Source organism: Silurus meridionalis, chromosome 9, assembly GCF_014805685.1.
Source record: "Silurus meridionalis isolate SWU-2019-XX chromosome 9, ASM1480568v1, whole genome shotgun sequence".
In the NCBI taxonomy this organism is placed as follows: Eukaryota; Metazoa; Chordata; class Actinopteri; order Siluriformes; family Siluridae; genus Silurus; species Silurus meridionalis.
In genome coordinates this window covers 10,640,814-10,747,219 of record NC_060892.1, presented here as the reverse complement: position 1 = coordinate 10,747,219, position 106,406 = coordinate 10,640,814, and the positions used below count along the sequence as shown (strand labels likewise).

Here is a 106,406-nt window from a genome sequence, read left to right as displayed (position 1 = left end):
TTTCATACAACAATAAGGACACATAATAATCCATATCCTTCTCTTCCTGTCACTCCTCTTCTCTCTCTCTCTCTCTCTCTCTCTCTCTCTCTCTCTCTCTCTCTCTCTCTCTCTCTCTCTCGGGTCGAGTTAAACATGCCCCTGAGGTTCCAGTGACCACAGTCGCAACCAGCTTGCTCACCAGGGACAAACTTACACTTACAAAACATCATATTAATTTTTATTACCATTATCTGTTATCATTATCTGTGTACAGCTGCTTTGAGTTTCATTGTTAAAAGCACTATACAAATAAAAATGAATTGATTTGAATTGAATATCAATAAGCAGTGGCGGGCCGTGCATTTGGTACCTGGGCCTTCAGTGGGGACTTACCCGACTCAATCCACCTTTTAATACCACCACTATCACGTCACAATTATAGAAACCATCAATACTACACAAAAGTGCAATATAACAATGCATGGCATTACAGAGAAAGAGAGGCATTGCGCATATGGAGGGTGAATACCATTTTACTGAGGCAAGCTCTAAACCTCTACACTACAACCCCAACTGTGCACCTACATCATCTGGAGCATAATTTGCACCGCTCCTTAGAGGCTGTAATCCAGTGGCGCACAAAACCTTTCCCGGGCTGAGACAAGCTAGCTAGTGTCGGGGTGGCCGACTTTTTCTCACATTGTCTAGCTTTTCTTGAAAATGTAGTTTTTAAGTATGTCCGCGACCAAATCAATTTATTTTCCTCCGTAGGCATAATAGAGCCTAACTCAGATGTATTTATGTGTACAGAGCGCTACAGACATGTTTTGCCAGTTGAACTGTATTAGTTTCATTCTGACCAACCATTCAGAAGACGGAAAAATGCTGACGCTATTCTGGGCCTGTGAGGCGAATTTGAAATCTGATTGGTTGAATAAACAGATTTATTTCTAAAAGAGACTTGGGTAAAAATGCCAGTACTACAGACTTTGCAGGCCCTGGGCAGATTAGATTAACATGGCAGCACATAGAGGCTAAATCTGATTGGACAAAAAAACTAACATCCACATACACATACTGGAAGCAGTGCGGCCAAGAAAAACGCTACGAAATAAAGAGAATAAACGGGAATAAATTAATACAATTTCATGGAACAATCAGAATTTAGGTTGTAAATGTAGGTCAGTGCTTCTTATAGTGTTTAGGCCAGCAGAGAAGGCTTTGCTGTCTCTGACGGCCTACCATTGTCAATAAGGCTTCTCAGTGGGTTAACATTAAGGGCACCTCAAGATAGGGGATCTATCGATCTATCGATCTATCGATCTATCGATCGATCTATCTATCTATCTATCTATCTATCTATCTATCTATCTATCTATCTATCTATCTATCTATCTATCTATCTATCTATCTATCTATCTATCTGTGTGGCTGTCTGGCTGTCTGGCGGTCTGTCCTTTAGGTTCTTTTTTCCCCTTATCTCCCAAAAACAGGCTTTTAGGTGGATTCTGATTAAAAACATCCTGTTAATAAATCTAATTTAGGCTGCCAGTTTGGCATCTGAAAAACACTGAGCTGTTAATTTTAGACAGAATGCTTGTATGGTTTCTGACACTATAACACATCTCTGGAATTGAATAAGTCAATGACCCTGTACATTTTTATTTCAATTAAAGATTTACATTATAAATACAATTATTTTAGTAATTAATTTAAACTGTAACATTTTTTCTGTAAATTTTGTTTCTTTTTTCGCTTTGCTTGTAAAGATTAAGTGATAAACATAGAGAGAGAGAGAGAGAGAGAGAGACAGAGAGAGAGAGATTTGTTTTTCCTAAACTCTGTATAGATACAAACACACCACACACACACACACACACACACACACACACACACACACACACACACACACAATAGTACACTTAGATGTATATACATTATTTTATTACATATTAAATTGTTTTCTTTTTATTACAACTACTTATTAATTTTCATTATTTTAGCTTTTCAAAATTATAAATTGTTCTTATTTTATGTTTATGTATACTTTATGTTTGTTGTTATTTGTTTGCTAATTTTATAATTCTGTGGCCATGCTTTGGCAATATAAATGTTTATATTTGTCATGAAAATAAAGCATCCTTTGAATCTTTTTGACTTTTAAATGTCATTATTTCAGTTATAGCAGAAGAGAACTTTTTTTTTTTTTTTTTTTACTACATAACTTAAGTTTAAATCACATGTTCACATAGGAGATTGTCAACACACCATACATGATTAAAAAAAATTCACATTGTTTATAAGATTGTAGAAGACATATTCTACAGTCTTTTCTTTTTTCCTCCTAGTGACCCATATTGCTAACTCTGCAATGTCGTATAGAAAGTAAAAGAACTTTTCCTTTGTTCTTTACAGAGTATTTTTTGATTGAAGCTGCCAGTGAAGTGTAGACCCCAAGCTTCCACTAGGTTTAAAACCACACACAAGCGCGGACATTCAATATTACAGTTTTTCTCAGTTACTTTGGAGCATTTCTCAGATCAGAAATGGAATTCTCAAAACTACTTGTTCAACCTCCACGTCATTTAGTCATTTGTGGTCATCATAAGAACATTTCTTGTTGCTTTGTTCAAATTGCGACTGTACATTAATTTGATTCAATTGTGGACAATTGTCTGCAGATTACTACATTATCAGTTGTTTATGTCATGTTGATCAAAATATATTATACTAGTTTCACCTAAATAGTCTTAACCCCCAAAACATCTCAACATCAGTTCACTGCATACGTTATTGAATGCAAAATGGTTAAACCATTTGTCATCATCTGTCATCTAAAATTTCCATTGACCTTTTTTTTGTAAATGTGTTGATGAATTGTGCAGATGAATCTTAAATAGCACTAATGAAGGAGAGTGTATGGCATCAGATCAAAAAATAATCAACGAGTTCTCTAAAACAGGTCAAATATGAATCTTGTGAACCTTCAATTGAAGAGTGTATACAGACAGAGCAAAACAATTTATGAAAATGTTCAATATAAATTAAATATGCAATCCAATAAATTAATTTGTGCTACTAAAATTTCTAGATGCATTACAGAAGGGAGTCAAATTTTGTGCATTTTCAGTCACTTTAATCTAAACCGAAGTTTATATCAAGAAATACTGTGCGATAACATAATGACAACATGACTTAACATTTTAATGATTTTCTTTGTAAACAATGTCAAAGGGACTTTTCATTCTGATGGGAATGACATGTTCATTGACACAAATATTTACTTTTTATAGATGAACTAATGATTTTGAGAAACGTACAGGCTTTTAAAAGGAATCTAATGTATTGTGCTGTTTGTACAAATTGTTTTGAGAATGCACTTATTGGTCTGCAAATATTAAGGATGATTCAAGAAATGCTCCAAAGCAACTAAGAAAAACTGTAATCAGCCACTGGTCAGGTCTCTCTCATTCCTTTAAGGAGGTAAGGGTCTGCTATACTTACAGAACATTTTGGTAAAAGCTTGAGATTCCTTCCAAATCCACGTCTTCGTAACAAAGGGTGAACAGTTGTTTATCCCGGTTCATTTTACCGGCCTTCTGCTAAAGGGCGCATGTGACCTCCATCCACTGGTGAGGTTGACAGTATAGGACACGCTGTGCTGCTTGAAGAAGAAAGGCTGATAACTTGGAATGTACATGGATCAGTCCTTGTCCTCCTTCTTCAATTGGGAGGTGGAAAGCTTCAGCTCTTAGCCAGTGCTTTCAAACCCCAAAAAAATTCAACCAGAATCTTTTGGATGCTGTCAATGAGGTTTCTGGGTGGGTCTAAAACCACAAGTTTGTGCCATAGAGTGGAGGCGATGAGGTTGTTAGCTATCAGGACTCTTCTTCTGTATGATAGATGGGGTAACAGACATTACCATCTGTCTTAACTTGGCTTGGACATTATCTTTTATGCCTTTCCAGTTTTTTTTAACATTATTTTCATTTTTACAGAGGTATACTTCCAGGCATTTCATTCCTATCCTTGACCATCTAATATTTTCTGCCAGTTCAGGTTGGTTGCCTTTTTAGGACCAAACCACAGTGATTCTGTTTTCTTCCAGTTCAGTTTGGCAGATGAGGAGCTCTCATACACTTTTATAGCACTCTGTACAGCTTGGATGTCTTCCTTCTTCTTGGCCATAACTGTGATATCATCTGCATATGCTGAGAGTTTGATGTTTTCAGGGTTGGTGCTCCCACTAATCACCAGTCCACTTACATTTTTCCTTAAATAACACAGCAAAGGCTCGATAGCCTGGCTGTATAATTGCCCAGACATTGCACAACTTTGTCTGATTCCCCTTCTCATTTGTATTGAAATGGAGTGGAGTGGAGAGAGAGAGAGAGAGAGAGAGAGAGAGAGAGCGAATTAAAGAGACAGAGAGAGAGAGAGAGAGAGAGAGAGAGAGATAAAGAGAATGAGAGACACAGAGACAGAGAGACAGAGGGAACTTTAAAGTTTGCTTGTTGCTGAATCACTACTTTAAAAGGTCGCGCGCCTCCTCCTCCTCCTCGTGATGTTGCTAATAGATACGCGTGCGCGCGCTGTGTGTCGCTGCAGAGCTCCGCGTTATTTTCCACATGAACTCCTTCCCATGAGTTTGGATTATAAACTTTCTCAGTGAAACTGGGCGATGTGATGTGAAAAGTTTCCTTGAGCCATGTTTAAAGACCGCCTGTAGTGTATGAAAAGAGGGAGAAAGTTCTGGTCGAGGTTTCCGAGGCTCAGGTAAGTGAAGCGGTGTAGTTTGTGTGAGAAATAGTTCACGTGTGAAGGACAGAAGAGACAATGAGCGGATTAAAATGTTTCCTTTTTAATACTGAACTCACATCACTGACAACATTACCGTGGGCTTTCCCTCACAGAAAAGTTTTTATATCTCAGAGTATACAGAGCAGAAAATCTCTCAGCCTACTTACACAATTACACAGCATTTATTACAGTAATATAGTTTCTGTGTAATACAGCAGTGAACCTGACAGATTCATAATGTTCAACCTATAACCAACTCATTGCATCAAATGGAGCTTTTCCAACTGATCTGATGAATTATTTTACATTTTGAACAGGCCCTGGTCTCATATATTATCCTAAAAAGAAATATATAAATATATAAATATATAAATATATATATATATATATATATATATATATATATATATATATATATATATATATATATATATATATATTATCATACTTGAAACGTAATAACTTATAATTTAAGGAATTGTTATAATAATAATAATAATAGTAATAATAATAATAATAATAATAATAATTATTATTATTATTATTATGATAATAATAATAATGGCCACAGCCTTGCACTTTACACCAGTGTATTTCAGTTTCATGTTTATGTAAGGATATCAAGATGTTGTTGTCTAGATTAAAACAACAGCACATAACAGATAGTTGAGAGAGAGAGAGAGAGAGACAGACAGAATGATAGACATACAGCGTGAGAGAGAGATACAGAGAGATAGATAGACTGACATCCACCGAGCGATACAGACAGATAGATAGACATACAGAGAGCGAGAATTCAATTCTCAGGACACATAAGGTGCTTTCATTTCCACTTTTTCAGTTCCTGGGTCGATCCTGAGATCCGTTAGGTTCCAGTCTGTATTCAGTTTCATATGTTCCTCTCTGGTTTCCTCTTACTCAGTAGGTGACTGTAAATGGTACACTATGTGTGTCACACTCCTATGTGAGTTAAATGTGTATCTGGTGCCTTGTGATCCCATCCAGACGCTTATTCTCGGATCCCAAACAGCGAACTGGGATATGCTGCAGATCCACCATCACCCTGACCAAGCAGCAATGAGAGAAACATCTGGAGTAATTTCTTCCAGTTTGCAGAGAGGGTATCTGTATCATGTGTCAGGTGTTACATATCAGTGTCTTATTGAAGATATTGGTTTGGTTCGTAATACACATATAAATAGAGGGGAACTATTTTCATCCCCTACACACAGGGGCTTTTGAGATGTCTTTATGACGCTGATGAACACTCCAGCCTACAGCAGACATTCTTAACTACCCACACTTCTAGGAAGAGCTGTGATGGCTTTTTCTGTTTTGTTTTGTTGCTTTTTCTCTAAGGCGGGCCGCCATGTTTGTTTTGGGCCTTTGTGAGGAAGCCAGCTCATGTGATTGCATGTTGTTACACCTTGCACAGCGAAATGTCTGGTGTAAAATTAATACTTCTAGCACACATTTGTAAACAGTGTCATGCTCTATGACCTGTTTATCTTAGGGGTCTATCTTATATTAGCAATTTGGCTCCGTGCTTATAGGAAAACAATCAGCAACAAGGTGGTGTGATGCAGTTGTTTTATTTTCTTATGATATCATGTCCTGATTAGGACTACCTTTTAAATGACACATCATTCTTTTATCCGTTTATTGCTTCATTTGCTCAAGATCATCCCTGCTATCAATTTTACTTCAGCCCCTAAACAATCTTCTTTCTAAGACAAAAACAAAAATAATAGCCGAGCTGAGAAACCGGAAAATTTCTCTAGTGGTAAAAAACCCTACAGCTTTCTTTTTATACAAAGCACTGGAGACTCCTTCCACTCTTTCCTTAAAAGTCTCCTTCGTGACTCTGATTACAAATAACACCGTTTATGTGGAACGTGTGCTGTACACATCTCTACCTTTTACTATGGAAACAATATGAAGACCAATTCTTAATCACAGCCAATCACAATCGAGAATTCACTCACACTGTGGTATAATGGCGAACAGGTAGCCTTAATTAAAAGTACAAAATGTATCCATACTGTTCGAGCTTGAACAAATAGCACTAAATAGCACAGAGAAGCCTCACCTCACCGGCACGACTGTTTTATTTATTGTGTTTACAAAGACAAGGCGATTTTATTGTCTGGTTTAGTAGTTGCTAAACTGGTATTTATGAACAACACTATTTAATGACACCTGCCTTTATTTGAAGTTTGGGTGTGAGATGAAAACATAACAGCATTCTACAAGAGCTGTAAACCATTAAACTGTAAAAAAAAAACATAAAAGATCAATGCTGAGTGGCTTTCGCAAGAATACAAGTGGAGGGTGAACCTGATAGCAGAACATTAACCTGGGAGGCCTCAGAGAGCAATGAGTAGCTTCCAGGGATACAACACACACACACACTGGGACACAACACACACCTGAAGAGAATGCTGCTCCTCCCCCCTATGCAAACGTCACCTCCCTTATCTCCTGCCTCGAGCACAAAGCCGCATTTAGCTTCCAGTAATAACAGAGCGGGTGACATAACGTGCCATGCACTGGAAAGACACAAAGACACTCTTTAAGTCGGACTTTCGCGATCAAATGCTGAGGTGTTGGATCCAACCCAGGTTCTACACGAGAGTTACGGTAGGAGTTCTTTAAAGCTAGAAAATGAAACCTGTCTAACAGCAAGAGAGACAAAGGAAAAAGTGCATCCTGTATGAGCTGATATAAAACAAACTACTTGTGTAGCACTAAACCCTAAGTGTTTTGACGATGGTTGGAAAACAAAACTCGAATGATTCGAAATTCTGCCTTAAATTTAGTAAGGACGTGTTAAGTGTGACAGTCTAGTTCCAAGTTTCAAGCTGTAGTGTTGATTTGATCGTAAATCGGACAAAGCAATAGAGTTTTATTTTTTTTGGCAAATTCTTTATTATTCTACCCAAAGCTTCGCTTATAGACTTCACCAAAGGCCAGAGATTTGCTCTTTACTAGAGGCAAAAAAAATCTACTTGAACAGTCCCATGTATGCTCCAAAAGGCAGATCTGTAAGAGTGAAATCTGTACGGAGTCTTGCGAGCTCTGCTCAACTGATTCAAAATCAGAAGTCTCTCATCAAGAGGAAAAGAGAAGTTTAAAGAAGCTCGAAGCTTACAGATCAGCCACGTCTGTCCCTCAAGCACTCAGCCTCCTTTACCATCTGATCCCCAACACCTATTGGGTTACACTGCAGCTGAATTTCCACTACCAGGCACGATGGTAGCATTTAATTCAGCAACTGCATTTTTTTTTTTTTTTATCAATAAATATTCAGTTCCTTCCTGTTTTTGTTTCTTACTGCTCCAGATAGAGGAGCACATGATCATGACATGGCCTTTAAGCCTTGAACGGCTGATTGTGATATCAGATTGACACACACTTTTTGTTTGTTAAAGCCAGACAGGCAGCTGAATTAATGATTACTTTTTAATGTTCTTTTGTGTTTAGGGATTTTAAACAGAGTAAAAAGCACATTGTGTTGCACATTCATTCCAACCAGATCTACTTTTAGCCATTTTACGTAATTGGCCCTCTGATTAGACAGCGTGTGCTTAGTTTAGCTGCTTTTAGTTTCTCCTCCTAAGGCAGTTTGGACAAAGGGGATAAAAGTGTACAATTATATATCTTGTTTGCGTTCATTACACCCATAACCGGATCGCACATTCGGGGCCAATGCTGATGACATGTTTCAGATGGATTTCGGCGAGGCCCAAATGGAGATTAAATACAGATCCTGGTCGTGTCTGCATTAGTGATGGGTCATTCATGAACAATTCATTCATTTTGAACGAGTCTTTAACGTGACTCAGGTCTCAAAGATACCCAAAATACCGAAAGGTTATGTACAGGAAACAGAGTCGAGTAGTTCATTCTTTTGCCATGTGACTTCCATGTTGGGGGATCTGCTTTGATTGAAAATGTGACATTTTATTTGATTTATGATCAAAGGAATGAAATAAAACAAACTACTCAAAAAAAAAAGATTTGTTCATTTCAATGAACAAGACTCAAGAGCAGATCGGATCATGTGCATTCCCATCACTCATCTGCATTCACAATCACTTGTTCATGCTATTCTGTGTAATTTGGTGGTGCTGCTGCTTTTTGCGTAATCAGTAAATAATCTGCCATGTTATCAAAAAAATGAAGTCGTCAACTTGCGGTTAGTTCTGGATAACCAGCTCTAGTACATAAAAACACATTGTATAGGTGAACCTGAAATTTGATGATGTACTAAAAACAAAATGTAAATGTAAAAGCTTTGTTTTATCAGTACAGGTGATGGTGCAGAGGTACAGTATTGCAATTTAAATATCCTGCTCAAAACCGCTTAAACTAGGTAATATTTTTATGATTAAAAGTTATATACAGTATACACAACCCCAAGCTCTGTTTTGAATTATAAACAACCCCAAGCTCTGTTTCTCTGTAAAACCTGTATTCATGAGACAAGAAAGCTTTTCAAACTCAAACACTGACTGCAATAGGAAAACCGGTTAGCGTTAGTACCAGCAATAACTGTCTTAAGCGGTACCTAAACATGCGATCTGGGACACACCTCTAGTTTGTTTATTGAGATGTGGACACAGTTTCACAACAGGTGACATAAGGCTATACTGACAGCACTGTTTATATTGGTACTGCAGCATGCGGACACGTAGCATTCGGTTCTGAAAACATGCGCATGTGACTTTTCAGAAGACCGCAAAATACACACGGCAGCCATGTTGCATGCTGAAAAGAAAGTATAGTTCATCTTTAAGTAATGGACGTAATAAGAGGTGGTATCAAAATGTTTTGAGATTAGCTCTGTTTACAAGAAAATATTTTTATGTATCTATGTTTACACACTATCACCTTCAAAATAGTTCCCTTGTACAGCAATGCAGCGCTCCCAGCGTTCCTGCCACTTCTGAAATGTGTCCTGGAAGCCTCCTTTTTGAAGCGTTTCAAACACCTCCTGCGTTTCGCAGTCAAAATGACCTCTGAGCTACATCTTCGGGAAGAGAACGATGTCCACTGGAGCCAAATCTGTGAGTAGGGTGGTGCGGAAGTGAGATCACGTCGCTTCCGCCGAGAAGCTCACGTGTGAGGAGAGTTCGGTGACAGGGTGTGCACATGATCAGAATAGCACTAGTTGCACAGCTCCCAATGTACACAGGACAATGTCCTTTGGCACACCGACTTATAAAGGACGGTGCTCCCTGTGACTGTGCGCAGCCGGGTGCTGAAATCTGGTGCGTTACAAAACGAGTCTTGAATCTTTTTGATACCACCTCGTATTTCCTGTTAGTGGAACTCTTATGGAATTGAAAGCATTATGGCTGTAGTGCTAAAACATGGGGATAGTGGTAGGCATTCGATTTTGGATCTGAAGGTCGTGAGTTCAAATCCCAGCCATACCAAGCTGCTGGGCCCCTGAGCAAGGCTCTTGAGCGCAAAGGTTGCTCAGTGCATTAATATATTATTTGCGCTGGATAAGGGCGTCTGCTAAATGCCGCAAATGTTAATGTAAAAAAGCATCTTGGTTGTACACATGTAACTAATGGTCATGAAATATATATGTTCTGAGGGCCGTATGAAATTATTTTACAGTTAAAGGGGACCTGGTGTATAAAACTCTTCAGAAGCCTTGGTTTATAGAATGTACATGGAAAACTACTGGATAAATAACTGAAGTCTAAAAGCAGTTGTATTCAAATTGAAGTCCAATGAAATGACGTGAGCAAGTTCCCTGACCAAATAACTGAAACACATGCGCTGTTGATGGAAGTAAGGGCTAGAAGGTGTACTGAAAACGGTTATTCCTCCATCTCAGAGCAGTACTTTGTTTCTGGCTTGACTTAGTAGATGGGGTTGTCCTTTGTGTGAACTGTCTGTGTGAGGGGGCACTCACACCTCGGCCATGGAGGAACAGTTAAACAAACTCTGTGGTTAAACATTAAACCCCCTCTTCTTTTCTGTGTTCCAGCCATTCTCTACACAAACACACACACACATGCACACACACCTTCTATATTTTTCTCTCTGTCTTTCTCTCTCTCTCACACACACATTATACAAAGATTCCGTCAACCGTGACTAATGTAGCTTGAGAGTCAACCCAAGAGCCAAGAGATCTCTGGGACTGAAATAGATCAGACGCAGTAGGAGGTACAGTAAATAAAGTTGGTGATCTATATTATACAATCCAGCGCTTCTACATAATTGAGTGTCCTATAGTAAGCAGATACACATAAATTGCTCTTTCTCGGGGTTTTCTATTTTTTTTTATTTTTAAAATGATACATTGCTTCTGGACCTGGATCTTCTCATGTGTTCTTTATTGTGCTTTAAAAAATGTATTACGCTTCAACTCAGGAATTTAAAGGCAGCTTCGGGCCACATCTTTGTTTTTGGTGTCAATAAGGAAAAAAATAAAACAAGTGTAGGGTGGAGCACGGGACCAAGAGTTGGATTAAAATTAGCTGGGGTGCAACCAGAAGAGATATGATACTGTGCAGAACAATGCCATGGTCTTGAGCGCAGTGTGGTGTCTGCTTACAACTTCACATTTTTAACCCCCTGTGCAGAAATTCAAGGATTAAATAATTTATAAAGTGACCTGCTCAACTATTTGAAATAGACTAGAATAGAAATTTTTTAACTTTGCTGGTATTAAAAGAGAGAGAGAAAGAGAGAGAGAGAGAGAGAGAGAGAGAGAGAGCGATATAGAAGGTAAAGGAAGATCCAGGATTATATCTCATAAGGATGCACTTCTAAGCAGTTAAAGCGGAAATGTACAGCGGTGAAGAATATGCACTGAAGGACATTTGACACACACCGAGGTCGTTTCATCTCGATCAGAGACACAGGTGTTATCATGAGTGGATCAGATGGTTTTGAGCATTAATGTTAAACCTGGTTGTGGTCTTGTCATAACTTAACTAATCTCCTCGTTTGAATGAATTGACAATAATTAACTGAAGAGCATCATTTCAAGCAAAGAAACAGTGTAGATTAAATGTAAGCATGGCATCCTGATTGGGGGAAAACACATGCATGACATGGCAACCATAAAAATATACAGTGCATACAATTACTTTATGTAGTGCACTTGCCGGTTATATGAGCCTCTCACAAGGCAGCAGCGCAAAGCATGGAATGATGCAGATACCACTCAAGAGCTTCATTTAATCTTCTCATCAAACAAAAGAATGGATGTGATTTGAGTGACTTTTTTTCCACTGGTTGTTGATGCCAGGTGGTCTCGTATCAGAAACCTGCTTTTTACATGCACCAGGAGGCTTTTTCCCCCCAGTATTGATCCTGTGCCCACTGTAGATTCTGAATCTTATTTTTATTTTCACTTGCAGAAGTGGAGCTCATTGTGGTCTTCTGCTGCTGTAGGTTTGGCGTGTTGTGCATTCTGACAGGCTTTGCTGCTCATCCCCCTTGTATAGACTGATTATTTGCGTTCCTGTGGTCTCCCTGCCAGCTTGAGCCATACACCTCTGACCTCGCTTCAACAATTTAATTAACAAGATGCTTTCACCCACAGAACTGGTGCTCACTGGATGGTTTTTGTTTTACCATACCATTTTCTAGACAAGATTGTGCATGACATTTTTTTTCTGCATTATTTTCTGCATTGCTACAAAAGATCATTAGTGCATGTGTCTCATATACCAGCATACCTTCGAAAGAAGTACCAGTTGCAAGATATTAATCTTCCGAACATAACCGTTAGTCCCGCTTCCCACTTGTATTGAAATCGGCTCATGTGCATGGATAAGTTTCTGTCTCACTTTAAATTCAAAGATGAATGCATGTGATCGGTCGATATTGTTTTATCTGTATGAAGAAGACATGTTTCAGGAAAAACGATTATGATAGCAGTATTATTATTTTGAGTGACTTTTAAATTAAAGATTAGGTCTAGATATTTACTGTTCAGTACAGGTCGAATGATTAATCCGTTTTACAGATTAAGCGAGACTGATAGTTGGTTGCCGGAACTATCAGGTTTTGGCAAAAATCCATACCGATAGTTTTTCCGGATTCTGCTTAATCGCCATTAGAACAGCGGCCTCTAGAGGCAAAACAGTGACGCCATGTGCGTGTTTTGACACGTGAGATGGCGCGTTGCACAGGGAGAGCATGGGAGAGTGCTATATTATATTTATTAATTAATTATATAATTATATTTATTCATTTATATATTTATATATATATATATATGTCATTAGGCACATTTTCATGATTCAGTATTGTTTTTTATTTTTGCAATAAAGTTCAGTACTGTTTTACATGGATTTTTATTATGTTACGTTATGTTTTTTAATCCAGTATCCATTTTAAAAACGATCCGTTTATTAATCAGCTATCGGAAAGTAGGATCCAGCTTTTCTTTAATAGTCGACCTCTACTATTTAGCACTGAAGTGATCAAGGAAACATCAACACCGTTACACCAGCAATCAATTTTTTTGCTGTTGAATACCAGCATTAATTTCATACCTGGAAGTAAAAAAAGGTTTTCAGACTGATGCCTTTTTTTGTCTTTATTGTATATTTCCTTGTGAAACTTTAGGAAAAGTGAAGCTGCTGATCCAGAAACACCTGCATGGAAAGAGTGATAAGTGCACTAGGAGTGTAATGCTGTACCTCCAACCTTTCTTTAACATTGTTTTACTTTCTTCGCAGTGTCCAGTGTCATGAAACTTAATCCACGCCAGGCTCCATTATATGTAAGTATAGCCTCCAAGTTTCAGCTCCAAGTACATGCTGCTTTAGATTTTTTTTTTCTATTTCCACCCTAAAGATGATCAGCCATGTAGGTCAAAGACCAATTAAATCTCACATCTATGAAAAAGTTTAGTGACCCTGGATTTCTAAACCTGTAACAGATCCGACTGCATGTATTTCTATAAAGACAGCTCATTTGACCAGAGATTAGTTACAGGGCTGGAGGAATTACGTAAGAAGGGGAACGTTTCCACAGATTGTGAATTTGAAGTGGACATTTTAACGTGCCACTATAGCATCCTCTTTATTGCTTAATCCAGATCTTCATTAAGCAAGGAATGCTATGTAAATGAACCATTGCAGATTTGAATTATTTTTATACTTTTTTGTAGCTCCAGGGGTGTTGGGTTTTGCATGTTTCTGAATCAGTTTAAAGTCTAATAAAAATCACGAGGACTTAACCACTATTGTGATGATATTGCAAGTCATAAAAGCTTCTAAAAGCAATTCTGGTTATATGGTACATTAACATGTGTAGTAGGTACAAACTGCAGTAAGCAACACTGCAATGAGTTACATTATGAAGGATAAGTAGCAGTGTGTTGAGACGTCGTCGTCCTGAGTATCATCTAACACTGTTCATCAACAAAGACACGGGGTTTCCTGGCTTCTCTAAAACCGGATCAAGTTTCAAAGACACTTCACATAAGGTGAAATTAAGCAGGTTATAATGACTCGTTATGTATTGTTCTTTGAAGAAAGATCACCTCTTCTCATCCCCCGCCCCCCCGGCTTTATTCAAAAACGGAGCGATATTTAGTTTCTTGCGACAGAAAATGTTGATTCGTAGTTGTATTCACACACATTTATTACAATGTATATCAAAGTCGAGATGTTCTAATGTAATGAATGCCTTCCTAGTGGTGAATTAATACATCAATTAGGAATCATTTACATTGACTGGCAATTGATTCGAGCAAGTATTCATTACTGATGCTCAGAATAAATACACTACAAGGACAAAAGTATTGGGACACCTGATTCTTTTCAGACATACTCCGTTCGATCGCCAAATTGTTACCACAAAGTTGGAGACAAACATTTGTATAGGACGCGGTAGAATTACATTTTCCTTTCACTTGAATTAGGAGACCCAAGCCTGTTTCAGCCAGACAAGGCCCCCTGGGCACAAAACCAGTTCTTTGAAGTTATGCCTTACCTGAGTTGGATTGAAAGAGCTTGAGTGGCCATGATACAGAGCTCTCAACTCAACCCTATTGCCAGTGGTGGACGAAGGACACAAACCATGTACTTAGAGTAGAGATACACTAGGTAAAATATTACTTCAGGAAAAGTAAAAGTGCTCCCTTTCACTTGAAAACTAAAAATTACAAAAGTATTTGCCTTTAAATGTACTTAAGTATCCAAATTACTATGATTTATTATGACTATAATGTCCTTTTGTTTGTCACAAGACTCACTTAATCAACTTAGTTTATGTGAAAACTCTCAAAATGTTCAGCTTGTTGTTGAACTGATGCTGAACTGGATGTTGGTGATAAGTAGATTCCACGAAGCGGCAATCCAAACAGCAGAGCGCACGCTCGAACCTGATTGGTGGCTTGCTGCGTTGCGTGTTCGATCAGTTAAGTTTTTATCCACTCATAAATAAAAAGGAACGACTGATTTCGCAAAAAGTAGTTAAGTAAAAAGTGAGATATGTAAAGTACAGATACGTGAAAAAGCTACTTATGTACAGTAACGAATTACATTTAATTGCACCCCAGGTCACCTCACCCTACATCATGAACGTCAACTACATATAAGTAATCAACAAAATCATTTCTATGGCATCTATTCTTTACCGAGATGCTTTAAATTGTCCCGAAGGCTTTGCCACAGTGCTGCAAATGACTGAGGATTGCAAATACTGATCGCAGTGTATTTAAAAAAAAAGGTGTCATGCCATGTCTAATTACACATGTATCCAGTTATGACCTTTTCACTTATCATCACCTTAAAAACTATTTGTGTGTGTCTTTATATTATTCACCTTCACATCTTTATATCATCCCCTTGTCCAGACTGTGGACAGAATCAGTTTGAAAATCACTTGTATGTTTTTATCAGAGCTGTTTGCTTGATATCGGTGGTAAAAGGTGAAAGGTGGATCCACCCTCGTAAAGTTCAGAGCATGTATTAATGTTGTGCATGAGGTTTTGTGCAACGTCTCTCTGTGGTAATCTCTGTGTGCCAACAGGAACCCGGTTTCCTGTTAAAGAACGGCTTCAGTTAACTCTCATCTTTCTGCCGAATTATAGCTCGGATATTAAAAGGCTGTTATGTTCGGATCAATCGTTTGCGATTTTTGGTACAATTGTTGATTTCTTTTGTAGTTAAATACCTAATCGGAATATATAAAGCAATTGCTGCTCAGTGTTTAGCCTTGAGTCAAGTTCTCATTTTTTTCTAACTGTTTACACAACACTGAGTCATATTGCAATCTAGACCACAGTGGTGCTGAAATTCTCTTATCTGATTACTTTGGTGGAAACTGCTAATTAAACATTCATAGAATTGAATTATTATTATTATTATTATTATTATTATTATTATTATTATTATTATTATTATTATTATTATTAATATTATTAATGCTGGAAGATGTGAAAATTGCACATTTCTTGATTTAAGACGAATCTTGGTCATTCTTACCCACAATACACTGCATGATCTACTGGTAATATTTTACTGCAAAGCAATGCACTGCACCAGTTTCCACCATGTTTAGAGTATAATCCTGTATCATAACAAAACTGTATTGCTTTCTACAGTTATTGTATATCATGCTAATTCTAAAACGATTTAATGAATAATTCTGGAATTAGCTACAGAGGATTGAGATGGGTTGCATAAGAAATTGTTTCTACACAAGCCTGTATTAAGGATTAAAAACCTAATAAATGTCATAAAAAAAAACATCTCAGGTATTTTTTGAGGTGTGGTAACTGTAGTATAGGCAGAATAATTGTCCCTAGTCCGTCATTAACATCCGAAGTGTGCATTTAATTAGCCTGGATTCAATGATTTTCTTTATTTTTCTTACAAACCAAAATTCTTCATTTTTCTTTTTTTAAATGACTTCCAATTGTATTCATGTGCAGTTTATGAATAATTTATTATAGTTACTGAACAAATCAAGGCTTGAAAGGGTTAAACGAACAGCATTCCTGACCTTACAGCACAAATAATCTAATTATCTAATTAAGTTAATGTTGTCTTGTCAGGTTTTTTGGACACAACACACTTTTGGAGAAGTGATCATTTAGCTGTTTAATACCGAAACTCCGTTCCTCTCTGAGGAATTTGTATTTGTGCATTCGGCTAATTCTGTCCTAATGGTGTATAAACGTCTGGATGGTTCTGTGCCTCAAAACCGAGATGCCAAATTACTGCCGTTATTATTATATTGTAAAGCGATGCTGATTGAGTTTTATAAATAAAATGCTACTCAATATTAATAATATTAATAATAATAATAATAATAATAATAATAATAATAATAATAATAATAATGCATTGCTAACCTGTGGCTTTGTACATTAGGGCAGTTGTGTGCTCACCATTCAGCTGAGCGATGATGAGCTTTGGGAAAGAGAGGACGCAGAGTTTTTCCTGCTCGTCACCGGATCTACTCGAAGGCACGTGAGCAGCACTTTGAGGATCAGCCATGACACCTTACAGCTGGTGTGTCCAGGTATGTGCTGTACCTTTTTTCATTTATGTCACACAAGCAGTTATTATAAGAGCTACATTCAGAATCCAGATCTTGAGTTGCAGTACCAGGAGGTCGATCTTTAGGCATTCAAAGACACAATCACACGTGCAAATACAAATGGACAAAACTAGGAAATAAGAGAAACAGTAGAAAACCAGAGGAAATGAATTAGGAACATTAAGAATTTAGAATATGATGCCAAGAAGCACATACCTTAATAATTAGGCATCATTTGACTATTTACAATGACAGTGTGACTTATCAAATAAGAAATTAATCTTAACAGTGAACAAAGGTCATAGCAGAGCATGATTATCATTTAAATCATTTACAGCGAGATCAACCCTCGAACAATCTTATCAAAATCATTCCAGGTTCCACTGAAAATCATTCCAATAATTGGCTAGTAACTGGAAATGATCTACTCTTCTTTATTTCCTCTTGCAAAAAAAACTTCTAAACCTTAATTAGCTAATAAATCAAAATCTCTTCGAGTGTAGCTAACTGGCTTTTAGCTTAATGCATGAGCTCGCTCGGTTAATCATGTTTTTTCACCAAAGCATCCGGTGGCCAATTAAATGCGATTCAGCAAACAATGGGACGTGTTCATTTGACATGCGGTTGGTTAAATATGGACGATGACTTCCTTGGCCTTTTGTGAACACCATTATAGTGCAATTACTGCACAAAACAAGACATGCATGTGATCAGTTGCCCTGTACGTGTTTGTGTGTGTGTGTGTGTGTGTGCATTATTATAACCAGTTACATGTTCGCTTTGTCTTAAAATAATACTGTGGGATTTACTACACTTTATAAAAATGTTATGAAATGAAATGAAACGTGTTTCTTGTCGGAATCACAGATCGTGGAGACACGCCTCTGTTTTGGCAGCACAGCACATGCACAAGTGTACAGCAGAGTGCACATTACATTACATTACATTACATGACTTTCAATGTCAGAGAACCGCTGACCCTTTCACACTACACTACTTATATTACACGGGAGCAGTTGATTGGTGATTGTTTGCAGAAAAGTTTGAATGATATCTTACTGCAGTGGAAAAAATCAAAATAAGAAAAAAACACATTTGAGGCAGAGTATTGGAGGTATTTAAAAGCTTTAACACCAGGCTTATAGGTTTCTCCACTCTCACACAAAAGTATTGGGACACCTGACCGGTCGTATGTGGTTCTACTCCAAAATGTTAGCACAAAACTGGAAGCACACAATTGTATAGGATGTCTTGGGATGCGGTATAATAAAACTTTGCGTTCACTTCAACCTGGAGACCCAAACCTGTTCTAGCATAACATTGCCCCTGTGCACAAAGTGAGCTCCATGAAGATATGCTTTACATGGTTAGGAGTAGAAGATCTTGAGTGGCCTGCTATAGAGCTCAACCCTACTGAACACCTTTGTAATGAATTGGAACGCTGACTGCACCCCAGGCCTCCTCACCTGACCTACATCAGTACCTGACTTTACTAACACCCTTGTGTCTGATCGACACAAATGTCCACAAGTACACTCCAAAATCTAGTGGAAATTCTTTCCAGAAGAGTGGAGGGAATTATAAGCGCAAATTGGGACTCAATGTGGAATGCAATGCTCAGGAAGCACATACCATACCAGGGATGACCAGGTGTCCGCAAACATTTGGCAATATAGTGTAGATGGATGATAGTAGTTTCCGAGTCTCACTGGCTGTTTCTTATTGCTGTACTTACAACTAGTTCTAGAAGCTTTAACAATATGCCAAGGAAATCAAAATCATCCCACTTGGCAGTTATTTGCAAAATGATTTGGTGACAAAGAAATTTAGGCTAAAAAGCCTAGTGTGGTGTGTGCATTAGGCTTAAGTTAGGGTCTAAGTCGAGGTTTAAAGTTGGGGTATAAACGTCTCATTTACAAATGAACCCCTTACTGCACATTATCTAAGTTGTGTATACAGGTTGATGGTTTCAGGCTATAAGTACACCATGTACTTCAGTTGATTTTTGTAGGGTAGGGACAATATTCTTGGTGCCAAACAGAATGAACAGTTCACACTGTGCTACGTCACGACACTGAACCACACCAGAACCACAGGAATGACCCAAATATTTGTGCTTAAACTGTTGGCCTTAATTTGTGCCAAGTATAAAAACACACACATACCCACCCATAGTAGACTAAGATAATATATTTGTAAAAAGCAACTGCATTTTTTCCTTTAAGCAGGACATTAATAACCATTTTTATTTTACTGTAAGCCATTTTCTTGGGAAGGTGTACGTAGGTGCTGGCTGTAAGAGTGCATAGTGAATGTTTAACAGACGAACGAGTGACATACATGCGTTCGTGTGTCCAGAGGTTGTACAGTGCCGAAACCCTAGTTTCGTGTACAGCGAGCATTCGTCCGAACTCTATGTTTGTGATGTTGCGTCACACCACAGACCATTTCATTTGATTGTCAGCAATGCGGCTCGGCCGTCCTGCTCATATGTCTGCCTTGTCACACCAGCAGAGACGCAGCAGCACTCAGGATGTCAACATAACATGCTCAGTGATCTGATTAAGGGCTCAGGTGGATTGGAGCAGGCAGAATAGGGCATAGGGGGCTTTAAATCCCGCTGAGAATGCACTCATGTTATCTACATGATCTGGCTGGGTACATTCGAGTGTTGCACAGAAACAGGAAGACACACTGGACTACCATTAATTAGTGTGAGCTAGAAATACACTTGCTATTTGTAAAAAGTCACAATTATCAAGCTGTCCTTATCATTGCTAGCATTTTTAAGATACAAAAGTATCTCTCATTTGTATTTTTTTTGACCACATCTAAAAGAAGGCATCATGTTGTCTTTTTTCAAAAAGGGGAGGGGCTTGCATATCCGCAGAGAATCGTCATTTATAGGTTGATAATGAGTGCTTGGGAATTCGCTATTCATGTCAATCCAGATCCGAAACTATAACACATCAGTTTAATCTTCAGATAAACCTTTAAAGGTTGTAAAGTCGTTCAATCCGAGTGGTTCGGTTTCAGTGTTGTATGTACTGGCAGCTCATTGGTGACACATTTAACTTCTGACCAGAGGGTTGTAAAATCCAATCCCAGCATCTTCAGGCTGTCACAGCTGAGCCCCTGAGCAAGGTCTTTGATCTTTACCTGCTCAGTTGTATAAAATGAGAGAACTTAAAGTCATTCTTGGTTAGGGTGTATAAATGTAGATGTAAGCAGCTCTTCAGCAGGTTCAACATGGTTCAAAAGACAACAAAGAGAATACAGTCTTGTGTACAGAACCTTCATTTTGTTGTTGTTCATAGAAGGAGTCTCCAGTTTAAATGCTTTGTAAAGAGCAGTATGTTTTCTCCCTTGTGAAAACTAGTGTTGGAAAGGCAAATTTCTGGTAAATTTTCTGAAAACATTTACATGGAAATTTCATTGGGGGAATTTTGGAAATAGTCCAAGCTGCAAACCACCAGAATTGTATGGGAATTTACAGGAATTTATGGAAATGTATTCAAAATTTAGGTATATGTTAGAATATATTAGAAATATAAACATTGTGTTTGGTCATACATGCAAACTAATACAGAGAAAAAAAAAAGAAAAAAAATTATATATATATATATATATATATATATATATATATATATATATATATATATATATATATATATATATTTCAAAATATTACTATTTTGTTCTGTATTTTGTTCAAATAAATGCAGGCTGCAGAAGGTAAAAGAAAGAGCACCACAGATTAAACTAGCTTGTCTCATAAGTTGTCAATAAAATAGAGCTAGCATACATTTAACATCTGATTGCCTGGCTAGCTACTGTAGCTACTGTACCATTTTGTTACCTTGTTACCATAGATAAAAAATATTTTCTCAATTAATATCAAAACTTACTTGAATGGAGGTAATCTTGAAACTGCAGAACTGTGGCTTCAATATTTGAGTGGTAGGAAACTTGCGTCATATTTATGCAATTTTTTGTGAAAACTTGCCAAGATGGACATTTTTGACACAATTTTGTGTGCAGGATACAAGAAATGATCTGTGTTATGTTATGGAGGAATGCACAGTGCATGTAGGATGTATGGCCTCAACAGCCCTGAGAATGAGAAATTGCATCGAATCTCGAAAAAAATGTTTTCACCTACATTTAAGTTCCCTGTTATAGCCTAACCTTCAATTTTATAAATTTCACTCATTCATTCCTGTTCATTCCCACATTTTCCCATTAATTCCCATATTATTTTGTTTCTCGATACCTGGAATTTTGCAACCCTATTAAAAACAAAAGATTTATGGCAAGCTATGATTTTATTTTTTGCTTATTAAGTGATTACAGTTAACTCATAGGTTAATTGTTTCTTTATCTCATGCACTGCTGCGGTATAAGAGGAAGATACATTTCACCGCACTTTTCTTTTTTGTTAATGGAATGATATTAGCAAGTTTGTATTATGTAAAAACAAACTACTGCACATGGATAGTATCATAAACTGCCCAGCCACCCAGTTACCGGTTTCTGCATATAGAAAGTCTGCCAGTGAGTATGTTTTGACTCTGTGGTCAGCTTGACTGCTCTTTATGGTGCGTGACAGTGATTTAGCACTAACTCTAGCCAAGAACCAACACAACTGGGTGTGGTACAACCAGCTGATGGGCATGGAGAGGAATTTCCTGGGTGGACTTTAGTTTTTCTGTCTGTATGTGTTTGCTGATGTAATATTTTGTCAGTGAGTAATGAGACGTGTGTTAATTATTAAACATGTAATGCATGTTCTCATTTCCGGAGTTTTACTACATAATAACAAATGAGCTTTTCATGTTAAACAACAGCATGCCACACCAGTTCCTTTTTCTTTTCGGGGAACATGTCGAGAAAACAGCCATCTCACACTGTGTATAACCGCAGACTTTTCTTGGTTGACGCTTGGCTGAGGTAACCTTGGACTCCAACAGCCTTGTGTTTGCTGCTGTGAAGGGTGAGACTTGGCTGTCACATTTACAGAAACCACAGGCTCCTGCTGTAGTGGTTATGGGCTGGGTGTGGGTTGCCATACAGATAATGAGTCCACTTTTACTGCTGTGAGGAAACAGATACTTTAACACTGTGAGGTTTATAGGAAAGTGGGGAAAGGGGAAAAAACTATTTCCCTATATAACATTCTTCTTCCGAAAGTGTTTGCGATTTGGCATATGGCATATAAATTTCAAAGGTCTTTTGCAGTAGGTGATTCATTTTTTTTTTCATTTAATATAGTTATTATAGCACAGTTACAGGTTAGTTATTTAAATTATAGTCACTTATGTGAGTCACATTTAATTGCATACCAGAAGTCATTGCTGCTTTAATAGGTCTTTAATGTTAATCCGTACCTATTGTATTTTATATAATGCATATTATGCCAGGGCGATATTGTGATAGGCTGCGGCACAGTACCCCTCATTCATGAAATAGTGCAGATTTAAGCAAATAGAGTGCAAAACGATGTAGGGGGAATCTGAATCATGTATAAAATAACAAAGTAGTGAGATATTTATAGTCAGCGTTGCATTTCGGACCAATTCTGATAGCTTTAGTTAGTTTTAGTTATGTTTATTAATATTTATCAGGCAATAAACTAATTGGATTTGAGCTTGAAGAAAACACTATGATTCGGAACTCAGCTTTCTTCCTTTGTTTTCTCCTTCTCCAGCCCATGACCGCTGCGAGTCGGTGGTGGTCACTCTGTGTTCTCTGGATCCAGATGGCCTCGTTCGTAACCTGTCATCCGAACAGATGTGTTTTGTCCAGGATTTGGCCTTGGACATGGCCCAGTTCCTGGTGGGTGCAGTGGGCCAGGCAGAAGGAACGGAGGGCGCACTGCTGCTGAACGAGTGTCACATCCCGCTGCAGGAGTGCGAGAAGATGGACCAGAGCCTGGCGCTCGCATTCAAACACCTCACACTGCCTCCTGACTGGAGCCTTTTAGGGGACAATAACGGTGAGAGCCACTGCTGGGACAATGTGATGATCCAGTACATGCAATCATAATTGTTTGGCAACCACTTGCAAATCCCTCGTTTTGTAAATGCTTTTCCACATACTTTAAGCAGAAGTGCTGCACCTGAAAGTGAAAAAGAGATTAGTGAAAATAGATTTTTTTAAATTTCCAATAAATCTTTTTAAGCATAATAGATATAATGCACAATCCTTTTTACAAAATAGTGAAGATATTAATTATAGTGAATGCTGTTACATTGAAGTTAAAATCCCGGTGCTTTACTGCAGTTCAACTAACTATCAGTTATTTTAAAAACCTGAAGAGGGCGTCTGAGAACCAGAATTAGAGCTATTTTCTGGACACTCTGGACAATTTATCTGTGTTTTGAATATCTAGATAATGATTCTATATATTTACAAATCGATATGTTTTGTGAATGGTTTAAGTAGCTGCCAGTGTACAGGATCCGTAACGTTTCTGAAGTAGCAGCAGAAACACTGCTGTTACTCTTATCCTCTCTTATCAATGTTGTTTTCTCCCATTTTGCATATCAATATTGGTTACCACAGTTACCATTAATATAACGCATGCCATTCTAGGTCAAACATTCTAGGTGGATTATAATAACAATCCTGCATGTTAGGGCCTAGTCTTTGTACATGGAATTTAAGCTGTGAGGCCAAAACTTTCTTTAGACCCCATTAGTCTAATTCAACAGGAGGTTAAGTCTTTTGAACTGTCCATTTGCTACATTCAGTACATCTGAGATTGTTTAGACTATTTGAAAGGCTTAACTTGAGTTTGTAATGCCTATGATGTTTCTATGAGCTATAAAGACAGAAGTGTGGCAAACTTTCAGTTATCACATAACTGTGAAAAGATCTAGGTCAGACAAGCAGCTCGAAACTATTGAGAGGACTTGACTCTGTAATGTAAAAAACATCGGCAGAGGCTTAGCAACAAGAGTATAAACTGTCCCACTGACTAACAGGCTAAACACAGAACAGGTGAACACATTCGGTTAACAACTCAGTGGCATGACATGTTAGGAGACAGGACCAAATTCGTTACAAAAATAAAGTAACCAAAATCAAATAACAGTTAAACTAAGGGTCAAAGGGTTGATCAGTAACACCCCGGCTTACGGACTTCTAATCATGTAGCTCGAAGTTGGTTTGCAAGGATAAAAAACCCCAAGCGGCACATTGGTTAATAAAATAGTTTCAATGTCAATTTGAAATGTGTGTGGAGTCTATAAAAGAGGAGAAAGCAGCGCATTGACGTGACCGATGTGTTTTCAAAGCTACTTAAAGAATAGACGAAGTAGACTTCCACCTGCTTCAATCCTGTAGGACCATCACTTGTGTATAAACATGTGTATTAGACGCCATTGAACTTGAAAAAGAAAAAGTGCTTGTATAAGATGGAGAACAGATGACAGAAAGAGAAAACATCTTTTATGTAGCTTTGCAAGAAACCTGTAGTGACCTTAGCTTGGTGCATGTCAGGGCAGAACTGCAATTACTTTTGTGTAGTCTCTTTTAATTGAAAATGTGCACGTGATTGTGGCATCCATTCATCATTGCACTTACATGCCCGGTGCTTTGTTGAGTCGTGGCTGAACCTGCGTCCTGCTTTTTGTGCTGACACAATGGTTACAAATCTCCCAATCACACATGTTGACACACTTCACCATTCAAGAGACGGTTTGATTTTAAAGTGTAAACAAAGATACTTTGACCTGCTGTAAGAACATTGAGGCCGTTTCGGACTTGCTGAGCATGCCAATGTTTGTGTTGTAGAGCCGACACCTCGGGAGACTCTTCTGCACTTTGCCGCTCGCCGTGGGCTCCAGCGAGTGGCATCCTTCCTCCTGCAGCAGTCTGGAGCAAGACGCGTGCTGGAGCTTCCTAACAGAGATGGCATGACCCCCGCTACCCTGGCACAGAGCTGTGGACACAATGCACTGCTGGAGCTACTTACACTGTGAGTGCATCATTACATCAGAGAGCTACTACACTTATGCAAATATAGATCTGGGATTTATGATCAAACTAAACTTTCACATAATTATGCAATTACAGAGTACAGGAAATACAATATGTACCAATTAGCAGGACTCAGTTAGCTTAAGGACTTACTAGCGGGGTTTCATCATTTGCTTCATAAAGTTCTATTGAACGTTGCCGAAATGAACGCATGGAAGACCTAATTTAAATAAAAAGTCTAATTTGGACCCTTCTGGCATAGATTAATACTTATCAACATACACATTTTGAATTTTATTTTATTTACCATAGCCCAAAGCTCAGCTTAATTGGCTTATTTAAAAGATAATTAAAATTTGCATCAACCGGCCAAGCCATGCCTGCTTATACATTCATTTCCTCAAAAGCAGAATATAACGGACTAATAAGAAAATTCTAGAGTACATTGTTTTCTATGAATATATTTAAACCAGAAGTGCTGTTGAATTCTTAGTTATAATTGGTCAGAAGGTGTTGATAATAAATAGGATGATACAAGACTGAAGCATTTTCACAAAATACAGTAGATTAGGAACACCTTTGCACCTGCTCATTACGGCAAATGATCTAATCAGCCAATCATGTGGCAGCAGTACAAATCATAAAATCATGCAGCTAGAGGCCATGAGCTTTAGATTAATTGACAGATTAAGAAAAAAAAGACTGGTGAATTATACCAGTCTGGCCATTCTCCTCTAATCTCTAAAATTAACAGGGCATTTCAGTCTGCAGAACTGTTGCTCGCTGGATGATTTTTGCACCATTCGATGCAACATTTTTAATGAATTAATGTTGGCTGTTTTTGAGGATTTTAATGTGAGGATATTCATGAACACAGCAGGATTCCCCTTTGGCTAAAGTCTATCTCAGGGGATAAACTAGGACAAGCGTGGGTTGCATCCTGCTATATTATGTCCTCGTTCCTCCTCCACATATGAAGGGAGGCTTCAGAGATTATTTTTTGCAACCAAGCATGGGAATATCCCACGCGATATAGGAAAACGTCTATTTTTGAATTAGATTTTGCATGTGCTGAGTTATTGTGTTTGCCTAGTTTGTGAAAATGCCCACCTGCTGTTGAGTTAAATGCATGACTACAGGCCTGCAGATTCTATCACTGATTCCTTTATTAACAGATAATTGGATGATTTTAAACACACACACACACACACACACACACACACACACACACACACACACACACACACCAACTCTCTGCTCTGGTGACATCAGTTTGATTGCGAGCCATACCACTTGCTCTCATTTGGGCCTCACTAAGAAAGTCCACTCCACCCAGGATTGCGCAATCTCTGAAGTCAGACGGAAAGAGTTTCACCCACTACACCTCATATTAGAACAAACTGACTCCAAGGGAGGTTGTTAGACTTCTAGATTTAGGGAAATCTATCTTCAGTGTAACTGATGTTATGCTTATAGAGGAATTCGTTTTTTGAGTGTGTAAAGTCGAGTGATATGTTTGGAAGTGTTTTATAATCAGGCGTTACGTTTCGAGCAGGGAGGAGACGGGTACTCAGGATAGCATCGATACACACAGACGAGACTGCTATGGTGCCTATGTGGTGCAGCACCACCCGGATCTGAACACCTACACACTGTCAGCGGTCACTGAGCCTGGCACAGCGCCACACTGCAGGCTGCAGGCGGACGTGCAAGACTTGCGGCGTGCGATTCTAGAAAACACAAATCGGGTCAAGGTGGGTCATGCTTTATACATTTTTAAATAAACAGTGGGTTTGAGAAAATTGAGAAACCTTTCTAGTTACACATCTGCACTATTTCTAGACTTTATATTTGCCATACTGACCATGTTAACTTGTTCCTAGAAAGGCCCAATATGGTGCCCACTATCATTAAAACAAAAAAGGAGTGCTTTTTACTCAAGTTACTGTCAATAATATAGTTTGTAATAAAAATAAAAACAAATGCAAAGTCATTATAAAAGCATTATAAATACACCAACCAGGTGTAACATTATGAGGTGAAGTAAATCACACTGATTATCTCTGGCACCTGTTAGTGGGGGTGGTGGGGGGCGGGGAATTAATAGGCAGTCTTCAAAGTTGATGTGTTAGAAGCAGGAAAAATGGGTAAGCGTGAGGATTTGAGCGAGATTAACAAGAGCCAAATTGTGATGTCTAGACGACTGGGTTAGAGCATCTCCAAAACTGCAGCTCTTGTGGGATGTAGTGTAGTGGTCAGTATCTATCAAAAGTGCTGAAAGGAAGGAACCTGAACCGCCGACAGGGTCATGGGATGTGTGGTCCGATCCAACAGATGAGCTCATGAAGCTTAAAGAACTTAATGATGTTAATGCTTGACTGGTCAGAACTGTTTTGGCATCAAAATGTGGACCAACACAATATTAGGGAGGTGGTCATAATGTTACGCCTGATCGGTGTATATTCTAATTGTGCCAGATTTTTTTAGATCTCACCGTAGCAGTAAGGCTTTGGCGTTTTTGCTTTAATTTTCTTTTCTTTTAATTTAAAATTTCTTTTTTTTCTTATGCAAATAAATGCCCATAAATAATTATTATATACCTCGAGCAGCAATGCGTCTCTTAAACGTGCTTTTCTGCTTTTTTTATTATATGTAATTTTATTATGTATAATCTGTGAGAACGTGAGATACCGAGTTTACATAACTTTACGGAGTGCTGCCGATAAGATATAAACGATGTCACATAATTAAAGTTCCATTCCTGAAAAAGCTGTTCCTTGTGCTGTTACTGTTATTCAGCTGCCACACATCTCCCAGGAACGTGCAGACGTTCCGGAGGCCTGTTTCGAGCACCCACAGGACGACTCTGTCAGCACAGCAGAGGAAGAGTCTGCGTCTGCGTGTGAGAAAAGAAAAAATGAAAGCGGGCATCCAGGTCCAGTCCCGTGCACCGAAGTTAACAGAGGTCTTTGCTTAAGTGCCAAAATTTCCGCACCTCTGTCAGACAATGGCGACAATGACGAGGAACGGGCGCGTTCCTGTGAAAACATCGACCAAGATTATGGAGCGCAAGCACAGAGCATAGCTCCTGGCATACTAGGAGATAGCAGTGACAGCTTACAGGCAAGCTCCGAGGGAGAAAGTGCAGCCCCATCCTGTGGAAAGGAGCAAGAGGAAACTGATATAGCTCAGGAGCTGATCTGCGAGGCACAACCAAGTGCCGAGGGGGCCGAAAGGGTGGTCCAGGAAGAGGGGTTCAGCTTGGCGAGAGCAGATGAAAACCAGTGTTTGGAGCTATCGGAGTCACCAGCAGGAGATATGGGAATCACTCAATCTGCAGACACACCTGAAAGTTCTGAGATGGAATCATGTTCCCAGGGAGAAGTACAAATCTGTGATGAGAGCGAGGAAGGGAATGGGAACAGCAGTGCTTTGGAGCAGGAGAAGATGGAGAGAATAAATGAGGACTCAGCAAAAGATCAGTCAGGGAATGGCAAGCAAGAATCTGCAAGTCCGTTTATTTCAGAAGATGCGATATATTCAGTGGAGGACGAGCTTGAAATAAATGGCAGTCAGACAAGTGATGTCTATGAACTAGGATCCAAGGAACAAGAAAAACCTGCAGAAGACAGTACTGATGCACACGACGAAGATTCCCATTATATTTCCCGTCACAGTGGTGAAACAGAGAGTAGTCACAAACTCACATTCGATACAGTGTGCCATCAGAGAGAGCAATCTGACAGTGCTCCAGAGGAAACGTGTCAAAAGAACAATATGGTTGGAGAACCTCAGTCGCTTTTAGATGCAGAGACTTATTCACACAGTTCAGGTTTTGAGCTCGATGAAACATCTTCTGTGACACTTCGTGATACTGTTTCCCAGAACAGCGCTCACATACCTGAACCAGAACCAGAGGCAGCCACCAGGGAACCAGACTCAACAGTCATAAGCGAAACAACAGCAGGAAATAAGTGCGAAGGACAAACTTTGGAATGCAGCACTGATGTCTCCCTGGCTGCACTTGGCTCCGAGCCTGAAACCTCTACGCCATCCAGCAAGGACGCTTTAGAACTTAAGGAAACTGAGTGGGTTTCCGCTAACATGGCACAGAGAGTTTCTGCCAGTGACCCGCAGGAAGTCTCACAGCAGACTTGCCTCGAACATGAACACGAGCACACTCAGGAGGACAGAGAGAACAGGATTTATTTAGAGAACAACGACCGGACAGAAGAAATCTCATTAAAAAATGGAGATGGACTACCAGAAACGAGTGACGTTCTTCCTCCTAAACAAGGAGACAGAGCTGCTTTTTCAAACCCTCTCATTTCAGAAGAAGCTGTGGAATTGAGAACTACAGAAAACAGACTCAGTGCTGTCGAGGAAGAAGTCCAGCCTCGTTTAGACCACAGTGAGCCAGTGCTTTTTGATTTCGCTACCACAAGCTTAGCTGATATTGTAGCCACGTCATTCTCACTTGATGAGCAGTCTAAACTTAGAAGTCAGGATATCACTGAGCCTGAAGTAGTGGACACGGATTCTGCGCGTTCAGAGTTGACTGATGTAGAAGACAGGCAGCGCTTTGGACCCGAAGAGGACGTGGTTGGACACATCAAAACTCACGGTGAAGGTGAGATGGAGTTTTCCATTTATAATTCAAAGATCAAATTAATGATATGGAATAGAGTTTTATTTTCGGAATATTTTGTAAAAAGCCTGTTGATAAAATGAAAGATAATTAATCAGAAATCAGGGTGTGATTTGATTTGTGAAACAATCGCAGACAAAGCAGTTATCACTCCCTTTTACCAATTAAAGTTCATGTGTTAATTTATAGTGTCTGAAAATACATCTATGAGAGTTTATATAAATAATAAACAAGTTATATAACTATTATCAGATAAGCTCTGATAGGACACGTTTTGACAAATCATATATTATAACATATATAGTCTTTAGTCCAAATAAAATGGCACATTAACTAAGAAAATGTTAAATATAGAGAGTTTAAACTGTTTGTTTAAGGAACATTAGTTGGAATGTTGCTGAGAGGTACAGCGATTGGTCAGTCACTTAAAATAATTCTTCCAATGTTAGTAAGGCATCATGCTTTTGATTGAACAAATAGATCACTGTTCAGACTACGCAACGTTCCGTAGCCCCTCTTTGTTCGACTGCTTGTCTCTTAAAAAAAAACACAAACTACAGCTTTTTATTCCCTGCATAAGGCAGCAATTTATGAACTGCGTCAACACTGAGATCATAAAAACAAAAACATCCTCCTCCTGGCTAGATGCTGATGGAGAGAATGTAGTGAAGCCACGATTAGATCATCTCTGACTCGGCAATGGCAGGAAGAGTCCGAAAAGGCTTTCTATGATTAACGAAAGCACGGCAATTATTTCTCTCCAAACCCAATGGAATCATTAAAAGTAGCCCATGTAACTCCATCCTGCCCAAGCCAGGAGGAAATGGGGCGTGCTCCCGTATCCCAGGATATATTTACAAGAGTGTAACTTAGCAACGGGGTGATGTCAGCGCGATAACCAGGAAAAGCAAAGACGACATCGCTGTCTTCCATTCAGCCCTTTTTCCTGACTAATTGTTTTTGTTCTTCACGCACGTTCACGCTCATAAGGTTTATTGTTACCTCTGAGGAATTGCATAACAGTAACTGACATAGCTGGACCAGTTATTTTCAGAAACATCTCTGTTTTGTTGTTCGAGCGGCACAGCTGGGAACGCTTTTAAATTCATTAATCACGCCCGAAAGAAAAATGACCAGTATTTTCCATGCTTAACCCGGAATCTAAAAATGGATCTTAGACCAGATTGCTACCAATTTGTTTAGTTAAACTTTGTACGTCTCCTTCAAAGCTGTCTGATCGATTGCTTGTGTCTAAATATGTCTTTACAGAGCTACGTGTCTCCCCGGACCCGCATCTAGAGACGTGTCTCGGAGGTGTTGACGTATCTATGGTAAGTACCAGGTTCCCTCCTAGCAGGAAGTCTCCTCTTTAATCCAGGATGTGTTAGTCACAAAGGATTTGGGTGTGTGTGTGTGGATTACACATGGATTATCCACCCCCCCCCACCCCAGTTCCCTCCTCTTAAAAATTGATCAAAACGAATGCTTAGACTCAATGTGAAAATTCTGGCAAAGCATTTCATCAAAGTATGCATTTATGGGAAGAGTTTGTGAAGCCGCGCACTGAAATATTTTCCCACAGAAATGCTTTCCTTCTGCTTTGAGTCGAGTTTCAGCGAGAATTCTTTTCACTAAAGGGAATGAGTGCATACAGAAGGTACAACAGGTGGTCACAGATACAGCAGATATGCTGTAATTGCACGTCCAATTGGTGGCAGTGTTTGCCCTTGTAAAAAGCCACTGACACCGAGCTGCCTCCATTATCCCACCGATGCAGCATTTTGCTTTGCTCTTTCCAGCGCCACTCTTTTCTATAACCGACATCAGAGGTGTTTTCTGCACTTCCAATGTTGTCTACAAGCTTGATAAAGATAACATGCTTAAACTATATTCTAAACAAACATTCAAACAAACAAACAAACAAACAAACAAACAAGCCCAATAAACCAGTTCCCAGCCATGCGGCCAATTTGTGTACAATGAGGCATGTTTTTTGATCACACATTAGCAGATGTATACACAATGCAATCTGGCCACTGCACTCCCAGCCAGGACACTTAATGAAATTTACTTTGCTCGCAGCTCCTCTCCATGGTGACATTTCCGACAGTTCTGCTTTTGTTTACTTAATGCACTCCTGAGGGCTTCGCAAGTGTGCTCGAGAGTGGGCCGGAGTTACCAAGCAATGCAGCTTCCATTGTGTTCGCCTAGTCAAAGCAAAGCTAGCTGACTTTGAGCTAGCATGTGAAGTTAAGGAGCAATGTGGAAGTGTTTACTTTTGGAGAGGTCAAACCGGTAGGGGTGGGTGAGAAGACAGATAACAGAAAGCCATGTGGCTGTGTGTGTGTGTGTGTGTGTATGTGTGTGTGTGTGTGTGTGTGTGTGTGTGTGTGTGTGAGAGAGAGAGAGAGAGAGAGAGAGAAATAGAGAGATAGAGAGAGGGAGGGCGTGCGTGCGTGCGTGCGTGCGCGCGCGTGTGTGTTGCTTTTGTTCTCCATGTGCATGTCGCATGAACGTAAGTGAAGTTTTAATAGGAGAACATTGAAGCAGTGTAGTCCAACAGCGTCTGTCAGAATGCCATCGCTCATAACAGTTTTTTTTTTAGGTTTTTATTATGTGGAAAGAAGCAGTAAAGTGGCAATAAAGCTAAAAGAGAAAAAGGTTAATTAGCTTTGCTATTAAAGTGCGGACCAAACCGCTAACCTTCCGATTCTGACTCCCTTCATTTAGTCTACATTTGAATCTTGTATTGTTACCTTTGGCAGGAAAACCGGCAAACAGTCCTAATATCAAAACACTACAGACTTCTTGCAAACAGGAATAAGTTACATTATTGTTGATTTGTCAGATCTCAGCTAAAACTACAAAATATTTAGAATTTGTGAGATGCACAGGGTGGATTTGACTGAAAATAGAGTCGTCTCTCATATATGAAATCTAACATTGAAAAATCGATCAATCCTGTGGACACGTTACAATTTCGACAATTTCGGACTTTGATTTTGTGACTTTTGCACTGTGTGGTTAACTATCCATGCATAATATTAAAATATGTGATGCAAAATAACTGTGCTGTGATGCATCAAGTACTATTTTGTAAGCTGCTGAATACTGATTGAAGATTAGCCTATACCAAGGAACTTTAATGTAGTTGAGAAATTATTGAAGGATAATCTCGGTGAAAACAACCAGATTTAATCCAATTGCTGCCCATTCATCAGTCACATGCACTGTGCATTCCTCCATAACAGAGTCCTCCATAAAATGCTTATATTTATATTATGTTTAAATATTTGAATATGATGCCATAATTAATTACCATAAATTCCTATATAGATTCCATATAAATATATATAATATATATATATATATATATATATATATATATATATATATATATATATATATATATATATATATATTTATGCCTTATTATATATTATTTGTCATTTGCTTTTCTTTATGTTACATTTGACAATAAAAAGTAATTGTCTTGATCAGCCCTTATTTTCTATCTCAATTTTTTTTATATACTTAAAGTAAGTGCTTTGGATGTTATTGAAAAACGGAGGGAGGCAATCTGAGGCAACATTGTAGACATGAGCTACACACTTGAGATTTGCATAATCTGAATAAGACAGAGAATCATCTCAAGCACATGCGTAAACTGACTCCGAATTCCCACAACTTTCTCGATTTAAACACTGTTGCAACTTCTGACACTGAATATGCATAGTCATAAACAATCCCTTTTAACCGTGGGTAAAACATAAACATGGAGCTTTTCTGCCTGAACAAGAACACAGCCTTTAATTTGATCCCCCTCCTTAGGGAGGACTCAGTGCTTTCTTGCATGGAATTGTCAGTTTAATGTATTGACCTCGGGGCCAGCTGTCTTTTCACGCTTTTCCAAGTTTGTGCTGAAGTTTGTATTAAATTGTGTGCACATGCATCCTGCCAGGCTGAAGCTGGGATTCCTGCTTATCTCATCTGCAGGGATAATAAACAGATGGGGGAAATCAGTATAAAGTGTTGCCTTGTATTTAAGCAACCTTCTGGGCATCTTTATCTACTCAGCTACTCATGGCGTTTCTTTTTTTTTTTTTTTTGCGTGTGTATGTATCACCGAAGACATGAGGCACGCCAATTGAAATCGTGAGGTCATGCAGACCTGTTATCAATCAGCAACACTGCACAGACTTCCCTGTAACTCAGGAACTGAGCTCATAGGTGTGATTCAAAGGGAGGGAGTGGGAGGGGGCAGTGAATATGGGTGAAAAAGGGTGTGTATGGGTGGATATGTACAGAAGGAAAGGACATGCAGCTGTATGTGTGTGTGTGTTTGAGAAAGAGAGAGTGAGAGAGAGAGAGAGAGAGAAAGAGAGGGGGAGCAGAGACAGGGGCTGAACGAAGTTGAGCGAGTGAAAGGGGCGGGCTCTTCACACAGATGTGAAAGATTAGGAGTCTCTCGTTTTTCCAAAAGCTCCAGCAGCAGAGACGTTTGCTCGTAAGGGCCTCATGTTGGAAATAAGCCCCATTTTGTGGACCAAATTTTCCTTACTCTTTTGGGGAAAATGTACGAGAGACACAAGCGGAGGTACAGTCTGTGTGCTAAAAGAGGACGAGCTGTGGATGTGGTTTTAATAAAGGTAAGAGGGTCTGTTTTGTTTTGGTGTTTTTTGTGTTCATTTGGTCAGTTGACAACTTTTGGAAGTTGACCACAAAAAGCTTTCCTTGTCAATCCAGCATTTGCATCAGATCGAAGGGAAGTTGGATCATACGTTCGATTTCTTCATTAAGGACATTTTTATAAGCGATGACTATCCAGGGGGAATCATATGTCATACTGTCTGATGTAGTGTGTGTGGGTGGGTGGGTGCACAGTTTGTGTCATGGGGATGAATCAAGCCTGGGAACCCACTACTCTCCATGAGAAGGCCGTGCTAAAGACATGATTTGACTCATTAGTGTTTTTCTTTTTTTTAATTCCAAATAATCAGTCAGATCAGTCTGACCCCCAGTCAGAGTCCATGTGCTATAGACCTTGTAAAGGAAAATTACAGGTGTTGTGTATGCGCTGTTTTTCTTATGCACATTAGCTGATAATGTGAAGAACTCTTTTTTTTAAATCTCAACATAAAATTACAGGCTTTTCTTACAGTCAGTTGGTTAGATCATTATGCTTTCCTGCACAGATGCCTGTGATTGAGCAGAGAAGGCTGTAATGAACCGGTCAGTCAGCAGACATTCCTCAGTTTGGTTTTGAAAACCCGCACCACTTAATGACTCCTTAAGGCAAGATATATTTTTTCACTTTGGCTGTGCTGAAGCCTTTCTGATGGCTTGAGCACAGTACTGTGGCAGTAATCTGTGTGTGTGTGTGTGTGTGTGTGTGTGTGTGTGTGTGTGTGTGTGTGTGTGAGAGAGAAGACTGTACAGGCAAAAGGGGTGAGGGGGGGAATTTGGTGGCAGTCTGGAAGCCAGCGTCTCGATCCTAACGGTTTCCTTTGGCCCAAGGCCTGGAGAGACTGATGGAAACAGGGAACTCAGCCAAGTGACTTCATACCACTGTACTTAAGCTGAAATCTCAATGCTGTTGATGCTGCTGCAGATTTAAGACCCGGCTAGGGAACACTGTGAGAATGCTCCTCTTAAGAACGTAGCAACAGTGTGGATACTGGAAGCGTTACTAGAAACAAATTTGACACTCTTGTTTTTTTTTTTTTTTGTTTGTTTTTTCTCCCCGCACAGAAAGTTTTGTTTTTGTTTTCCAGCCTTCTCAATCAGTCATGCATCCAGAGCTAGTCCTAGGACCGTTTATTTTTATACCATGTGTGTTTATGTTGGGTGCATTTTGGAGCGATGGGCTTTTGACCAGGCGTGCTAATGCGCCCCTGCACACTCCTTTCTCTGGTGCTACAGAGCTGTAATGAGAAAAGAGGTAGTGCCAGATTCTAGTGAGAGACCTAAGGCCATATCTGGGAACATGCTGGGCAGCAGGAGCATGCACTGTGTGTTTGGTTTAGGGGTCTGTAACTGAACAAACTGCAGAACTGAAAGAGAGTAAGAGTGAAATAACAGACCAAGCACCAGCTTCTGTCTATAATGTCTATAACTAGCACATCACTGTGAAGATATTTAGATTTAGATCTTAAATTCTGTGAAGATGCTTTAAGACAATGTCCATTGTGAAAAGCGCTATATAGAAATAAACTTGACTTGACTTGACTATTGAGCTAGTTTTAAAACATTCAGAAGGATGAATTATTTATAGTGATATAGTTATATGCACTACACATGGATTATATATATATATATATAGTGACAAAATGGTGTGGTGTCCCAGTGCAAAAAACCCAGTGATACTTTTACAGCACATCCCAAAGTGTTTACTTTTCCTCGTTCTGGTGTTTTAACAGTTAAGGCTCTTACTGATCAAAAGGTCTGGGGTTTATGCTCCAGCACCACCAAGCTGCCACTGGGGCCCTTAACCATGGATCTTAACATGATCTACCCCAGGAAAAGAATTTCATTATAATGGATATGTGACTAATACAGGCTTTGAGGCTTTGTTTACTTGTTTTCAACCATTTATAGTTACCTTTCATTTTATGGAAAAATCGCCTATCACTTACACTGTATAAATTATACAGTGTACAGTGTATAAACTATTATCATTTTGTGTGCCTTTTCTTTTTTTTTTCTTTCTCTATTAAAGTTAATAAGACTAAAAATGCAGCTTGCCAATACAGAGAGCTCTTCTGTCCCGAAGGCTTTTTCCTAGCGGAAAACATACTGTTTCAAAGTGCTGACACCAGAGACTCCTTATGTGCAGTAAACATCTTGTATACCATTATTTCATCATATAAATGATCATGAACACATTTTAAGAAAAAGTACAATTAAATTACATGGATTATTTGCAATATAAGTCCCTGTTGGAGTTACTACTAAAGATTATATTAACTTTAAACTAAATCAGAGCAGGAACAACAGTCCGATCTTTCGACCAATCAGATTGAAGAATTCAACAGTACAGTGGCAGAAATCTACTGTATATACTGTCATAAACAATATACAATATATACTGTACTGTAATAGAAAATCATTGGTGACAGTAAGGAAGTAATAGTAATTTGTATATACAAAAAGTATTTGCATTTGGGGAGACTTTTACTTTAACTTCACTACATTTCAAAGTGAAATATCTCACTACATTTTGCTAAATCAGTCGTTCCTTTTTAATTATGAGTGAATAAAAACTTAACTGGTCAAACACGCAGCAAGCCACCAATCAGGGCAGAGCACATGCTCTGTTTAGAACTTGTTCTGATTGGCTCGTGGCCATATTTGCGTGATTGTTTTTTAAGTAGTTGAAAAGAAGGTTTTGGGCCCATGATAAGTTTAATAGATATCAATCAGTGTTTAACTCATTAATATTATTCTGTTAATAGAGTGATGTGCTAAAAGTAATAGTAGTCTTTCACATACACTGAGTTGATTAAGTGAGAGTCTTGTGACAACAATGAGATTAGGATCATTATAGCCATGATAAATTATGATACTGTTGTACTTTTACTCAAGTGAAAGTTAAAAGGGAGCACTATTATTTTTATTGGAGTAATATATTACAGAGTGCATCTCTACTTTACATCGTCCACCCCTGTGGAAAATGTACTGTAATATAAATTTACAAAAGTAATAATCATTTGACCATGAAGTATTCTGAGATTTAGGATATTGTGATATTGTTTTATATACATAATATTTTATAATAATAATAATAATTCTATAATAATTTTTTGTCAATTTCCAATTGGGATGAATTAAGTATCTATCTATCTATCTATCTATCTATCTATCTATCTATCTATCTATCTATCTGTCTGTCTGTCTGTCTGTCTGTCTGTCTGTCTGTCTGTCTGTCTGTCTGTCTGTCTAAAAAATCATTGAAATAAACATGATCACAGTAAGTTTTCACTACTTTGTTGCTCACTGTTTCTGAGTAAACCTGTATATTGAGATGCATGATATGGCGAGAATAATGAGATGATGGTTTTTGACTTATAAGCACTACACCTGTATTTCATTCAGAAGTAACATTAGTACTCCTGAGATAAACTCTGCCCCATTGAGAAGCGAACACCGGTTCTTAAAGTCGGTTCCATGGACAGCCGGGAGTTCATGAAGCTATAAATCTGTGCTGCGTTTCTTAATCACTTGAAAGAGATCCCTGACTATAAACCTTTTCTTGGTTTATTTCGAGTGAATTGTAAAAGAAAGACATTGCAGATTCAATAATGTATTGCTGTGATGCTTCTGAGTTTCATTTATGGCTAATAAGAGCAGATAAAGGAAAACATGACTATACTGTAATAAATAAGCGCATGTATTTACTGTACATACCAAAACTCGTTCAGGAAATTTAGCTTATATATTATTTAGCTCTGTAAAAAATTTTTTATGTATTTATGTTCGGAGTGTGTTTATTAAATCTGCAACACCTTTATATGGATTAAACATAGTTAAGCAACTCACTTATGTTTACGTTTTTCCAGATCAATTATGTTTACGTTTTTTAATACTTTATTATATTTTATGTTTATGCGCCATAAAGACTGACAGTTAATTTCATTGTACCTGTGCAACGACAATAGGTAATATTATCTATGCACTGTCAGTTTTACTGTCAGTATTACCGGTCAGTTGATTTTAAATGTGGTGCAGTAGCTACACTGTATGGTCAGAGGTTTGTGAACACCTGCCCATATGATTCACATGTTCTTTTAGAACATCTTATTTTACATGTAATCCCCATATTCTGTTAGAATAACCTCCACTCTTCTGGAAAGATGTTGCACCAGATTTTGAAGTATGCTTGTGTTATTGTTCATTCAGCCACCAGAGGTGTTAGTAAAGTCAGGTACTGGTGTAGGTAAAGTGAGGAACCCTGGCTATCAGGGTTCCATTTGATCCCAAAGGTTTTCAGTAGGGTTGAGGTCAGAGCTCTTTAGCAGGTCACTTTGGGTTGGATTTTCAACTCCATCCCATGTAAACCATATCTTCATGGATCTGTGCTTTGTGCACAGGGCATTGTAATGCTGGAGCAGGTTCAAGATTTGTAGTTCAAGTGCAGAGAAAATGTAACGCATCCGAAGACATTTTATACAATAGTGTGCCTCAACTTCTTGGCTTAGAGAAGAACCGCAGAATCAGGTGTCCCAGTGCTTTTGTCAATATAGTGATGCAACATTAGGCACCATGGCTCGTGGACAGCAATGGGTAAAATACAGAATTTTTAGTCATCGCTGACCGATAGCGAGTAATCATTAAGAACAACACACTGGGGAAGTGTTGTTATTTTTACTCACCTAGTATTAAGTCTGGCTAGTGTTTGCTGCAGTAGTTTAGTGCTACTAGCAAGGAACTTGTGCTTACAAACCTATATTGAATACAGATACTGTAGTTCCTTCTCTTGATATTTTCAGCAAGCACAGTTTACTTTGCTTTGATGTTGATCATAATCATAGTATAATATTCAATAGTCATTTATTCTTAGCTTTCAGCACCTGCAAAATGTCTATATCGTGTGGTACTTCTAGCATGCCACCACCTTCAGCTTTATTTTTAGTTCAACTTGCGTGCACTATTAAGTGTAATCATTTTATCACTTTAGTGTCTGTATTCGGGGTTTTCCCCTGTGTTCACTGTGGGATATTAGTAGTACATGCTGGTGGGAACTGCTGAGAGCAGGACCTCTGTGTGTGTGTGTGTGTGTGTGTGTGTGTGTGTGTGTGTGTGTGTGTGTGTGTGTGTGTTCCAGGCGTATCTGCCCTCTCCGGAGGCACTTCCCGAGGCTTGTGCGTAGGACAACAGAGGGCTGTGTTCTCTCTCTCGCCTGCCGTCTCAAAAGACACACACACATACACACACACACACACACACACACACACGCACACACTGTGGCTACTCAGTAGCACAGTGGGGAAGGTCTCATCAATAGAGCGTTGTGTATTGTAAATAGCTTAATAAACTGTGCAGGGATGCTGTGCGTTTTTTGTTTTGTTTCAAACTCTAGTGCTGTAAACCAATTAGCCTTCAACCAAAAAGGGGAAATTGTACCCATGCTCAACCCTCACCCACAACCCTCACCCACCTCAGTAAACATCAGAAGATATGTAATCATGGCCAAGCTCGCTTTGATTCCTTTATTTCGATCTCACTCTTTCTCCTACCACCCCCTCATATACAAACACACGGTCTCTCTCTCCCTCTTTCTCTCTCTCTCTCCCATTTTTCCCTGGTGGCTGCACTTTGTTGTTCCCGTCCCAACCCATCCTTGCTCTTGAAAAACCTGTTATCAGCTCTTTAACAAAAACGCCGTTTGCTTCTAACAAAGCAGCAGAGCTGTGACGGTCTGTTCCTCGACCAGGTGAACATGCACTTTGCCTTTTATTCTCACATCTCTGTTTTGGGAAGCTTTGTTCCCGATGCTATTAGTATCGTGTGTAACATGAGAGCTTAGTAAACATTGCTAATGGAGTACACGTATTCACCTTTCTCACATTATAGGGATCAAAAGCTGACATTATTCGTGCTATTAAACTGGTTTATTATGACTGATTCACTGGGTTGCTGGTCAGCATGTGAGCTGATGTTCCAGGTGTTCTCCGAATGTATCAGTTAAAAACAACACTGATTCACTGTTCAGTTGGCATCCTTTTTACTAGTAGTGGTTTATATTGGGATCCAAAATTTTAGAATCTGGTCAGAATTAGTCAATATTGGAGTTTCCGCACTATTTTCAGTTTACTATGTGATCATAAATGTTTGGAATGAGATTATTGAATTATTCGAATGATCGAATCGAATTCTTTCCATTGACAGCATTAGTTCAAGAGGAAATACTAAGAAATTCTGAAATTATATTTCATGGATTCCATTTTTCCAATTATTATGGATTGTAGTATTTGTTAAGGTGTTCTCATCTGTAGGCTGGGATTTTGGACGTCGCTGTATTTACGGGTAAAAATGAGATAGTGGAACTAAACATGGACCTACTGGAAACAGATCTAGTGGCAGCAGGTGGTGGCTACAGAAAGATTGCTATGAGAGGTGGTATCAAAAACGTTTCATTTTGTAACACGCCAACAGATGGCAGCACACGGCTACACGCACAATCACAGGGAGCGCCGAACTTTATAAGCCAGTCTCCCAAAAGACATCATCCTGTGTGCATCGGGAGCTGTGCAACCGGTGCTAATGTGACTGAGCTCTTTTCACACACGTGTTTCTTGCCGGAAACGACATTTCCTCACCACCCCACTCGCCAGATTTGGTGCTCAGAAGGTGCTTGACACGCTTCAAAAAGAAGACTTTAAGGACACATTCGAGAAGTGGCAGGAACGCTGGGAGCGCTGTATTGCTGTGCGAGGGGACTATGAAGGTGATAGTCTGTAAAAGTAGATAAATGAAGTACCTTCTTGTAAACAGAGTTAGTTGTGAAACTTTTTCATACCACCTTGTACATACAGTATATCCATAGTGCTTGAGAGCATGGGTTTTATTATTGCTACTATTCTTTATTTGTGCTGGTTGGGTTTTTCTCCTATTTCCCACCAATTTAGTCATTTGCCAATTCCCACCCACCAGCCAACTCCTTCCTGTTAACTGGGGATGTGGCCCCGTACAAGGTTCTCTTACTTAAGTAAAAGTAACATTACAGATTTAAAAAAACTACTTTAAAAAGTGGAAGTACACAAAAAAAACGACTCAGTTACAATAACATGAGTAAGTGTAATTCTTTACTTTCCACCTCTGATCATTTCAAACTCAGAAGGTAGTGTTAACAGTGCACAAGGACAGAGCTGTCTGCCTTCTTCCACATACAAGAGCTTACATATGCTCAAGGTTGGCTGGTGCTGTTGTGACTGGCAGAAAACAGAGCACAGGTTGATTGTGGCATCTGCAGGATTTAAACCCACAGTCTCCTGACGAAAGGGTGGCTGATTATTGTTGCACTACTAAAAAGCTTACACTGTGATTGTGATTATCATAACAGCAAACCTGTGATTTAATGTAGCTACAAAATGTGCAAAACTTTGCTTAAACTGATTTTCCCACTTGAACCACACACAATGTGCATACAACATAACCAAACAACATTCATGCACCACTTGCTTGCCTCAATCCAAGTGATAAACAAAATGACAGATGGATAGCAAATGAATTTGGAGTCATTTACACAAGGCTTCAAATAGGAGATTAGGATTCGCAAGCTGTTAGTAAGTTAATAATATATATTTTTTTCAAATCATGAAGGCGTCATTTTTTTTTTATTAGAAAAAATTGCTTAATTTAAATAAATGTCAGTTAAAATACTTTCCATTGATATTTTTTGGCAGCAATCTGATCGGATTGTCCACATTCACACATAAGCACTTCTACATACCTGCATTCAGGAAACCAATTTTAAACACAATGGCACAATGAGATTTTCTCAGCAACGATATGGTCGACAGATTGGACAAGGTTGCCAGAAGCACATCTTTGAAAGTAACTGTTTGAAACACAGTGTTTGTAATGAAACTCTTACTATGGAAGTTGGCCATACCAAACTGTTGGTAGATATTCTGATTTTGTTTTTTGGAACCCCATAATGTTTGAAGCTATGAGTCACTTCTCATTGAAATCAAGGCATCCACTCAGAATGCGATAGCTTTTAGTGATTGCTGGGGTTTTTTTTTTTTTTCAATTCAGTCTCGTGCGAAGTGCTGTGTGTGGTCTGTGAGCTAAACAGGCCTGCATTGTAGGCCTTGGCATATAGTTTGACCAAACCATTTACTAAATTTAACCCTATGCTCTCAGCAGCCATGTGTGAGTCAGTGATTGTTAAATGACACACTTCTGTAATTCGATAAAATGGAACCATGTCCATAATAACCATTTTTACTTAATTAATATGACTAATCTTCCACTCTGTTCAATTTCTACAATCCGATCTTGCAAGAATGCTATCAGGTATTAGAGATGCATATACACAGATCAGGCGTAACTTTATGACCACCTGCCTAATATTGTGTTGGTCCCTCTTTTGCATCCAAAACAGTTCCGACCCTCCGAGCATTAACAGCAAATTACCTTCTTTAGCTATTTGAGCTACAGAAACTCGTCTTTTCCGCCCACGACCCTGTCGCCGGTTCACCACTGTTCCTTCTTTGAAGCACTTTTGATAGATACTGACCACTGCAGACCAGAACATCCCACAAGAGCTGCAGATTTGGAGATGCTCTGACCCAGTCGTCCAGCCAGCACAACTCACTCAAATCCTTACGCTTGCCCATTTTTCCTGCTTCTAACACGTCAACTTTGAGGACAAAATATTCACTTGCTGCCTATAATATCCTCCCCCCACTAACAGGTGCCATGATGAACAGATAATCAGTGTTATTCACGTCACCAATCACCAGGGATGGACAGTATTTATGATACATATATTTCAAATACATATTTCTAATAATAAATAAGATTTTGTAATTTGTATTTGATGGGGATTTAAAATACAGTAAACTACTTTGTAAGACATCTACATGATGACATCATAAAAATGCGACCTCTGATTAGCACCTAATCAGTAGTTCGCCCAGATCAGAACAGAAAATGCTTTCTAATAGGTGTCCAATGAATGATGAATAAATATTTGATTGCGGAATATTGTACCCTTATTGAAGTAGCTGTTTAGCAGGAACATGATTTTGCACACCATTACAGGAATGACTGCCTGACACATAACATATTATTAGATTTATGATTATACTCAAATGCAGGTGCCATCAGTCGTCTTCTTATGAATGATTTGTTTGTCATTGAGTCCGTGTTGCTGATGCAAAGTAGCCCTTCGGTACCAAACACCAAGTAACTAAATTAGGATACAATTATGATGTATTCGTAAACTATTAAACATTAAACTCTTCGTTATTTAAAACTAACTTTCATCTGGCAGATCACAGGGATATCGGATGTGAATATTTGATCTGTTAACTGGTTGCATATGTCAGATTTATTGCACGACTCGACTGAGAGAAAAGCTGTTGCTATCAAACATTGTTTACTTAATCAACCGAGTCAGGAACAGATCAAATAGACCAATTGATGGGTTTTTAAATCATGGTCCCTTGTAAAAGTCTTTTTAAAATACAAAAAAAATTACAGAGGTTTATTTTGATACATGGCATGACTGCTGTATTTTGTAGTTTATTTGGATAAACTTAAAGATAATGTATTTGGTATTTTATTTTAAAATACATTTTGATGTATGTTTGCAAAACCCTGTCGGTCACAATGCTTTAATGTCATAATGTTATGCCTGGTCCGTGTATGTATCGGAAGTTCTCTATTCAGAGTCGACATGTTGCAGTATGAGGTGTGTGTGTGTATAAGTGTGTGACAGCCCACTTTTTCCAGTTAGACACAGTCACATGATTAATATTTCTTCCTGTTTCTACTTCCAGATTCACAGAGAGGGGCATTCGCTTTGTCTCGAAAACCCCCCACACAGTAGACCTCTAGAGAAGAGACACAGCTCTGCATCCACAGGTAAGGCGAATGTTTTTCTTCGTTTTTTTCTTATAAACTGTTAGTTGTTTAGCTCTCTGGTAGTGTGTACAGTATACTATGTACACACAGTGAATCACATTATTTTATTATCAGTTGAAGTTGTACAAGGATTTGTAAATGCTATTTTTGTGTATGCTGCTGCACTTACCCCGAAAATTCAACCAATGACAGTAAATTAACACATCAGCCACCCGGTCATCATGCTATTTAAGGAAATGGAACGCACACGAAAGATTTGGAAGTCAAGTCTCATGTGTGGTTTGTATTTCTCGAAAACTCACACACACACACACACACACCATTTGAGTTTGTCAGTTGCTAGTAATCAAAATAAAAAAACATTTATTTTAGACAAACACACCTTTATAGCAAATATACCAGTGTACAGAATGACATCACTGAAATGTCATGGCTATGGCAGAATCCATAGGGTCTCCTGCGGTTGCTAAGTAGCCAGCAGTGAGTCAGCTGTGAAGTGTGTGAATGGGCCTGCTTGAGGTGGGGGTCTGACACAAGGCACAATGCGTTCATTGTTCGTGACAGCTCTTCTTGCGTACCAGCTGTGTGTAGGTCTTGTTCCTTGCTTTGATGTTTGATTGTGATATGACAGGATGCGTGGCAGGATGTGCTATAGATAACTTGTGTTTCTGATAAAGGTAAAGGTTCCAGTAGTCATGTGCCTTGTTAAAGGCCCTAAACCACTGATTCAGGACAATGTCGGCTATTTAGTGTTTCTCATGCGAGCATACCGAGCTTGAAAGTAGGTCTTGCTTTACTGCATGACAGATTCAAACACAAAATGGAAACTTTTTTCTTTTTTTTTATGCTTTCAAGTAGAAATGTTTATACCCATACAGGATGTTTGTATATTATGCTCTCTGAACATGAGATTAGCTTCGGGTGACTAAAGTTAAACCTGTTCCTAAACGTGAACAGTGTTCCTCATTAGCGGGACGTGTGGACAAAGTGGGCCCAGCTATAGGCCCCTCCTATTTTTCACATGCATCTGTGGTGTGTGTGTGTGTGACAGCTAATGAATCTCTGACAGATATGCAGTGATGGGAGATTCGTCTGCTGTCACAAACACCAGACAGATAGGCAGATAACAAATACTTCGTTACCGTATTTAAGTAGGTTTCTCTGGTATCAGTACTTTACGTCACTGTTTATTTTTTGTACGACTTTTTACTTTCACTCATTACATTTTGTACACAACGGTCTGTACTATCTATTTCATTTTCAAAAGGTAATCAATATTTATTCTTCACACTAGGCACCGTTTTCAGCCCATCAACCTATTTCTTGTCATTGCGCGTCTTTTCAATCTACCACTGGTGTATAGTTTCCCACAGACGTAGGCTAGTTTACAAAGCTAACAATGAGCGTGGCAGAAGGAAACAAGAATTTTAGCTGAAGTGGATGAGACAGAGGGAGTCAGTGATGTAAACATGACTGAGAACAGAGACATTCCTGATCACCTGATCATCATCATCATCTTTTCTCTGCTTGTGTTCTATATGGTGGATGTTCAGCCTGCATACATTCATTAGGTAACAACATTTGAAATTCTTTTATATTGATATAATAATATGATGTGAGGTCCAGTTACCAGCGTGACACTAAAACAGGTAGTAGTAATGGCCACTTTTTGCTTAAGTACGTCAGAGCCGAAACTTCTTTACTTTAACTTGAGTGAAAAAAAAGTGCAGTCAGTACTTTATCTTTTACTAAAATCTCTTAAAACATAAATATCTGTACTTCTACTTGAGTGAAGGATGTGTGTACATTTGCCACCTGTGCATATGTGGCTATGCTGACACTTAGCCAAGGGCTAGCTTTGCTAGTAAAACATTTGCATGTCTTTTGGTTTATCAATGCGTTTCAGACTATCGGTTGTACAAGCGAATGGAAAGACTGTAGTGGTGATTTAGATGAGACGTTTCAGTGGAAGAAAGTTTGATGAAGTTTTGTTAAATCCTCTGCGAATGTCGAAAACTAGTATAAGTCTCAGTGTTTCTCATTGCGGTAAATATATCCAACTACGAGTGATTATGAGAATTGAGAAGTGAAAGTAGTATATAAATACACATGTGTTTGTGTGTGTGTGTGTGTGTGTGTGTGTGTGTGTGTGTGTGTGTGTGTGTGTGTGTGTGCATGTGCCTGTTGCAGAGAGTCCTCTGTCTCCAGCTCGGCACAGCACAGGCAGCACAACCCTCAGAGAAACAGGCAGCGACACGGATGGCTTGAGCAGCACTGACACGGGAGAAGACAGCGTCTTCAAAAAGGTGAGGAAGTCTCCACATTGAGCCCATTCAACATGAACTACATCCAGAGCTAGTCTGGAGATTGTACACTGCTGACTGGATGGATGTTTTTCATGATTGGGTTTCTGAGGGAACAATGGACACACACCTTTTGCCACACTATCATCTTTGAAATCAGGTGATTAAAGGCAATTCTGTCAAAGATGCATAAGATATAGAGACAATATAAAAGATTAGAGGGCAAAGCAAAGCTCGCTACGTTGGGAAGACTTCCAGGATACATTCTCATAATTAGCGCTGGATTGCTGAGCAAGGGGACTATTTTGTAGTTGATAGTGTGTAAACATAGATAAAGTCAAGTGCATCCGAAAAGTATTCACAGCGCTTTACTTTTTCCACATTTTATATTACATATTAAAATTCATTATTTTCCTTACATTTCTACAAACAATACCCCATAATGACAACATGAAAGATGTTTGTTTGAAATCTTAGCAAATTTATTAAAAATAAAACATTTACATAAAGTATTCACAGCCTTTGCCATGACACTCGAAATTGAGCTCAGGTGCATCCTGTTTCCTCTGATGACCCTTGAGATGTTTCTACAACTTGATGGGAGTCCACCTCTGCAGCACTTCACAATCAGGCCTGTATGGTTGAGTGGCCAGATGGAAGTTACTCATCGATAAAAGGCACATGACTGCTCACCTGGAGTTTGTCAAAGGCATCTGAAGGACTCTCAGACCATGAGAAACAAAGATTGGACTCTTTGGCCTGAATGACAAGCGTCATGTCTGGAGGAAACCAGGCACCCCTCATCGCCTGGCCAATACCATCCCTACAGTGAAGCATGGTGCCCACCTGATGGCGCTTGAGAGGTTCTGCAAAGAAGAATGGGAGAAACTACCCAAAAATAGGTGTGCCAATCTCGTAGCATTATTCTCAAAAAGACTTGATTCTGTAATTGGTGCCAAAGATGCTTCAACAAAGTATTGAGCGAAGGCTGTGAATACTTATGTACGTGTGTTTTGCTTTTTATTTTCAATAGATTTAAACACACTTCTTCTCTTCACTTGGTGATTATAGGGAATTGTTTGTAGAAGTAAAGCGCTGTGAATACTTTCCGGATGCACTGTACTTTCTTGTAAACAGAGCTAGTCTCAAAACCTTTGGATACCACCTCGTATGCATAAATTGATCAATTCCATTTAAATGGCACAGGATTTTATAGTATTGGTATCACCAGAATTAGTCTAGATTAAGCAATGTAATAAAAATTAACTTCTTAATGGTATCAGTGCAAATCCTGCAAGCTAGACAACTTCAATTCGCTGGAGTCTGGCCGACTTTTTTACACACTGCCGTGACAGATTGTGGACAGACAGGGACTGTGGAGAGCCAAGTGGATTTGAAATTCTGAAGCTTTTGGCCAGAAAATCGCACAAAACATATATCACACACTCGCCAGGCTCTTTGTATAGTTACTTGTTTTAAATTTATCACATTCATATTTTCCTTTAGCATTGCATGTATTGCTAAAAGGGTCATGTGACCAAAGAGGTTTCTAGGTTTCCGTTTGCTCTGTAAAAGCTCGCCCACACGCATGCCCTCATATTCCTCGTCTTCGTCACACACATGCGTTGGAAGTCATTTCTGGGACACGTGAATAGAATCCTTTCATCCAAGGAGTCCCAACAAAAACCCCAGTGTGTGCGTGTGTGTTTGTGTGTGTGTGTGCTTGCACGCTTGTGCGTGTGTGTAATGTAGGCACAGAGCCTGCCTCCACTCTCTCTCACGCTACTTCTGCACAGCACAAGGGACTGGCCAAAGCCTCACACCCAGCACCATGGGATCAGTTCAGGTTTAAAGGTCTTTGTAAAGTTTGGAGTGTGGTTTCTGTTCTACTGGGCTTTTTTTTTGTGTGTGTGAGATTGGTGACTGTGCACTGCAGGTCACTAGTGACCTTCGGAAACTTTTCCCCCATAGCCTCATTTCACAGGCTGAGTCACTGTTTCAGTTGGTTCCTGTTCTTCCCTTCATACTGCAATCCAAATAGAGTAAAAGCAGGGTTTGTTAAAGGAAAACCCTAACCCTACACCAATCAGGCATAACAAGTATATACAGCCTGTACTTGGACACTAAAAAAAAAAAATACAAAAAAAAACAAACAAACAAAAACCTATGTGTATATATATACAGTGGAACCTCGGGTTACGAGTTTAATTGGTTCCATCACTTTACTCTTAACCTGAAAAGCTCGTTTCCCGATACAAATTTTCCCATAAGAATGAATAGAAACTTGTAATTCGTTCTGGACACCCAAAAGTGTTTCTTAAAAAAATAACGCCAATATTCACTAATATTATTTACTTTTAACATGTTATATTGAAATCGTATCATATAAAAACATATAAACATATAAAAAATAAATCTTTAAATGGTACCTTACTTTTAAGAAGTCTCGCTACGTGCATGATGGAGACGACGTCCGTAGAAGCGGGAGGAGGAGAGTTATTGTTTGAAGGAGAATTTCCATCAGGCTACTTTGTTGGCGGCATGGTGATAGGAATACGTACAGTATTTAAAGTTCAGTAATTCCACACTGTTAGAGCGACGAGCGGATGTGTATGTGCTGCACGAGAGCGCAGCGAGAGCACGTGGCGATACGTAAAAAAACTAACCTGCCTGCGATTTTTCCGTGCGCAACGCTCGTATCCTAAAAAATTTCTCGTAACTAGAGGCAACATTGTTTATGAACTGCGATTCGTAACCTGAATTATACGTATGCCGGGGCGTTCGTAACCCGAGGTTCCACTGTATATATATATATACATACACACACACAGACACACACACACACACACACACACACACACACTTTTGCTGTGATTTGTTGCTAGCAGGATAGCCTATAAAATTTCTTTTTACACGAATTCTCTTCTGAATGTTCCATCAAGACAAATATGGCTATATCGCCTATATGATGTCATATCTTGATGTTCTCACTTCCTGCCTGTGTGTCTTCTTCTGAAGACGAATTAATGTTCATTTGGAAAATGTTTACATTTACAACTTGAAACCGAAATCGAAAGAATAACATTGCTACCCATTAGTCACTTTCAGTCTGTCTCATTCATTGTGTGATTTCAGGCCCAGGAGGTTCTGGGTGGGAGCGACAGTGCAAGTGAGGTGTCCATCTCCTGCTCGTCCACAGACGACACGACCAGCCTGTGCCAGCCGAGTTCCTCTGCCGAGAGCTCTGAGGAAGTGAGGCGCCGAGGGGCAGGCGCCGGAGAAGGAGACGCTGAGGAGGAGGCCAAAGATCGCGTGACCGAGGTCCCTCTACGCTCTGCCCTGCTCCGGTCCTCTGTCCGCTCACAGTCTCCATTTCGGCGTCACAGCTGGGGACCAGGCAAAAACCTGGCTGGGGAGGGAGACATGAATCAGCGCAGGTATGTTAATGGAAGACAACATTGTAAACAGCTGTACAGGGTGTATTATTAAAAACATACAGTCTTATTTATTTATTCACCCTTTCATCCTCTATATATACATACTCTACATATACACCACATTGACAAAAGTTTGTGGACACCTGATCATAAGTATGGTATGTGCAGTTTGAGCATTACATTAGACATTTAGTTTCAGTTTGCTCTTATAATAACCTCCACTCTTCTGGGAAGATGTTTCATTAGATTTTGGTGTGTGTGTGTGTGTGTGTAGATTTGTGGTCATTCAGACACAAAGTCAGGTACTGATGTAGGTGAGGTGGGGAGGCCTGGGGTGCAGTTAGTGTTCCAATTCACCCTAAAGGTGTTTAAAACGGTTGAGGTCAGAGCTCTACAGCAAGAGGTCCACATATGGTTGGGAAAGTCAGGTGTCCCAGTACTTTTGGTTATATAGTGTATGTTGGTAAAAATGATGAATTCAATGGTTTTAGAAGGGAATTAGAAGGGGAAGAAAATCTTTGCATGTGATCAGTGTTTATTTCTAAGCACTATTTCCCAACCCAGTGAGCAGTTTAAAAATCCCAGTAACACTATTACCACTGCTTCCGTCACGTCAATGTTACTGTTCTGCTGAGAACGGTTCACAAAAGATGGACAGAGGGCTGCTGGCGAAGCACAAGAGTTATTAATTACAGCCTGTAATTGTACATCACCAAAATGCTCCTAGAGCCTTTTTTCCACTACACGGCTGAATGGTTCCTTCTGCATCATGGGATCGCAGTGCTTTTTTTTTTTTTTTTTTTTTGCAATGCTCAAAAGTATCTCCAATATAATAAAATAAATAAAATAACAAATAATAGAGTGCAGAATTATGCAGAAAATATGGAAGAGAATGACACTGCCAGAACCGGAAGCATACTATTTATTCAACCATGCTACAGTATTATTAAAAGCAATATCGTATAATGAAGGAAACTATATTGAAGCCATTTATCAATTGTTATTTTCATAAATGATCTCCATGATATTGAGATTTTTTTTTTAAATGATAATATATACATATATATAGTTTGACTCATTTACATAGATCATGAGTATATACAGTATGCATACAGTATCCTTTTATTTAGAGGAACATCCAGTCAAAAATTATGAGTTCTCTGAAGACACTCTTTCACCATCCCATCTATTTTTTCACATCTTTTCACTTTTCCTTACTACATCAATGTTCCCCTTAAAAACTGCATGCCCAGTAATTATTATGGATTGGTTTTCTGTCACCTGCACAGACTTACGATCTAACTCACTAGTTCTACATTCTTTTCTCATCTTTTTTCTTCTCCATCTGTCCATTTCCAGTAGATTAAGAAGTCCCGGGGACCAAAAGCCCATCTTTCATAGAAGAAGGTATCATCTCTAACAAATGCTTTTTCCTCCTATTTTTTTTTACTACTTCTGTAACTCATATTCAATTTTCTGTGAGGGTCTGAAGATAATCTCCTCAGGCCTTGGCAATCCTCCCTGTCATTTCAAAGACTTAATTCCATTAGTTCATTTTCATTCAGCATGTCTCAGATCATAAGCATCGAGAGCAAATTCATTTTTCTTTTCCCTGCTTTCACAAAACCTCGGTGTCTTTGGTTTTGGTTCATCCTCATCCCTTTCTCAGTCTTAGCTGGTGTCCCACTGAGATCCCCTTCAGTTCTGACCTGGAGGAGATTAGCCAGCTTCTCAGGTACAGCGTGTGTTATTTTGTGTCTGCGTGTGCGTGTGTGTGTGTGTCTGCAAGCATTTGCTCAGGAACCCAGCCAGCCCCTTTGACTTGCGCATTCAGCTTTTGCATCAAGATCTGCATCACCTTTTTTTTTTTGGTGTGAGAAGCGTGAGCGTCTGTGTCGCTTTCGTTCGCTGCGATTTAACTCATTGCAGAGTAAGCTTCAGAGAAGGACATGCTCCTGGAAATAAGCTGTGCAGGCTATTTAACAGGATGACTAATATACTCATTGTTGTAACTTTTGCAGAAGACAAGTAAGTACAGCTATTTTGCAAAACTGCATGTAAAGAACATTGGCTGAGCTGATGTTGCCTAATAAGTGTTCCAACTTTACACTAACCCTTTCATGCACAGCGTCCATTCTTACTGTATGTATATTCAGTTTAAGGGTGTTTTGCTTTAATTCTACACAGATCCTTTTGTTCAAACTTTTTTCCAACTGCAAACTTTGTCCAATTTGAGTGTAAATGAATTTTTAAAAAGAAAAAAAATAGTCTATCATTACGCAAGATACAAGGAGATAAGAAACTGCCGAATTGTACAAACTGTATAAAAGTTTATAACTAGAACAAAAATATTTTGTTTAGCATTGTTCAGTATAGACAAATATACAGTAAACCTTTATACTTGTGATATATTTCTGAACACCAAACACAAAACCATCAAATGATTTTGGAAAAAAATTCTAAAAGATTTGATGTAAGAAAAGGGTGTATTTACATTTTGTTGGATCAGCTACTGTTTTGGATGTAGTAGTAGTAGTAGTGGGTGTAGTAGTGTGGCTGTTATGCAAATCAGCCTTTCTGTTGTAAAAGTCTTTCAGTGTTTCAAACCGTACACAGGCACATTACAGATGCCTGGCCAGGCTGAAATAACTACACGAATGCGCTGTACATAGAGAAAAGAAAACTCATTTGGATAAAATCCTCTGGTGTAATGTCTGTTTTGCAACATTGTTCTGTCATCTTGCACTTCCTCTTCAAGTCTAAATACTAAGCTGCTCTGTGTGCATGCCAGCACTGTGTTCAGGAAGTGGGACTATCGGATCTAAAAGCTTCCCTTGTGTGCCAACAGTTACAGCCTAGAGGGTCTGGCAGGAGAAAGGGATGATGGGAAACGATGGCAGGAACAGGGAGCACGCTCCTCTCAGGACCAGCAGAGCGAAGACACAGGCTCCCAGGTGTCTCTCACTGAGGAAGGACAGGACTCAGACTTGGGAGACAGCAGCAGTCTGGACAGTCAGGTAGGTGATATTTAATGGTCTGTTGGCCACCAGGGATGAAATTTCCCATTCAGCAGCAGTTTGTTTTTTTCTGCTCTAAAAAACATGCTTTAACTTAATAAGGCCTGGATAATGAGACAGGTGTGCTAGTGCAAAAAACATGCCCTGTGTGTGTGTGTGTGTGTGTATGTGCGTATCCCTCTGCAATCACCAACACCTCCCTCTGCAATAAAAAATGAAGAGAGGGAACAAGAGGACAAGATTAGGGTCCAGAAAAAACTTTTTAATATATTGAAATTGTAAGTGTAAGCAAACAGGAGGCAGGCATGGGACAACTCAGAGGGGCAGCAGTTTTTTTTTATTTTAATTTTTCAGCACTTTTTGAATCAAGGCTCAAATCAAGGCTCTCTGCAGCTCAGCTTTCTTGAAGATTGATCCTATCCAGACAGTATTCTTCTTGTATTTAGTATCAAATCTCTGAAAAGCTCATTAGGAAAATTTACTAGCAGATGTGGCCTCATCCCTGCCACACGTTGCCTTGACTCCACCCTTCATTCGCAAACCAGCCCTTGACCACGCCCCCTCCTTCACAATCAATAATCAAAGAATTTCTTCAACAACATTTAACCATTTTTACCCTCTCCTAAATAAACAGTGTGCAGCGCTTCCTAATTCCGGTCTTGGATGAACGTGTTTTTATATGGGTTTATTATTATTTATTTTTTATTTTTTTGCTCTAATATATAAGAGGCCATGCATTATATCTTTTTTTCTTGTGTTCCTATTATCACAACTTAAATTTCTCTTAACCTTGACTTAGCAAACATCGTTTCCTCGTGATCAGTGCATAATTTTTCTGTGTATTCGACATAAAAGCATGTCCTAGAGGCAGCGTCGTCACAGCATCATGGACAATAACCATAATTGTTTTGGCAGCGGGCACGTGGACGAGCACCGGAGCGGCAAGATGTCAAGATCACAAGAAATTTAAGTCGTGATCATGAGAAAACAAGGAAGATAAAAATATTATCATGCATGGCCTATTAGGACTTCAGTATCGAATTCACCTATTTCTACAAATCAGCTATTCATTAACATGTTAAAGAATGAATAGAACATGCCAGAGTGTGCTGATAAATGGTGAATAATGGGTTTGTCAGTGTGGCCTGATACAAAATAAAGTTACTGTTATCACCCTGATTATTTTCCAATTAAACATGTGCACAAGTGTATCCCTTTATACTTCAGGAATTTGCTAGCAATTACATTTTTATTCAGCTAGACACTGGATAAGACACTGAGACTTTTTTTTGTTTATATACACATACATACATACATATAATGTGATGGAACATAGGTCAAGCAAGTCAGCTCCTGTTCCACTCTTATGTTATAAGAGTAACAAATCATTTTTTTTGATAATAAGACAAAAGACAAAAAAAGGCAGGGTTTTAAAACAGGGTTACAATAACAAAAGGAAAATCTGGAAAACTTTGATTTGCTCTACTCATGTTAGAAAGAGGGTATTATTCTAGATTAATCCTGTGGCCAGCATTAATATCAAAGGTTACATTTACATTTATGGCATTTAGCAGACTCCATTATCCAGAGCGACTTATAAAAGTGCACATTAACACTGGTTCACTAAGTTGCAGATTTAGGATACCATCAGCATAAAACTTGGTTAGGAAGAATTAAAGCACTTTTTGTTTAAAGCACATACATGAAACAGGGAAAATAAGCTCTAGTTCAGGTGTTTCAGAAAGAGGCAGATCGAAGGTGCTGTGAAAGAAAATGAATCAACACATTCTGAGCAGAATCAGAATTAGGGGCTATTCATTATAAGGCAACAGCTAACAATCAGCATTAGATTTGTACGTTCTGAAGCAGTCAGTAAAGCACACATTTCTTTTTTAGACATCGAGACGGTATCGGCCATTCCGACGCAGCCGCCAGTCTATGACTCTTCCGCTCCGAGAGAGTGTCTCCATGCTGTCCATCAGTCAGAGGGACGTTGACGGTGAGTCATTTGTGTGAGTCTGTGTATCTGTTAGAATATAAAAGGCAAAAAGATTGTAGAGCAGTGCGGTTATTTTGAGACATTCGATAAAAAGGTCAGCAGTGCTCATCATGCACGGTAGAGGCTAGCACTACCAACAATTCTAAGAAGCACCATATTTCCATCTTCAAAGAAATAGCTGTTGTTAAACTGCTGTTATGGCTTCTTCTCTGTCCTCGATTGCCATCAGCAAAAGCAAGGGTTCGACATAAGAGACGGATTTCTTTTACCTTGAACATCGCTCCACTTCTCCAAAAATCGAAACGTGATTTTTCAGTCAGCTCTTCATCCAGTGATGAGGAAGACTCTATGAGTAAGTTATAGGTATAGGGTATCAGCAGTAGCGAAAGCCTTATGATCCCTAAATAGAAACTAGTAAAACCTTGTAGAACTGTAGAATTAGGTGTAAGAATGTATTTGTGAATTGTTTGCCAGAGCAGACAAAAGAAACATGGTCTTCAGGTAAATCCAGTGTGTATGTCTCGTGCACTTTAGTCGATCAGCTTCATATTGGATAATTAATCCAATTAAGGAACCCAGTAAGGTCTTCTCAATCACGAGATCAGCAAGTCAATGTCAAAACAACACGGCTTCCCGCACTGTCAACAGTAAACCATACGCTATCAGGAGTTTACCGTAGTAAACCGCACTTCCGTGGTCATTTCCACTTGCACAGAGGTAAAAAATGCATTGCTTCCTGCATTACTTTAAGATGTAGTGTGGATTTAGTGAAGACCATGTTTAGGAGGTGATTTCTTTTTATTCGGTTGTGATTTTTAATTTTCAGTCAGATGATCGTTGCCTCTTGTTGAATTATGTAAACGTCAATAAACGCAAATTGTGATTTTTTTTTGGTAATTTACAATTACAATTACAATTTGCAATAATTGCCATTTATCAACAGATACGCACGTGCACTGGGGAAATCGGCAGTACCAAAACTTCAATCTGGCAGGAATTTTTTACTTCGCTTAGCCTACGAAAACATTTACACACCACTTTACTAAAGTATTGATAAATGAAACGCTCTGTTTGCTAGCACCAATCCAAAACAAGTCAGAGTGGTCAGACAAAACACCCTAAAATCTGAGCACAGCTGCGAAATGACTGTTTTTGAACCCAGCAGTTATTTTTGCCCTCTTGAATCCCGAAGCTTTTACTGTGGGTTAAAGATTAGCACGTACTGCAATGTTTACAATATTTTTCCATCTCCATGGCTGAGTTGCTAACAACACAACCTTGCCAACTTTCTCCACTTTGTCTTGTTTTGGACACGTTTCTTTCACAGCCCCTGAATTACTGTCTTTCAGCATGACTATAAAACTGAGACGCTTTCTTCGAGGTTTTCATATTTGCGATAGACATGTCCCTGCTTTCCCATGAGTCTTTTCCATGTTCTATTTTTTCGCAGTGTAGTAAAATAAACCTTTAATATGCTGACTAAAATCAAATGTCAGAGTATGAAGATATAGTTAACATAGTACGCAAATGTAATATATTTGGTTATTTGAGTGTAAGTGAAAATCATTATTTGGTGTTGATTTCATTTGTTTCATGTCTTTCCAGCCATGAGAGCTTTTGGTAGTAATTCAAATTCTCTGGCCTACAGGTGAGACCTGAAAAATGTACACATTCATATATCTTAAATGTCCAATTGTTATTACACTACCTACTCTTTTTTATATGTTTCTATTGTGCCTTTGTATTTGTTTAGTATCACAGAGGAGGAGCCTGGCCCTTTAAGAGGGTATTTCGAGGGAAAAAGTGAGAACAAAGTGAGCCGTACGTTTAGTTACCTGAAGAGCAAAATGTATAAGAAGTCTAGGGTAAGTTATCACCCTTGTGTCTATTCACTCAATTTAAATTCAGAGTAAAGATGGGTTTACACTTGCACAATGTTTTTTTCATTCGCAGATAAAAGTCAGTTTTTGGAGAAAATTTGTTAGTCATGAGTCGAGACGCTGGCCACTGGTGATACCAGTTATTTATCTCTTGTACAGTGGGTTGCACAGCAACCACACATGCTAATGGACAAAAACAAATCCTTATTACCTCAGGAACATTTTGATATGTGGTCTTTGTCCTTATTTACACAGTCTCAAATGGCTCCAAACTCCAAACTACTGATGGCTTGCTTTTGTTGTGCAATCTCATAGTATGTACTTCACCATGTCATCTGACATAGAGAGTGCATTTTATCACAAGGCCTGTTATAAAATTCGCCCGCAAATTTGTTACATACAGCGTGACAAGTAATAAAATTAAAACGGTGCTGTATTCGCAATGTAAACAACGTAAAGGACTTATGTCAGTGAACAAGGAAATTGCTTTAATGGCTTTACCAAGTAGCCACAAGAAAAAAAAAATAAACACTACAGTACATTGCCGGAAAATGCAAACTTAGAATTCAGACAGGGGATGCACGCGTTGAACAACTCCGGCGTTTTCTGAATCAACACGCTTTAATTTAGGGCTGAATTCTCAACGAAAGTGTGTGATTGGCTATACAGTAATGGACATAATGGGGATTATACACTATATGGCCAAAAGCTGGCTATTACAGCTGCATATGTTTTTTTCCCAAACTCTCACAAAAAATATGGAAGCACAAAAATGCCTGGAAAGGCTTTGTAATCTTTTTTTTTTTTTTTGCTTTGTAAGCAAGGCTTAACTATCAGTGATGATATTCTACAAAAAGGTAAAATAGTGATGATTAAAAATGTTAGCTGTAAAATTCAACATTTCACAAATTCACAAAACGACTCATCAGCTGACATTATAAGCATTTAATGGAATATTGATTCAATTTTTTGTCAAATTTTGTCCACAAGTTTACCCACAAGGCTTAACCATGTAAAGAAATCAAAGGGAAATTTTATCCCATATTAAGTTACTTTGATCATTTACTTACCGATGGTTTGTTGTTAAGCCCAGTAAAAGCTTTCAGTGTAGGCACGTCTATGCTGTGCAATCTAGTGCTTAGTTGCGAACACAACAAACGCAACCCTGTGTTCTGCAGTAAACCATATTACGGTACGTTGCAGTTCTAAATAATTTCAGTGTGAATCAGCTGGCTTGACGTCAGAAAGGCGAAGCTCTGGTTAAACACTTGTGAAGGCTTGAAAGGTGTTAAGTATGTTACACCGTCTGTTCTGCAGAGGAAGTCAGACAGGAAGGAGAGAGTGAGCACGGTGTGATCCGTGTTCTTTTCACCCTGCCTAGTGAAGCCCTGTCGTTGAGCACTTCCTTGTAGAACGTTATCAGAAATATCAGAGAAATGCTGGACTTCTTTCGAAACTTTACCAGCTTTAAACCTGAACCCCGAGGATGTCCTGGTCGCAGCCATTTTGGTTGCCTGAGCAGTTTCATTTTGACCATAAAGAGCACTGTGTTTTGATTCTGAGCTCATTCGCCTGACTCTAAATCAGATCTGAAAGAAAAGGAAGAGCACCTCCTATGTTGAGCTCATCACTTCCTCTCTGCTGCATGTGTGTTGCTGATGTGTCTCAGTGTGAGCGAGCCTCTGGAGGCTCTAGTCCTCAGATCATTATGCTTAGTTACAGAAAACTTTTCGAACATGGCCGCTGCAGTAAGATTTCTGGCTTTAAGGAAAATAAGGTATGTCCTTCTTGCCTTCTGTTAGGTCATTAGAATAATAAGTTTGTTGTCATTGCAGTTGTAGGTTTTGTTGTTGGTTTTGTAGGTCTCTGTGGTGCGCTGGTGTTTTGAAGTGAAAGGGATTTTCCCTTGAAATGGTGCTGTTTGCATTTAACACGTTGATCTTTCCAGAAAAACATTTAGATATACTGTAGCTGTATACAGTGCAGTGGCCTTGCATTTGCTCTTTTGTCCACTTTGCTGCAAACAGGAAGTAGGCAATAGGGGAACTTAACTAAGGCAACAATGTTCAGTTCTTCATGTGTAACAATGCAGAGTCAATTGTTTTAAATGCATTTTAATGTTTTTTTTTTATTTATTTATTTATTTATTTATTTTTTTTTTTTTAAAAACACCCAAGTGCTACAAAATGACCAGTGTTCGGATTGTCTGCGATAAACATCTGTAAAAACTCACTGCTTTTCTTTCTGTCAACATAATTTGTCCTGGATACAGGAAAAAGACAAAGAGAAGACCCGGGATAAAGACAGAGAGGCCAAAGAAAAGGAAAAGAAGGCTGTGAACGGGCATTTGTTCAGCTCTGTGAGCTTAGGCCATGCTGCTTCTTGCCAGCATTGTAACAAAACTCTCAATGTTAAAGACGCCGTCAGTTGTGCGGGTAAGAGAAATTTCGCTGAAGATTTCTTTCCCCTTCGTACCCTGTGCTTTCAGTTCCAGTGCAAGTGTTGAAATGCTATACATATGCTTTAATTAAACCTATGAAGGTATTTAGATTTCTTAAAGCAGCGAATTGTCGCATAACTGATATAAGAACAGAGATGAGAATTTATGTGCACAGGATGCAGACAGCATGTCTGCTACCTCACCACCGGGGAAATTGGACTCTTTAAAAATCACTGCAGATTAACATTACATATGGTGTGACTCATATGAGTGCGCGCGCCAGCTACAGCAAATGCCTCGTAGTCTTTATCCTCCAGCAATTCCATAAGCGCTATTGGACCACTCGAGCTCCTGTTTACTCTGCATATTTGTTTGTGTTGAAAGCAGCTTTGCAGCTGCAGTGTGTTTAAATGGACTCCTGTCAGCGAAAAAGGAAATCGCTCTCATGACGTGATCATGTAATAACTTCTCGCGGTTACCGATGTGACCGAGTTTTCCAAGCAGGCCAAAGAAAAATAATGTTTAATGGATCAATAATACATCAACAGCTTCCTTTCATTTTATTATTAGCAGGATTCTGAATCCACACATACACACGTACATATTTACATATTTATATATTTTGGCTTTACCATAGAATGCGCTACTTACTACGCTTACAACCTGGAAAGGAAAATAGACATAATTATTTTTATTATTATGTCCATATTCTTTAGATTTATATAATTTATTATTTCATTTATATTCCTATTATATAAATTATGGACTTAAAGGCCAAAGCTGCCATTTCTATCCATACCTGATTCTTCCTTAAACTCTTGGAAGCACACAAATGCCTAGAATGACTTCCTTCCCTAGAATGATTTTCCATCACCGAGACTAAGAGGTGCAAACATGTCTCAGCATAACAATACGTACACAAAGTGAGCTTCATGAAGATACGGCTTATCAAGTTCAGAGTGCAACTCAGACAGCCTACACAAAGCCCTGACCTCACTACCAACTGCACCACAAGTTTCATCACCCAACATCAGTGCCTGACTTCATTAATGATCTGTGACTCACTTTAAATATCCCCAAAGCCACGTGTAAAAAAAAAAAAAAACCCCTATAGAAGAGTGAAGCTTGTTATTGTAGCAAAGCGGGAACTAAATCCACATTAATGTCCACGGTTGTAGAATGATACAGTATCTTCAGTAAACAGTTAGTGGTCAGGTGTCCACATACATTTGGCCCTATTGTGCATGTCAGATATTTAGTGTACTAATGAAGTACATGCAATAAGCACATAGCAGTATTATTGCTCTTTTTTTCTTCCTATTGGAATAACAGAGAGCAGCTCTTTTTTTTCTTTTTCAATTACATTACGGTTCATGAGACAATTGAAGTTTTTTAGAGCGCATACACGAAATTCATTCGGTGGACCCGATTAAAGTACGACTTCATGTACTGGTCCTACCCCACGGGCCATGTTGGACACCCCGGCTTTGATTGAATTCAGCCGTTAAAGCAACTGCTGCGCGATTGTCACAGACGACAAAAGCAGCTCTTATTTTTTTGGACTGGATATTGAAGCCGAATTAAATAAAACAAAAAACAATACACAATACTACCTTAACTTCCTCGTCCTACATCACCAGATATATTGTCATTTCACAAGGCAACTTTATTGCTCAACAGTACATTAAACTTCCATTTCTGGTAACCTTCCTTTTTTTTGCTTTGTCACAGACTAGTCAAAGTAAAAAAACTCCCTCGTTTAGGGACTAAGAGGGTTTTTTTGGATTCATTTCTAGATTGTTTTTTTATGACCTTTAGCCTTGAAAGATTTGGTATGTTTTTCAAAAGTGCAATTTCCATGAACTATATACTATATACTATATATGAACTATAAGTCCATGTGCCTATGACTGCATTACATTTCTGCCTCTTAAGCTTTGCTTTAGCGCAGAAGAGCGATGTAGATTCATTTCATTTTTAATTTCTACTCCTTAGTATACAGCAAATAACAGAATGGCTCTATTGCACTATAAAATCTGTGTAGGGTTTGTCTATTTATTTCGCATTGTATTACTTTGTACTGACCTTCGTATATTTCTGTTTATTAGAAACAATATGAAAATGATTCATTTTTATTGAATTTTCTGTAGAGCAGTTAATGTGCCATCGAAGTAGTGATTGGTCACATGATATTAAATGAGATACACTATATGGACAAAGGTTTGCGGACACCCTACCATAAGATTGACATGCGCTTATTGAACATCTCATTGCACATTTAGTCCAAATTTGCTATTATAATAACCTCCACTCTTCTGGAAAGATGTTCCATTAGATTTTGGAGTGTGCTTGTGGTACTGATGTTGGGTGAGGAGGCCTGGGTTGCAGTCTTAAATATAATTTTAAAAGTAATGCTGTCGCATTCGAAGACATCCTATACCATTGTGTGACTTATAAAAGCATCACCTATAGCTAAAAAAGAACCTGTTGAAATTGTCAAATGACAATGAAATTATGAGGGTTGAGCAAAGCATTATATGACAAGGTGTCATTGATGGCATAATAATGAGTGCAAAATATTACAGACACCCACATACCTAAAGGTCAGCTGCAATAATGATTTCTCATTCATTAATTTTTAAAAAAAGGGCTTCAAGACTGCAATGCTCTAACAGAAACATTAAAATTACAGTCCTGTTTGTCTGTTTGTGTGTAACTTGTACTTTGATTGGACAGAAGGATGATGGAGTAGATAATATACCTGTTTTGCAGTGGTTCAGATTGGTTCCACTAAAAAGACAACAGGAAATATATAAAAAAAAAAAATTTCCAATAAGAAATTGGTTTCTTTTATAACTTGAAACGCAGTGAGGTTTATTCCTGCTAGTCAATGTATTGAAGACTGTAATATAAACCCACTTTTAAGGCTTCACTTGAATTAATACAAGTAGATTTGCTGTAAATAATTTGGGCGCCACATTTGACACTCTGCATAGACTTTAAAAACACATAACACATACAACAGTAATAAATAATTGTCTGTTAAAAGGAAGAGGTTGATGATATACATGATTTAGCTGTTCCAGTAGGATCCCTGCTTTTTAAGGAAAATCTCTGGTTTGCAGAATTGTGTGGGTTGAAGTCCTGGTTTATTTGTGTGCTTGGTGGAGTTTCCTGGCTGGCACTGTCTTTACCACTTTGACTCCAGTCCAAATCGCAAACCCAAGACTATGATTTAAGCAAATCACTCTTATTAACCCTTGGGTTTTTCAAACGAAGGAGAATCTCATGTTACATAGTTGTATCATGCTTACTGATCCAGGATGAGCGTATGGAATTGGGTTTTTTTTTCTGTCCGTAAAAAAAGTATGGAACATTTGTACACAGGATGTGCTTCCTGTGTTTGTTTCATACCACTGAGTTTTCATAGAACGATCATTAAAACAAAATCCAAAATCCCTGGCTTATATAATGTTCTGTTCTCTTTCAGGTTGCAGCGTGTGTGTTCATAAGAGCTGCCGAGACCGCATTCCAGTGTGTACCAATGGAAAGGTAAGGAACGTCTGCGTGAAGGAGATTTCAATGGATTTCTTAATTACAACCCAGCAAAACGTTTTAGCAATGAATTTGCCTCCTTTTCAGTTCCCAAAACAACCCCAGATTGTAATACCAGAGTCAACCACCATGTCTGGAGTCACTTTAAGAACAAAAGGTATGCTGCAAGTAACATTTTCCCCCAAATCAGTTAGCACACTATTTAGTTTTCAAGCACTGACATCTTACTAGCTTTGTTTGTTTGTTTATTGATTTGTTCAGCCTCTGCCCCACGGGAAAGGCCCTGGTCAGCCATATTGTCTCCCGACGACCAATTCTCATTGATGACTGCACCACGTAGACACACGAGCATCATGCCTTTCAACAGCAGCAACCTGTCTAAAAGCATATCCATCAGCAACATTGCAGTGTGAGGATCCAGTTTAACCTTGTAGAAATTAGCGAGACGAGACTGTTTACAGACTCATATCTGATGTGTGTTCATTAACATTTACAAATTAGCATTTAGTTTTATTTTGTGTGTTTATTCGCTTTATTTATTTATTTGTGCCACAAAATGACAAATGACAAGCATGATGACACTCACGGCCCTATTAGCATAAAAAGTTACGCTTAAGCTGACCTTTGTAAGTAAAGTGTATGGATGAGAGGTAGTGCTAAACAGTACCAAGTAAATGAATTTTTTGCTTTGGACTTTTGATTGTCACTCGGTGGTATCTACTTAGCACGGACATACAGTTTAGCTTCAGTTCAACAGCAAACAGAACATTTTGGAAGTGATAAATGATAGAAGAACCTCCCGAATCTAACTTGCCCCAACACCCGTGGCCAGATTTGCATTTAAATCTTTTTAAGACGTTAAAAAGAAGGTTCTGGGCTCATGATTTTTTTAATAGATATCAATCAGTGTTTCCTTAATATAATTATATTAGTTCTACATTTGAAGGCAAATACTTTTTGTACTTTTACCCAAGTGAAAATGTACAGTGAGTACTTTTACTGGAGTTATATTTTACCTTGTGTATCTTTATTTTAACTCAAGTACATGGTGTATCACCTCTGTGAGGAAATGAGAAAGCCGGACTAAATGACTAAATCACTGTTGCATCATTGCCTTTGGCGTCACTATTAGTGGCCCATCGAATGGCATTGTTAGGCAATGTAGGAATGTTAAATCGAATTTAAAAATGCCCATTTTATTGATTCAAATGTTGAAATTACAAACGTCTGCATTTTCTCAACAAAATTATAAATATTGAATAAAGCTCAGGGCGATTTTTTTCCCCCTGCAACATTTGTGCCGCCTCTTCCCCAATGCATCTAAATATCTTAGTGTTTCCTGAAAGTTAAAGTCCTAACTGGAACCCTTTAGTAACTCATGCGAATTCAATTAGGCCACTGATGGTTTTATAGCTACCAGCCGTAAGCACCTCCAACTCACTTCCTTATTGTCCTCCTTCAGATTTGATGAAATGCCGTTGAAGAGTCTGCGCTATTTATCCCAGTCCACCGACAATTTGCACAAAGCCAACAAGGTCAACGAGTCCACCGAGTCTCTGATAGATGAAGGTAAGCAGCCTCATTTCCTCCTGAGCAGCTCTTCATCTGTTTCTATTTCCTGGAGCTTCCTTCCATCTTCCCGAGCAGCGAGCAGGTGCAGGCTTCAAAATGAGCTCATGCCTGAAATACTCTCAGACCAAGCAATTGACCCGAAGCACAGAGGCTACAATTTATTAGTGACATTTGCTGCATGCTCCTGATTCACCGTAGCCAGCTTTATTGCGCACTCTTATTAAGCTGTGTGTTTATAGGAACGGAGATAGATGGGCAGCTGATGGGAGAGTTCGAGGCGGATGCTAAAGAGTTGGAAGCTGACTCGTGGAGCTTCACGGCGGATAAGAAATACCTGACGCAGTTGAAAAAAGATGTCATTAAGCAGCAAGATGTCATTTATGGTAAGGTCACTGTTGGGAAGCTTATGTTCATGTAAAAAAAAAAAAAAGTATCGCCATTCATCTGACTTCGTGGATTCGTATAACGAATGTACTGCAGTAGGAAGGACATCTGATTATGTGATTAAGGTTTTAATACCAACCTACAGTATTATCTTGGAAATGTGTTGCAGTGTCTCCCAAACCAGTTTACTGCTGTTTTTTATTTTTTCTCATATCTCTAGCAGTGTTTCTGCGCCAGATCAAATCTTAAAATCTGTATGTTACACATGCTTTACAGCACCGAGATAAAGCTCGGGTTTAACTGCTTTTCCTCTGATACCTTGTTCTTTCTCTGATACCTTGTAATGTAAACGATAAACACACTATCACTATCATTTTGCAGAATGCTCCAAATCTTATATAGGATAGCGAGCGTATGTCTATTTAAGACCTTCTGATCACTGATCTTTTTTAAGACTACTTGTTGGTTGTATATTTAATGTAATATTCAAATGCAGTGTAAATAAACGTATGGCCAGCTGGATTATCTGCAGCATATAGCACAGGGTCAGAAGCTGTATACGTTGTTAAAGTTTCAGCTGAGGCTTTCACAAGTCTGCAGTCTCATCAAAAACTCGAATTAGTTAATTAACTGCAAGCTGTTCACAGTAACCTTTGTCACAACTACGCCATACACTTGTCTACTCGACTTTGCGGTAGGAAACTTTTTTAGTTTCTAATTCTAGTCAGTAGGAAATAAAACTCTTGAGGGTGTGCTATATTAGGAAACCAATCACTGCTGTGGAGCACTGATTCTGTTCCCACACTGAACAACAATGTGTTACTGCTCTCGTACCAAATAATTGCAAATAATTAAAAAATTCTAAAGAATAATTTCAACAATGACATCCAGTATCTTCTATCAGTTTAAACAGCAGTTCCTTGTAATTTGTTCCGGTTTTCACTTTCTATGCCTTTAAATAGTGATTTCCTCACCAGCTCAGCACCTCTCTTTTCTCTTTTGCTTTCGAAAGTTAAAGGACTAATTAGAATGAGAAATATGCACAAAAGAAGACCTGAAGATTTTCTAATAGAGCAAAATTTAAAGTACCAATCTTACCTTAAAGCATCGACACTAATCAGCGTCGAAATTTAACTTCACCAGAGGAACGTGTTTGTATGTGTTTTTCATTATTATACAAGCACAATTTTTAATCGGCTTGTTAGGTATGAATTATGTAAGAGTGCGCTATAAAGGCCTCCCGTGAATGAGCTGTTACTATAGAAACAATAATGTAGTGGAATAATATATTTATTAAAAAATTTGTGATTTGAATTATTGCCAGAGCTGTTTTAAACCCCGCCTAGAATTCTGTGCTATAAGGACTTCATCGATAAACGATAACTTATCACACGGAAACACGTCTCTGTTCCTTCCAGAGCTGATTCAGACGGAGATGCACCACGTGCGTACACTGCGGATCATGGCAGACGTGTACAGCAAGGGGATGCTGAAAGAGATGCAGCTGGAAGCCCATACGGTGGAAAAAGTGTTCCCTGTACTGGACGAGCTACAGGAGATGCACACACACTTCTTCAGCAGCCTGATCGAGAGGAGGAGAGAGGCCAAGCAGGAGGGCAAGGATGGAACCTTTATTATCAGCAGGATTGGAGATATACTGGTCAACCAGGTGAGGAGAAACTGGTGCACAAAGTCTACTAGTCAAGTCGAGTCAAAGCAAAGAGTTTAGGGTGACTACCAATTTCTTCATGAATTAATTTATTAATTAGTTTATTTATTTAAATGAAAACTATTTTTAAAAAAAGTAAATTAATTAAAACAAAAGTTTACAGAACATCATTTAGAGAATATTTGGTTATATCTAGTGTTTATTTGCTGTGTGATGCTCTGTTTTTAATTCAAATACTAACACTGATATTGCTGATGCAATTTAGCATTTAAATAAACCTACAGTAAATCATTATCATAAATGTTTGTATGAATGTGTGTGTAAAGATGCGCTTTGATGGACTGGTTCTTTTCAGTGGTGGACAGTAAAAAAGTAAATTAATTCGTTACTGTACTTAAGTGGCTTTTTCATCCGTTTTTTATTTTCATAAGTTCAACAAAAGGCAGAACATTTTGAGAGGAAAAAAACTGGCTCGGACTTGACACAACACCCGTCGCCTTACTTGCGCGATATTTTTTAAGTAGTTGAAAAGAAGGTTTTGGGCTCGTGATAATTTTTATAGATATCAATCAGTGTTTGACTCATTAATATCATAATATCAATAGATTGGTGTGCTAAAAGTAACATTAGAGTCTTTACATATAAACTGATTTGATTAAGCAACAGTGTTGTGACATAAATGATAAAACATTATAGCCATAATAAATCATAGAACTTTGGATACTTAAGTACATTTAAAGGCAAAAACCTTTGTTCTTTTACAACTCAAGTACATGGTTTGTCCACCACTGGTCACTTTTAGTGTGTGTCCCTGCGTTGCACCAGATAAACCAGCCACTGGAAAAATGAATCAGTCAATGAATGAGGAGATTTATTGTCAACAACAACAAAAACAGCATAAGTTCATACTTTGTAATAATGGATAGACACTATCGTATCAGAAATACTGTAAAAATGTGGGATGTAGGATTCCAGAGGAGTTCTAAATGTTCCAGAAACTCTTAGCATACCAGACAGTGCACAGCTTCACAGAATTTCCCACTTGGATTATAGCCACTGTAGGAGCAGAGCAGATAGCCATTGTGGTAACATTCCACAGATTCAGAATTCTAAAAAAATGTTGGCACGGTAAATAAAAAGTGATAGACTGTGCAGATCAATCTGATTATTAACTCTGCTGAGTGCATACCCCCAAAAAGGAAAAAAAATACACAAGATTCTGTGAAGTCCCAAAGGACCAATATGTAAACAATAGGAAGGATTTCCCAATGACATCATTGGCCCCTAAAGACTTACCAAATTGGTGTCCAGTAGAATACACACTAGAAGGGGAAACTAGCTTTAGAGATGTGCTCATTAGATAGCAGTAAATGTTTGACTGGTGGAAAAAAAGTGCAGGGCAGAAACAGGAAGTGATGGAGAGACAGTCAGACATGAGCTTCCCTGTGTGGCCATCCTGGAAGACCCAATGTGGCTGTTAAAATTGGGAACTTCCTTTTAGAGCCTTTTGTAGGTTAATGGATCAGACTTTTATTTGGGATGAAATACTAGTTTAACATGCCAAGGTTTATGTTCTTCTGGTACTGCTCAGGCTGGGGTTAAAAAAAGGTGTGAATCGTCTCACCGTAATGCTGTACAGAGTAAAAACTCAATGTATAAAAGCTGTAGTCAAACACAGTACATTATGGCCAGATATCTTGTGAAGAACAAGAACAAAGAACACATATTTCTACTGGCTGTTCAGTTTGGGCAAGCCTGTGCTAACTGTAGCTTCAGAGTCCTGTTCTTGGCTAACAGAAGTGGAAACTTATACAGTCGTCTGTTATTATAGCCCAACCCATTTTAGGTTTGGCATGCTATGTGCATTTTAAGATGCTTTTCTGCTTGCCAGGGTTGTAAAGAGTGATTATTTGAGTTGCTATAGATTTCTTGTTAATTCAGACCAGTCTGGTCATTCTCCTCAATACCTCAATGAGGCAGTTCTGCAGGCAGAATTGCCACTCAGTAAATTTTTCTTTTGTTGTTTGTTTGTTTTGCACACCAGTCTGTATAAAATCCCAGAAGATCAGCAGTTTCGGAAATATACAATTCCAGCCCATCTGGCACCAGCAACCAGCGACCATGCTGCACTCAAAGTCACTGAGATCACAGAGAAAATCTGATTGGCTGATTGCATGAACAAGCAGGAGAGCTAAATATTTTCAGGCGTAGACCATTCGTAGACCATTAACTCAAATACGAGGAACAGTCATTAAACTAAGAGGTGCTTAATGATGCAATTGAAACATAGTATATTAAACACAGTGATTACAGTGATGTGGTGCAATTGATGGATTGGGATGCAGAAGACAGGCGAAATCATTGTAGCTATTTCTCTTACGAAAAAAAACAGCAGCTGCGCTACTACTTGCAGCTTAATTAAAGCAATTACAGAAAGATCACAACAAAATAAAGAAGGATAAATGAAGAAAAACGAGTAATGAGTGAGAGCGTCAACTGGCCCAGATGGAGAGACTGCAGAGTCGGATCATCCTTAACAGTCTGTAAGGTTATATGGGTTTTAAATCTATTGTATTAAAATTAAAATTATTCTTCACTTCTTTCATAATGATGCTCAGATGTTCAACGGTGTACCAACATTGATAGTTTCTTTAAAAAATATATATTACACATTTCCAGTTTATATTCTATATTCAGAATTCACCAAATCTTACTAGAGAGAGACTCAGTTTTAACTGCCATTTATTACCATCGATGAAGTATAGATGATAATTAGTCTTGAGAAATTTGCATCTCGTTAAAGGAAACTGTCATTTATTTTTTTCATCCCAAACTCTAAATATATTCAAATTTTCTGCCAAGATTGCTTTATCCTTTTGTAAACAATAGCATATATTGTAACATAAATTGGCATGCTGTTATAGGCGAATATTCAATGAAGGAATGTCCTGTGCTCTGTGAATGAGTGGTTACTACAGAAATAATTATTAGAATGAACGCATTAATATAAAGCTGTGTGTTCAGACGATGCTGCTGTCAGAGTTGCGAATGAAATCGTCATCAGATTCCAAGAATCAGACTGCATTGTGGTACAAAGTAGTATATTAGACTTGTTAATGGATTATTATAAATTGAACTCTTTTACCCATTTGCTCTAAAACAGGAAATTCTCTTTTCATAATCAGGCTTTTTTTAACCCTATAATATATGTTTTAGTTTTCGGGCTCCAATGCTGAAAGCATGAAGCAAGTTTATGGGACGTTCTGCAGCCATCACAATGAAGCAGTGAACCAGTACAAGGAACTACACAGCAAAGACAAGCGCTTTCAGACGTTTATCAGGGTAATCAATTCACTGGCTCACTTGTTTTTAGCTTTTTTGGCTCTGAGTGTTATTGCGGCAATTAACCGTTAACAGTTTTCACTAGCTGGGTTTTAATTAACATTTAAACTGTGCAACGTGTTTTTGCCTCGATCATTTCAGAAAAAGATGAGCAACAGTATCGTACGTCGACTAGGGATCCCCGAGTGCATATTACTGGTCACTCAGCGACTAACAAAGTACCCGGTCCTGCTGCAGAGGATCCTGCAGCACACTAAAGGTGAGTCTCTTTAACGCAGCTCGGAGACGTGGGGTTCATCCAGATGAGCAAGCATCACTAATGTCTTAGCTCAGAATCTTAACTCAAACCTTTCACCCATCCCCCGGCTCTGTGTTTAACTAGCACTGCAGTATTTCTCCCTCTCGAAACACTCGTGTCTAATAGACGGCTCTGCTGCTGTCCATATGAGGTGCTGTGTTTACACACTGCGCATTCTCCACAGAGCTGCACATCTGAAAGTGTTTGTGTCTCAAAAATTGCCTGAAGATGATTCAGAACATAATATTTTCTGGAAAAAAAAGTATTGCTCTAAAGTTTAAAGCTGACGAATTATTGTATAACAAAAAAAATAAATTCACACAAATAGTTTATTAGACAATTAATTTCAAGTTTTAAATTTCAAGTATTATTTGTCACAGAGGTCAGTGGCAATTGACAAACAAAAAATTATTGAGTGAGGCTACAGGCAAACTAAAGCACAGATAGTATATTAAACATTAAACAATAATGAACAGTAAAGAGAAAAAGGGGAAAAAATCTACAATTGAGGTATAAGAAAGTTATAATTATTTACAAATGTGTGCAATGGTGTATGTATATGCATTAAATGAATTACATGAATATTTACATATATGACAAATTAGCTTGAGGTATTTATATACAAAAAAATATGGAAGACGGAGTTGTCTTGCTTGTACATGCTTTTATATTACCGGCTTTAATTAAATCTGTACATTTAAAGTCTCAAGTCCTTAGGTATGTTTTTGACACTGAATTGGTAACAATCGAATAACCATGTTGCTGCTGTTAAAGAAAATTCCTCAACCCCTTCTGAGCGATCAGATCTGACAATTTAGCAGCGCTCTGATATAAATCACACTCCTCTCATCATTCACATTCAATATGAACGTTGGTCTCTCTGATTCTCCTAGAACACCGGCAACCGAAAATATAAGGACAAGGAGGTGTGTCCATTCACCTGTCAATTATGCTGTTTGCCACTGTAATTTATTAATTTGTCTGTAAATCTTAAGCTTTATTGGCGCATTGCTTAACCCAGAAACCTTGCATTCATTTAGTAAGATTTACTTTATTTTTGTATTAAAGTAGCAGTAAGTTTTTCGGAGGTTCTTACCTTTCTGTAAATGCACGAGAAAGCATATCAGGTTATGAAATCATCTGAAATTTGTATTTACATTTATGGCAATTGGCAACAGTACAACTGAGCTGTTATGGAACCCAGCCATTATGGATGCACAAGCCAGTGCACTCTTAGTGCCGGTCCCAAGCCCGGGTAAATGGGGAGGGTTGCGTTAGGAAGGGCATCCAGCGTAAAACATGTGCCAATGTGCAGAGGAGGGACATGAACTATATTGGTAGGAGAATGCTGAGGATGGAGCCACCAGGTAGGAGGAAAAGAGGAAGGCCAAGGAGGAGGTTCATGGATGTGGTGAGGGAAGACATGCAGGTAGTTGGTGTGAAAGAGGCAGATGTAGAGGACAGGGGGGTATTGAAACGGATGATCCGCTGTGGCGACCCCTATTGGGAGCAGCCGAAAGAAGAAGAAGAAGAAGACAACTGAGCTGTTATGGGGTTAAGATCCGTGCTCCAGGGCCCATGAATGGCAACTTGGATAGTCTGAGATTTAAACTTACAACCTTTGGATCCAAAGTCCAAAATCTTAACCGCTAAACCACCAAAACAAATTTGTCTGTTTGTTTAGTCATGTGTGTTTGTGTGTGTGTGTGTGTGTGTGTGTGTGTGTGTGTGTGTGTGTGTGTGTGTGCGCAGAGAACGAAGAGGAGTACGAGGACCTCACACAGGCTCTGAAACTCATCAAGGAGATAATAGGTGCTGTTGACAACAAGGTGAACGATCAGGAGAAGAAGAAGAAGCTAGAGGAGATCTATAACCGGACGGACAGCAGAACCATCACACGAATGAAGAGCGGTCAGATGTTTGCTCGAGAAGATCTGATTCGAGGAAGGAAGCTCCTTCATGACGGACCACTTCAGTTGAAAACCCCAGCAGGAAGACTAAAGGGTAAAAAAAAAGCTTCATGTTTCTCTACAGACGTATAAAGAAACATTGTTTTTGATATACCATGTGTATTTTAATATTGTTTTGTCCAACAGGTATGTATTTTAATGTCACTCTTTCTTTTTTTTTTAACACTGTGACAGATGTCCAAGCCTTGCTTCTCTCTGATGTCTTAATATTCCTGCAAGAGAAGGACCAGAAATATGTCTTTGCTTCTCTGGTATGTTTTATATAAAATATTAGGGTTATGATGTGATGATCACTTTGTCAGATTGTTGCCAGGCTGAATGCATTACCCAAGTTTTTCACCTTTTTTTTTTTTAATGCCACTTCTGTTCGTGTAATTTATAGACATTATGACTCAGTACATATTTCGTGTTTTAAAAAAAAATGTTTTTGGGGTTTTTTTATGAATAAAAAGGGTATTTTCTGCCTATAGCATTAGAGAATATACAGTGTTCATTATCAGCAAGCTATTGTGCAATGATGTATCATAGAAAAATAATAAACGAAAATTAATGATGAAATGTCATGTTATTGTGAAACCACACATTTATTGATCTATAATGTTTGTACCTTTCTCCCCTCCTCTATCTTTCTCTCCTGCTCCCTGCCTCCCTCTAACTCCGCCCACATCCTCTGTTCATTTCACTTAATTTTCTCTCTCGCTTGCTCTCTCTCTCTTTTTCTCCTGCATACTCACCATCCCCAGGACCAACGCGCCACTGTGATCCCCCTACAGAAGCTAATCGTCAGAGAGGTGGCTAACGAGGACCGGGGCTTCTTCATCATTGCAGTAGGCATCGCAAATCCAGAAATGGTGGAAGTTCATGCCACTTCGAAAGATGAGCGCAACACGTGGATGCAGCTTATCCAAAATGTTATGCATTCTAGGTAAGTACTAGCATATGCTTCTGTTCACTCACTTAAGGGGATGTGCTTTTGTATATATTTATCTGGATCATTGTTATTAAGATTAATAATTAGACTTTGGATATCACTGTTGTATTTTAAAGGGTACATATACATGCTTCTCATCCATTTACATTTGCATGCTTTTCACATATGAAAAGGTTGCACTGATTTTACAGAGCTAAAGCAATCGAGCAGGTCTGGATTGAATTCTTACAAATTGATTGAATGTTCACAGAGAAAAGGACGATGACGAGGGCATCCCTAGCGAAACGGAGGAAGATAAAAAGTTGCTAGAGTCCAAAGCGAAAGAGATGAGAGGTGAGGGGAAAAACACTACTGGTGTGGAATTTCAATGTACGTGTCAGTAAACATAGTGCTAGTTTATTATTATTTTAAGTTTGCTTCTATATTTTTTTTCTTCTCTTAGCGATGCTTCAGAGGAAGGATGATCAGATCCTGGCTCTCCTGAACGAGAAGATCAAGCTCTTCCATGACATGTGTGGCTCTGGATCAAGTGAAGACACGGCTTTGGCCATCAGGATGCTGTTCAGGGCCTCGAATAATGACATGCTTAAGGGGGAGAATCTCATGAAGGAAGCAATTCGAGAAGGTACGTGACACTTTATAGAGAACTTCAACAGAAAGATTTTTTGCATATTTTTTGTATTTGTATTATTATTATTTATTTATTTTTTTACATGAAAGCTGTGTCCCTCGTGGCGTCATTAGGACTCATTTCCACCACTAAATGTCAAGCAGGACTTCTTGGTAACTCATTTAATGTAATGCTGTTAGTGATGCTGGTGTCTCTCTGGGTTTGTGTACTGTAGTGGAGATGTTGCAGACACTAGTCCACAGTGGTCTGGGAGGAGCCATAAACCAGCAGGGGGCCACTGATCCTGGGCCCACGGCCCCTGTGCTTCTGCCTCGTAGATCCGAGACTTTCGGAGGCTTCGACAGCCACCAGATGAACAGCTCGAAACGTGAGGGCGTGTTTCATGTTTGTGTTTTGATATTGTGGAAAATTTCTAGAAAAATAAATATATTAGACAAGCCTTATTTGGCTGTATTTTTATATTAACATTTTGTTCTAATCTTTATTTATTCAATATTTTATTCTTTTTGAAATGTCAACAGGAATCTAATGACAATTGGAATGAAGTTTCTAGTAAACATTTGAATGGCTTTTATTAGTAGAGCCCCTCCCTCCAAAAAGAACACAATCTTTTATATTAACATTTAAGTCATCTGCCTAATTTTTGGCAAATTTCTTTACTAAATAAATCTGTACTGAAGCAGTTACACTGTTGTTGCTGGCATCGCTGTCTCCTGTTTACAGCAGCAACAACAAAATGTTGCCATGTCTGCTGCAGTTCTATGCTAATTATATTCACCAGTGGGGAAATTTTCCTAAACGAACAGCAACTGTCTGTGTTTCTCATCTGATCAGCTTTGGTGCAATAGAATCTACATCCAAATGTTTAGTCTGTCTCAGCTTTGTCTAATGTATGTCTGGCTCCTCAGATGGAGATAAAGAGGAGGTCGAGGACCTGAGGAGGACAGAGTCTGACAGCATTCTAAAAAAGGTATGGAGATCAAAATGTAGTTTGTCCAAAATCTTATTGGTCAAAACATATTTTGTTTGGAAACGATTTTATAGGAAAAGAATCAGAATGTGACTGATGTGGTGTTACTGTTAACACCCAAAAATTGATTACTTTTAAGTAGCTGTGTGACCCAAAGGGATTTAGTTCTCTTATACAACACCAATTGACTTATACAACATCTCAACTGAACATCTTCTGTGTCTATGACAAAAAATTAAGTTGAAAGTCTTAAAATTAAAGGTCAGAACTGGCTGTTGTGGAAACGTTATAGAAAACAATTATACCTTTTTTTTTTTTTTTTTACATTTGTTTATTATTTGGATTAGACTATACTGTAAAGATGTGCATGCGGCTTTCCTGTAAATGAGCTGATAGTGTAGAAATAATCATGTACACTCAACTAATCAGATCGTAGAATGCGATACAAGATGCGATAACAACTCATAAATGCTGTTTCACCTCAGGGGCAATTTTCATACATTAACTTAAATACATTCCTCTAGTATTTAATCATATTTTTGATAACAAGTTGGGTATGATTTTGTGGTCCTGTGCATCTGCCCTATGAATAAGTGTATGTGTGGAGGTTAATAAGTGTCAGTTAAAAGGCTGTAGGAGGCACCATGGCTGTTTAGAGCTCGTAATGAGCAGCACAGCACTGAGCTCATGGCCACTTGGCTCTAGAGTCAGGCTGATTAAAGAAGTGTCTCAGCTGGACTCCACTCTCTGCTTTGTCTTCTTCACAGGGGGGAAACACCAACCTGCTGCTCGTGCTGAAGAGGAACAGAGAGGTAACGCCCCTGAACATGCTTTAGTCTCAATGAACTGTGTTATCAGTAGTCAATAGCTGCTGGATTTAGCTGCTAGCTATTTGTTTAGCTCTGGTGTTGTCCTTGCCTTGGCTTTAACAGGAAATTGAATCAAGCCATCACAGGATTAATCAAAATCTTTTATTTGTAGACCTTTTTTTAGTTTTAAAGTGTACAGTAACTATCATATTGATATAACAAATAAACGGCACGTTTTAATACAAGCGTCTCGACCGAGTAATAGCAGAAATTTTTATTTTTTTACACAAAATTGTTTCAGCCCCAGTGATTAGTGAGATCACAGTGTTTGCAAACACATTAAGAGATGTTAAGACCCCTTTCCTACCTGCCGTGGAGTGTGGAGTGTGAAGCAGTGCTCATGAGAATGTCAGTGGGATTAACGTGTGATGTGATTGTGTTTGTACAGCAGGTCCTGAGCAGCGTTACACATCTCCATGATCTCCTCAGTTCACTGCAGGTGTGTGTTCACTAACTATCTATCTATCTATCTATCTATCTATCTATCTATCTATCTATCTATCTATCTATCCATCTATCCATCCATCCATCCATCCATCCATCCATCCATCCATCCATCCATCCATCCATCCATCCATCCATCCATCCATCCAGTCGTTTACTTAATTTCTAAATGAGCATTTTAAAATGTATATTTAAAAAGCATTTATATTACCTGAATAGACAGTTTTTTAACAAGTATTACAAATAAACAAGTATACTGCAAAGAATGTATCTGTGTTCCCTGCACTCATTCGTCTCCTTTTATTAAAAATTAAAATTTAACAATGTAATATGTTTATAAGTTATTGGCTCAAAATTTTAAATATGCCTTATAGTTTCCTGCCATATTATTATTGACTTTGAGTTAATTGGTTTTGTTTTACTCTTGAACAACTATTGGTGCATAATCAATCAGTGGCTTCACATTTTGGCTTTGGACCAGAATAATTTAAAGCTTAATTTAATTTACAAACATTTAATATTAAAATGAAATATAAGCAGTGCAGTTTTGCACACGCAAGCACTATCTCACCCCGACAAGTTATTAAGTTTAAGATCAAATAGGACATTTTTAAATAAATCATACAGGTGCTTTGCAAAAAAATCTAAGACGGATTTATTAAAAAACGGCTCTACGTGTTTGTGTATTTTCCAGGCTGTGGTGGTTCAGCAAGACACCTTTCTGGAGGAACAGCGTCAGGCTCTTAGCGAGCGTCCCTCCTCACGCCCTTCGTCTCGGCCTCCATCTCTAGTCGAGCAGGAGAAGCAGCGCAGTGCAGAGCGCCAGCGCCAGGAAGCTGCCGCTCATGCTGAGGAGAGGAAGCGCAGAGAGAGGGAATGGGAGACACGAGACAGAGATCTGAGCAACCGAGAGCATCTTCTTAACGCCAAAGAGGAGGAGGCGCAGAGGAGGCGCTCCGAGATAGAGGACGATCAGCGGGAGCTGCAGACCAGAAAGGAGGACTACCAGAAAGACCTGGAAAGACTCAGGGACTCTCAGAGGAGGCTGGAGAGAGAGAAGGAGCAGATGCAGAGAGAGATGGAGATGCTGGAACAGCTCAGGGAGAAGGAGGTGAGCCTACACACCAAATCGAAAAACAACCCTAGTTGAAAAAAGTGTTAGTTACATTGTACCTTCTACATATTGCAATGAAGAAGTTAGTAAGAGAGTCAGCAGCTCTCAGTTTCTAGATCAGTTCATTGCAAGCAAAGTTTAATCTTCCACATCTTCATTTGATTTATATAGATTTATTTAACTGGCTTCTCTGAAATCACCCATAATAAAAAAAACTCATTAAGAGTGATTTCCAATATTTTACATATACTTTAAAATTTATGTAGTATCAAGTTTTTGGAAAACTGACACTAAACATTTAGCACATGTCACTGTAAAAAAAATACTTTAATGAAGATAACAAATAAAACGCTACCATTATGAGTCCAATATTTTTACAAGATGATGATGGCTGCTTTTCATTCTAGATGAAGAACAGCGTTTTTTTTGCACAGAATTATCAAATGCACATCATGTGATTAGCTATAATCCGTGCTAATAGCATGACGACGTTTACTTTCAATCTAGAATAATGTTAAAATTGGAACCATGTACAATAGTATGATAATAATGTATTTGTTCTAATGCATTAACCGTTTAATAGTAACAGCTTATAAAGAAAAACGTGTATGGCAGATGTTCCACGTAATCTAGTAATAAATGGATTTTTAAGAACGTGCTGTTTAAAACACTAAATGATCATTGATGTAGCAGCATTTTTCTGTTAGGAGACAAACACTTTGCAACAGCCATGGTGCTTTGCAAAATTGATGACATGAAAAATTTTGGAACAGAGGAGTTCATGCTTTATGGTTACTTTGTGAATTGACAAGCTGAGTGAGTGAGAGAGAGAGAGAGAGAGAGAGAGAGAGAGAGAGAGAGAGAGAGAGAGAGAGAGAGAGAGAGAGAAACAGTGAATAGCAAGGTTTGTGAATAAGAATTAAATTGTCTCTCAGAAATTCCACACCATTAATCATTGGGGAAATACTGTGGTATAAGTGGAATAATAACACACACTACATCATGCTGTTATCTGAAACTAAACAGAAAATATGAAATAATTTTTTTGTATAACAGTGTGTGTGATACTGTTGTGTGATTCAGTTCATTTTTCAATTTTTCCCAGCATGCTAAGAAAAATAATGCGACATTTCATGTGAATATTGCAAATATTTTATAACCTGCAATGAATTACTCATGATATTTTGAAATGTTAATATAATTCACACACTAATGAACAAAACACTAGTTAATATTTCAAAAATCAAAAAAGCTGCAGGTAAATGGTTATAAACTTTTCAAAAAAATGAACGGCTTCTTACTGTAGTTAAATGTTTTTTACCTTTATATTATATACATATTTGTAGAAATAATTTGCATAAAACACGTATGACACACAGTCATGGAAACACACCAACAGGCTAAAAGAACGGATTGTGATTATTTTGGGTTGCATGTCTTCTAGAAGCGGCTGAGCCGGACTCTCTCAAGCACGTCCGAGGACTCATTAAACATTCCGAGCAGCAGCTCTTTGGAGCAAGAGAAGAAGCAGGAGAAGGACGAAGGCGAGCAGTCCAGCAGTACAAAAAAGAATTCTCTCTCCAGAATAGACTCCAAACAGAAAGGCCGAAACCTCAACGCCTTCAATCCTTTTGCTCCTAAAGCCGTGAGTGCGGAGGGGCAGAAACAGATCCCCAACCGCCTTTTGCAGCTCACCAGGCCAAAAGAGAAGAAAGACAAGAAGAAAAAGAAAAGCAAGAGCAAGCCCACTCAGGAAGCAGGTAACATTGTTAATCCGGTAAATGAGCCAGACTGATCGAGACTGATCGAGACTGATAGAGTATAAATCATCTGATTAACCCACATGTTCTGTTCACCACATAATAATCAACATCTTATTGATGCAAACCATCTGCTTACACAGTGCAGCAATAAAAAGTCGAATGTTTATCTTATTATTTATGGGAAAACAGCCTCAGAAGCTATTCACATATTTGAGGAGTGTATACAGATGGTGGGAATGTTAGAGCAACATAACAGAAGCAGAATAGAATCTTGTGCTATGGAACCATGTTATACAAAAAGCTAATTACCTCATAAATCAATATATAAATAATACATAATATTGTAAATAATCTTGGAAGGCACTTTCAAAAGGATCAAAACTTGGTAACAATTTCTACCAAACGTTTACAGTATTTATCATAATTATACCTGGTCTTGGGAACAATTCCACATAAACCTTTTATCAACACTAAAAATGTGCTGTAAATAATTTCATTATGAATAGGTCCATTTCGATGTTACGCAGTGTACTAATAATAACCTGTACATAATTATAAAGCAAATTAAATAATAATATTATAAAACATTGCAAGCATTTTAATTAAATAGCTATATTTAATTAAATAAAATATATCATACTGCTTCAAGTCAATACGTTAATTTATTCTTTGCTATATATTTTAAGAAACTATATATTTTCCAGTTTATTATATAAAGGCAAAGGTTTTAAGTCCTTAATGTAGAATATACCAAAGGTACATTACAAAGTATTTGTTTTTCCCTCTAAAACAGAAGAATGTATGGACCGGTACGTTATGTAGTGCTTGTTTAACCTTGAAGAAACATGAAGCCATGCACTCCATACAGTATATTTGTCCTTGTTATGTTGTTTGAAAGCCGTCAGTGGTAAAAAGTTAATTCAAATCAAACACCATGCTGGTGCAAGTTTGTACAGGTCATTATTATTTAGAAGGAATTTTGGCATTATAATAAATAGTAATACTTTAACTACATTTCACTATTTTATTTTTATTATTTAGTGCAATTTTTAAACTTCTTACAAGGAATCCTTACAATGAGAAAATAAAATTGGGAACAAAAATGAGAAATTTTTAAATATTGTTTTGTAAGCATCATTTCATCAACATTTCCATCCCCAACCCCCTACTGAAATACTGTGGATATAAAAATATGTAAAGACCCTGAAATTCAACCAAACCATTGTCATTATTTTTTAGATTAGATTAGATAAGATTCAACTTTGTCATTGTGCGGAGTACAGTAAAGAGCCAATGAAATGCAGTTAGCATCTGACCAGCAATGTATATAAATAAATCGATTATAAATATACAAATATACATATGTATATACAATACACGTATTGTAGGAGTGCAACGATGCAATTGTACATTACAAATAATACCGTATAGGGTTCAAATGTTAAATATAAAGATAGGATAAAGAGAAACACAGAAGAGAGGAGACATTTGATCGTTAGAAATATCTATAGGTTTAATGCTAAAGAATTCTTTTTTTACAAAGTCTATAAAGGTCACCTCTGTCCTTTTCTCCAGAATCCCATCTGCTGCCACTGACAGAGCCTCCACTGGAAGGAGAGATTTTCTTCTGCTGATTTGGCCTTCGCAACTCGTAACTCCCTCGTTCTCTAAGCTATCTGCAGCGGCTGAATGTAACTCAGTGCAGGACGCCTGCCAAAGTGCCCGCGCCGTGTCCCTGGCACGCTCCGGCACGCTAATTGGACTGAATTTGCCCTGAAATATTTCCACGTCCTGCATATGTGTCGCGTACACGCGGGACATGTTTCTGTATGTGCAATTCGCAGAGTGAATCCCCTCTGGATGTTACACACTCACACTTCAGCAGTCTGACCACGATATGAATAGCGCCCCAGAAATATATATATATCCTGGAAGGCAAAATACAAAAAGGATTCAAACATAACTCCCTTTTATTTATTCCAAGCAGTCAAACCTATTGTGTGTAATTACACCAAAAAGTTCACGAGAAGAGATTTGAATTCAATAAGGCACTTTATAGACCTCCGGTGACAATCAGCATAGACATTATTAATCCAAGACTATTACAGAGATCTAATATACTCACCAACTGGTATAACTTACATTATGACGTATCACATCGTGTGATATTAAATACTGTGGAGGTCCTGCTGACATTCTAGACGCATTTCTGGCAAAACAAGACTAAAAAAAGTCAAACTGTAAATATTGTAGAAATTAAAGAAATGAAATGACCTGCTGGACAGGGAGTGTGTGTGTGTGTGTGTGCACAGAAAATTGCAACACTCACTAAAAACTGCATCAACTTCACATTCACACCACTAGGCACAGAGCCCAACAATCGCCACAACCACTTTTATTTACATCATGTTTTTATTTTCTTCTTAAATAATACACCTAAATGTTTTACACAGATACATTTCAGTCAAATGGGTTTATTCAATCCGCTTTTGTAGGCTTTGATTGGATCCATTCTTCATAATTCACACATTGACTTAATGTCTGTGCCTCAAGCACAGTCAAGCTGTTGCTTTTTGTTTGTTTCAGCTAGCACTCGCTTGCACTGAATGAATCGACCCAGCAGGAGGTGACAAAGAGTACTGTGCTGTTTATCATGAAGAATGGTCATATACCAATGTGTGTGTGTGTATATGGCTCAAGAACTGCACTCTGATAGGAGAAAATGGTCCTTGTACACAAAAAGGGAAATCTTTTTTTTCCCTTTATAGCCTTATAAAATTGAGAACGTATGCAGTTTAAGTTCTGGCAGCACTTTTGTGTGGGATCAAACAGGAAAAACACAAAATCAGGCAAAGTATTTATAATTGCTCATCAAAGTCAGATTGTGTAGCATTAACTAATTATTAAAATGCACTAAAGAACAATGCAGCATTTTCTCAGGAGTGCAAACCTTTTGTTAATACAAACAAAAACAAAGTAAGAAATATTCAGTACTTGAAGGTACAGTATTGTTTTCTTGCTGAATTGTGTAAAGGGACAAAACTAAGACTGTATATAATTTGTGAAACTGTATAAGAAAAAGCAGATGTTTTTTTTTAAATATGTTTCACTATTTTGTAAAAATACTTTATTTATCATTGACTCTTTATTTGGGGGCAAAAATATAATATTGCCCTTAAAATAATTAAAAACCGATAATGAATTGCTGTGATTCTCTCTTTACTTCTAATGCATATACCTTTATAATAATTCTATAAAATCCTTCTTTAAATCAATTGTTCATGCTCTAAATTATATGAAAGTGATAAACTTTACTTAGGCTCAGTTTTGGTGTGTACAGTCCAGTTCAAGCTGAAGGTTGTACTCTGGAATACCTCATGACATGAAGGTTATTTTTTCATGAGATGATTTGATATTACAGGATACTAAAGTTTTGAGCATGTGGGAAAATCATTAAATTTGTGGCCTCCATTGAATTATTTAATGAGCGTCACATTGAGAACCGAGTTAATGTGACACAGGGTAATGGATCAGTATATCACGTCAAATCACAGATTAACGGTTATTATTTTCATCATTAATCTTCATGTTTGGTGTTCTTTGGCCACAAAAGTGTTATCATTCTGATCAATTACACTACTCTGTGTCCATGGAATAGATTTCCAACAAAATCTGGACCCATAATAGAATCATTCTGGACAGTGGACAGACAGTAAATACACGATTAGTTCAGGAAGCTGCAGGCGTTAGGCAAGAGGATCACATTTGTATGTGTAAGTGAATGTGTAGAATGATATTTATAAGTTTTGCACTGATAATTAAAGGCAATGAAATATACAGAGTGAAAGACAGAGGACATACTGGTGGGTATCAGAAAGTTTGGAGATTAGCTCTGTTTACATAAAAGTACTTCATTGATCTACATTTAAACACTATTACCCTTAAAATAGTCCCCTCACACAGCAATACAGCGCTCCCAGCGTTCCTGCCACTTCTGGAATGTGTCCTGGAAGTCTTCTTATCGAAGCGTGTCAAGCACCTTCTGCTATTTTGGTGTCCTTTCAGATGGATCTTCATCTTTGGGAAGAGGGTGAAGTTCACAGGAGCCAAATCTGGCCAGTAGGGTGTGTGCAGAAGTGAGATCATGTTGAACTCACGTGTGAGGGGAGTTGGTGGGTGTACATATACATATATACATATAGCAGAAGTCATATATTATTAGTCTACTAATATGCAGTTTACGGAAAGCTAGCTAATAAAATGACAAAGGAACCAGTAACATTTACAGCATTCAGCAGACACCGTTATCTAGTGACTTACAACTGAGCAGTTGAGGATTAAGGGCCTTGCTCAAGGGCCCAGCAGTAGCAGCTTGGTGGTCTTGGGATTTGAACCTATGACATTTTAATCCAGTGTCCAATGCCTTAACCTCTGAGCTACAACCTTCCTTGTTTAGAGTTTACATTTACAGCATTTGGCAGATGCTCTTATTCAGAGAAACTGACAATGATCTCATTTATAAAAACTGACCAGTTAAGGGCCATGTTGGTTGGGGCAGGGATTTCATGAGCTTCTGATCAGACATCTAACATTTTAATCAGTGAGCATTGAACCACCTCTCAAATGTAGTCATAAAGGAGCAAAATGTAGGATCTGATATCATTTCAGAAGCAGAATTTAATAGACTTGGTGCACAAAACACCACACTGACTTCATTTTGTCCATTATCTCTGGGTGTTTTAACTTACATGGGCGATTCCACTGAATATTTCAACGATATTACATTTTACAAATGTGTATAAAATAAAAACAAGAGACCTTTACAAACCACTGGGTTTAGGCATCTCCAAAACTGCAGCTCTTTTGGGGTAGTAGCAGAATCTAGTAGCATCTGCAGTAGTCAGTATCTATCAAAAGTGGTCCAAAAAAGGAACAGTGGTGAACTGGCAACAGGTGCAGCCAAGGATCACTGAAGAAGTTAATGGTGTTAATGCTCGATGGGTTGGGACTGTTTTGCCAGCAAAAGGGGGACCAACACAATATTTGGCAGGTGGTCATAATGTTATGCCTGATTGGTGGTCATAAGGTTATGCCTGGTCGGTGTTTCTTCTACAGCATTTAACATTTCCTCTCATCCCTGACCACAATACAATTCACCTTAAAATACTACAAAAGGTCTTTTAGGATTCATCCATTATTTATTATGAAAATAATAATAACATCACACACACACACATACTAGACACGTTTCAGTCTATTACTGACTCAACCACATTCACATTCACCCCTATAAAGCATCTGAACATCTGGAATGTTCCACAAGCCCCATGTTTAACAATTGTATTAGGATTTTCGAAAGATCATGGGAAGCAGAAGAGCAAACTCTCTCTTGTTGTGTCTTTATTGTCATTGCTATTGTGATATTGCCAGACCACATTGAAGTCCACATTAGATGAACAACCTATGAAAAAATTCAAATTCCTGTGAATATGCAGTTTATGTATTATAACTTAATGTACTCGTGCCAGTAGCATAGGTAATAATTTACCACTTATTCTGTACTAATAATATGATTTACATAAAAGTCAATAAAAGTATTTTATTTCCAACCCTGTTGAGCCATTTAAGAGCAGCAGCATGCATCTAGTGCAATTTTGGAAAATTATTTTAATTTAGAATAATATGTGGGAAACGATACCACGTATTGAAATCTTCTTTCTGCTGATAAATTGCTGTTGTAGAGCTGCAAACCTGAAGGTTGTGTTTGTGACGGTAGAATGAGATGCTGCATTGCCCAAATGTTTGTGAATTTCATTGCCAGTTCCAGCTCTGCCTGTGTGCTCTGTGTGTGTAAAGGGCTTGTTCCAGGGCCCTGTCTGTGTACTTGGTGTGAGTATACAGTGCTTGTTCCAGCTAAGTCTGTGTGCCTGGTGTGTGTCAGCAGCTGCTGGCTCTGTAGAGGAGAGCGCATCGGCCAACTGTTCTGTAAAACCTGTTGCTACGGTAACAGTCCATCTCGAGCGCAGGTACTGTAAAGTGAACTTGTTCGGGAGTCAAAAAACGACATTAAATTATGAAAGCTGAGTGGATTCAGCTTTCTGCACAGTAAACACATCCTTTAGACAGACAAGAGTTTAGTTATCTGTGCTCCATCACAGCCACTGCAGAACAGATTTGATTCTAGATTATTACTATTCTTGATGAAAGACTTGATCACTGGTCACTTTCCGATAACAGAACATTATAAAGTTAACCCTCCTGAATGTTGATTAGAAGTTCTAGTTCTGTTGTGATTTGTGCAAGAAAGCTCAAAATAATTACAATAGAAGTAAGCTGTAAAGAAAAGCAATACGCCATTACACATCTCACCACAACTTCAGACATGACTTTCCTCTTCTTTTTCTTCTTCTTCTTCTTCTTTCGGCTTCTCCTGTTAGGGGTCGCCACAGCGGATCATCCGTCTCCATACCCCCCTGTCCTCTACATCTGCCTCTTTCAACCCAACTACCTGAATGCCTTCCTCTTTTTCTCCTTTAGACATGACTTTATTACCTTTCCTTAATAGACAAAGCTGTGAGTTTCAGGAATCTCCAACTTCTATCCACTAGAGGCACTACTGATCACTGTTACTAATTACTTTCAGAAGAAATGGAAGCTGAAAACAACAGATTAGTAAAAAAAAAAAGTAACCAGTTTAAAAAGTTGTTCATATTTTAATAACATTAATGCCTCTACAGTGACTATTGTTATTTGATTATAATTAAAATCATTTCACTAAGAGATCCTTCCTCACTCCCAGTATTAGTCCTGTAGATAAAGATTCTCAGGATTTGCTTCCGATTCAGGATAGTCCAAGTTACAGCAGATATGAAAGCTGAAAACATTTATGTTTCCAATCAAACATGGCCACCCTGGATCCCAATTCTCAATACACACTTGCACTCCCACGTCTAAAATTACCCTTGTTCTTATCAGTCACACCTGTTTCAAATTACATGCTCACTCACAGCCACAGGTTAAAAGGACTTTCATTTATTCAGCTCACTGCAAAGTAATATGCGCAGTTGCTTCTGTGGCTGTTGTTCACCAAGCCTTTGTATCCTGTTTGTTCGTTGTCAATAATTGATTCTGACCAGCCAGCTGACTCTGTACCTATTGCCTGTTTATTAAATCTGCCTGAACCTGCATCTGTCCAGCATTTATTACGACATTATTCCATTTATCCAACTGAACAACTTGGCAGTGCTGGGAGTTTGAGTTCAAATCTCTTAAACTCTAAACTGTCAAAGTAAAGCACAATCAGTGCTGGGACACAGTGCATCCGGAAAGTATTCACAGTGCCTTACTTTTTTCACATTTTTAAATATTACAGCTTCATTCAATTATTTTCCTCAGAATTCTACAAACAAAACCCCATAATGACAACGTGAAAGAAGTGTGTTTGAAATCTTTACAAATGTATTACAAATAAAAAACAAAATTAGGGATGCACCGAAATAAAAATTCTTGGCCGAAACCGAAAACCAAAAAAGAGGAAAGCAAGGCCGAAAACTGAAAACCGAAACATCGAAAGAAATTATGGCAATTATTATTACCATTGCGTTTATGTCTATGACTGTGTACTAACCTTACTAAAATCAAGGAATTTCAAATTACAAATTATGAAAATATTTATTTATAACATATTGCAACAATGCACAGGATAAAATTAATTAAAATTCAAACTTAAATGTTTAACCTAAATGCACTTCAATAATAATGGCCTGCTGAAAGGTTGTAAAATTAAATATGTTCTTTCATAAAAACAAAGTGCATTCAGAACAAGTGCAACTGCTTAAAGATAGAACAATACAACACTACCACTGGGAAACTTCCTGCCTTTTCAAAATCGTCCACCACAGACGGAGTGCGCATGCTCGGAGGGGTTTTGCTTTTCTGTGCCGCGTTCCTCTCATATTCAGCGATCGGGATGTTTGGATTTCAGGTGATAGATTAAACCCGACCTGGAGAAAGTCTTTGCAGACGCATTCCTCTTGAAATTTCGCGATTACATGTTTTGCAAACCGCTATCCGTGGGTCTTTCTCAGATATACTGAAATACGTCCACACCGACATGCACGTGCGGGCCGCGGTTTCTGTTTGCGTCATCACAACAAACTGTTTCGGCCGTGTTTTTTCGGTGATCAAAGTCTTTCAGCCGAAAACCGAAAATGCACTTTTGGGCCATTTTCGGCCGAAAATTTTCGGTGGCCGAATATTCGGTGCATCCCTAAACAAAATACATGCACATAAGTATTCACAGCCTTTGTTCAATACTTTGTTGAAGCACCTTTGGCATCAATTACAGCATCAAGTCTTTTTGAGTTTGATGCTACAAGCTTGACACACCTATGTTTGGGTAGTTTCTCCTATTCTTCTTTGTAGAACCTCTCAAGCTCTATCAGGTGGAATGGGGAGCGTTGGTGCACAGCCATTTTCAGATCTCTCAAGAGATGTTTAATCAGGTTCAAATCTGGGCTCTGGCTGGGCCACTCAAGGACATTCACAGAATTTTCTCATAGCCACTCCCTTGTTATTTTGGCTGTGAGCTTAGGGTCGTTGTCCTGTTGGAAGATAAACTGTCGCTCAAGTCTTAGTTCCAGAGTGCTCTGGAGCAGGTTTTCATCAAGAATGTCTCTGCACATTGCTGCATTCATCTTTGCATCGATCCTGACTAGTCACCCAGTTTCTAAAACTGAAAAACATGTCCACAGCATGATGCTGCCACCACCATGCTTTACTGTAGGGATGGTATTGGCCAGGTATTGAGGGGTGCCTGGTTTCCTCCAGACACCACGCTTGGCATTCAGGTAATAGAGCTAAATTTTTGTTTCTTATAGCCTGAGAGTCTGTCGGTTGCCTTTTGACAAACTCCAGGTGGGTGGTTATGTGCCTTTTACTGAGGAGTGGCTTCCAACACTGATTTTTGTTCTTGCCCCTTGTGCACAGAGATTCCTTTAGATTCGCAGAAACGTTTAATGATATTATGTTCTGTAGATAAAAAGTCTTTACAATTTTATGTTTAGAAATGTTATGCTGAAATGGTTCCACAATGTGTAGATAGAGTTTTTTGCAAATTGGTGAACCTCTGCCCAACATTATCTGTCAGGGACTTTGCCTAAGATGCTCTTTTTATACCCAGTCATGTTACTGACCTGTTGCCAATTAACCTTATTAGCTGCACAATGTTCTTCTTGCGGTTTTTTTTTTAGAAACACTTACAATTAATGGACTTTAGAGTCCATTAAAAGCACTATACAAATAAAAATGAATCAAACTTTTCCAGCCTTTTTTTGCCCCTGTTTTTTTTGAGATGTTCGAAATTAAGAATTCTTTCCTTAAATGGTACATTTCCTCAATTTACTGTTGTTTTTATTTATTTTATTTTTTTATGTTTTCTATGTTATATTTTGAATAATGGGTTTATTAATTTTTTTTTGGATTTGGGGTTGTTGATTTAGCTAGAAGTTTTGTATTCTTAGCTAGTCAATTTCACATTAGTTCAATGGTTAATAATATAATAAAATGTTAAATAAATGTACTACTTATTTTCCATTGACATCATAAATAATTCCAAAAATAATCTGAACTGTAATGGACTAAATCTTTGAAACAATTTTCATAACATTAGCCATAGAGCATAAAAGTAGAAACACGAAAACATACCCATAAAACACTTATTTATTCAATAAGATTAAAGTTCTGCAAATGCTTATGCATTAAAAAAAATTTAAACATACCTTTACATAAGTACGCAATTGTTTCAATTAAACAGTGCTTGTTGTGTTAGTTTTGTGAGTTCATAAAAAGGAAACCTTGAAAGCATTGTATGTTCATGTTTACTGAATATTTTTTTCCAATCATTTCAAGTAACCTACAGTCTTTCTGAAACGTCGATTTTCTTTCTAATGCACTACATCATTGCACAAGAATTTGTGATAGCCCAAACTCCGAACCAACACAGCTGATACTTCAATTACGTTTAATAGGGTCCACTGGGAAGGAACTGCACCACTGGTCATACCAGCAATGAAAAACACTCTCTGATGTCCCTTTTAATAATGTTCCAGTGCTCTCGCTTCTCATCAACCCCACTGAGTCAAAGAGCTTTCTGCTTTCATTTCATTTAATGTCTAATGTCAGGCTTGTTTCATGAAGACTGTACATATGAATGGGGGTTTTCTTTATGAAGCTTTTCATAACAGGCTTGCTGTATCAGTTATCGGTGGAAGTTTATAAGAGAATGATTCTGATGATTCTGAATTAGCATTTCTTAAAAACTGGTTGGCGCCAGATGTCATAAAAAGCCCTAAAAAAAAAAAGCCCTAACTGTAAACCCTAACTTTAAACCGTAACTCTAGAACTAACTCTAAACCATAATTCTGAAACCTAAACCCTAGTCTTGAACATTGAAACCTAAATCTAAACCTTAACTTTGATCCCTGAATTCTAACCCTAAACTTACACCTAACTTTAACGCAAAAACTCCTAAACCTAACCCCTGCATAAGGACTGTTTTGCAGAAATGAGTGAGTTTAGATATCTAACACAGAAGTAAAACATTCTCTGACCCCAACAATGCTGAGTAAAGTGTTTACGATATTTATGATTTGGAAACACAACCCTTTTTTTTCCCAGTTTCATATTATGTAAAAGTGATATTAGCTATGATTTATGTATCTTGTTACTCGACAAAGGAAAACTGCTTAGGTATATGTGTTCTTATAAACAATGAAGAGGCCAAAAAAATGATAAATGCAAGCATATAATGTCATTGTCTATGGATACAGATTAATATTTTTCCCCACTTAGATTATTATGGCAAGAAATCATTGGGTGTGACTTTACCATCACATCTCCCTGTTTACATTTCAGCTTCAGAAGTACTATAGACATTTTATCCCATATTTGTCTACTTTGTGTCTCAGGGGAACTCATTAGACCAGCGTCTTTAAGTTTGCTTGGAAGTACCGGGGGAACAAACATAAAACAAGCTAATGCATTAAGTAGATTTATACAGTGGCAATAAGCTAAAAACCAAGTGTTAGCTTAAATATGCTGCCCATTAGAGCATAATAAAATAAAAAAGCTTGATGTGATCGAATGCCATGTTAAAACAAAAACTAATGTCCACTGCTGCAGATGTTTCATTTCAATATCTATTTATCATTTAAAAAAATTTGCATAATGTTCATGCAAGGAACTGTGTTCTCTGCCTCATCACACTTTAAAAAGAAGCCTTTTCACACCAGCATGAGACTCAGAACAAACAGTTTGAGGGCAAAGATCAGCAGAAACCTGCATTTTAAAAAAAAGAAGAAAAAAAAAACATTTATTTGAATAGACAGAAATGGTTTAGTTAGGAATTAAATTAGTTCTTCACAGTAGGAGGTAACAGGGTCTAAGTGCGTCTCCGAAAATTTTTCCTGCTCAAACTCCTGAATTATGTCCGTAATCATCTACACATACACAAACACACACACACACACCCCTCAAAGCTCCTTTATCTGCTTATGTAGCACATGCTTGCTGTGAGCTATATGCTTGCTGTGAGCTATATAGATTTAGATATTTTATATAGATTATGGATTTTAATATTCTGCCTAAATATGGAGATTTACAAAAGAGGTGTATTTGAACATGCTCACCTCATCAAGACCAGTGAACAGAGATCATACTTGCACACATTATTCCCTAGGGTGAAGGAAGCATAATTTTAGCCCGAGGAGATCTTCACCAAGATATAGTTCAGAGCTTGCAATCTGTGGACGCAGCTTTCCCTTGGATGAGCCATATGGCCACTGTGTGCGAGGCTCCTCATGAGAAAAGTAGAAGAAAAGTAGGTCACAAAGCAGGAGCACCACAAGGTCCTCGAAAATACTTCCTGCTTCTGAGTCAGAAAGTTTTGTCAGAGTGCAACTGTTCTGCCAGATTCTGGAAAAAAAAACCATCCATGGATCATGCAATATTCTCATATTTTAGCTTGAAAACTTCAATCTGATCTCTGACTTATATATCAGCAGCAGAGTTGGAATATAATCTTCATACCCTTTAATCGGCTCTCCTGAAGTGGATAATGCCTTATTGCTAGGTTGCTGCCATTGTATTATATATAAATGATCCAAGGTTGGGTGGTTTTACTACTTGTGTTCCTGCAATGCCATGCAGTTTATGCTGAAATAAATAATAAATATAAACCTTGATAGTTTTAATTCTATTCTCTCTTTTTTTATTCTCAGCATCTATAATTTTTGCTTAAATCCATTAACTTAATTCATGGACTTTTTAAGTTAAACTTTTAAGTTAAAGCTGAATCTGCTATATGAATGTGTGTAACATTATATTATGATCTATATGATTTATTTAGCAAGACCATTAGCTAACATCATATTTCATATAATGCATGACAGGTTTGTACCTGGGATGTCTATAAACATGATGGCTTTCTCATTTCGTTTTGGTATGGTATGTCAGTGTGACTGAAAACACCAAGGTCAGAGGTAATAGCACGCACACACACACACACACACGCACACACACACACACACACACACACACACACACACACACACAAAGGTGAAAATAGACCTTTTTTTTTCACTGCCACTCACCTTTATCTCTTTATTCTCCTTTGGGATTCTCAAGGTGTATATTTGAGTTGGGAAAACCTTTCTAAAGTTATGCTTCAGTTGTTAAAAAGCTGATATGAAGATTCTTTCACCAAACTCCTGTTTACTGAATCATCTATGGCACATTTCTGAGAACTTGGTGCCGTGACCCAGATCTCACACCAACATCAACTATAGTTAGGTGTCTGATATTTGTGAATTTAAAGAAAAGTTTGACTTGGTACCTTTCACTGTGAGGTAGTAGAGAAAGAATCAATACAAAGCATATTCCCTCAGGAGTTAAAATTTTTTTGTATATTTACTGTTTGTATCTAGGTTTGTTATCCCGTTACTTCATTATGACCAGTAAATGAATAAGAATTCATTAATGAAACGTAATTACACAAACAATAATGTTTGTTAAAGTAATTGATCATTTAAATTTCCCTTCAAAAATGTAGGAATAGCAAAGCTATATTTTTTGTTTTTGCTATACACTAAAGACATTGTTATGTTAAGGATCAAAAGATGAACATCAGTGGATCAGAATTTCTGCTTTTTTACCCAGTATTTATCAAGAACTGTCTATGTGGATTTTTTTTAATGGTATTTTTGTGTCTACATGAGTTTCCTACTGATTCTCTGGTTCTCTTCCATCAATAGTAGAAAGACAGGCTTTAAAATATTGCCCTTAAGTGTCTCAGCCATTGTGCATTACCTTCTACCCAGATTGGATCCATATTCAGCACAATTCTGATCAGAATAAAGAGGTTACTGACAAAGAACAAATTAATTATTATTAAAAAGAGGAAGAACACAACAGGATTTCTATAATTATAATATTTGACGATGAGGCTAAATTAAATAGTAAAAAATATGATACTATACCTCACCAAAAAATGTTTAACTCTAAAAGGCTGTACATCATAGTAAATGGTGGGGTGTGGTTAAGTGGTGGTTGTTTTGTGTTGAGTATTTAAAAGCATTGAGGATGCTGTTTTTTGACATTTCATACATGGGAAATTTCATGCCAGACAGATTTGGTAATAAAAAGTGTTTTTTTTTTTAATAGCTTTTAGGACTCCTGGTCAAAAGTTTAAATCATTCAGGTCATATGACTGACCTTCTGCAATAATTAGACTGAAATCACATTTTTCTAAATCTACAAACTAAAGCATAAAAACAAAAGCAAATCAGATGGTCAACTCACCATTGAAAATGTGGTTATTCAACATTGATTATTTGCAGTTAGGTGAGATTATGTGAAATATGTTCAATATGTCACTGTACGGTTAAGCACAAAATGACACAAAACGTGAATTGAGTTTTTAGATGCTGCTCTGAACAGGAGACCAAAGCAATTAGATTGACCAAAGTTCAAAACTCCTCAGCTTCCTTAAATGGTATGAAATCAAGAAGTATACCAATCACCATATCCTATACTACTTTAAAGCATACAACAGCATTACTAAATATAAATATGAATAGTAGCAATGATTATTTGAATGTTTTTATCTTCCTTTTTGAATGTAATATAATCTGTTTAATAACCACACCTTTACATCATAAGTCACACCTTTACATCATCTCCTGAACATGATCCTGACCTTTCATCACCACCAATTTTCTTCTGGTTATATCTTCCTGACACATGCTGCCTTCTTAAGATCAGGTCTGGAAAAGCTACAAAAAAATTATTTTATGATTTTGACACCCCTATTATACTCCTATTATCCTATATATGTGTATATATATTTTTTCTGATGATTATTGTTTTATGATGCCACCCACTTGTGTCATTTTCATGCAGATAAATAGTCAAAAACAGATATACAGTTTTATTTCTCACCCAGAAATCATTGGGTGATGATGTTTTCACTTGACAATTTCACCCCTTTATGACATTCATACAGCATGGGAATGTGGCAGGTCAATCAATGCTTTTGCTCATAGCTTTAATGGGATGGAGCATATTCATCAGATGTCTCCTGAATAATACAAAAGCATGAGAGTATGAGGTGTTGGTGGCTTCTGTTAACGCTATATTGAGCCTTGCAGGCTTATTAGAAGACGAGTGGGAACTCACAGATTACAGGGTAGTTAATCATGGCTGTAATGTGCCCCTGTATCTCAGCCAGGTTAATGGAATCCGGGTGTGCTCTCGCAGCGTTAGGTGAAGATGTTCCGTGATTCACTGTCTACGATTGATAAATGGTGAGGCTCACTGAGCAATAACGTGCTCGTCTTACAGAGGAAACCTGTGGATTAGCCTTTTAGTTACACTCTGCCAATCATGTGTTTGGACAACCTATAATTTAGAATTTTTATTAATGACTTCATTTTAAATAATGAAAAATGAGTAAATTATGGTGTGTGTACTGTACATATAAAGCATATGAAACACTTGTAATACCAATAGTAGTATAGATGCAGTTCAATGTAAACCAACATTTACATGTATATTTTGTCTTCATGTTGAGTATAGCTTTACTAATTATAAACATACATTTGCATAAAGCATCCATATTTATCCGTGCCCATGTTATTTAGTGTATTAAAAACTTGAAAAGTATTAATTTAAGGTACATTTAGAAAAGATAAAAATGTGTGATTTAGTTGTGATTAATCACTAGTATATATTATTTAATTGCCAGACCTAATACACACACATACACATACATATATATATATATATATATATATATATATATATATATATATATATATATATAAATAAATAAACACATACACACACACACACACACACACACACGCACACGCACACGCACACACTGTAAGATACCTTTGATCCCCTGGAGGTGGTGCTGTCTCTGTGTGCTGAACAAATTTATGTATCCCATGTAACTGTTGCTGTACAATAATGTAAGCTCAAAATTAAATTCATGAGGATTTTTTTTTTTTTTCCAAAAACAGCATCCCGTTCAAACCTCAAACTCATAGGGATTTAAAGCATAATGAAGTCCTCACCCTAACACTTGAAGTGCATTGAAATGTGAGATGTAGCTCATGCTCACTTTACCTCTGAGGAAGGTCAATTCTGTCTTCATACTTTCATATTCTTGCTGATCATTTTGAATTGATTTTACAATTCCTGGACGATATACGGCCAGCTCTTCCTGTCTTGAAAGGCTTTTCCTCTAAATGGCTGCCATTCTTTTAATGGCCTTTGCCATTATTTCTTTGCGAACAATTTATTGGCTTTTACGATATGAAGACAAACAACACACGCAGTATCACAAAATCAATATGAATATGGCACCTCCCAGGAGAGGGAGGAAAAACTGAGGAGAGTGCATCAAACATGATCGTTCACAGCAGATGCTGTTCGGACCAGTTATCTAAAGTATGCAATTTATTCTGAGCTTAAATTAAACTCATTTTGTTGCAGCTATAGAATGGGGCTGATTCTCTGCTCCTCGGCTGGAGTCGGCTGATTTATGTGGCAGTCAGGTGCTAGCAAATGGAAACCTGTGCGAGAGCTTCAGACTCTGGCCTTACGGGAAAAAAAACAAATATCAAATATATAAATAGTTATCATTTGTTTTAAAAAAACAAAAACATTACAAGATGAAAAAAATAAAAGAATCTGTGAAAATCAAGTAAAAGGAAGTAAAAGATTAATCATGAAAAAAACTAAAATTCACTATTTCAGTATTTGTGATATATCACGTGAACAATAAATCATGTTGGCTGGAAATAGTACATGTGAAATATTCAGCGTGTAAATGTATAAATTATGTGATTAGTCCCATAAATGGAGACAACTTACTAAAAACATTTGCATACATTATTTTTTCTGCTAAACCAGAATATTTCTTTCTGGGTTAAAAAGGATAAAATAGTAAAGGTGTTTGTGATTGTTTTCATTTTTCTGTTGATTATAAATGAGAAATACTGTGTACAGTAATACAATTTGTTCAAGTTAATGAGTAAAGTTGGGAGTCTGCAAGTTTAGGTCATTTACCACGTCTTCCTCAAGCTTTCACTTTTTTACACCATAGAACAATGAAAAATTGTGTAACGATGCAAAATTACATTTTATACACATTTTATAGACTTTTTGTGACTATTTCCCTCCAATACATATTTCTAACTTTTACCACAGACATAATAGTTTTTATTTTTTGTCTTCAATATCTCACATATTGTAATGAGACTAATTTCCCAGTAAGAATGCATTTTGCTTCCATGCTTTACAAATTATTTTATCATTCAGTGTGTTAAAATAAGCTAGTGCAACATTAGCATTTTTTTTAAGGTGTTGTGAATTAGAGGATGTACTAAATTATTTTTTTCAAAAATGTGAGATTTTTTGTTCACATTTTCTAGTACTTAGATCAATTTAAATATTTTAAGCCATACACTATATAGACCAAAGTATTGGCACACCTGCCTTTTCCAGTCACGCGTTTTTTCCCCCAAAATGTCACCACAATGTTACTGTATATAGTATGTCTTTGTATGTGGTAGCATCAAGTTTCCTTTGAACTAGAAGAACCAAACCTGTTCCAACATGACTATGCACCTGTGCACAAAGTGAGCTCCATGAGTATATTGTTTGGACTAAAGGATATTGAGTGACATGCTATGGACCTTGGATCTCAACACTACTGAACACCTTTTGATAAATTGGAACAATGACTGCACTCCAGACCTCCACATTCTACACCAGTATCTGACTTACTCACACCCTTGTGGCTGAATGAGCACAAATCTCTACAAACAAACTTCCAATGGAACATCTTCCCAGAAAAGTGGAGATTATTAAAACAATAAATTGGGACCATATGTGGATTGGGACATTTAAATTGTCACGAATGGATCTTGTGGTAAGTTGTTTACAAACTTTTGTCTATATATTCTACAGTATGTGTGGATTTAATCAAGTCAAAGACTTTGTCTTGTTTTTATGCATTTATTCATCTACAGTAACTGCTTCATGGTCACTACCTGCTATGATATAGTATCACCCTTCATTGTGTTTTGTGTAATAAAAATAAGAATAATAAGAGTATTATTATCATTTCATTGAGGGCGTACTGTATTCCCGGGTACACAGCTAGTTAGAAGCCCTCCAGACTGTCGTGAGTAGGCACTGACACTATTTCAGGCAATCCACTTTTGGTCCGTCTGAAATCATTTCCTTTGCACAGAGCGTGATGACTCATTTAGTAACTCTCTCATTACCAGCAAACCAGATTCGCGTGCGTCCCACAGGCAACAAAAAGCTTTTCACTTTCCTTCCAATTACGCCTCAGGATTGAGTTTGTTGCTATTGGAGAATCTAATCGTCGACGATGAATAGCTGCTTGTGTGGAAATGGGGTGTCATGTCTGCGCTGAGACTTGTCGCAGAAAAGTCAGTTGTATGCAATTTACAACTCGAGAGGGTAATGGGTAAATGGGATGTTATCTTTTGATACACAACTGCACGAAACATTTACTGGGAACGTTATGAGGAATGTCATTTCAGCGATCAAAAATGGTGAATGCATCTTTTTGCTGCGAGTCACAGTCCTCACATTGAATTTGGCACTATGATGTTGTTTATGAATTCATGCCTATCCCATAATGAATACATGTATTCTTGAATTTATTAAGCAGAATATTTTAGGTTCATGAGTTTTCTAAATCAGAAGTACAATAGTTCCAGTTTCAGATGCAAGACAAATAATAAAAAGATTAAAATTATTGCACTTATCTTCAAACATAATTATTTCTATAGTAAGAAATAGCACAAGGATTTATATGGTGGATGCACCATATAATCGAATCCTAATAATGAATTGATTTAAAAATGGCTGTTGATGTAATAGAAGAAAAGTAACAGAGGATTTTCTAATTTGTTACTGTACTTTTTCCTAAGTTAATTTTAAATGACATTTTTTCTAGTACCTATACGTTACCTGAGTATTTTCATTTCGTGAATATTTATTACTTTTTTTATTCAACTACATAAAAAAAAAAAGCCATTCCTTACTACTTTGAAGTGAATAAATAATTTGGGTTCAATGAGAACCTGTCACAAGACAAAAGCATAACCCCATGATTCTGCTGAGAGTTTGTGTATTGTAAGTGTATGCTTACTGTGTGTAACACTACAAACTCTTAAAAAAAAAAAAAAACTATGCATGTTATGAAATATTGGACTGCATAAATAAGTGAAAATCGTGAGTTCAATAAATATATTCATTATATATTAGTACTTTTAATATTGATACACAAACTACATTCAAAGACAAGTTTTTTGTACTTTAACTTAAGTAAACACACTCAAGTTTTCACTTGTAATGTAGTAATAATTAAGTACAGGTACCCAGGTACAGGAATGAAGTACTTCATGTAATACAATCAATTGATGTATGATGAACACGTTAATGTTTAAACTATTTGTGCCACAGGTTACTGTTAAAGGGTATTGTACAATATTTTAATTTATTAATGCCCAAAAGCTGAATAAGCCTTCAAAACAAGCATGTGAGTTGATTTTATTGCTAGTTAGCAACAGTTTGAGATGCAGTTTAATTTCATCAGTGATCATGCCTCAGGTCATTGCTATTAGCTTAAAATGCTACATGAAGGTTGAACCTCTATTTGAGACTTTGTTGTAGCCATAGGACATAACATTTAAGACACAAGATTCTAAATCTTTAGTGCACGAGGCCACAAAATAATTAACTTTCGACATAATTGCCGTTCCTTTGGGAGAATGCCTGATCCTGTAATGGTACTCCTCCCCTGTGTGTCCTCTGTCCTTTGCAATGACACGAGCTGTTGGCTCTGTTCCTGCAAATATCTTCTATCATGCATTATGCGTGCAATTCGGGCACGTTTGTGCAGCAGCTCACTTCACGCTCCGATCCGCTCTCACACCTCCATTCTTCTCAGCAGTCAATAGATTTGTCAGCATTAATAACTTCAAGGTAGCCGTTTTCTTTGACTCATCAGTAATGTCTGCCTAGTGACTGCAGTGAATCTATCACGCTATAGAAGAGGTAAAAAAAAATATAAAAAATCACCCACAACAACAACAATGTTGCCCTGGTGATTCCTGTGACATCTGTCAAAATTTGTAGCACTGTTTTCATTTGCTGAAAGTCACATTAGTCTCACTGTCTATCATACAGGACAGGGTGGCACATATGGAGACATATGAATGAATTATGAATTACTTACCTTCCAGTGTAACAATTCGATTGAACAAAACATAATGGTTGATGATAATGGCTGGATTACTGATTAGTTTTCTGTATAAAGCTCTATGTGCTTATATTTTATACATGCTTATTTATGTATACTTGTTAAACGTTGCTTTGTTTAGATTTATTTAGATTTGTGGTGTTCTGAAACGATACAAATGCCACATTGAAGATAACTTTACAATCATCTCTTAATTAGAAGCTTCCTGCAAACAAATGCCTCAACTGTCTTCTTTTATATGGTGCAATTCACTCTCATTGCACAATATAAAAGAAGACAGTTGAGGCATTTGTTTGCAGGAAGCTTCTAATTAAGAGATGATTGTAAAGTTATCTTCAATGTGGCATTTGTGTCGTTGTCCATTTGTAAAGTTGGTGAGCTACATCAGGATTTTTTTTATTTTGGTCCAGAATCATTGTTGTTTTTAATCCAAAATTCCAAATACATGTTTGCGTTCTCTGTATCATAGTTTGTGTGATGATTTAATTCTACAGTTCTTACCAGACTTGTTAGCTATGTGACCTTTGAACACCAGTACAAAAGTGGTGAAGCAAACTTAAGAAATCAACCACTGCCCACATTAGAGAATACTGTGCACATTTTCTCTTTTATAACTGAAATATACCTGTAACAACCAGGATGCCATTAACCATGTCCAAACAGTAATACAGACAAACTGTTGTAATGCTAAGAACAATAGATTTTCTTTCTCTCTGCACATGATCTGAATACTGAATATATTGAACAATAAGACACTTATCTGTCTGAAATTTCAGTCCGTGAGCCAAGGCTGTCAAAAGCTGAATTGACGTTTGGCATGTTCTAGTCTGCAAATGGGAATTTGCTTTTCTGTCCGAGTCTAAATTTAAGCACGTCCTACACGTTACACTCATCAAATCCATCTTTGGAGAATAAACTGACCATTACGTCTGCAGCCAGCACTGAGTCCACAGCCTACAAAAATAAAAGAGCACTGCTAGTGGGATGATGTATGCTCTATCGACAAAGCCCTTTTTTGTGATCTCATGCAGAAAGAAGGCATAAGATTGACATGTTGTGCAGTTTTGGAATAGTTGATACTATTGTTGAATGATTAATGTAAACCTGTGCAAATGTAAAAACAAACCTGAGCAAATATTCTTGAAAACAAGATTTCCAAGAGATCCATCTTCGACAATTTCCAGCTGAAATTGTTGGTGGCATTACTAACTACTGTTAACCACATACCTGATTAACGATAGCCAAGTTGAACAGGGATAGAAAAGTATTTGGACGCTTGACTAATCAGACCTATATGTGCTTGTATGGTATTCAAATCCAGATTAAGACACCCTTTCCTGCAGACAGCCTCCAATTGTCTCTGAAGTCTGTCCACTAAACTTGGGAATATAGCTGTAGAGATTTTCCCAACCATTTACAAGAGCAATAGTTACTGTAGGTCAGGCAATGAGGTTGGGGCATGGGATCTTGGACATATTTAGCTTTCCAGTTCATCCTTGGGGTTGGGGTTGAGGTCAGGGCTCTTGAAGGACACTGAAAATTTTCCACTCCAGCCTTGGTAAACCATGTTGTAGTGGTCTGTACTTTGTGTCCAGGGGTATTGTCATGCTTAGTTCCAGTAAAGGGAAATCTTAACGTTTTAGCATATAAAGACATTCTAGATCATTGTCTGCCCACAGTTTGGGGAAGAACCACATTTTGTACTGATGTACTGCATCCCATTTTACCTACTATCCATCCTAAATAGTAGCCAAAATGTAATTTGTGGGTCTCAAATTATACAATACATATCCCATAGGTCCTTGGATGATCAAGTATTTCTTGTAGATTTTTAAGGTGTCGATCTGCAGACACTTTTTCATTTAATACTGCCCACAGCTCTTTGCATGAGTGAGGACTTATGTGAGGACTTATGAGTGAGTCTTATGGGACACATTTTAGAGAGGTATAAATGAAATGAATCAAGGAATTGGAAATTGAATTAGATATAGTATAAAGTTCTAAAAAAATATTGCAGAAAGAAAAGCTGAAAAGCAATCATAAGTTTGACAGAATGTATAGTTGGCTTTTCTGTTACATGATGTGCATTTCCAAGTACACTTTTGCTACACCCTCAAATGCATGTATGGGGTTTCTTTTTCACCAAAAGAGTACATATTTTTTTACATCATATGGTATGTAGGGGTATGTATCAGACAGATCCTATAACATGATCTTAAACACTGTTAGCCATCAAACTATAGGCCAATATTAAACAATTCATTTATCTCCAAGATTATAGGAACATAGGAATCGCATATAAACTACAAATAGCACTGGGTAAAATGGTAAATGACTGACTACTGGCTTTTGATCAGAGTTGTCTGCTTGCTTGCTTTTTTCAATCTCAGTGCAGCTTTTGATCTCACAGATCAGAATATTCTTCAGACTAGTTTTTTTTTTGTTGGATTTAAAGGAACATCTCTTTCCTGGCTCAGGTCTTTTCATTTTGTTAATGCTGATGGTGACTTCATGGCAACACAATGCAACAGCTCATTTTTCCCTGCACATGTGCTTTGGTACTGCTTTTATAAAGACTGACATTTTCACAAAGTTCAGAGAAATTCTATTTTTACCTACAACTTGCATAAGTTTGCACCAGACTTACAAACAAGGTGAACTATTTTTCCAACAATTCAAGTCAAGCATGTTTTATCATCATTCCTCCATACACTGTAGCTTGTATACTGTAGATAAGTTGCAGAAATAATAAAGCTCTAAATACAGTATAATGTATAGAGTGCAAAACATAGCGTAAGTAGGCAAATGTGCATTGAAATTGCTTTCAAGCTACAAACAAAGTTTGGTTAGGAGGTGACAAGGAATTTGGATATTGCAATAGATATTTGAACACAATAGTACAGCTTTGTAGGTTAAAACACAAAGGGTTTTTTGTGCATTATCATTTTGTTCATTACTTTATACTAAACTATCTTGTTGTGCAAATGTTGTCTAAGTGATACAACTGTGCTGAAAACCTTTAAAGTGTACAGATATCTGTACACGAACAAAACAACAGAAAAAAATACATTCATATTTTATAACCATAAAACCTGCCACTGAAAAAAGAAGGAATTAGGCTTATTCCATATGTTTTATAAGACTAATCCTACTATAATTCAAATTGAAATAATATATTTTACAACCAAGGATAGCATTTATTATTTACAGTACTGTTCTTATTGATCGAGCACATAGGAGGTGTGGGATTGCCTAGATTATTTTGGTGAAGAATTTGACCTACAGAGTAATAAAGGATTGCTATGTTTATATACATAATATTGTCACTGTAGAACACAATGTAGAAATTCATCATCTTCAAGGTGCTGCAGATAAGAGGTATTGAATTTCTTTCTGTGAGTCGAAAGGCAAAAATCACAGCAATGGATATCTACAGTAAACAAAAGGTTTCAAGCAAACTGCAGAATGCAACTTTGTATGAATATGGAATTGTAACATGGTCCATCCTAAACCTGGCCCACCCTTTTTTTGTATACCCTCAGATATTATAGCATTCTCTATTACCTCCTGAGAGAGGGCAGATTTTGGGAACTCGGTGGTTCTTTTTTTTTTTTTAAGATCCTAATGCCTAAAAAAGCAGGGCGAATTAGAGAAGCAGAAGTCGATCTAGTCAATGGGGCTGCAACTCTAATCGGACCACAGCATGCTCTGACAAATAGAAACTGCAAAAAAGCCCTACCTTGTAACGATTATATATTTATTTCTTTAGCTTTTCCCCCTCTCTTGCACCTGCTGATTCTAGCTCAATGTATCAGCTAAAAAGCAGGAACAGGCTGATTTTCTCTTTATAAACTGCAAAGCAAGAAGCACTCAAGTGTCCTGGCCTCCACATTTTACTCATTTAGCAGTAAAGAACATCATGCCAAGGTGTCCAGTGCCACTGTGATTTTAGTAATGGTTGAGCCATTTAAAAGATAATGGTGCTATATTGATGATGTGCTGAAGCTGGGAAAAAGAGTAGGACATTATAGCTAGACTGCAAATGATTTACGTATGGAGAGGTGTGCAATGGCATGGGAAATGCATTGTATGATAAATGTACACGGCAATATTGCGGTTTTGAGTGCATCCTGATGTATGGTTACACCTTCACGTTTTTAAATAATACGACCTTAAATCATACAGAGCATACTAATAGCTGTCCATATTAGACCTTTTGATTTTAGAAAATGTTGCTATATTGTTTTAGAATGTTCGCTATAATTTTTTTTATTATTCAAAAAAATACTAATTCAGAGTTTGTCCAAAAAGATTATTTGAATAATCCATTCTGGACAATGTGGCATGGTATTGTGCCAGGATATATTTTTAAATAGAAAATGTGTTATTGAATGGAATACAAGGATCTACTGAAACTAGCTATGCCCTTTATAAAGAGCTTTAATGTCAGTGTATAAATATGTTCAAGCCTTGAACTTTGAACAGTAGTCTGAAATAAAGAAAGTTGTATGTTCCCTTACATTGCACTTCTACAAATCTGTTTTTATAAGTGTTATGGTTATTATAGGTTTTAGAGACATTTTAAAACCCCAACACTACTGCACATTTTTTTCCTTTTTGTCTCCGGACAAAATCCTAGTTGCAGTTCCTTCTGGGATTTAGCACTTGACCGTGGTGTACAGTTTTTTGGTGTACATCTCTTTGAATTTTGAATTTTATTGGTTTGTAAAATGGACTCGGTATTACAGGAAGCTATTCGAGCTTTCATCTCTTGCAATTCAGATAACTTTGCTGCTTTCTCACTCTGCTGTAGCAGATGAGCTCTGCTGAACAGCAAACCACCTGAACACTATTAAAAACATATTGTAAATCACAGTAATGGCCTTCTAAATGTAATGTACTGTATCTATTACAAGAATATTGTCTCGTTTCACATGGCAAAACACATTACTCACAAATCCAGTCATAGTTGCAAATCCCTCGCCAGTATTATAGCTGTTGGACATTACAATGCTTGATAAATAACTTCATCATTTTGTGAACTGAACCAATAAGCTTGCTGAAAATCATTCATTAAGACATGTAATGAGTTGGAATGAAATATACTTATTTATTTACATATGAAGCCATTTCTGAAGCAAGTAATAAGCTAACTGCTGTTAGGAATGACCAAAAACATTATCTTTATTTTGTATCCTTCCGTCTTCAAGAGATGATGGTGTAGCTTCCATTTGGGTGCTGTTCTGTCTCTACCTCTATAAGTAGCTAATAAATCTAATATACATACACACACACACACACACACACACACACACACACACACACACACACATATATATACACAATAACAAACGTGGACGTCTGACTATAAGATTTGTATGTGCTTTTTGACCAACCCATTTCATATTCAGTCCCCATTTATTGTACTAACAACCTCCACTCTTCTGGGAAGATGTTTCATGAGATTTTGGAGTGTGCTGGTGGAGATTTGTGCTCATTCAGCCACAGGTGGGTAGGTTCAGTACTGATTTTAGGTGAAAAGACTGGGGTGCAATCAGCGTTCCAATTCATCCCAATCATGTTCAGTAGGGTTAAGGGCAGACCACTATAGCACACGACTCACGATTTTCCCCTCCAACCCATGCAAACCATATCTTAATGGAGCTCACTTTGTGCAAAGGGGCATTGTAATGCTGGAAGAGGTTTGGGTCTTTGAGTTCAATTAAAAGGGAAAATGTAATCCTACAACATCCGAAGACATCCTTTACAGTTGTGTGAATTTGTGGTAACAGTTTGGGGACTGATGGACAACTTGCAGTATTGTTAGTCATTTGAAAATCACTCATAATGGGTATATGAGGAAATGTCTTGCAGTATCAGGGGGTACTGGGTAATAAATGCCTCTCCTGCCTTTAATAGTTTATTACCACATATTCAGTAAACAGTTTTTAACAAGTGCTGTCTTCATAAACTGGACAAAACAAAAGAACAATACGATGCAAAGACGGAAAGGGTTAGAAAAAGAGTAGTTACTACTGATACAAATGGGGAATGACAAAGAAAATTTCAGAAGAATGCTTTCTTTGCAAAAGAATACAGAAATCTGTTTCATTGCTTAGACAATGCAACTAAATGATAGATTGAATGAGTGTACTTGAATCCTCAGTGATTGGAGACTGTTAGCAGAGCTCAATCGAGTAGATGTTGTGGCTCCTGGAATTAAAGCATTGTCCTGCTTGTCTGGTGGATTTGTATAAAAAAAGAGTTTTAATTTTTTTTTCACTTCAGTGAAAATGTTCAGGAAAAAACAGGCACTTAAACAAAAAGTATTTTACCTTCCAAAGATTATAAAAAAATCCACTCTACAAACCCATATGGTACAAAAATAGAATCTTCGTAGTTTAAAGCATGGGAATTGACCACTCAAAAATCAACTTTGGACAGTTTGCTTTTATTATAGTTGCATCCATTATCATAATTTGCTGGTCATTTTGAAAAATGGCAGCTCTAATCTACAGTAACCAAAACATGTAACTTTGTATGAATATGGAATTGTAACTAGGTCCATCCTAAATTATCGTAATTTTGTAGCCATCTTGAAAAATGGCAGCCCTAATGGAGTTTTGTTTTTCTAAAATGATTTTTTTTAAATAAGCAGCATACGGGTGAACCTACTCTACATGCAACACTTCATGTTTTGCCATCTAAATGATTTTATTGCTGCCCTACTAATAATAAGACACAGTGTGCAAATGTACTCTAGGATCTTACAATCTAATCTCAATTAGTGTTTTATATTCAGTATTTTGAGAAAGGTCATTTATACTTACACTTATGCTAATCACATCTGGCTAAAAGCAACACAATGCATGTTTTGTATTTATAACTCCATGACAGTTTCTCGGCCACAGCTTCTATAATGAGTTTCATTGTTTGGGACATTTGATTATGTGTTTACCACAAAATCAGCAGCAAGTGACAAAACAAATGAATGCAGCTTATTTTGTAGATACAAATAAGGCCAGGAGAAGACATAAATATCTGAGCGTTTAAGGGCTCCTAATGACAAACTTATCCCAATGATCAGTCAGGAGTAGTACAAAATAAATTGATCAACAATTAAATATTTTGGTAGATTAATAAAGATGTAAACTGTTTAAAACAGTTAAACTTATAAATCAATAATTAAACAAACAAATTAACAATAATAGACAAAAATAAAAGAAATAAGGAAACAGAAACAGTGTCAGTATAAAAGAAAAACTGAGCAGTACTTAAAGTTGATAGGGTGATTGCTAACCAAACCATAGGTGATTAGTAAATAAGTAAACTTGAGAGGAAGGTATGACAGTTGGGGAAATGGAGTCCCAGAAGATGCAACACTTTGCCAAGTGTATTGTATGGAA

At 37.8% G+C, this 106,406-nt stretch overlaps 1 protein-coding gene and 1 long non-coding RNA gene across 9 annotated transcripts; one reads left to right on the top strand and one right to left on the bottom strand.

The window, feature by feature from the left end:
- Window positions 1-4,599: 4,599 nt before the first annotated feature.
- On the top strand, window positions 4,600-82,339 carry LOC124390811 (A-kinase anchor protein 13). Of its 8 annotated transcripts, none has more exons than XM_046856849.1 (39): window positions 4,600-4,758; window positions 13,503-13,546; window positions 17,151-17,301; window positions 23,027-23,314; window positions 25,117-25,300; window positions 26,858-27,056; window positions 28,102-29,932; window positions 31,220-31,281; window positions 44,461-44,545; window positions 46,736-46,851; window positions 49,984-50,285; window positions 51,645-51,692; window positions 51,955-52,020; window positions 53,134-53,302; window positions 55,199-55,301; window positions 55,531-55,653; window positions 56,907-56,949; window positions 57,055-57,166; window positions 59,454-59,616; window positions 63,112-63,173; window positions 63,264-63,333; window positions 63,438-63,585; window positions 64,639-64,745; window positions 64,988-65,131; window positions 66,551-66,801; window positions 70,018-70,143; window positions 70,285-70,402; window positions 72,194-72,445; window positions 72,586-72,662; window positions 73,155-73,336; window positions 73,593-73,675; window positions 73,785-73,967; window positions 74,188-74,340; window positions 74,882-74,943; window positions 75,711-75,755; window positions 76,201-76,251; window positions 76,951-77,367; window positions 78,815-79,130; window positions 80,709-82,339. In XM_046856849.1, exons 2-39 carry the CDS (start codon window positions 13,514-13,516, stop codon window positions 80,765-80,767), a joined length of 6,984 nt encoding a protein of 2,327 aa, XP_046712805.1. In that variant the 5' UTR covers window positions 4,600-4,758; window positions 13,503-13,513; the 3' UTR covers window positions 80,768-82,339. The 8 variants fall into 8 exon arrangements, with proteins under 8 accessions (XP_046712805.1, XP_046712806.1, XP_046712807.1 ...); XM_046856850.1 differs by lacking the exon at window positions 4,600-4,758 and adding an exon at window positions 7,281-7,422 and having other exon boundaries at window positions 51,648-51,692; XM_046856851.1 differs by lacking the exon at window positions 4,600-4,758 and adding an exon at window positions 7,281-7,422 and having other exon boundaries at window positions 76,204-76,251.
- LOC124390813 lies at window positions 55,188-58,935 on the bottom strand. Its single transcript, XR_006926862.1, has 3 exons — window positions 58,252-58,935; window positions 55,571-55,647; window positions 55,188-55,328 (listed from the first exon to the last, which is right to left on the bottom strand). It is a non-coding gene; the product is annotated as an uncharacterized LOC124390813 (long non-coding RNA).
- Window positions 82,340-106,406: the final 24,067 nt, after the last annotated feature.

Coding starts and splice junctions, on each gene's coding strand:
- LOC124390811 (XM_046856849.1), top strand. CDS start 13,514: ATGAAACTTAATCCACGCCAGGCTCCATTATAT. Junction 53,303..55,198: donor GCAGCAGTCTGGACAGTCAG/GTAGGTGATATT, acceptor TTTCTTTTTTAG/ACATCGAGACGGTATCGGCC. Junction 73,968..74,187: donor GAAGGAAGCAATTCGAGAAG/GTACGTGACACT, acceptor TGTGTACTGTAG/TGGAGATGTTGCAGACACTA.